Raw genomic sequence first — 144,179 nt, 5'->3', positions numbered from 1 at the left:
ATGATTTATTCAGTTTTCAAATTTATACTGACTTTTTGATCACTCGGTACATGCTGGAAACTGCACTGAGTACCATCAAGTGATTGGGAGCTGCTGTGAACAGGTGTGTTGAAAGTGCTACTGAGAGTAATGTACCAGAAGTACCAAAGGTACCTCAGAAACAATACTTTCCTGTGGATGCCGTCTTCTCTAGAGGAAGTGCAAGTCTGACTGTGGGTGGCATGTAAATGGTAGGTCTAGGCATTTTGTACTGGTGAGACAGGGACAAGGGAGAAGTCAAGATGCTGCATTCAGCCCCCATCCATTGCCACTAAAACTGCACCAGTAGGCCTCTTTTCGCCTTGCTATTCCCATCCTTCTATGAACTTCTCAGTATGTGTGTACAATGCATATTATGTAAAATTTTGCTATGTGACCAAGCATAGCCAGCAATGATATCAAAGTGCCTTCAGTGAATTAGCTCTGTATGCTCTGGAACAAGTGACGTTTACTCCATAGAACAACAATCTGAACTTGAGAGATTTCCTTTGTATGACTTTTACTTGAGACTGTGTACCAATTGTAAGGGATTACGTAATGCTTATTTTAGTTAAGCTAGATTGCTGGATGTAATTTATCAAAGTACATCCAATGTGGGATAAGACCCTAATCGTTGTGTTAAAGGATAATAAAGTTGTGAACTGTGGAAATTCTGGAAATAGATAATTATTTATATTAATCAAAATATGTTCAGTAAATTTCTCGATAATTATTGAGCCCTATTTTATGTACCAGGAACTTTCTCTATGTAAGGTCCAGGGAAGCACGAAGGCTGACGGGTTGGTCAAATCTTAAAATGCATACCTTGCAACTTACGTAAATAAACTTTTAAGAAATGGAAGTGCACGTTAATGTAAAACACAGCCAGAATATCCAGTCAACGTCCATGCTGAGCTTCATCATAGCACATCAGATGAACTTCCTGAGTCTTAGATCAGATGCAGCATTTCATGACAGAGACAGTCATTCACTGACAAATGATTTCAGTGCAGACCTATTATGTGGTGTTGATGTCTACTGTACTACAAGAGCTAATGACACTCACATTTGTGTGATATTTAACAGAATGGTTCAGCACCAGGTGGACAAAGAAGACATAGAAATTATTTTCTACAAAAAGAAAAATCTAGTATAGTTAACAGACATTTTGAATGCAATTTAATCTGCTTCACATCTGATAGACTATAAATTTAAATTCCTTCTAGACCAGCAACCTTTATTCACATTTTTTTAACCTGACAGCCAGCATCAAATTACATAGATATTATTTAATTATTCAGGTTAGGTATAATGTAAGTGGAGACCAGCGACGTGACTTAAATTTTGTACCTGGAAGTAATTTGTTTGTATTATGTTTCCTGTATAGCTGTTGGCTTCTGGAGGAGATAATAAACTACTATGCAGAGGAGATCATATCCAGTTGACACAGTATTGGTGAGTTAAACTCTATACATTAATTATGAACCAATGTTCACTGATGCCAGCTCACAAGTAAGTGTATAGTAGTTTTCTTGTATCCTCAAAGAGTACCAGTGTCGGTTAATAGTAGGATTAAATATCAGTATTTCAGTGTAGAGAGTAAATATTTTATTAAGTGTGACTTCAGCTATAAGAGTGAACTTATCTATTTCTAGGAAGGGAGACTGTTAGGTTTTGTAGAATTTCTGTGTTATGGTGAAAACTAGATATCAGCTTAAAACACGAAGCAGCAATAATTTAAAACAATATGCTAACGTACTGCCTTTAGAAGGAGTAGGTGAGGCAGATCCAACTGTGTGTGACCCAATGGTAGAAATTTTAGAACAGTTAAGATTACTTTCAGCTAGGCAGTTCGAAATGCTCACTATGGAGGACTTAGCCAGTCTGTCCACTAAGGATGACTTGGCCATTGTACCCATTAAAGAGGACTTAGTCAGCTTACCAAGTAAGGAGGATTTTATTGTCTTACAGAATGAAGTAACTGGGATTGTCCAGCAACAGGCAAACCTTGGTACAAGTGTTACAGAATTAGCAACTGAAATAACAGAACTAAACAAGTCACAGGAACAATTTCCACAACAGGTAACGTCACTTATCAGTGAAATACAAGAACTGAAATTTGGCAGGAAACAACTGATTCCACCAATGTGCACTTAGTTATACAGGTATCCAACATTAATTCAAGTCATGAACAAATGATTGAGGAAAAGTTTGATGAATATAAGTGATGCTTTTCCTCAGAGGTAGATGCTTGGGCTGAGACAAAGGAAGAAGTTAAACAGCATGTAGGTGAACCAATTAAGTTGGCAGTCACAAACTTATTCTAATGTAGCATTTGAGAAGGAGCTACATAGCATTAAACAACAAATAGTCATGAATTTCAAACTATGGAAAAGTCAGATAACCTTTCAAGTGGAATAGGTGTCTAAATAAGTAGAAAGGTTGTAAAGGGACACCCTCCTCTAACATTACCTTTATTTAACAGAAGGAATCGATACCAAAAATATTTTTGAATCTTGTGTGAGTTAATATTCAAACTGCGAGCAGCAGCACCAGTGCATGATGGATAGACGTGGTGACTGGGTGGGGGTTAGGAGGAGGCTGGGGTGGGAAGGAGGAGAAATAGTATGGTGGGGATGGTGGACAGTGAAGTGCTGCAGGTATTATATATTGGCGGGAGTAATATGGGACATAAGATGCTGCACCAACAATCATTGTGGTCTCATAGCCATCTGTTACATGCGGCCGAGTATTATTGTATATGATATATTATATTTCACGCTAAAATGTACAAAAAGAAATTATTTTATTACAATCAATATGCATTAACTCTGTGTGTACAGTTAAAATTACTTTTATTTTAGAAACATTTGAAATTATGAATATCTGGCATACTTAAAATACCTATTATTAATTGCACAATCTAACACTAATTATTAAATTTTTTCTGACCCCATTTATAAAATAATGATATAACTTGGTGAGGATTCTTCTTTCATCATAAAAGTTTGTAAACTCTTTGGAATATTGTTAGTACCGTAGAATGAGTGAGTAGTGGTCATGACTGTGATGGAATCTATCGTGTTTTTATATTAGACAATAACACTGTAAAATTGTTTTAAAGTGAAGGCTGCAAAGGCAGTGTGATATAGAAAAATGTGACAAAAAATAAAATTCAAGAGAAAAACAGGCAAATCTTCATCAGTTATTATGTCATTTGGAACCTACAAAGTCAAAAAATTTCAGCCTTAAGAATCAACGCCTAAACGTTATGAACTGGAGCCAACTATGAGAAAAGAAGACAAGTAAAAAAGTTTATTTATTAATCTTACTCCTCTCGAAGCTTATTAAAAGAAGTTAATAATTTTGAAGAGTGACAAGCAACAAATGATGTGAGGGAGGGTAAGATTACAAGGTGCAGTGGGCAATAGAAGATAGTAATACAGTGATATGTGATTCAGTACAGCACAAACCTTGAGAACTGAATCATATTGCGGAAAAGCATATGTATGTAATACAAAGTCAGTAAACAATATGAGTTCACATCCTGAGCAGATTCTCACTATGAATGTCTATGCAGTGATGCTTACGGGGAAAGAAACTCCTGAAGTGTAGACTGTTCCAGATGTTCATACCTGATAAATAGTCAGTTAACCAGGTAGTCAGAAATACTCTGCCTAGATCATGGAATGGTAAGTGGAAAGTAAGCTATGTCTCGGGATACATACAAGGTGAAGGACGAATATAGATAATCCAAGAAATTGCTTGAGTGAGATAGACAAATAATGAGTATAGATCAAATGGCACAAGGCCTAGAAATTCAAGAAATAGCAATCAGCTGGTGTGTGAGACAAATGTGAATCAGCAAGCAGGCAACAATGTCTCCAGTTTCATAATTCATGTGTCACAGAGCTATAACAGGAATAATTTTAGACCAAACTGAAACTGTAATAACAGAAATAACCTCCGTTATAGCCCACTGTACCATGATAATCAAAATAGTCAGCAATGAATCCAAATTCAGTGCAACATACTAGTTACAGTGATTGGTGAAATTGACCATGTGTAATTACAGAAATGATTGATGAGGAAACTGTCTGCAGAATGATAGTCTGGTATACTAAGACCAGCTGCCTCTAACCTGGACAAGCAGCTGATCCATCGGATCAAGATACAATGAAGGGGAAGATATCAGAGAAGAGTTAACTGATGATACTAAAAAATGTGACAAGAAGTGTCTGATAGTACCACAGTCAATGATCAGAGCTACAGTAGGAGGTGAACCATTAAATATAATTTTAGACACAGGTGCTTCTGTAAAATTTGTCTTGGTGAATTTTTTTGACAAGATAGTGGAAAAGATGTAGTTGCACTCATTTCCATTGAGAAAGTTTTAGATTGTCAGTGCTGTTGGCATGAAATTTTGGAAGTTAAGAATGCAGACTTGACCAATAATTGCATAGGAAATGTAGTGAATCCATGTATATTCTTAGCCACTGAAGAATTAATAGTTGACTGCATCCTTAGCATGGACATTATTCATGAAAAGAACATGAAGTTTGACTATTTAGAGGGTCATGTTTCATTTCAGATCAACGGATCAGTAACCCAATTAGAGCTTCTTAAACAAGAAGTGAGTCACAGAAAATATTATAGGCAGAATTAGCTATGTTTTGTGTATGTGAAACGCCATTACATGGAGAATTAACTGGCCTGTAAAATTCATGTGCTTCCACTAGCGCCATGCATTCTGAGGCATCTTGTCGTGTGTGTGTGTGTGTGTGTGTGTGTGTGTGTGTGTGTGTGTGTGTGTGTGTGTGTGTGTGTGTGTGTGTGTGTCTGTGTGTGTGTTCATTACAATCAGTTGACAGACACACTATTGCAATATTTGGATGTTTTTGAAAGGATGTACATATTGTTTATAGGTATTTACTCACTAAATGTTTTGATACAGCATTTATCAACTTCCCTGGTCTCTACAGAAAGCTGTTGATGATGAAATTAAGAGGATGCTAGAATATGACAAGTTTTATGTAAATATTGTTCATGTGTGGAAACTAGAGACTCCAACATCATTGATAAATAATAATTACATGCTACTTAAGTACTAATAACATTTGTTTTGGTATAGTGAGAAGTATATCAAGGTGAAGGTCATCATCCAAGGGTATGATAATTGAGCAGAATTTGGGTTTTTCAACTTGTAGCATAGATTTTACTCTTATTTCATATGAATGGCGCACATTTTTTTCCCCAAAATATTAATTCATATATAAATAATATTGTAGACTGTAACCTTCTATTTTTGTTGTGGAAAGTAGTTCTTGAAAATTAGTGCCAGTCTTCTGAATGGTTGATTTAATTTCTTGTTTTTCAGTTTTAATTGCACTAGCTAAATCAGCTGAGTGAATTCGATTTTAATCCTTTTGCACAGGTTCACAGCTATTGAATATTCTGGAATTTTATGGATTAACGGTACATGAATAAGAATGAGTTCAGCTATATGGATCAAAAAGTAAAAATAGAGTTTAAAACATGAGATGGTGTGAATAAGCAAACTCCAGTAACAGATGTGTAGAGCTTGCACCCGCTGCATCCTTATGACTGCTTAATCCCTTTTGTTTGTCGAACATGGGTGTGGTTATTGGAAAGGGTGAGTGCGAAACAGAATGTAATTTGTTTTGGAATGATGTTCCTTTCCATGTACTCAGAGATTCACTGAAGTATGATACTGTTGTTGTGAGAACTATTCAGTGAATAATAGTGAACTTGTAATGACTATTTTGTGTGTACAGTGATGATTAGGAGAATTTTAATTTATTTGGTATGTCAGACCCATGCAAAATATCAAATTAATGGATAAAATGCAGCACAAGAATTGGCAGGTTTGACTTATTGTTATCACCATATCCTGTGGTTATGCATGTTTATGAACTTACGTGTAACACAAGTGACTTTAACACAAATACTGACTGTAATCATGTTATTGAACGTATCAGATCATAAAGTGTTGTATACCTCAATCATTTGTGGATTTTGTTGAAACCAATGCAATGAGCATCGTTGCAATTCTTAAGTAAAAAATCTTCATACTTGTTAAAACTGCCATTTCTGTAGCAAATGAATTCAGGTCAGCCTACTTAAATAAAATATCCATGTGAGCGTCCAATCTGTTTCTTTACAGCTCTAATTGCAAAGTGATATTATGATTGGTTTGTAATTATGTTACATGTATTCCTGTAACCATTGTGATACAGTGTTGTGAGGCTCAAGGTCATCTCAGTGGTGGCACTTGTTCCTATATTTACCACACCTGACCAATGCCCTGAAGGATGCCTGTAGCCACCACATTCCAGATCAACCCTCCAAGATCAACTCCCATCTTGTTCTGGCGCACCATCCTTGATAAGTAATTCTTCTATTCATGCTCTTCTCTAAAGAAATTTTATTCCATTGCTCCTGGTTCACTGTCAGTTTTAAAATAATCAGAATTATAGTCAAATTCTTTGAGAACTTATGTTTTGTTAAACTCATGTAAATCAGTGTTGGCCGTGGTATGGTTAAGGTTTTACTGTGATTTCCCTTTGACCTACCTTCTGAATGGAAACCCTAGAATTAAACTGGTAATTTGACAGGCATGATAGCAGCTAAAGTAAATTAAACCCAGCTGACCTTTTGAAACTCAACCTTGGTCAAACTTTAAGGTAGCTCAGTGTCATGTACCAGAAAACCAGAATCAACTGATCAATGCTAATCAATAATGCTCACTTTAAATTCAAATGTTAAGATATTTCAAGTTAGGAAATTTCTGAAATTCAAAGAATTTAAACTTCAAAGTTAATGACTAATTTCAGAAAGGATACTCGTAATCAGTGTAAATTACTCGGTATCTACCATGGGGAACCAAATGGTATCCCCATCCCTCTATGAACTTCTCAGTATCTGTGTACAGCATATATTATGGGAAATTTTGCTGCATGACTGAGTGGGGCCAGCAATGATAGAGAAGTGACTGAAGTGAGTTAACTCTGTATTCTCTTGAACAAGTGATGCTTACTCCATGCAATATCAATATAAACTTGAGAGATTTTATTTGAATGACTTATGTTTTAGACTATGTACAGTTTGAAAGGGATTGCATCACACTGTTTTAGTTAAGCTACATTGTTGGATACTATTAAAGGAAAAGTTGTAATTTATCAAAGTATGTCTGTGGTGGAACAAGAATCTACTAATTAGGTTACATAATAAAGAAGCTGTGAACTGTGAAAATTCAAGGAATATATAATTATCCATATTAATCATTTATTATTATGTTCAGTGAATGTACCAGGAACTATCTATGTAAGACCCAGGGACTTGTGAAGGTTGATGGGTTGATCAAATCTTGAAGCATGCTCGTAGTGATTTATGTAAGCTTTTAAGAAATGGAATGGCATGTTAATGTACAGCATAGACAGAATATCTGATCATCCTCCACACTGAGCTTCATCATAGCACATTAGATGAACTCCCTGATTTTTAGACCAGACTCAGCTTTTCACAGCAGACACAGTCATTCACCGATGAATAATTTCAGCAAAGCCTTTCAGGCTTCTTTGGCAGGTCTATTATGCAGTGGTGGTTTTTTCTGTATACAAGAGCTAATGATATTCATATCTTTTTGATCTTGAGGAAAAAAGATTCAACATTAGGTGCACAATGAAGACATGAAATTATTTTTTGAAAAAGGAAAAATCTAGTCACAGTTAACAAACATTATTAATTCAATTTAATCTGCTTCATATCTGATAGACCGTAAACATAAATTCCAACTATACCAGCAAACTTTATAGACATTCCATTTATTCAACTACATAGATAGTGTCTAAATATTAGGGTTCAATATAGTGTAATCTGTTAAGGAATGTTCAGTGTCCTGTGTCAATGGCAGGCAAATGTAAAATGTTAGGGTCTATTAATCATCAGCAGTTCAAATGTGTGATGAATAATCAAACCTGTAGCGAAATGATGGTAAGGGATGTTAGGAACCACCAGATGCGTTCAATGTGTATGCCTTTGGGCTCATTTAAAATCTTGCATGTTGAAGTGGCTGTTCTGATAGACACTGAGGGAACAGTGTGCAATCAGCTGTGGATTGTGGAGCACACAGGAACAAACAGCAATGGTCATCTGGGCTTCGTAGTTGTACTCATTCCAGAGACTGTCAGAGAAGGTCGAGAGGACCAACCTTGCTGAACGAGTTTCAATGAAGCTTACAATCTGCAACATTGTGACCAAAACTGATCATGGGCACCTGGCAAACCTGAAGATAAACAGCAGAAACTCTTGCCACATGTGAATGGGCATTATCTTGCTGAAAAGTAAGCCCAGGATGCCTTGCCCAGAAGGGAAATAAGACGGGGCATAGGATATTGTTGATGTACAGCTATGCTGTAAGGGTGCCACATATGACAATCAAAGAAGTCCTGCTATGAAAAGAAATGGTACCCCAGGCAATCACTCTGGGCTGTAATTTCTATGGAGGATGACAGCCAGGATGGTATCCCACCATTGTCTGGAGCATCTCCAGAGAAGTCATCAGCCTCATATCTCAGTGACGAGTCCCACTTCGAATTGAACTCTGATACCAGGGAAGACATGTCTGGGGTTGCCATGGGCAGTGGTGGGATACTGGCCTGACTGTTGCTCATGTGGTCCAACCACCAGGAGTGATGGTTCGGGGTGCCATTTCTTTTCACAGCTGGACCCCTTAGGTTGTCATCCACAGTACCATTACAGGACAGTGGTATGTTGACAATATTCTATGCCCTAATTTTTGTTGCCCTTCATGGCAAGTCATCCTGGGCTTACATTTCAGCAAGAAGATGGCCACCCACTCATGATAAGAGATCCCACTTCTTGTCTTCCTGCTTGCCAAACACTACCTTGATCATAAATATTGTCAGACCTCTCCCAAAATGGGAATGTTTGGAGCATTGTGGGCAGATCCCTCCAACCAGATCAGGATTTTGGTAATCTAATATATCAATTGGACAGAATTTTGCATGATATCACTCAGGAAGATGTCCAACAGCTGTATCAATCAGTGCCAAGCAGAGTAACTATTTACATAAGAGCCAGAGGTAGAGCAGTGTGTTATTGACTTGCTTCATTTGTGAAGCTCTTTCTCTTAAACAAATCATGTAATTTTTCTGAAGTTGTGATCATTTAGTTGTTTGTACATGTACACCATATCTACTGATTTCCATCCCATTCAGATAATTCCTTATTGGTATGTCTTTTTGTCTTGGAGTGTATTTCTAGATTCAACGTCTAGAGCTGATTCAAAAAACTTTTGAGTAGGTGTACATGGGACAGTTTACATCTATCTTCAAAAATCTGCTAGCTCAGTTCTTTCAACATCATCATGACACTCTTCCATGGTTCATACAAACCTTTGACCATTTCTGTTGTCCTTCTTCATATCTGTTCAATACTCCCTGTTAGTTCTATTTGATATGGGTCCCAAACATGTGAGCAATATTCTAGGTGAGGTTGTATTAGTGTTTTGTATGTAGTCTGCTTTGTAGACTGATTGCATTCCTATAATATTCAACCAATGAACTGCTGTTTCCCACTTTCATTACCTATGGCTAAGCATATTTAATAATACCACTTCATATCCCTACAAATTGTTACACCCAGGTATATATATCAAATGACCAAGTCCAACTGTTATTCATTGATATTATATTCACAGGATACTACTTTTTTTGTTCCCTGAAAGACACAATTTTACTTTCCTGAAACTGGGGCAATATTATCTTTTTAGAGGAACATTTGAAAATCTAGTTAAGCATTTCTGCTTTGAGTTTGCTACCCACAATTTCTTTTCCTATCTCAAACATGATTGTTTGGGCACTAACTTTGGTACTGCTGACAGCCTTTACATATGACCAGAATTTCTTTGGGTTTTATGAAAGATCTTTTGGCAGTATTAGATTAGATTAGGTTCAATTTTCATTCCATAGATCCAAAAAAAGAGATGATTCTCATGGGCGTGGAACAAGTCAGAAAGTAGAACATAAAAAACATAAAATATTTGAATATAATAATTACTATCCTGATCACTTGTCAGGAGATTGTCAAAATAGATGAATACAATACAGTAAACTGGAACAGCTAATATTTACAAAATTAATGCTCTGTCAAGCATGAAACATTGTTATGCGCTGTTAATAAATTTATTCTACACAAAATACCAGATCTTGATTGTTGTGACCAAGCACTGTCAAAATTGAAATCTAACAGATGTTTTTACTTAAGCTGGCCTAACAGTCTCTGTTAAGATATTCATCTATAGAGTAGAAGGAGTTGCCTATCAAAAAGTATTTCAAACTCTGTTCAAACCATGCTTTATTTGAAATCAAGTTTTAATTGTTGCTGGTAATTTATTGAAAATGTGTGTTCCTGAATACTGGACCCCTTTTTGGACCAAGGTAAGTGATTTTAGCTCTTTATGTAGTGTGTTGTTATTTCTAGTATTGATACTATGTATTGATCTATTGGTTGGAAATAGAGATATATTACTTACAACAAATTTCATTAAGGAATAAATACTGAGAAGCTATGATTAGAATACAAATTTCCTTGAACACATTTCAACATGATGTTCTTGAATTTACACCACAAATGAGTCTCATTACGTGCTTTGGCACGCTAAAAACTTTTGCTCTCTTTGATGAGTTGCCCTAGAATATGATCTTGTATGACATAATAGAATGAAAGTAAGCAAAGTATGCAAGTTTTTTTATATCTGTATATCCTATGTCTGACATCACTGTCACTGCAGATACCTTCTTGTTTATGCACTTAAGCAATTCTGTGGTATGCCCTTTCCAACTGAATTTATTATCGAGTTGTAATCCCAAAAAGTTAACACTGTCAACCTCTTCGATTTGCATGTCTTCATATGTTATACACATGGTTCTGAACTGCATATAGTGAGTCTTTTCAAAGTTTAATGACAGTGAATTAACTTTAAACCATTTATTAATGTCAGTGAAAATTTGATTAACAGCTGTTTCTAAATTTGTACTTGACTTGCTACTTATTGCAATGTTTGTATCATCTGCAAACAAAACAAACTTAGCATCTGGCAATGTAGCACATGAGAGGTCATTAACGTACATAATAAAAAGCAATGGACGCACGATGGAACCTTGAGGAACACCACATGTAATTAATTCCCAATGAGATGAAGACTGATTGCTTACTGCACACATATTTCACAATGACACTCTTTGTTTCCTGTTAGTCAGATAAGACTCAAACCATTTCACAGCACTGCCAGTGGCACCATAATATTCTAATTTACTTAGAGAATGGTGTGGTTCACACAGTCAAAGGCTTTTGACAGGTCACAGAAAATGCCTGTAGCCTCTAATTTATTATCTAATGAATTAAGTACATTCTCACTGTAAGTGTAAATAGCTTTCTATACATCAGAACCCTTAAGAAATCCCAATTGTGACTTGGACAATATATTATTTGTAGTCAGATGCTTAAGGAGGTGCTTGAATACAACCTTTTCAAATATTTTTGCGAAAGCCAGCAAAAGTGAAATTGGTCTGCTATGGTAGTCATTGAAGGCTTCACTCATTTCTCTCTTGACAGTCAAATACCTTTCATGTAGCATCTCCATATCTATAGCCCTATGCTTTGTTTTTACATTTATTATGCACTAGTCCCAGTTTCTTACAAGTTTCTTCACAATGATTGTATACCCCATAGGATACCTCCTATCAAGAGCTGTTCTACTCGGTACATATCTGTCCAATGAATGGACAAATATTCTTTCGAGCTTGAGTCATACTCCCTCTACATGCTCCTGTCCTGAGCTAAAAGCTTCAACCTACTCACTGAGATATGACACTTCATTACCTTGTTTATTCAACACATAAATATTTGTACTTGTTTTATTTTTCCTTTGTATTTTGGTAATCATTGTTGCTACAACTGACTCATGGTCCTGATATCAGTTTTGAAGAGAACATTCTCAAAGAGCTCAGGTCTATTCAATGCCATTAGACCCAATATACTCCTATCCTGAATGGTGCTCCAAACTATGAGTTCTAGATAATTTTCAGAGAAGGCATTTAGAAATGGTTCACGGGATGTCTTATCACACCCTTCACTAACAATACTGTAATTATCCCAATGTTTGTTTGGTGATTAAAGTCTCCACTGATGGTACTGAATGAATAGGGAACTTACATACTGATGAAATGAGGTTTTTTCTTGAGTTTTCAGTCACATCAGGAGGTGAGTCTGGTGGACGACAGATAGATACAGTTATAATTTTATGCCCAAGCCTGATATTAATTCCTACTCAAATAATATCTCATTTGGCCTCATTTTCTGTCTCAGTGGATTTGAGTTTCTTGTCTACTATGACAAACAGACCACTTCCATTTCCCATTAATCTATCCTTTTGACATATCCTTAAGTTTTCTGCCAAAATCTCACAGCTGTCAACTTCAGAACCAGCATTCTCTCTCTTGTATTATGTGACTTTCGCTGCTTCTGAGGAATGCTTCAAACTCTGCCACATTTTATGAATGCTTCAGCCATTAACCCCTAGGATTTTAATACTCTTGCCTGGGAGGGGGGGGGGGGGGCATTTCTTTGGGTCTTACACTGATACTTCCCAGCTCCAATAGATATCATTATCTGGACTGGATGTCTAAAAAATCTCATGTGCTCCCCACACAGTCAGCTATCTGGATAGAAACCTCTGATGTGTACTGCACACCTGATTCATTCAGAGGAACCCTACCATTCTCGGCCTTATGGTGCAGGTTTAGGAAGTCACAGCCTAGGTTGTCACAGAACCTGTGGTTCAGACCTTCCACCTGCCTCAGAACCAGGGTGTCACAGTCTGTTCTGGGGACAATGCTGCAGACAAAGAGCTTCATTGAAACCCTTAGAGGAAGGCTTTTATTCTCAACTCTCTATGTTAGTCACTGGAATGATGCAAATATGACCTCAGAGCCCAGATGACAGACATTGTTTGTCTGAACATGTGACCCAGCCTGCAGCTGGTTTTTGTTGCATAGGTCACAATATAACATTTCGTAAAGAAGTGGAATGTGTGAGTTTAACATAAGTTTTCTTTACAAAATGTATATTTTTTCTTTACAGTTGCTATTTCATATCTAAAAATTCATCTATTGAGTAGAAGGAGCTGTCGTTCATAAATTCTTTTAATTTGTTTTTAAATGTTAGTTGGCTGTCTGACAGACTTTTAATGCTATTTGGCAAATGATCAAAGATTTTTGCGGCAGCATAATTTACTCCTTTCAGTGCCAAAGTCATATTTAACACAGAATAGTGATCATCCTTTCTCCTAGTGTTGTAGCTATGCACTTCGCTATTATCTTTTAACTGAGGTGGATTATTAATAAGAAATTTCATAAGTGAATATATGTATTGTGAATATATGTACTGTGAATATATGTTCTGTGAATATCCTTACTTCCTTAAATAAATGTCTGCAAGGTGATCTTGGGTGGGCTCCAGCTATTATTCTGATTACAAGCTATTGTGCAATGAATACTTTTTCTCTTAATGACGAATTACCCCAAAATACGATGCCACGTGAAAGCAGTGAATGAAAATAGGCATAGTAGGCTAATTTATTGATATGTTTGTCACCAAAATTTCCAGTAGTGCTAATAACATAAGGAGCTAAACCTTCTTTGAATTCAATTTATCGCTGCATGGGGAAGCCGCGCAGTCTAGGGCACCTTGTCATAGTTCATGCGGCTCCCCTGTCGGAGGTTCAAGTCCTCCCTCGGGCGTGGGTGTGTGTGTGTTGTTCATAGTGTAAGTTAGTTTAAGTTATATAACTCTTTTACTTAACTTTGGCTGACAGATGAGCAGGTAGGTGTGAAGCTGTACATCAATCAAACATCAGCTAGAAGGTACAAAGACAAAATCTGAAGTGGCTCACCAACTATGAAAAAGAAACAGTGTTACTTGGTCATCTCCTCAGAATCAAGTGGATATAATCTGGAGCGGCACTCGTAGAGCTGCACAGCGCTGGCTAGAGGGCACTGTTGTTGGGGTCATTGTTGTAGTGCCAAACTAGCAGAGCGCACCTACGTTGTGGCATCATAGCTATCGATACCACATTCCTTCCTCCTGAAACAATGAACTGTTGTTGAGTAGGGCTTCTGACGGTGGGTGGAGGGACCGAGGGGTGGTGCAATTGAGGGGGTGCACAGAAGAACTGCTGTGGTTCGCTGTCTGCCAGCGTCCCCAAATTGCTCGTGAGGGGGCGAGGAAAACGCCCCATGGAAAACCTACCCAGGCCATGCACCGCCACTGGGTATGCTCGGATGAGGAGGCGGAGCAACGACCTCCACGGGCGATGGCGGCAGTGGTGTGACAGCAGCCTCAGTGTCCATCTGTTCTGGCACCTTAGTGGAACACGTCGGTGGCCGGAGGTGGGTCCGTGGCGGCAGTGAGAGCTGTCTGTCTGGTGCAGGTGACTGAATCGGCAGCGGTGGTGTCAGCAAGAGCGCCTGTGGCAGAGGCGCCATCGGTGGAGTTGTGGGCTGAGGCGGTGGAAGCCACGAAGCCTCCTATTCTGCCGGAAAACAACCAGTGGCAGGAAACTGAGGACAGCACAGATGGATCTGGTTCCAGTGTCACTTGACAGTGCCGGAGGGACCAGAAATGACAAATAAGGCACGGCCAAGCAGGCGAAGAATGCGCCCCTGCTCCCAGCGCTGCCTGCCAGAGAAAACATGATAGAACACCAAATCATGTGGCGCCAAGCCATAACGAGTTGAAGCAGCGGGAGCGCACAGCAGTGGGTGCAAAAGTTGCAGGAGTGAACAATGGGTGCTGGGGAATGGGTGCCGTGCTGCTGGGAGTGATATGAAGCAAGGGAAGTCCTTAGCGTGCGCTCGCGAGAGTATCTGGTGTGCAACTTGCTCATCTGTGACTTAAACGTACGCACAAAACATTCAGCCTTGCCATTCAACTTGGGGTGGAATGGGGCTGAGGTCAGATGGTGAATGCCATTAGCAGCACAGAACACTTCTAACTCTGAGGACACAAATTGGGGGCCATTACCGGAGACAATAACTTCAGAAAGGCCCTCAATGCAGAAAATAGACGTCAGAGCCCGAATGGTACTGGCAGATGTAGTAGAGGACATAGGCACAACAAAAGGAAAGTTTCTGTACGCATCAATGACTATCAACCAACGGGTGTCACAGAACAGAGCGACAATTAGCAAGCAAATTCTCAATTTGTTTATCAATGCTGACCCAAGTGCAGTGATGATGTGCTAATTGCTTTGTTCGCACAATTCCCCAATGACCAGCATGCAGAAATCGGAGGGTTTCCGACTGCAACAAACGAGGTACAACCACACGAGACTGATCATTGTCAGTTCATAACAAGATAACACCGTGGTGTACAGACAAGGGGATCACTAATCTGGGTAGCAGATTGAGGCCATTGAGTATGAATATACTACAAAGAAGCATTGGCAGCTGTCGCAGAAGCAATGCGACCAAAATCCACTGGAAAACCATCAGCTAATTCCTTATCTTGCGAGTCAATAAACATGCATGACAGTTCGGAAGAATCAAGCACTTTGTCAGGACTGATAGGCAGATGAGAAAAAGCATCAGCATTGCCATGCTGGGCTGTAGGCCAGAACAAGGTTTTGTAATTGTAGTGAGGCAAAAACAAAGACCAACATTGCAACTTTTGTGCAGCAAGGGCTGGAACTGGCTTAGATGGGTGGGACAATGATGTCAAAGGCTTATGGTCGGTTACCAAATAGAACTTGTGACCATACAAAAAAATCGTGAAACTTTGTCACTCCATATACAATAGCCAAAGCTTCTTTGTCGATTTGAGAATAGTTTTTCTGGGCAGAATTGAGCAACTTAGACGCAAATGCAATCGACAGAATTAATGCAATGTGAGAGAACCTCTTCGATGCCGTGAGAAGATGCATCAACAGCCAAAACAACTGGTTTGGAGGGATCGAAAGGAATCAAACAGCGATCACTCAACAAAGCAGATTTCAGCTTATGGAAAGCAGCATTGCATTCCAAAGACCAAACAAAGACTTTCTTACGCCGAAGGTGATGCTTAGGTGCTGCAATCTGCGCTGCATTTGGTATAAACCAAATATAATGTGTAATTTTGCCCAACACAGACTGAATTTGTGTCAAGTTCCTGAGTGCTGGCAAGTCTCTAATCGCACTGAGATGTGACGACGAGGGGTGGATACCCTGTCTGTTAATCATATGTCCAAAATACTGAATCTCTGTTTGAAAAAATTTGCACTTGTCTCTGTTACACTTTAGTCCTGTCTGAAAAAGTACAGTAAATAAGGCATACAAATTCTGCAAATGTTAATCAGGGCTGCGACCTGATATGACAATATCTTCCAGATAATTGGAACAACCAGGGACAGTGTCACACAACTGCTGCAAGTAAGACTGAAAAATAGCAGGAGCTGAAGCACAACTGAACGGAAGGCGGTGAAACTTGAACAATCCAAGGTGGGTATTGATCACAAAACAGCGCTGTGACTGTTCATCGAGTGAAATCTGAAAGTATGCGTCCTGCAAGTCAATCGTGGAAAAGAATTTTCCTGCACCAAGCTTATCCAAAATGTCTTCAGGACGCGGTAAGGGAAATGCAGCTACCACTGTGTTGGGATTTACTGTGGATGTAAAGTCAGCACAAATACAGAGACGACCATTTGATTTCTTCACACACACTATAAGCGAAGCAGAAACAGATTCAATGACACCACTGTCTTGCAAATGCATAAGTTCAGTGGCTACAGTGTCATGCAGTGTGTGCGGTACCGGGTGTGCACACCGGAAAACAGGCATGGCATTGTCTTTAATTACAACATGCCCTGCAAAGTCTGTGGTGCAACCAAGGCCATCAGAAAAGAGTTCAGCAGAATCACTGCATAGGGCAGCAACACTGTCTGCATGGTCACTAGTGTTGATGTAAAGTACATTGTCCTGAATTGCAAGGCCAAGAAGTTCAAATGCGTTCATGCCAAAAATGTTTGTAGCATCACTAGAGTGGAACACATGGAAAGACACTGTACGTGTCATTGCACAGTACGTGGCTTGCAAACTACACACACTGAGCACTGAGATTTCCTGTCCAGTAAATGCAGTCTGCATGGAATGTGAACGATGAAGTGGGTACAAACCAAGCAAGTCATACATTGATTTGTTCAGTAAAGAAACTGATGCACCAGTGTCCACCTGCATGCAAACAGAATGTCCACAAATGTCCAAAGTCACAAAAAGTATCCTCACAACATGCTGAATGCCAGACTAAGTGTCTGGCAAAACTTGAGTCACACGATAAGCTGTTGATGCACACAAAGCAGAAGGCTTTGAATAAATGGAATTAATGTCCATAGGCTGATGTGAATCATGATCACAGCAGTTTCCGTTGCAGTGGTGCCCACTCGAGTCACGTGAATGGGAGACAAGTTGGGAATTAGAGTTTCTTGCACTACACACAGCTTGCACCACGTCCTTTCTTATTATAAAAATAACACTGTGCTTGACGGGATGGGCAACTGTCCCGTGGGTGGGCACGAAAACAGTTCGGACATGACTTCAGTTTCTGAGTAGGTGCCTGGTTTGAAACTTGTTTACGTATGCACGAGCGGCGCAGTGTGGCTGGCTGTGCTGGGGCTGGTTGGGAGGGCACGTGTTATGCCTTGCTAACAGTACACACACCCGGGGTCACGTCAGACATGGAAGTAGCCATGTCTAATGTATCTTGTCTGTCTAGCAAGTCCACTACTTCCTGCAAAGATGGGTTTTTAAATTTGAAGATTTGCTCACGGATGCTGTGATCTGCCACATTCCGCACAATAGCGTCTCTAATCTTTATATCCGCATATGAGTGTCCACATGAGCAATGAAAGTCACAATCAGAAGTTAGTCTCTGAAGGTCTGCTAATCAAGATTTATTGGACTAAGTAGGGCCACACCGAGGGCGAAAGAATTTGTGACGTGCAGCTTCCACATTTACACTGTCACGGAAGTGGGAGTTCAAAGCATCAATCACTTTGTCGTAAGTTTTAGTTTCTGGGTGGGTGGTGGGAAACAATTTCATGAGCACATGGTACAGCACAACACCAGTGTTGGCAATGAAAAAGGCAAGCCACTCTGTACCTGGTATGTTGTATGCTGCAAAGTGTGCCTCAAGCTGGGCAATGTATTCTGGCCAGCGTTCAACATCAGGATTGAAGGCACGAAACGGCAGCGCTGAAGGCATCGTTGGCGTCAGTACAGGTGGTGGCATTGCAGGTGCCAAAGTATCTGCAGTTTGTAGTGTGACCAGTCCATTTATGGCAGCAAGCAGGTGCGACATTTGCTGAGCCTGAAAACGTACAAGATCATACAGCGAAGCCTGTTCCTGTGGTGAAGCCATGGTTTACACAAAAGAAAATCTTATAGCGAATGGGGGAAGCATTCATACACCGACACAAAAAGGCAAATTGACAAAGCTAAAGCAGTACCAAGCAAAAAAGAAAGAAGAAGAAAAAAAAAAGCGGCATCCTCGTTGGCACTTTTTGTATCCCACCTGGATGGCAGCACGTGGGTCTGCTCCTGTAAACTGAACGGTAGGCTGAATGTTGGAAGTGAGTAGGAGCAGGAAAAGGTGAAATGCTTCGGTACTGCGTATGGGTTATATCTCTTTTACTTAAATTTGGCTGACAGATGAACAGACAAAATCTGAAGTGGCTCACCCGCTATGAAATAGAAACAATGTTACTTGGTCGTCTCCTCGGAATCAACTGGATAGAATCTGGAGCGGCGCTCATAGAGCTACACAGCACCGGCTAGAGGGCACTGTCATCAGTGACATTGTCGCAGTGCCAACCTAGCAGAGCGCACCTACGTTGTGGCATCGTAGCTATCGATATCACAATAACTACAGAAACAGAGATGATGGTAACTTCTATCATGGTCATAATGGTAATAGAGACAGAAATTTTGAAGATCAGCAGAATAGGAACCATGGGGATAACTAAGGGCAATTTAATAGGAGAAACAATCATAGAGGCAACTATTCAGGAAATGGCAGTCTGCCTCAACGGAGGTCCACAGTTTTGGGACGAGGAAACACATCAAGTATAGGATCCCCAATTTACACTTATATTTAGACAATAGTCACAGTATTAATAATGTGGCACAGGTATCTGAACATCAGGTATCTCATTTATGTTTTAATCAAAAGTTTTGGAATACTACGTTTAATTACAGTAATGCAGATACTAATCACAAATGAGAATGTGAGAGTAATGAGAATTTGGATGTAGTGTATACTAATGATTTCTTTTCTTGGTCTGGAAACAGTGTTATTGATGTATGTTAAACAGGTGATGATTGTATTGGATGTGAATTAGGTGGTATTTTTGATGTAGATGTGAATGTGAGCTGTGAAATGACTGAGGTTGGTAAGTCTGAGACCGGTAGCTTATTAGAAATAAATGTAGGTGAGGTGTGTGACTTTGATGGTGATGGGACTTGTTTTGTTAATGATGTTATTCATGAAGTAATTTTGGAAGAATATTATGATAATGATGATGAGTATCAGGTATTTGTGGAGTTTAAGAAAAATTAACTTTCAGAGTTATTTGTGAATACAGATAAGGTAAGTGTGAATGTGATGATATAAGAGACAGTCATGGGATACCAGTCCAGTGAAAGCAGTTTTTCATAAATATCTTGCAGAGTAATTATCCAAACACTAAAGGTGAGTTGTCTGTAAGCTTCGAGAATAAAGGTGAAAACTTTTTGAAATTTGTTTTGATCCAAATTGATGATAACATAGATAAATGTGCATTCTGGAGTAAGTTAGCTGTTGTTAGTCAAAATTTGTATCCAAATTGGTGGACTGAACTGAAACAAGATCTAAGTAGGAAATGTAATTTTGACAGTAATATATTTTGTGTTCCTTCTGTAATAAATGATGTCAGTTGCGCTATGGAACCAATTCAGTGTGCTCAGTCTTTACCTGACAAAATTGGTAACCAAAGTAATGCTATGATACCAGTAAGGTTGATAAGACCCTGCAAAAAATGTGTAGATATAGCATTTGATGAAATTGAAAGTAACCTTTTACATGAAGTACCCAATAACAGAGATGATGATTCAGATTTTGGATGCATGTACATTAAGATTAAGACTGATCAGTGGGAAGGGAACTGTTTGATTGATACAGGTAGCTCAATTTTTTGTATACCTGATAAACTTAGAGACAAGATCAAATACAGTAAGAATTTTGTGGAAATGCTCATTGTAGGTGTAAAGATAAAAGGAGTTACAGGTAAGCAAAGCAAATTGGTAAAATCTCAGGTACTTTCAATGTTTAGTACAGAAGGCAAAACCTTTGAACATGGATGCTTAGTGATCACTAGTCCTGGAGAAAATATAATTCTCATTATGCATTGATTATTGAAAGTTGAGGCTTGTTTGGGATCGAATGCTAAAATATTGTTTATTTTGGGACCTAAAAGTAATACTTATGTGAAAACTGATTTCTGTATCTTAAACTGTGGGAAAAGTTGTAATTATTTGAAAAACATTGTGAACCAAGGTTAGTACCAGGTGTTTGATGATATGGATTTTGTTGAGACTGAGGATCAAGATTTTGAAAGTGCAGTAGGCTTTAAAGTAAGGGAAGCTACAACTCTTAAAGACTACAAAATGAACAACTTAGGAATTTGCTATTGGGGTTTAAAAATATGTTTTGTGAGAAACCAGAAACCAGGGAAAGTGAAAAATTATCAGTGCATACTTTAGTATGGAGATCATCAACCTTTTTTTCTTAAAGCTATGTAATATACCATTTCCAAAAAGGAACAATGTAGAGAAAGAATTCAGAAAATGGAAACATAGGTTGTGAATAAAATAGAAAGAAACATTCCACATGGGAAAAATATATTAAAAACAAAGATTCCATGACTTACCAAACGGGAAAGCTCCGGTAGATAGACACAATAAAAAAACACACAAACACACACACAAAATTTCAAGCTTTCGCAACCAGCGGTTGCTTCGTCAGGAGAGAGGGAAGGAGAGGGAAAGACGAAAGGATGTGGGTTTTAAGGGAGAGGGTAAGGAGTCATTCCAGTCCCGGGAGCGGAAAGACTTACCTTAGGGGGAAAAAAGGTCAGGTATACACTCGCACACACACACATATCCATCCACAAATATACAGACACAAGCAGACATATAACTCTTTGCCTTTTAAATATGTCTGCTTGTGTCTGTATATGTGTGGATGGATATGTGTGTGTGTGCGAGTGTATACCTGTCCTTTTTTCCCCCTAAGGTAAGTCTTCCGCTTCCGGGATTGGAATGACTCCTTAGCCCCTCCCTTAAAACCCACATCCTTTCGTCTTTCCCTCTCCTTCCCTCTTTCCTGACGAAGCAACCATTGGTTGCAAAAGCTTGAAATTTTGTGTGTGTGTTTGTGTGTTTTTTTATTGTGTCTATCTACCGGCGCTTTCCCGTTTGGTAAGTCATGGAATCTTTGTTTTTAGAAATGTAGGTTGTAATAGGCAGAAGTAGGAGTGCTTACAATAATCCTTTACTTGTGGTAAGTAAGAGAAATGTTGAAGTGAGAACTGTTTTGGACTCTAGACATCTTAATAAATTTCTTATCAGAGAAAATGACCTTCCATAGAACATGAACAAGCTGTTACACAAATTTGATTATGTAAAATACATGAATGATTTGGATTTGGCCTCTGGATTTCACCAGATCCCACTTGAAATTAATTCTAGAAAGTATGCAACATTTTTGTGTGGAGGTAAGTGTTTTCAATATTGTGTGGTGCCATTTGGACTAAATGTGTCTGTAGCTGAATTCATAAGAACTCTGGATTCTGTCTTAGGAGGTGAAGTGAGTTCAAAATTAATGGTGTATGTTGATGGCATTCTGGTAACAGAAAAGACTTGGGAACAACATTTGGATCTCTTAAGAGATATGTTTTCAAGGACACAGACAATGTAGTTGATGATGCTTTTTCTAGGCTACCTTTACGAAGTGAATTACATAACAACTTTGGATAAGGAGAAAAAGAGTTTAAAATGATGTACTTGAAAGGTGTGAAAGAGGAAAAAGAGATCCATAGGTATCAAAATCATGGTCAAAATTGGGAATTGGTTAAGAGCATGTTGGGTAAGAAAGGAGGAAAAAAGGCAGAACAGTATTATAAGGTACATACTTGTATTTTATTCAGGATACATAAGACTGACTCAGAGGATTGGAAAATGTGTTGGCCAGAACACTGTATTGATACTTTAATTACTTATACACATGAGAGTTTTCATCACTGTGGATCAACCAAATGCACACAAAAGATTCAGGAAAACATCTGTTTTTGTAACATAGGCAGAAGAGTCAAGAAGAAGGTTGCCATCTGTGACTGATGTCAAAGAGTGAAGGTAAGTAATCAAACAAGTAGAGGCCAAGTGCAAAACATACTGCCTAATAGTAACCTTGATCTTGTGTCTGTGGATATTTATGGACCTTTAACTAAGTCTAAGAATGGATTTTGTTATGTTTTTGTGGTGGTTGATAGATTTTCCAAGTTTCATAAAGCTAGTTCCTCTTAAGAAAGCTACCAGTAAGCAAAGCATCTCTAAGTTTGAAAAGACATATTTTCATCAGGTGGGTCTTCCTGAAACAATTTTATCTGATAATAATTCTCAGTTTACATCACAAGCTTGGAAAGATTTTGTTGATCACACAAAAACAAGGCATATTCTAACCTCAGTGTACCATCCTTCAAGTAACCCTGCAGAGAGATATATGAGAGAGATTGGAAGACTGTTTAGAACATATTGTAGAAAGAATCATATCAGCTGGATAGATTATGTCACTGATTTTGAGGATATTATGAACAGCTTACAACATTCTTCAACAGGTTTTTCGCCATTTGAAATCATGTATAATTGCGGGCCAGCTAACTTTATTTCTGAAATGTTGAGTTTCCACCACACAAAATTCTGTCACCAAAAGAGAGGGAAGAAGGTGTTAGGGAGATGATGCAAAAACAGGGGGACGGGAGAAAGGAGAGACATGATGGTAAAGCTAGATTTTCAAAGTTTGAAGTAGGAGATCTTGTGTTGGTGAAAGCCAAAGAGAAATCTAAAGTGTTGACATGTGAGATAAAGAAATTTATCGATATTGTCATAAATTTAGTATGAAGATGATGTGATTTTTTGAATTCTATCTTATCCATCGACTGGGTTTTAATCTATCTGTAGATTCATAAAACTATATAATTGTGTTTTGTTTGTCTGGAAAGTGATATGTAAGATGATGTGATTTTTAAAGTTCTGCCTTACCTATTGACTGAGTTAACATCTATGATACATTATATAAATATGTTCTGTAATAGATTTGTGCTTTAAAATTTGATACATATATGCTATGAGACTATATGAGTAGATATTTTTGCAATTTTGAAATGAGGCAATATTCATAATTTGTACTGCAAAAATTAGGATTAGTATGTTAGTATACCTGTGTGTAATACCTTGACAGTCCATTTTCTTTTTACTTGCATTTAACTCTGTTTATTAATGTTTCATATGTGAACATTTTTTAATTTCACCTGGCATGAATCCCATATAATTGATTTTGAAAAGCTGCTAAGGAGAACGTATCTTGTGTGATATGAAAAAAGTATTGAATGGCATATTTAGTACACAAAACAATGTTTCACGATTTGATGTGATTGCTAGACAGGAAGTTACCTATCTGATGGAGCATGTGATGGGGACTCTAAGGAGGAAACTGAAAGATGTGGGTGGGTCCACTCCCCATACTGCTGTATGGCTGTACCCTGCTGGACTGGTCAACTTGCAAGAGATTGTGGGTGCTGGGTAATGTACTTGAGCATCTGTTGGCTGCATCTGTGTTGTAACTGATATTTGTGAATTGTTAGCCAAGACTGCTAAAGACAGTGTTATTCAGCATAAATGCATGTTTTTTTCAAGTACAATACATTGTGTAACTTTAAATCAGTATATATTTTTTTTATCATTTGTAAGTGAATCTTCTAGATCTTTATATATATGTAGGTTATTTTGTAAAGACAACTAGCAAAAAGTGTGGAAGACATTTACTAGTGTAGACAATATAACAGAATTTTTACATGTCTGCTTTCATACTCTGATTTTGGTTCTCAAGCTACTGGATTGTGTCATCATTCAAAGCTATTTATGGCTGTGTTTACTTGAATCTATCCTGAGTATTGCAATATTGTGTCTGATTGGATCTTGAGTTGTGGACAGACTCATGCTTAGCTCTGTTTTGGGTACCACTGGTCATCATGACTGTGTGTGCACTCAAGGTGAGTGTACAGCCATTGATTGAGGCTAGATGCTTCTTACAATTACTCTTTGCATATAATTGAACTTATTGATATGATATGAACTTTATTAATTTTATTGTGTTGAAACTTTTTTGCTGGTTTATAACCGGTGTGGATTCATGGGTCGATCCCTATATTGTAAACTTAGGCCCTAATATTTTTCCATTATTTTGCTCTTTCATGAGTCAACATATCCTTGAATACTCTGGTCATGATTGAGTATATTCTTCTGGTTCTGTACCCATCCTTGTGAGTTTTTCGAGTTGGCTCACTCATCATACACTTAGGCTCTGAAATTTTTTCTCTTCTCTTTTGAAGATTTTTGAAGGTTTGACTGTATGGATGTTAACTTAAAATTTGTAATTCTAGTAATTTACCATGTCTCTGTAATTATTTCTATAGTTTAGTGGTGTAATGTTATAATTTTGACCTTGTATTATTTGTCTTGTGATAGTATGTTCCACAGATCTGAAAATCTGAATGTCGTACCCTGATATGTGCATAGATTATGATTTGTGTAGTAGGTATTTTTCTTATGTTGTCTGTAATGTGTTCTGTATCAGATACTCCTATACTTCAATCTGCTATCCTGGGCATCATTTTTTATACTATTTGGCAAACCCTGGAATCTGTCACAAAATATAGCAAACAACCTGTTTCCAAATTTTGTGGGGGCGGGGGGTTATTCTAATGGGACACCCTTTTTTTGTAGAAATAACCAATACCATATATACTATAGATTCTTCTATAGGTAAACATTCTCGGCTGTTTCCCGAAAGAATTCTTATGATTTTGTGTACGATGTATTATATTTCAGGCTAACATGTATAAAAAGAAATTAATTTGTTACAATTGATATGTACTAATTGTTGAAAATTATTCTTTTTTTTGGAAATATTTGAAATTAGAAATTCTGACATACTTAAAATTCATGTTATTAGTTGCACAATCTAACACTAATTATTAAATTTATTTCTGGATTCATTTACAAAATAATGATATATTTTAGCAAAGATTCTTCTTTTGTCAAGAAAGTTTGAAAACTCATTTGCTTTGTAAATTCTTTGAAATATTGTGAATACTGCAGAATGATGGGGGTAGTGGGAATGCCCCTGATGGAAACACATGTAGTTTGCTAATCTTGCCAATATCAATGTAATCGAAGATCTTATGAATGTGGAGCTTATGAAGTCAGTGTGATATAGAAGAATGGGATAAAATAAAAGAAATATACAGGCAAATCTTCGTCAGTTATTCAGTCAACAAGAAACCACAACATTATAAATCAAAATATCAGCTGCAAGACTGTACTCCTAGACACAAGAATTAGAGCCAACAACAACAAGAAGAGAAAATGAAGATAAGTAAAAAGTTCTTCTTTTGTATATCTTATGCCTCTTGAAGCTTTTGAAACTTTTATAGACAGAGAATTTTAATAGTGATGTGTGAGAGGGTAAGATTACATGTTGAATACATTACTTTTTCAAAAATTTTGGATAAAGCTGTCAGAAGTGAGACTGGGTGGTAGATGTTAGCATCAGACCTATCCCCTTTTCTATGCAATGGTTTATCAATATAATATTTCAATCTATCTAGAAAAATGCCCTGTTTCAGTGACCTACTGCATATGTGGCTGAGAATCCTACATATTTGTTGGGAACAAGCTTTTAGTGCTCTCATGGAAATGCCATCAATTCCATGTGAGCTTTTACTCTTTTGAGTGAATGTATTATTTTCCTAATTTCAGTAGGATAGATGGGTTGAATTTCAGTTTTATCAAACTGCGTAGATATTGCCTCTTGCGTTTTGTAATGAACAGCTGGGTCATATTTTCTCTACAGCACTTAAAAAATAATTATTAAAAATATTTTCTATGTCTGACTTTTTGTTAACAAACTTTTGATTAAGTCTGATAGAAATACAATTTTCCTTTACTCTTGGTTGCGCTGTTTCTCTTTTAACAATATTCCAAATTGTTATAATTTTATTATCGGAGGTGCTAATCTCAGACATAATGCACATACTTCAGGATTTTTAATACTTTTTCTAAACACAGTGCAATTGTTTTTATAGTGTTTGACTATTTCTGGATCATTACTCCTTCTAGCTGTAAGATACGTTTCCCTTTTCTGTTTGCAAGATATTTTTATCCCTTTAGTAATGATGGCTTTTTATATGTTTCCTTACAGGTATATTTCACTGTTTTCTTAGGGAAACTGTTTTCAAATACACTCATGAAGGTATCGTGAAATAGGTTAAATTTCAAATTAGCATCAGGTTCTCTGTACACCTAATCCCAGTCTAACTGTTACAAGCTTTCCCTCAAATTTGCAATTGCTAAATCATTAATTGAATGCACTGTTTTGGAGGACTGTTTTGCATTACTGTATGGACCCGTATCATATACTATAACTAGCTGTGCATCATGATCAGACAGACCATTCTTAACAGGAAATGTTTTTATTTGATTAAATTTACCTTGGTCTATAAACCAACACCCTGTTCCCTCAGTGGCTCCTGGAATAGCCTTTCCAACGTCTTGAATGAGGTCCCCAGTCATACACACTGAGTACACATAATGATCCTCCTCATCCCTTGATTCTGTTTCCCTAAGGGGTACCAGTATTCATTTGATTGTACTGCTGACCATTAGACTCCTACCTTCTCATGTTTGCAGTGCCCTTTCATGGAAGACAGAACGTTTCCCAACAGGTGAAATGAGTCTCACTGGTTCAGTTTTGGTGTCAGTGGAAGACAGCACCTAGAACTTGAAGGTTAAGGGATGGATGTAACAACCTGAGTTCTTCCTGTTCCCTGTCTGCCATGTACAAGACACCTAGGCCTACCATTGACAAGGCACTCACAGTCAAGTGGACAAGTAGTGATAGATTTATTATTTCCTGCCAAAGAGACAGTATTCACAGGAGAGTATAGCACATAAGGTATCTTTGGTATCCCTGGTGCCTGACTGTTGGTAGCCCTTCCAACACATCCATTTGCAGCAGCTTCCATGTGCTTGACAGTAGTCAGGGTGACTTTCAGCTGCTTACAAACAGCAACTAACTCTTCCTGTGCCTGACAGCAACATACACAGGGTGGCTGCATTGTGCATGGTGCATTATTTTACAGAACAGTAAACAGAAACAAGTTAGCTGATAATTTATGGGTTTGATATGCTACAAAATTTATCAGTAGCCTTTTAGAACTGATGCAGTGGTAACAACAGTTCCTGTCAGATCATGAAGTTCAACACTGTTGGGCTTGGTTGGAGTGCCTGTCTAAATTTGCTTAGTGCTGTTGGCAAGCAGAGTACACTCAGCCCTTGTGCAGCCAATTGAGGAGCTACTTGATTGAGAAGTAGAGGCTCTAGTCATGAAAACTCACAATGGCCAGGAGAGCAGTGAGCTGACCTCATTCCACTCCACATCTACATCCAGTGACGCCTCTTAGCTGAGGATAACATGGCGGTTGATCGGTCCTGGTGGGCCTTCAAGGCCTGTTCAGATGGAGTAACTTCTAGAGCTCAAGTGATTAACAGCCAAGTGAGATAGGTATTATGAAAACAGAAAAATCTGGTACAAAAATTGCTGTTTCTATGAATTGTTCTGCACATCATGGTCAATAACGAATATGTCAATAGCATTAATTTATGATAAATATAGACAATACACATTCCTGTCACAAGAGAAAACTAATGTGAAATGATACATTAGTTGTTTATTGTAACTGTTAATCTGAAATGATGATTTATTATGAAATACATTATGCACAACACTCGTAACACACAAAAATTCTCTGAAAACCATCTAGAACAGATAGTTCAAAAATTGGCTCATGTTGGAAACATTCTGGATCTGATGGTAACGAATAGATCTGACCTCTTTGAGGATTGCCACACTGAAACTGGTATCAGTGACCATGAGGTAGTTGTAGCAATAATGATTAGCAGAGTAGAAATGGAAACTAAAACAAATGGGAAGATTGATATGTACAGCAGACTATACAACAAAGCAATAATTTTGTATCTCAGTGAGGAAATTGAAACAGTTAGCACTGGACAGGAGTATATAAGAGAACTATATATGAATTCTAGAAGAACAGCTAACCAGGTGCTGATTAGGTATGTACCCAGTAGAACAGTTCATAATGGGAGTCATCTGTACTATGCAGTCACTCTAAAGCAACAGAGAGATTTCTGTAAATTATGTGCTATGCTATAGACTGAAGGTGAATGAAACAAATTTGGCTGTTAAGAGGGCAATGAGTGACATCTTCAACTACTGTGGGCAGAATGTTTTTGAAAGATTTCTCACCAGGTCTGCAGAAATTGTAGTCATATGGAAAGCCTGTTAGTAGCACCAAAGTTAGCATCTAGACACTCACTCGCGGAGTATAGATGTAGATGTAGATGTAGATGTAGACAGGGACTGAATTTGACATATTGACTGCCGAGAGGCCATTGACAGCCACAGCAGAGGTTCATGTCTGATGCCATGTGCCTGCTGGTGCTCCCATGCTCCACTTTGTGCAGTATAGTGTATCTTTACGTAGCATGTAACATTGCAAAAAAAAATGTTCCCAATGTTGAACAAGGTATTGTGTCTGATTTCCTGAACTCTTGCATCAAATCCATCAAGAAATAAAAATTAACATTCAGTACTGCATTATATAATGCAAAATTAACATTCAGTACTGCATTATATAATGCAAAATTAACATTCAGTACTGCATTATATAGTGGAGCATTTGTCTCCCAGTGGCCTCACAGCAGTCAGTGTTTTGAAGGTAGAAAAGCAAAATCAGAAATTCTGAATTCCTTTTTGGAATGTTCCTTTACAAAGGAAGATTCAGAAGTGTTGCTCAATTTAATTCTCACATGACTGCAAAGATGAGTGACATTGAGAAACAGCTAAATTGTTAAAACTGACCAAAGCTCCAATGCCAATTGGAATCCCTGTCAGATTCTATACTGAGTTTGTGGGTGAGTTTGCCACTTGTCTATCCATAATATACTGTAGATCCGCTGAACAATAAACAGTGGTTGTAAGAAAGCCCAGGGCATACCCTTCTATATGAAGGGCAACAGTAGTCATCCACAGAAATACACCCAAGAATCTTCTCATCCATTTGTTGTAAAATCTTACAATGTATTCTGAGCTCAAGCATAATGAAGCAACTCAAAAGAACAACATCCACCATGCTAACCAGCAGGAATTCTGAAAAAATTGGGTATGTGAAACACAACTCATGTTTTTCTCACATGACGTACTGGAAGCCATGGATTTGGAACTGTATTGAGAATTTCTTGGTGTAGAGGATGCAGCATGTTATTTTGGCTGTCACAGATGCAGATGTAACTTTGGTGTGCCACAGGGAAGTGTGTTCATGTTATATATTAACAATCTTGCAGATAATATCAATAGTGACCTCAGATTTTTTGCAGGTGATGCACTTACATGTAATACAGTTCTGTCTGAAAAGGCTATGTAGGCATTCAGTCAGATCTTGATAATATTTCAAAGTAGTACAAAGATTGGCAACATGCTTTAAATGTTTAGAATTGCAAAATTTTGCGCTTCATGAAATGAAAAAAAAAAAAAGGCAGTAGTGACCTATGACTACAAAAACAGAGTCACAGCTGGAAGCAGTTTATTCACAAAAATACCTGGGAGTCACAATTTGTAGGATATAGAATGGAATGATTACATATGCTCATTTGTAAGTAACACAAGTGGCAGCCTTCAGTCCTTTGGTAGAATATAAGGGAAAGTCAATCAGTCTACAAAAGTAGTAGTAGTTGTAGTAATTGTTGTTGTGGTCTCCAGTTTGAAGACTGGTTTGATGCAGCTCTCCATGCTACTCTATCCAGTGCAAGACTTTTCATCTCCGAACGACTGCTGCAACCTACATCCTTCACAATCTGCTTACTGTATTTGTTGTTTGGTTTTCCTCTATGGTTTTGATCCCCACTTTTCCCTTCAATACTAAACTGGTGCTCCCTTGGTGTCTCAGAATATGTCCTATCAACTGATTCTTCTTTTAGTCAAGTTGTGCCATATATATCTTTTCTCCCCAATTCCATTCAGTACCTCCTCATTAGTTAAATGATCTAGCTTTCTAATCTTAAGCATTGTTCTGTAGCACCACATTCAAAAAGCTTCTATTCTTTTTTTGTTTAAACTGTTCATCATTCATGTTTCACTTCCAGTCCAGACAGGTACCTTCAGAAAAGACTTCCTGACACTTCAATCTATATATCGTATTAACAGATTCCTCCTCTTCAGAAACACTTTTCTTTCTATTGCCATTCTATATCCTCCCTCATCAGTTATTTTGCTGCCCAAATAGCAAAACTCACCTACTACTTCAAGTGTCTCATTCCCAAATATAATTCCCTCAGCATTGCATGATTTAATTTGAGTTGATTCCATTATCATTGTTTTACTTTTGATGATGTTCATCTTATATCCTCCTTTCAAGACGTGTCCATTCCATTCAACTGCTTTTCCAAGCCCTTTGCTATCTCTGACAGAATTACAATGTTTTCAACAAACCTCAAATTTTTTATTTCTTCTCCCTGAACTTTAATTCCTATTCCAATTTTTCTTCACTTTCCTTTACTGCTTGCTCAATGTACAAATTGAATAATATCAGTGATGGGCTAAAACCCTGTCTCACTCCCTTCTCAACCACTGCCTCTTTTTCACACCCCTCGACTTTTATAATTGCCGGCTGGTTTGTGTGCAGGTTGTAGACAGTCTTTTGCTCCCTGTATTTTACCTCTGCTACCTTCAGAATTTCAAAGAGAGCATTTCACCCAACATTTTCAGAAGCTATCTTTAAGCCCTTCTTCAAGCTTGCTTTTTTAAAATTTTTTTTTAAAATCATCACTCGTGTGCCAACCTCTTCATCTCAGAGTACCACTTGCAACCTATGTCCACAATTATTTGCAGAATGTAATCCAATCTCTATCTTCCTCTATAGTTTTTGCCCCATACAGCTCCCTCTAATACCACAAAAGTCATTCCTTCATGTCTTAATGGATATTCTGTCATCCTGTGCCTTTTTCTTGTCAGTGTTTTCCAGATATTCCTTTCCTCTCCAATTCTGTACAGAACCTCCTCATTCCTTACCTTATCAGTCCACCTAATTTTCAACATTTGTGTATAGCACCACATCTCAAATGCTTCAATTATCTTCTGTTCTAGTTTTCCCACAGACCATGTTTCACTTCCATACAATGCTGTGCTCCAAACATACATTCTCAGAGATTTCTTCCTCAAACTAAGGCCTATGTTTGACACTAGTAGACTTCTCTTGGACAAAAATGTCCTTTTTGCCAGTGCTAATCAGCTTTTGATGTCCTCCTTGTTCCGTCCGTCACTGGTTATTTTGCTGCCTAGATATCAGAATTCCTTAACTTCGTCTAGTTCATGGCCATCAATCCTGATGTGCAGTTTCTTGCTTTTCTCATTTCTGCTACTTCTCATTACTTTCTTCTGTCTTTGATTTACTCTCAATCCATATTCTGTACTCATTAGATTGTTCATTCCATTCAGCAGATCATATAATTCTTTTTCACTTTCACTCAGGATAGCAATGCCATCAGCAAATCATATCATGATACCATTTCATCTTGAATTTTAATCCCACTCCTGAGCCTTTCTTTTATTTCCATCATTGCTTTTTCAGTGTACAGACTGAACAGTAGTGGCAAGAGATTACATCCCTGTCTTACACACTTCTTAATCTGAGCACTTTGTTCTTGATCATCATTATTATTACCTCTTGCCTCTTGTACGTACTGTATGTTACCCATCCCTCCATGCAGCTAGCCCCTATTTTTCTCAGAATTTCGAACATCTAGCACCATTTGATGTGGGTGAGTCAAATGAAAATCTTAAATTTGTAATAACAAATCGTAATTTCATGCCGTTATCCTGTAAGTTGGTAAGCATGCTACAAACAGTGTGCAGAATGGCCTGTAGGTGGCATCATAGTGCAGATGCACACATACCGTTGCAGTATCAGTATAAAGATGGCCGCCCCACTTCTGACTTGCACCAAGGAAGAACAGTGTTCTGTTATTCAGTTTTTGCATAGTGAAGATGTGAAACCTATTGAAATTCATCGATGAATGAAGGTTCAGTATGGTGATGCATGTTTGTCACAGCAGCAAGTCTACGAATGGAATAGGAAGTTTGCAAATGGTGTGACTTCAGTGGAAGATGCTCCTCGTCCAGGTCAGGCACAACGAGTTGTGACTCAACAGAACATTGCAGCAGTTGAAGCCATAGTGAAGGAAAACCGCCGAGTGACACTGAATGACATTGCAGCATGTTTACAGATTAGTCATGGGTCAGCACAACACATTGTGCATGATGTGCTCCAGTTTCACAAAGTGTCTGCAAGATGGGTGCCATGGCAGCTGACTCCTGAAATGAGAGAACGACGTGTTGATGCTTGTGAAGAACTTCTTCAGCCCTTTGAACGAGAAGGTGATGGCTGTGTTGCAAGATTCGGTACTGGGGATGAACTTGTGTTCACTTCCACCAACCAGAAATGAAGAGAGCGGGCAAGGAATGGCACCATTCCTCATCACCAAAACCATAGACATTTTGAACAGAACCATCAGCAGGGAAGGTTATGCTGACTCTCTTTTGGGACAAAATAGGCATCATTTTGGAGCATTAAATGCCTAAAGGGACCACTGTCACCAGTGCATCACACACAGATCTCCTAAAAATCATCTGCAGCCTGCAATCAAATCAAACTGATGTGTATTGACGTCAGCAGGTGTCCTTTTGCAACATGACATTGCAAGGTCCCACACTGCCATACAACAGTTGCAACAATTGCAGACCTGCATTTTGAGTGTCTTCCTCATCCACCATACTCACCAGACCTTGCTCCAAATGATTTCCATATGTTTTGACCACTCAAAGATGCAATGGGAGGAAAGAAGTTCCATTCTGATGAAGAGATACGCCACACTGTGCATGAGTGGTTGCACGGACTACCAAAAGAATTTTTTTCTAAAGGAATTTATGCACTTTGTAAGTGCTGGAGGACTTGCATTGAGTGTGGAGGAGATTATGTTGAAAATTGATACAGCTTTGTACCACTTCTGCACAATAAACAATATTTACAAAAATATTTAAGGTTTTCATTTGACTTACCCTCGTACATTGTCGAATGCTTTTTCCAAGTTGACAAATCCTATGAACATGTCTCGATTTTTCCTTAGTCTTGCTTCCATTATTAAACGAAACATCAGAATTGCCTCTCTGGTGCCTTTACCTTTCCTAAAGCTTAACTGGTTGTCGTCTAACACATCCTCAATTTTCTTTTCCATTCTTCTGTATATTATCTACATCTAAATCTACATCTACATCTATACTCCGCAAGCCACCCAACGGTGTGTGGCAGAGGGCACTTTATGTGCCACTGTCATTACCTCCCTTTCCTGTTCCAGTCGCGTATGGTTCGCGGGAAGAACGACTGTCTGAAAGCCTCCGTGCGCGCTCTAATCTCTCTAATTTTACATTCGTGATCTTCTTGGGAGGTATAAGTAGGGGGAAGCAATACATTCGATACCTCATCCAGAAACGCACCCTCTCGAAACCTGGTCAGCAAGCTACACCGCGATGCAGAGCGCCTCGCTTGCAGAGTCTGCCACTTGAGTTTATTAAACATCTCCGTAACGCTATCACGGTTACCAAATAACCCTGTGACGAAACGCGCCACTCTCCTTTGGATCTTCTCTATCTCCTCCGTCAACCCAATCTGGTACGGATCCCACACTGATGAGCAATACTCAAGTATAGGTCGAACGAGTGTTTTGTAAGCCACCTCCTTTGTTGATGGACTACATTTTCTAAGCACTCTCCCAATGAATCTCAACCTGGTACCCGCCTTACCAACAATTAATTTTATATGATCATTCCACTTCAAATCGTTCCGCACGCATACTCCCAGATATTTTACAGAAGTAACTGCTACCAGTGTTTGTTCCGCTATCATATAATCATACAATAAAGGATCCTTCTTTCTATGTATTCGCAATACATTACATTTGTTTATGTTAAGGGGCAGTTGCCACTCCCTGCACCAGGTGCCTATCCGCTGCAGATCTTCCTGCATTTCGCTACAATTTTCTAATGCTGCAACTTCTCTGTATACTACAGCATCATCTGCGAAAAGCCGCATGGAACTTCCAACACTATCTACTAGGTCATTTATATATATTGTGAAAAGCAATGGTCCCATAACACTCCCCTGTGGCTCGCCAGAGGTTACCTTAATGTCTGTAGATGTCTCTCCATTGATAACAACATGCTGTGTTCTGTTTGCTAAAAACTCTTCAATCCAGCCACACAGCTGGTCTGATATTCTGTAGGCTCTTACTTTGTTTATCAGGCGACAGTGTGGAACTGTATCGAACGCCTTCCGGAAGTCAAGAAAAATAGCATCTACCTGGGAGCCTGTATCTAATATTTTCTGGGTCTCATGAACAAATAAAGCGAGTTGGGTCTTACACGATTGCTGTTTCCGGAATCCATGTTGATTCCTACATAGTAGATTCTGGGTTTCCAAAAACGACATGATACTCAAGCAAAAAACATGTTCTAAAATTCTACAACAGATCGACGTCAGAGATATAGGTCTATAGTTTTGCGCGTCTGCTCGACGACCCTTCTTGAAGACTGGGACTACCTGTGCTCTTTTCCAATCATTTGGAACCCTCCGTTCCTCTAGAGACTTGCGGTACATGGCTGTTAGAAGGGGGGCAAGTTCTTTCGTGTACTCTGTGTAGAATCGAATTGGTATCCTGTCAGGTCCAGTGGACTTTCCTCTGCTGTTGAGTGATTCAAGTTGCTTTTCTATTCCTTGGACACTTATTTCGATGTCTGCCATTTTTTCGTTTGTGCGAGGATTTAGAGAAGGAACTGCAGTGCGGTCATCCTCTGTGAAACAGCTTTGGAAAAAGGAGTTTAGTATTTCAGCTTTACGCGTGTCATCCTCTGTTTCAATGCCATCATCATCCTGGAGTGTCTGGATATGCTGTTTCGAGCCACTTACTGATTTAACGTAAGACCAGAACTTCCTAGGATTTTCTGTCAAGTCGGTACATAGAATTTTACTTTCGAATTCACTGAACGCTTCACGCATAGCCCTCCTTACGCTAACTTTGACATCGTTTAGCTTCTGTTTGTCTGAGAGGTTTTGGCTGCGTTTAAACTTGGAGTGAAGCTCTCTTTGCTTTTGCAGTAGTTTCCTAACTTTGTTGTTGTACCACGGTGGGTTTTTCCCATCCCTCACAGTTTTACTCGGCACGTACCTGTCTAAAACGCATTTTACGATTACCTTGAACTTTTTCCATAAACACTCAACATTGTCAGTGTCGGAACAGAAATTTTCGTTTTGATCTGTTAGGTAGTCTGAAATCTGCCTTCTATTACTCTTGCTAAACAGATAAACCTTCCTCCCTTTTTTTATATTCCTATTAACTTCCATATTCAGGGATGCTGCAACGGCCTTATGATCACTGATTCCCTGTTCTGCACATACAGAGTCGAAAAGTTCGGGTCTGTTTGTTATCAGTAGGTCCAAGATGTTATCTCCACGAGTCGGTTCTCTGTTTAATTGCTGGAGGTAATTTTCGGATAGTGCACTCAGTATAATGTCACTCGATGCTCTGTCCCTACCACCCGTCCTAAATATCTGAGTGTCCCAGTCTATATCTGTTAAATTGAAATCTCCACCTAAGCCTATAACATGCTGAGAAAATTTATGTGAAATGTATTCCAAATTTTCTCTCAGTTGTTCTGCCACTAATGCTGCTGAGTCGGGAGGTCGGTAAAAGGAGCCAATTATTAACCTAGCTCGGTTGTTGAGTGTAAGCTCCACCCATGACAATTCACAGGAACTATCCACTTCTACTTCACTACAGGATGAACTACTACTAACAGTGACGAACACTCCACCACCAGTTGCATGCAATCTATCCTTTCTAAACACCGTCTGTACCTTTGTAAAAATTTCGGCAGAATTTATCTCTGGCTTCAGCCAGCTTTCTGTACCTATAACGATTTCATCTTCGGTGCTTTCTATCAGCGCTTGAAGTTCCAGTACTTTACCAACGCAGCTTCGACAGTTGACAATTACAATACCGATTGCTGCTTGGTCCCCGCATGTCCTGACTTTGCCCCGCACCCGTAGAGGCTGTTGCCCTTTCTGTACTTGCCCAAGGCCATCTAACCTAAAAAACCGCCCAGCCCACACCTTTCCACATCTGGAATGACTCCCCCCGGTATGCACACGGAGTGCACATTGGTTTTCTTCCCCTCTCTTGCTGACATTTCCCTAAGGGGCCCCATTACGCGCCTGACGTTGGAGTTCCCAACTACCAGTAAGCCCACCCTCTGCGACTGCCCGGATCTTGCAGACTGAGGGGCAACCTCTGGAACAGGACAAGCAGCCATGTCAGGCCGAAGATCAGTATCAGCCTGAGACAGAGCCTGAAACTGGTTCGTCAGACAAACTGGAGAGGCCTTCCGTTCAGCCCTTCGGAATGTCTTTCGCCCCCTGTCACACCTTGAGACGACCTCCCACTCTACCACAGGTGAGGGATCATCCTCAATGCGGGCAGTATCCCGGGCAACCACAATCGTAGTCCAATCGGGGGATGCGTGGGACGAGCTGACCGTCCCCGACAAACCCCCATCCGGACCCCCACAGTGATGCCCATTGGCAACAGCCTCAAGCTGTGTGACCGAAGCCAACACTGCCTGAAGCTGGGAGCGAAGGGATGCCAACTCAGCCTGCATCCGAACACAGCAGTTGCAGTCCCTATTCATGCTAAAAACTGTTGTGCAAAGAACGTCTGAACTAATCTACAGAGAGCGCAAACAAATCGACAAAATTTAAACGGTTATTAAAATACAAGATTGCCTAATAAATGCAGTAATGCTGCTACTTGCGCACTGCTGACACACTGCTCGGCGGCGGAAGGAGACTACGCGATTTTACACTATTCAGGTACTAAAACGCGATGCTACAACTCTCAAATACTATAATACACCCGAAATATATGAATTAAACAATGCAAGTACCAAAAACACGCAAAGAAATTAAGAATTAAACTATGTAACAAATGAGTGAGCTAGGAGTATTATTTTTGCCAGCAACTTGGGTGCATCAGTTACTAAGCTGATTGTGCGATAATTCTCACACTTGTCAGCTCTTTTAGTCTTCATAATTGTGTGGATGATGTTTTTTCAGAAGTCAGATGGTATGTCGCCAAGCTCATACATTCCATACACCAACATGACGAGTTGTTTTGTAGCCACTTCCCCCAATGATTTTAGAAATTTTGGTGGAATTTTATCTGCCCCTTCTGCCTTATTTGATCTCCAGTCCTCCAAAGCTCTCTTAATTTCTGATTCTAATACTGGGTCCCCTATCTCTTCTAATTTGACTCCAATTTCTTCTTCTATGACATCTAACAAATCTTCCTCCTCATAGAGGCCTTCAACAGACTCTTTCCACCTATCTGCTCTCACCTCTACATTTAACAATGGAATTCCTGCTGCACCCTTAGTGTTACCACCTTTGCTTTTAATTTCACCAAATGTTGTTTTGACTTTTCTATATGCTGAGTCAGTCCATCTGACAATCATTTCTGTTTCGATTTCTTCACATTTTTCCTGGAGCCATTTTATCTTAGCTTTCCTGCACTTCCTATTTATTTCATTCCTAAGTGATTTATATTTCTGCATTCCTGAATTTTTGTTAACATTTTTGTACATCCTTGTTTCATCGATCAACTGAAGTATTTCTTCTGTTACCCATGGTTTCTTCACGGCTACCTTCTTTGTACCTATGATTTTCTTTCCAACTTCTGTGATTGCCCTTTTTACAGATGTCCAGTCCTCTTCAACTATACTACCTACTGTGCTATCCCATATTGCTGTATCTATAACCTTAGAGAACTTCAAGCATATCTCATCATTCCTTAGTACTTCTGCATCCCACTGACTGATTTCTTAAGCTTCAGCCAACTCTTCATCACTACTAAATTGTGATCTGACTCTATATCTGCTCCTGGGTATGCCTTACAATTGAGTATCTGATTTTGGAATCTGTCTGACAATGACCTCCTCTTCTTATGATTCATAAACAGAGTATTCGCTATTACAAGCTGAAATTTATTGCAGAACTCAATTAGTATTTCTCCTTCCTCATTCCTTTTCCCAAGCCCGTATTCTTCTGTAAGCTTTTCATCTACACCTTCCCCTACAAGAGCATTCCGTGACTATTAGATTTTCATCTCCCTTTACATACTGCATTACCCTTTCAATATCCTCATATACTTTCTCTATCTCTTCTTCTTCAGCTTGCAATGTCAGCATGTATACCTGAACTATCATTGTCGGTGTTAGTTTGCTGTCGATTCTGATAATAACAACCCTATTCACTGAACTGTTCACAGTAACATGCTCTTTGCCCTACCTTCCTATCCATAACGAATCCTACTCCTATCATACCATTTTCTGCTGTTGTTGATATTACCCTGTATTCGTCTGATCAGAAGTCCTCGTCTTCTTTCCATTTCACTTCACTTCACTGACCCGTACTATGTCTAGATTGAGCCTTTGCATTTCCCTTTTTAGATTTTTTAGCTACCCTACCATGCCACGCTTGTGACATTCCATGCCCTGACTCATAGAATGCTACTCTTTCATTGTTATTCAGTCTTTTTCTCATGGTCAACTCCCCTTTGGCAGTCTCGTCCTGGAGATCCAAATGGAGGACTAGTCTGGAATCTTTTGTCAATAGAGAGATCACCATGAAACTTTTTCATTTATAGGCCACATGTGTTGTGGATAAAGGTTATATATCTTTAATGCAGTCGTTTCCATTGCCTTCTGCATCCTCATGTCATTGATCATTGTTGGTTCTTCCACCTTTGGGTGTAGTTTCCCACCCCAAGGACAAGATACTGCCCAGAACCTCTGTCCGCTCCTCCACTGTCTTTGACAAGGCCATTGGCAGAATTAGGGTGACTTATTATGTCAGAAATCTTTGGCTGCCAGTGCTGATTATTAATCAAAATTTAAGCAGTGGTGGGATTTGAATCCAGGCCCAAAGATGTTTTGATTACTGATCAAAGGCCAGGGGTACACCCAAACCCTGCAACTGCCATAAATGTAGATTTGCCTTTCCTGAAACTATCTTCTTAGATAAGTCATAGCGTCAGTATCATCTCACATGTTCCTACATTTCTCCAGAATCCAGATTGATCTCCTGTAAGGTCAGTCTCTACCAGTTTCCCATTCTTCTGTAAATGATTAATGTTAGTATTTTGCAACCATGACTCATTAAACCCATAGTTTAGTAATATTCACATCTGTCAGCACTGGCTTTCTACAGAACTGGAATTATTTCATTTTTCTTCAAGTCTGAGGGTATTTCGTGTCTCATACATCTTGCCCCCTGGATGATACAGTTTTGTCATGGCTGGCTCTCCCATGGCTGTCAATAATTCAGACAGAATATCGTCTACTACTGGGGGCCTGTTTTCACTTATCTCTTTCAATGTTCTGTGAAATTCTTCTCATCGTATCATATCTTCCATCTCATCTTCATCTACACCCTCTTCAATTTCTATAATATTGTCTTCAAGTTAATTTCCCTTGTATATGCCCTCAGTATACTCCTTTCACCTTTCAGCTTTTCCTTCTTTGTTTAGGACTGGTTTTCCATCTGAGCTATTGATATTCGTAAAGCTGCTTCTGTTTTCTGCAAATGCCTTTTTAATTTTCCAGTCAGTGGTATCTGTCTTTCCTGTAGTGAAAGATCATTCAAAAACCTTACATTTGTCCTCTAGCCATTCCTGCTTATCCATTTTGGAATTTCTGTCAGTCTAATTTTTTAAATGTTTTTATTCCTTCTTGTCTGCTTCATTTTTATATTTTCTCCTTTCCTCAGTTAAATTCAGTACCACCTGTGTTATCCAAGCATTTTTGCTAGTCCTTGTTTTTTTTTACCTATTTGATCGTTTGTTGCCTTCACTATTTCACCTCTTAAAGCTACCCAGTCGTCTTCTACTGTATTCCTTTCCCCAGTTCTAGTCAACCATTGCCCAATTTTCCCTCTGAAACTCTCGACAGGCTCTGGTTTTTTCAACTTATACAGGTCCCATTTTCTTCATTTCCTACCTTTTTGCAATGTCTTCAGTTTTAATCTGCAGTTCATAACCAATAAATTGTGGTCAGAGTCCACATCTGCTGCTGGAAATGTCTTACTATTTAAAATCTGGTTCCTAAATCTCTGACTTACCATTATACGAGGGTCACTCCAAAAGAAATGCACACTATTTTTGTAAAAATACAGTTTTCATTCTGCATGTGTGAAAGTTTTACAGTGTGTAGATACATCCTTCCCGCTTGTTTTCAAACTTAGTTCAACCTGTTTCCCCTCTTCAGGAACCACACAATTGTCTGGCCCCTCCATTGTGATCGCACCTACAGTATGGCTACCTGTATTGTTCATGCCCACATGCCATGCCACTGACGCCAAGGTCCATGGTTCATTGGTTCATAGGGGAGGCGGGCGGCTACAAAAGATATTGGTTACAAAATATTCATGAAACCCATCCAAGAATATCTCTCAGGTGTGTAGGACCCATACAAAATAGGACTAATAGGGGTATTGAACGTATACAAAAAAGGGCAGTACAGTGAAGTTATGAATCTTGGAAGATCCAGAAAATCCCTGTACATTGCTCCCACAGAAATCACAAAGAGAACATTTGACTAATTACAGTGCACATTGAGGTACTTAAGCAATCATTCTTCCTGTGTACCATATATGGATGGAATGGGGAAGGCTCTGTTAACTTATACAGTTCGAAGTGCCCTCTGCTATGATTTTAACTTACATGGATAACTTGTCAAACGTATCAATGTCTACTTATAATACAATCAGATTAATGAGTTAATAGTTTGAGCACAGAGATGGATGGTTTAATACTAGGCAAATTATAACAAAGAAGTTGTGAGAATTATATGAAATAAAATTATTTTACTGCTGTCCCTTATACCACCTATGTGTTGCAGGTCAATATTTTAGGATTGCAGGAGGCCACTGACCAAAAAGCAGAAATGTTGAATTGTTCACAGGCTTATTTACCTGTCTCAGAGTCATCTACATTGTTTTGGGTTTTTTAAAACATTAATAAGAATCGCTGTTCGTAATGAGTATTATAATATAAATTTTCCATTCTAGTTTATAACTTGTTCAAAATTGACATCTGCGTTTGTTTTCATACTTATCTGAACTTTGGTGTGGAGAAATAAAATTTATATACTACAAAGAAACTCTGATGCACTAGAAAGGCCTTTTGTATTTCCGACTGAAGAGTGATACTGACCTATTACTTACAGTTGTTGTGGCTGACTGTTGTAGATTCATATTTCCCTAATGAAAGAAGTATTTCAGGGAGTGAGGTTTATTCTGTTTGAACAGAAGTTAAATTTTTTTGTACATGTACATCATGTTCCAAACATTAATTATCCAGTGGTAGAGGATTCTTGAAGACAACCAACTAATGGGTGGAAAAGGATATAATTTTTTTATTGTGATAAATGACTTGAGCATTTCAAAACTGAAGCTCATACTAACTTTTCAAAGTAATAACTGTCAAGTTGGCAGGTATTATTGATAAACCGTTTCTTATACAGGCCGACATCATCTCTTCAAATTTTAATGCATGAACAGTTCTTTGTCAAAAACATTGATAAACTGTCTGTGATTTCAAAGACTCAGTTTCTTATGAGTTTGTGCACAATGGTAAGTTCCTTCTAATTAGCGTGTCAGATTTTGAAAAACTTGTCTCTGTACATTTGTTGGCTTTCTAGACAGTACATGCTACTACACTATACATTAAATGTTTGTCTGCAACTACATCGTTGGCTAACACTATTGAATATTTGTACTGTTTTTTGATAAAGAAAACTTCGTACTTAGATAGGATGCCCAGAGAAAACACATTGTCGAAAACAAAAAATGTATACCATTTTAGAGGTTTCCACTTCACTCAAGATTTATTGTTGGAACAATGCATATGGAGTATGAAATGATTACATTTACAGATAAATAGCACAAGCGGTTCTGAGGTACCATGTATCAACCCAAGGTGAAACCCCATATTAGTACGTGGCATAGACCCCATGAACAGCAATGCAGGCACTGGCTCTGGTTACTGGCCAGTCTTACAGAACCCCGGGATACATTGTCATGCTTCATCTGTTTGCACAGCACTGTAAGAGTTGTTGGTTGACAAATTGTACGATACCGAGCGAGGTGGCGCAGTGGTTAGCACACTGGACTCGCATTCGGAAGGACGACGGTTCAATCCCGCGTCCGGCCATCCTGATTTAGGTTTTCCGTGATTTCCCTAAATCGCTCCAGGCAAATGCCGGGATGGTTCCTTTGAAAGGGCACGGCCGACTTCCTTCCCCATCCTTCCCTAACCCTATGAGACCGATAACCTCGCTGTTTGGTCTCTTCCCCCAAACAACCAACCAACCAACAAATTGTACGAGTCACTTCTTGTCCAATCATATCCCACATGTGTGATTGGAGACAAGTTCAGAGAAGTTGCTGCATGTCTTGTAGAGCACATTGAGTTTCATGGGCAGTGTGTAGGCGAGCATTATCCTTTTGAAACAACACATCACTTTCCTGTTGCAAGAATGATAAAGAAACAGGTCTAACAACATTCTGCACATACCAAGTTCTGGTTAGTGTTCCCTCCACCATAGGTGAGCAGCAGTTGCAGCCTGTCACACCCCAGACACAAGGCCTGGAATGAGGCTAGTGCATTTTGGCTGATTGTCCTCTATGAGACAGCACTCACCAGGTCTTTGTTAGACACACAAACAACCATCACTTGCATGCAGGCAGAATCTACTTTCATTTTTTGAAGACCACAGCACACTTTTCAGTCTTTCAAGTGATCCTCTGACAGCACTAGTTGAGTTGTGCATTTCAATGCTGTGGTGTGAATGGAAGATGAGCTAGAGGCATATGTGCCCATAGCCCCACTGCCAATAACTGGTTCATAACAGTTGTTGTTGACATGTCTGAGCTCACAAGCCCTCTTATCTGTGCTGTGGCAGCTGTACAATCAGCCACTGCTTCCCTTACAATAAGGACCTCATCTACAATCGTGAGATTGTTCAAGTCACCACTGATACCAATATCATTGCACAACTGATGCAGCACATCCAACTCATTTGGAATTCTCCAAAATGACCTTTAAACTTGCTAAGTTGGATGTAAGAAGCATGAGTGTATCTCTGTGGCACAATTGCCTGCTTGCTTCACACATTTGAATCACACTGAGCTCTCTGAGCGTGAGCATTCCTTATGGCAGAGTAGACAAAGATGGTGCTCTGGTAGCTATTCCTCTATGCTCTCTATTGGTGGATGAGATTGAAACTATTATCAGTACATCTACTATCCCCCAGGCGGCATAGGCCATCACTGGAACAAAATCATCATCGTCTTTCCAGATGTACTAATTTTTTTTCCAGCTCTGTGTATTTCTGCTGCTTTGGAACATTTAAGATCCTGATTTTCAGCAATTTTAATGCTGAGTTATGACTTCCATATTCGGTGGCCAATAATTGCCAAATTGAGTAATCTGCTTCCAAGTTAATTTGTCAGTACGGTGCCTTGTAACACTCAAACTGCAATTGCAGCAGGAAGTTATAAATATCTTGAAGTAGATGTTACAAACATGATAACATAGTTTTCTGCAAGCTGTTGAATTGCAAGAATAACTGACGTTGTAAGTTCAGTTTTTTTTTTTTTTTTTTTGAAGTAGTGGCCTTTCAGCAAAGTTTGCTGTTGCAAATCACCACACACACTGTTATTCAGATCAAGACAGTGAGAAGACCAAATCTCAAAATATTATCATTGCAAAGTGTTATGAGTAATGCATTAATTTCTCATGTTCTAATGTCTATTAAGAGATCATTACAATGCTCAAAAATAGAAGAGATGCTACTTTCAGATTCATCATTATTACTGCATTATTTACCATGATTTCTTCAGCAGTTTAGTTACTTTTACCATTTTGTGTTGTCTGCGCAGGAAACCATTGTAATTCTTTAAAAATTGTACAAGGCAGCAGCTGAAAAACTTACGGTTTTGATCTCAGATTTAAACTTGAAAAACATATGCTTTTCCAGTTTACTCTTGTGTATACCATCAGACTGCCTAATTTTCAACACTTTTTTCTGGTATCTTCAGAATATGTACAAACTCTATAAAAGGGTAGTGAGATTTAGTGTTTTCTTATGGTATATGATATCACGGTATATGATATATGGTGTATGATATAATATATGGTATATGAAATCACAGTAAAAACACAACCAAAACAATTCTGAGTATAGATTTCCCTATTTTCCTTTATTATTACTTATTATATAGACAACAGATTATGTGATAACAGCTACTATGTGAAATATACTTTTTTTCTGGAAATACAGTCCTGTTGTAGACAGGAACTGATATGGTTCAACATATAAGCTGATGATTTAAGTTTTGTGAGAATAATCCAGTAAATGCCAGTATATCCTTAGTGTTCATGTTACTTCATCAGCTTCTGACTGAAAGAGACTTTAACTCTCAGATGTCACATTATGTTACACTACATGTATGAAACTGTAAAATCATTCATGCTTTGGTGTGTTCATATTTAAGTGCTTTTATATATTTAATGTTCTATTGTTTGTTTATGCTCAGATAGATACAAATGTTTTCAGTCTTGATCCTCCCACATTGTGAGAAGAGATCACATGTAGCTAATAATCTCTCACTGAAGACCTAATCCTTTGTTTAGGCTGTTAAGAAGAGGCTTCACACCACCTCCACAAGTGTTGTGGTTGTCGTCAGATTCAATGGACCAAATATGTGCCCCGTCCAGGCCTTTCTGAACAGCATACTCTCCCTGTAAGATAAAAACAAATTTACATAAGACATATGTGTCAGTTACATGTTTAGAAGGGCAGATCACATAATTAATGAGGAGGTAATGAATAGAATTGGAGAGAAGAGAAATTTGTGGCACAACTTGACTAGAAGAAGGGATCGGTTGGTAGGGCATATTCTGAGGCATCAAGGGATCCCCAATTTAGTATTGGAGGGCAATGTGGAGGGTAAAAATCATAGAGGGAGACCAAGAGATGAATACACTAAGCAGATTCAGAAGGATGTAGGTTGCAGTAGGTACTGGGAGATGAAGAAGCTTGCACAGGATAGAGTAGCATGGAGAGCTGCATCAAACCAGTCTCTGGACTGAAGACCACAACAAGAACAACAACAAATGTTTAGGAATCTGAAAACACATTATATTTCATTTGGATGGTAAATGAGATTAATTGCTTGACATCATTAACCATTCATAATACTTACATTGCAGTCATGTAAGACAATATTGGTTTCAAGGGACTTGCGGTAGTTATTAGGGCTAGCGTGCACGGGTGATTTTTGTCACCAAAATAAGTTTTTGTCACTGTCACGTCATCAAAGTGGAGTGTACACTCAAAAATGACAGTCACTAAACTTTTTCTGAAAACCAATTGTTATTTGTCGATTGGATTTTGAAGAGAGGTCATTATTTGAGATTCATGAGATGTAAATGAAAATATCATAAAAAAGAATAGTGGGTACACGTCCTTTATAGTGACAAACTTATGAGTGGAACGTTTTACACAATGTTTCGACAAAAAACAAACGAATTTTTCGCTATTTTCGAATGAGTTTTGCAAGTTTTGGTGAATTGTTTCGCATTCTGCCTCCATTAACAAACACAAATATGAACATGATATTGTCTGTCACAAATAAACTCAAGTTGTTCCAAGCACTTGAAAATATTATTCGACTGATTTCTTTCCATCCTTTATTTTGTTTTTGCCGAGAAGTGCTGCTCTTTTTATTATAATTATTGATATCGTCTTTGCGCACAGTCACATTGTGCGAAGACGTTGTTGCCATATATCCACGTGTCCATAATCAGAAATCAAATGAACGGAGAGAATGCACGGAGAGCGATAATTTTGTGACCCATGCGCGCCCAGCTATAAAAACATAACGTTGCACGGACTTGTACGCGAATCGGCAGACAAAAGTGTCACCCGGCTGTTACGTCATACTATACGCGCATATATGTACATATCCAGAGATGAAAAAGAGTGACGAAGCAGTGACGGTGACAAAAATCAGCCATGTGCAATATCTCCTACAATTTTGAAAGGTGAACATCAACACTTTTTTTTCTCATGTGATCTCCGATATCTCTGACCGCATGGTTATACTTTACTGGTTTATCTCAGCAAATTATCAAGTACTAGTTCACAAACCCGGTATTTGCCCAGTATTCATTTTGCTAATTTTCTATTAGAAAATAAAACAAAAAATGAACTACATCTGTAGCGAAGCATCGAAAAAAATTCCTTTCCATGTATTCGTAAAAACAGCTCTGAAATTATGAAACAGCTATACAAAGAAATATGCATAATGTACGAGGGTATAACTATAGTGTCCAAAGAGACATGGTCCCAGATGGTTTCTTTACGCTGGGCGCAGCTGCTTCGGTGTCTACAACGCGATTTTGTGGAAGTCTCTATAGCAACGCCTCTTCGTCGTTTTATAGAAGGCTATCTTTCTCGACTACAAACGTTCGCGCTTCGCAGTTAAAAACTGCCAACAGCGCTGCCAGGTGTCAACGTTGAAAGGTCTTAGCAATAAAGAATGAATGTATTACAACTTCATGCATGATGAGGCATTTTGTCACGCATCTCAGTATTTATGACGTCATGTCTCATGAACTATGATAGGTTCTTACCCCCACAGCGCCTGTTGCCTGACAATAAAGGATATGTGTACCTAGTTTGGTTGAAACAGTCCAATGATTTAGGAAGAGATGTCGAACGAACACACACACACACACGTGTGATGGTTTGATAAGTCTGGTAAGTTTCTGTGAAACTATGGAATAGTTTTGTTGCGCCTCCATGGTTGGTAAGCTTGATGATTCCAAGGATCTTATAAACAATTTCAACAAAGTACGGCCTACAGTTGTTGACAGCCGTCTGAATTGGTCAGTGAAACTACTGCGATTGAAAACAGCGAAAACGGAGTTTCGTGCTGTTATTAAATACTGCATCATCATTGAAGACCATTAATTTTGGATTAATGAATTGAAATGTGGCTGGATGAACACTGAAGACAAAGTGCACTCTGGCTGTCCAGTTGAAGTCACCACAAAGGAAACCATAAACAAAATCCATGACACGGTAACGCAAGGCCACCGAATAAAAATTAGTGAGATTACTGAGACTTAAAGCATCTCGACGAGTGACTGCATAATATCCCGCATGGAGAATTGACTGTGAAGAAGCTGTGAGTTAGTTGGATGCCGCGATTGCTCTCAATCGACCAAAAGTGCTTCTAGAAAACAGTTCAACATAAGGTGTGGCGACGTTTAATCGCAGTCCACAAGACTTTTTACTCCGATTTGCGACTATTGATGAAACCTGGATCCTCATTACACACCACAGTCAAAATGGCAGTCAAAACAATGCACAAAGGTTGTTAAAAGTGCACCAAAGAAGGCAAAGACCATTTTGTCAGCTGGTGAGGTGATGGTCACTGGTTTTTGAGATTCCAAAGGAATAATCCTGATAGATTACTTTGAAAAAGTCAGAACCATAATTGGACCCTATTATGCTTCATTGCTGTATCGTTTGAAACTTACGTAGGCTCAAAAAAGACAAAGGTTAGCACGCAAAAATGTACTCTTTCCCCAGGATAATGTATAATTCCACACATCAGCGATAACAATGGCGAAACTGCACGAAATGTGCTTTGAACTGGTTCGTCATCCACCATATTAATCACCAGACTTAGTCCCAAGTGCCTTCTTCCTGTTCCCTAATATGAAACTTTGGCTTGCTGGGAAGAAATTTTAATCAAATGAGGAAGTGATAGTTGCTATAACCTATTTTTCTGATGGGGTGAAAATGCTGGACGATCGCTGGAGAATGTGCATTTCGCTCAAAGTAGACTACGTCGAGAAATAGAGTGAGTAGTTTACGAAACAAACATTTTCCATGCTTTTTTTTACCAGACTTATCAAAGCACTCTAGCACATACATATAACCATCTTTATAATATGTACGAATTTGTAAAATGTTCCTTGTGTGACAATCTCAAATCACTGTCGTTTCCAAACCAATTTCATTTGGTAAGTTATATGTGCAATATATTCTTAAGTGATGGTTTTTATTTAAATATCACTTATTATAAGCAACCATTTTCAGTCTGTCTCGTACACTGTGAATTACATATTCAAGGCAAAGGAGTTAAAGAAGCGAGTCGACTTATTTCTGTGAAGTGAAATGAAATAAAAGTGGAATCATTGTTGGTCTGTAATGCAAAGAGAAACATAATAACATACAAGGTGTCTCCATTATCTTGAGCTCCGAAAATAACTTTTTACCAGAATCAAAACAAAAATTGTATCAAGCAGATGTTGTTGTTAGCTTCCAGAGGAACATAAACCAGCATGATTTCCGTTCTTGAAACTTTGTTCATTACACAGGTCTGAACAACAGTACGTGCTTTTCAAAAGGTACCCTGTATTTTTTATCCTGTAATCCACATCTAGTCCTCAAGAGCTGTTGCAAAAATATATAACAGCGTACCATTCAGGTAAACATGAATTTATTAAAAACGTAACGGAAAACTGGCCATTCCGCATTCAGATACAGTGCAGGTACCTGGGATGGTATAACTCGTCCACTTGCTGGAGATGACGGTAAACAAATGAAAACACGGAAAATGCACTGAGAGAACATACACATATGTAATTCTGGAGCCGGCCGGAGTGGCCGTGCGGTTCTAGGCGCTACAGTCTGGAGCCGAGCGACCGCTACGGTCGCAGGTTCGAATCCTGCCTCGGGCATGGATGTGTGTGATGTCCTTAGGTTAGTTAGGTTTAATTAGTTCTAAGTTCTAGGCGACTGATGACCTCAGAAGCTAAGTCGCATAGTGCTCAGAGCCATTTTGTAATTCTGGGTTTAAGTGTACATGATAAAGTTATAACTGGTTACGTGCAGGAATGCGATATACACGCGGTACTTAAGAATGTAAATCTCCTGTTCAAGCAATTTTGCGCGCACGTATGGATTCATTGGAGCAGAAGCGATAACAGTAACTGCATTGGCTTCGTCTGTCCATGTTCTTTGACCATTACGTTGCATTCAGTTGAAAGTTCCCACTTGCTCAGGCGTCACAGTAAGACTAGAAAACATATGTTGCCAAGGTGGGTTATTGTCAGGATATTCCTATCTGTTCTGTTGCTCTACATAAATAGCATTATGTTCGACTATAATAAAAGAAAACTGATGTTGATGCAATCTTTAATCAAAGGCGGCCTTTATTGTAAATAAAATATCGTTTGAAATCAGTAAGTAATGCAACACATTTTTTTTCCTCGGCAAATTGCGGTTGAAAAAATGCAAAATTTGTTGTGGGACACAGTAGAACATTCCCGCTTCAGCCCCAAAGCTTCAAATAGTTCCGATAGGTGCCTGGACTGCACATAGCCTTCAAAATGACAACTCTAACGGAGGTACATTACAAGCAGAGAGGATCGTAGATATTCACAGCCGCTTGCAGAACCTCTACGGAGCTCTGGCAGTGAACAAAAGCATGGTGAGTCGTTGGGCGAGGTGTCTTTCGTAATCGCAACAAGGTCGCGCAAGCTCGTCTTATCTGTCGCATGCCGGCCACCGCACACACCTGTGACTCGTGCAATGTTGGAACGTGCGGACACTCTCATTCGAGGTGATCGACGAATCAGAAACAAAAACTTCGCTGCTCAATTCGGCATCTCTGTTGGTAGTGCTGACTGACTCGTCCGCCATATGGGGTACTAAAAACGTGTGTACCTGCTGGGTTCCTCGCTGCCTAAAAGGAGACTATAAAGAACAACGAACGGCCTTCTGTGAGGAATGGTTTGTACGTTACGAGCCGATAGTGTCAATTTTTTGTCGATCGAACATCGTCGCAAACGATGTAATATTGGTTCCTCATTTCGCCTACACCACTCCCCCTCCGAAGAAAAAGTTCAAAGCCGCACCCTCAGCTGGTAAAGCCATGGCGACGATCTTCTGGGACTCTCATTGAGTTATTCTGCTTGATGTCCTCCCTCAGGGTACAACATCAACACTGAAGTGTGTTGTGCTACCCTCAGGAAATTGAAGAAACGACTTCAGCGTGTTCGTCGACACAAAAATGCTTCTTCTCCACGATAAAACAACGCCTCATACAAGTCGGCGCACCCGAGAGGAGCTTACAAAACTTCACTGGACTGTTCTCCCTCATCTACCCTACAGTCCGGACCTCGCACCTTCCTACTTCTACCTGTTGGCCTAATGAAAGGTGCACTGCGGGGGAAATAGGACGTGGCTTACGCGGAGATTATTGATGCAGCAAGACGTTGACTCTAAAGCCGTCGGCACACGGACCGTGCTGTCGAACGTTAACGCTGAGCGTGCCGAGTTCAACGTCCTGCTGAACGCTCAGGAACGATGCTACTCGTGCTTACGATACGTTGGCCCTAGAGGTGGCAAAAAATAACGTAACTGATAGAAATAACCGGTTACTGAGAAGTAACGGTTACTGCGATAACCGTTCCTCTGATTCTGGCAGTTATTTCAATAACTGTTTAGTGTCAACAGTGCCTCGCGCCATCTGTTGACCGAAGATCGTACTGCGCATTTGGAAGGCGTTCTATAGACCATGGGAATAACTGTGAGACTGCGCGCCATCTGTTGATAAGAACTGTGTACTATTTCGTGGGCCTTCGTTACTTTTAGCATAAACAATTAAATAAAGTTAATGTCCGAGCCGTGGCTGATAGGAGCTGCAGTACAGGCATTAATAAGTACAGTCGATCCCTTGAGCCACCGCCTTACGTGTTAATTTAGCTTGGACGCGTAGTACAAGGAAAGTTACTAAGGAATTCGAGCGACTATGGAAATAACTGTCAGAGACCGGTATTCTCCTCTGGCAGTTATCGTTATTGGCTCGTAGTTCTAGTTCTCTGGCAGTTATCGGGCTACCACCACAGGTAACCTGGAAGCTGGTAACGGAATAACTGTGTGTGTAGACGTTCCTGACTCGGTGACTCCAGTTAAAGGTCGTAGTTCCAGGTGGTATTTCCAGAGAAGATAGTAACTGGAGCGAACAAATATTTTCGTACTGCTACGGAAACGACGGTGGGCCATCGGGGAGAGGGGATGGCAAATAACGGGAATCTATCGTCTCATTTCTGTGCAATTCTTGGTGTTCCGGAACAGGTGTCACTATTTTTCCGGCCTTTGGTTGCGTTACAGGGTATTGACTTTCGTTCCGCGTTCCAGTTTTTCTTTGTGTTGTTGATATTACTACCAATAGTTGCCAACATGAAGAGGTCGAGGACAAGCGAAATGTGGTCATATTTCGAAACTCTTGATCGAGAGTTTGCGAAATGTACTTTGTGCGGTAAGAAATTATCGTACAAATCGACGACGACGAATTTAAAAAAACATCGTCAGAAATCACATTTAATTCTGAATTTCTCTTCACAAAGACCTTCGGAGCTAGATTTGGGTGAGTAATGAAAAAAATATATTTATTGCAATTACGGTTATTTCAGTGCATGCATAATCATTTATTTTTTATTTTATTAATTTTTTAAAAATAAGAGCATACTATACAGTGTGGTGCTTTGTGCATTTTTACACGCAAGTTTCCATTTGTCGTGACTACTTAAGCTGTCGATACCACCGCACCTGTTTGCCTTGACATTTTCAAACATTAAATTATGTTGCATATGGTGCCGGAATACTTAATTATTTAATTGGAAGTTATTGTTGCAGGTGTAATAACGATAGTGCTAATAAAATGCCACTGTGTGATATATGAACTGTCGTCTCGCAATTATTAGTAACTAATCGGATAGCAGATTGTATCTGTGCTCATTCCTGTGTATCATTTGTTTTTAACCCTGACGATGCCGGGAGGGGGGGGGGGAGAATTAGATACTGTTTCATATTTTAAAATTTTGAAAAGGATAATTGTTTTTAATGGAGTCTTCAACTGAATTCCATAAATGTTTTAAAATTTGTGGTTAAACTTGACCCAAAAATTTGACACGTTAATAGTACATGTGACTTTCCACAGTGACAGTCATATTGAATATTTTGAAGTTCAGGGCCCTACTTATACATCAGTATTTGTTTAAAATATATGTCAACAACAATTAAGATATTTTTTTAGGGTGGAAATACAGTACCCTCCCTTCCCCCCAATACACATTATTGAAAATGTGTTGGTGTTGCTAGGATTAAAGAAGAAACTTGAAGCTATAGTCATTACTAAAACTGAGTCAATTGTCAACTTGTTTGAAGTAAATATTCAAGCTGCAAGTACCATGTAGAATACTGTACGCAAACATTGTAATATATATCACTAAAAATAATATGGCATCATTTCTATTGTGCTTATGCTGATATGAAACCTATTTTTCTGTAGGTGAAACCCTTCCTGTAGAGGTGATCCTTGGCACCAGTAGTGTGGAAGAGGAGCGAGAGGCACACCAACACCAGCAGATGAGTCTCCGTTTAATACTTGGGATATTATAACAGTAAGGTAATTCTAGTTTGGGTACATTTTTGGCAGATTTGAACTCCCCCTTAAAATGGAGATATAACTGTAGGGCATAGCATATATTTGTTATGCTACATTAAAAGAGTACTAGTGGTTTTGTGTTGAAGTGTTTAATGGATATTGTCGGTCAGTAAGTCAGAGCACTTTGTTCCAGTTATAGCTCCAGAAGTCAGTCACCAGCAGCAGATGTCACACAGTTATAAAATGGGAAACTTGAAGAATAAGGTACTAGTGGTTTGGATACATGTGTGGGAAATTTCACCTTTCACTTAAAATGAAGGTACAGTTACAGTCCTTAAGAGTATACTGGCAAATGGTAACTCAAAGCTCTTTGTTTCTGTTACAGCTACAGAAGTCAGCAGCAGCAGCAGCAGCAGCCGCCATCACACAGCCATAATGCGAGAAGCTTGAAGAATGATGTGGTAGTGGTTTGGATACATATTTCACCTTCAGTTTAAAATTGAAGTTTGTTTATATTGGCAGGTGGTAACTCAGAGCTCTTTGTTCCAGTTATGGCTCCGATAGTCTTCCAGCAGCAGCAAATGTTACACAGTCCTATAGAGGCAAACTTGAAGTATAAAGTAATAGTGTTTTGCATACAATGGCAAACTTGACCTTTCGCTTAAAATGGAGGTACATTTGCACTGAGTTTAATGTTATGACACGTGAATGGATTACCAGTGATGTATATGTAAATACTAGAATTTGTAACTTAGAACTTAATTTCAGTATCGGCTTTGAAATTTGGTCACTGGATACAACTATATTATCTTTCATGTTGATAGCAGCAATCATCAGATTGCAATCCAGTGAAGTACCTGTGAGGCATGAGATGTCAAAAATACTTGTGGGTTATTGGTAGCCTGTGTCAAGGCATGTGGCACCTCAAAGTTTGTAAGTACAGTAGCATTTTGTTTTCTGCTTTACTTAAAAATTGGTAGCACCCATTCTGACATTCAATTATTTTGAATTTCAAGTTTCTTAGAATGATACTGACATCAGTTTGTTAACACTAATCCGTATATTATTGTTAATATATGCTGCTATTTTCCTCAGATGTTAACTGAAATTGTTTTATTGTAATGATAACAACACTTCAGCCTTTGCAAACTTGCAGTATAGGTTACCTGCTGAGAAATATTTACTGGAAGAAATGGTTTCTTTGAATAGGACCGAAAGGAAAACCACTGAAAATGCCAAACGTGAATTGGTGAAACATCTTGTGCTCAATACTAAATTTCATTTGCAAAACACGGAAGTTTTCCTATCTTTGTGGTGGAACACAACAAATTCTCATAATTTTGCTAGTTTGTATTCTAGAAAGGGTGCCAGAAATGGAAGAGTATAATTTTTATTAAATCGGGCATTAAATGTAAGTAGGTTGGAGTACAGAAAGGGTGCAACTGGCCTTCCCCACTGTAGCCTGATGTGCTCCAACATGCATTTGTACTGATGTGCAGGTGGTTATAACACTAGTATCAAACTGCATGGTACCCACTTACTAATGTGACCTACCCTTGCATGATCTTCTGCAGACAGCAAGAAATCCGCTACTGCTCTTACTACCTGTCCAACAGTTGTGGAGGATTTTTTCCCCTTGGTGCTTGACATTACATGTTTTGCCCTCTGCCCTTAAAATCTCAATTCTTGTTACATTTTTCATCCATTTTCTATCTCCTGATGGACCTGTATTGATCAAAAAACTAATCACTGCAGAGGTGATTGTAGAACTTTTGCTAGTGGCAGTGTGGAGGGGCTCCACTCTTTAAAAAATGAAATTACATTGTGGGACATGGAATTATTATTAGAGGCTTTCATGGACATTTTGTTTACTGAAAAAGTCAGTCATTATCTGAGGTATTTAAATGTTAACTTCAAATCTAAAACTGCATCAAAAGATAAATTTCAGTAAGTCTTTAACAAGTTTCAGTATTTTGCTTCACATGCTGGACCCTCCAACTATAAAAAACAGTGTTTTGCAGAGAACAGCTATTCAGATGTTAACATTCCAGAATTTGTGTAGAAGATATCCCTTACATTGTTAGTTTCATTGTGGTCACACTCTACAGTGTAGTGTTATCAGCATACATATAGAAGTTTGAAGAACATATTAAATTAATTGCTAGACATGCCTTAAGTGAATATGTTTACTACTAATATGAGTCAGCTAAGTAGTTGCTGCAAGTTTTTATGTTGTTTCTAAAGTGTCTTTAGACAAGGATATTTCTGCTGTTTGTTTCCTGTTCTTCTGTTTCAGGTAACTACTCATATATGCAGCAACTGCTGAAGCAGCCTCTGGCAGTTTATTGAAGTTCCGTGAACAAAGTGTTGTGTCGTCTGTTTGTGTAAAGTGATAAAGAAAAATGTTAAAGTGTAATTGCATATGTAATTGTGTATATATTTAATCATTATTTTTGCTAGTTGTAAGATCTATTTTCATGTAAATCAGAACATTGTATAATAGGTAACAACCGAATGAGGCAGTGTAGCTATTAACAGCACTGACCTCATATTCGGGAGGATGGGGTTCGCAAAGGCAAATGCCGGGATGGTTCCTTCATCAAGGCCATGGCTGACCACCTGTCCCGCCCTTAAAGAGATCCTTTAAACATTGTGTGTACACCCATATTTTGAATTATTGATGTCTGTTGTATTATGTTTATACATTTGTATTTGTGGTCACATGTTAAATTACTGAGAAAATTGCAGAGTGATTATGGCACCGAATTTCCATTCAGGTGCATTGGGATCCTTCGCCTGTTTGAACATCCTGATTTACATTTTATTTGGGTTCCCTAAATTCCTTTAGGCAAATACTTTTGTTGGTTCCACTGAATAGGCCATGGCAGAATACCTGCCATGTCCAATCTGAGTTTCTGCTCAGTCTCTTGACATGTTAACTATTTATTCATTCTCTTTATAATGCTGCAATGTTTTAAGTGTTCCATATCATTGTGAAAAAGTCAGAATAAAATTGATCATTTCACATGTACATACATTTGTGTTGGTTACCATTTTTTATTTTAACTTATCTTCCTTTTGTTCCCTGTACTCTTAAGTAATTTGTTAAAAACCCATGAGGTCAAAGACGAGCACTTACTACCATTTTAGGATATATTTTATGTACAAATAAGGTAATCTCTCATGTGGCATGGTAATGTCTTTGTTGAGGTGATATTACTGTCTCATGAACATAGGTGTCTTACATAGAACATACAGAAAGTAAACAGCTGTGCAGTAATCTTGTAAGAATATATTTTAATTTTGGGGCAGGATAGGAAACTCATCTCAAGTGATACATGTATCATCTCTTACCTTCTCAAGAAATGTCAAAATTTGTGGCACTACTGGAGCACAAACACTTGCTGTCTCATACATAGTATGGAAAGCTATGAAGTGTAGTAGTGTGTATGCAACATGTTAATACTTTCTAGGGATTTTAAACTTACAGAAATGCCTTGAGTATTGGCGGTGATCTAAAAATGGAACATAGTTGAGTATCTTCTCCAAGTATACCCCATCACTAATGCTTGGTAGCATGATGATGAAAAAGTGCCAGTGCTGTATCAGGTCAACTTGAATACAAAGAAACTTACGTAATTTGGTGAGACTTAGCTTTGTGGCATTAGCGAGAGAAAAATGAGTTTTCTCAATTTGTACACATCCATTGCAAATAGGCTTTCTTTCATTTAATTAGTTTTTGGCCATTGACTTTGAAACATTTTATACATAGTTTGGAGCATATCACTTTTATGCGGGAACAGTGTACACTTCAAACTTAGGTATTGCAATTGAAGCATTTCACGGAGGTATATTTGGCATGATTACAATATGCTTACAACAATAATCACGTCAGATACATATTTACTTACATTTGGGCCTATTAGCACTTGTGCATACTACATGAACGTTTTTGAATAAAATATGCTTTTTTGTTTTCAAAGAGCTCAAGTAAGTTCATTTTCTATTATGTTAAGCAACACTGAAAAACTCTGTTAGGTGCACTCATTGCTACGTTGAGGTTGTTATATGCAAGACTTAGCCCTTCATTTTGAGTGCTCATCTTGTCTTGTTCATGAATTAGTCTTACCTATTCAGACAGTTAACTGTCATGATATTAAACTGCAAAAACATCAATGCAGGCAGCTGGCATTGACAGATGAAGTGTTTCGAAAGGATTCGTGTTATTGCCTCGTGTGAGACAGAAAAAAAGCAAAACGTGGAATCCACAGGTAAAGCATTCCCCAGGAAAGGAAATTTTGTATTTCCTATAGATGAATATCTTAACAGGGACTGGTAGAGTAACTTAAGTAAAAAGTATTATTTCAGTTTTGACAGCACTTTACTGCAACAGACAAGATCAGATTTCTGAAAACTTACTGCAAATTTGTATTACCTACACAATACCATTAATTCATACTCTCACAATCTGGATATACAAAGAAGAATTGTATAAAACGAGTGAAAAGGTATTGTAATGACATCTGAGACATTAAGCCTTATGAGTTGTTAATCAATCATTCAGCACTGGAATTCTGTATACAATAATGCCAAACATGACAGATACACAACAAACTGAAGGCTTGGACATATGCATTAGTCATTCTCCCACCACAAAATCAAAACCCTCACTGTAGATTAGATTAACTTGTTTTTGTCCCAGAGACCCAAAAAATGAGATGATTCTCATGGATGTGCAACATGTCAAAGTATAACATAAAGCATTTGAATATAATACTTACCACCATCATCATCTGTCACGAGATTGTCAAAATATGTGAATATATTGCAGTAAACTGGAGCTGCTAATATGTACAGTATTAATATACTGCCAGAACAAAACATAGTTATGCACTTTTAATAAATTTATCACACACAGAATACCTGATCTTGACTGTTGTGACCAAGTGCTGTCAAAACTGAAATATGCTGGTAGCAGAATTTTTACTTAAGCTGGTCTAACAGTCCCTGTTAAGATATTCATCTATAAAGTAGAAGTTGCCTATCAGAAAGTCATTCAAACTCTCAGTAAACCGTGATTTATCTGAAACAAAGTTTTTAATGGTTGCTGGCAGTTTATTGAAAATGTGTGTTCTTGAATGTTGAACCCCTTTCTGGTCCAAGGTAAGTGATTTTAGATCTTTATGTAGATAGCTGTTCTTATTCCTAGTATTGATACTATGTATTGTGCTATTGGTTGGAAATACTTGCAACAAATTTCATTAAAGAATAAATATACTATAAAGCAGTGGTTAGAATATGAAGTTCCTTGAACAGGTTTCTACATGGTGTTCTTGAATTTATACCACAAACGATTTTTATTAGGCCTACATGCTTCTACATGCTAAATACTGTTGCTCCGTTGATGAGTTACCCCAGAATATGATCCCTTATGACATAACAGAATAAAAGTATGTAAACTTTTTTACATTTGTGTCTCCTACATCTGAAACCATTCTCACTGCAAATACAGATTTGTTTAGGAGCTTTAGCAATTCTGTGGTAAGCCCTCCAACTGAATTTATTATCGAGTTATAATCCCAGAAATTTAACACTGTCAATCTTTTCGATCTGCATGTCTTTATATGTTATGGGATTACAGAACCTTATGTCACGGGTCAAAGCAGACGGGTGGAATCGGACGCTTCCATTCATCCTATGTTATACACATGCTGCAGCTGGAGAAATCGAGCAGTTTTCCAACTAGCGTACTCACACTTTCAACCATATGACTATCTTGTAGAGGAGTAAACGAATCTTTCACATTACGTATATTTTTGTGTTTTATTACAAGGCAGTACACTTATTCTATTAAGTAAACAACACAAGAAATTAAATTTCGAATTTAACCTAAAGTATTCAGTTTACATATTTCTTCAAACTTAAAAACGCACGTTGTTAACATTTTACTTAAACAGCGCTGTGGCGAAGTTCCGCGTACTTTCTGTTGCAGCTGCGAGGATAATATTTCTAATAGCGACCGATAACCTACATACATATAATCTGAAACACTAATAATCGTTCTAACATCAACTAAAATGTACCCGGAGTTAATAAGCTGAGGTTATGACACGATTCATACGACATTCCTGCTATTTCACACTACTCGCAGTTATACTGATAACTAAACTGATGGATTCCAACTATGTCGTTATTTAACTGTGGGAGTTATCGGTATTCGCTAGCGAAAAATAACTTGGCAGTTATTAATAACCGTTAACGATAACGGTTATCAAAGAATAACTGGAGCTGTGATAACGGTTACTCCAGAATAACCGTTTGGCCCACCTCTAGTTGGCCCCAACGTGGTATACGCGATCGCAACGCACTCCAGTGGCAGTTGAGCGACGTTCCTAGTTCGTAAATCACACATTTTACTCAACGGGCGCGTTTAAAATTCCCACGTTAGCTCTATTGAAACGCACATTTCCTCCATCGTCCACGAAAAGGAAAGTACCATGTCCAATCAGTAAGGACACAGGCTTATAAAAGTTGCATTACAAACAGTGCGTTACAAATTTGGAATACTTCTCCACATAAGATAAACATTATTTCATCACATTTTAGTACAACCCCAAGGTCAGTCTTACTTGATCACTGTTCCTATCTAGTAGCAGAATCTTTGCGACATGTGAATTACGAAGCGTAAAAGAAAAAGGAGCAAAATATCTTTATACAAGTAGCGCAAGTTGTCCTGTAGATTAAGCCAATCGAACGAAGTCACCCATCAAAGAAAGGTGAACTTATATTTACATAGCATCAAATATTATAGTATATACTTATGTTAAACTAATAATCAAGTATCAGAATCTAATAAAAACGCGAATGTTAGGAAAAACAAATTTGGAAGGGCCATGACGCAAACCACCACCTCAACATACAAGTAGCTACAGGACAGTGACGCTATCCATTACGCTAAACCAACATCATGCTTTCTGCTTCTATTTATATTGTGTTACCTCTTGCTCAAAACCTTAATCGTAGATATGTTACTGATTGCAATTTAATTATAACAAATTGTACCAAGAACAATGCGTTTTCGGTGGATCTTCAGTTTGTCGCTGTCTTCAAATAGCCTACTCTCATAATACGCAAGTTACAATAATTCTTTTGCCACGAATATGATGTTTCTCATTATTTTATTGTAACGAATCACACACGTAACAACGGGTTTTGCAGTGATTTTCAATTTGCTAGGAAACGGCATATATACAAGTAGGCTTGAAATGAATGCCAATATGGCGCCTCACAACTCCGTACTGAAGGGAGACGGCGTACATGTGACGTAGGTGGTGTTGTGCCATCTCATTGGTCAACGCTCAGGCGCACGCTCAGAGTATCTGACATGCCAGGTATTGCTCTGCACGTTCAAAAAGACTCCCGAGCGTGCTATTCCACGCTATGACGTCAGAAACTGGGCACGCTCAACGCTCAACGTTCGGATGCACGGTCCGTGTGCCGACGGCTTAACGTCGACTATTAGAGTAGTATCATGCGGGCATACAGGTCTGGGGGCGGGGGGGGGGGGGGGGGGGGCGTAAAGCCGTCGCATTGAACGGAGACTATGTTAAACATGGGGTTTTGTATCCAAGTGAGTGCGGAATAATACGGTGCATTGCTGTACCGAATAAAACCATAAAACCAACCCGCTTTCGGAAAAAAATATATGTTGCATTACTTGTTGAACCCCCCCCCCCCCCTTGTACAACGGTACTGCGCTATATGTACCTATATTGTAAATAAGAAAACGATACTGCAGTTACTGCTCCGCTAACTTACATGCGTTTTACCTTCTCTTCTCTGGTATATATTGTACTCAAACGAATCGTGAACTGACGATGGTTGACAGAATGACCAGTGTGTATTTTCTCTATGTCTCCATTTGTTTACTGTAAACTCCAGCAAGTGGATGAGTTACGTTACTCCGGTGACTTGGACTATTTGCTAGTGTAGGAGAGTCATAGGCCCTTTTGTTTTATATGCTTACTAACGTCATGTTTACGTGAATGGTTCCCTGTGTTGATATGCTTCTGAATGGATCTTGAGGAGAGGAAGTGGAGTACTGAATAAAAAATATAAGATTATTATTATTATTATTTTAAAGAAGTACTGCTGTACATATCTTTGCAACGAACAAAGTTTCAAGGTAGGCAATCATGCTGGTTAATGTCCTCGTGGTAGCTAAACAGCGTTTACTTGAGAATTTGTGTTTTGCTTCTGGGCAAAAAATTATTTGGAGTGGTACAGATGACTGGGACAGCCTGTATACACTACGCATTTGTTTGATGTATGTAAAATGAATGCACGACTAAAACTACTTTTGAATCACTAGTACGAAAATCAAGTTGAATTGCCCACGCTGCATATCAAAATAACGAAAAGTCCTTCTAATTACTGGACGCAAGAAACATTACAGTGACAAATAACCAGAAACAGTCAGCTGTCAAACAGTAAGAGCATGTTCAATAACATGAACCTTCTGGATACGGTTATGCTCACTGGAAAGATAACACTCACAGCATCTTCGGATCACAGCAAGGAGATTTTTCGAAACACATTGAAGATAATTACTCTCTGGATATTGTAGTCTGATTAATTTCTGTTATTGCAATGAAAAACTGGAGAACATTTCCACATTATGCCTTAGTCAATTAATTTATTTTCCTTTCACTCATACTTATTTCGGGACTTTATGTGCTATCAAATGAGAATAACCTCCTAACATCATTGACGGTTCCTAACTTGTAGTCATGTAAAACAATGTGATGTGCGCAAATGACATACTTACAGCAAGAACAGTAAATAAACTAGATTCGCTAACAAGTATAATACAACGTTAAAGCAAGACGACAACACTGGAAACATCACAAGGCGTATAGGCTAGCATATTTTTCATGTGACATTGCCAGCACAGAGTACATTGTGTAAGAAAAACAGTCAAACAACCAGAAGACGTGGTTGGACATCAATGTAACTTCGTTCAGGTACACGCTATTGGCGGATATGTCAATGATTAGATTTGAATTTCTCTGTGACAGGTAGAAAGGCCGCCAGAGTGCATTAGTGTCGTTCCTCTATAGTGTCATTGCCAGGCCTGGTAGGGTAGATAACGGGCGTGAACAGCGTCACATGTTGAGCGAGACTCCGTTATCAGCACCTGACGGAATTGGACCTTACTGCGGGTCTCCATTTGGCCGACAGGTCGAACCTTCAATATTCAGATTTTTGGGGCATTCGAATGTGAAGTGTCTGCGAACCCGACGGCAGGCATACTCGTCGTCAAGTTGCCAGTCAATCATGTCTGGCCACCATGACAGAGGATCGCCGTGTTGTGCACGGGCGCGTCATTACCGCTTCACGTCTACTCTGCAATCCACCAACAAGTAATGGTCCCCATGCAGCATTCTCTGTCAGCACTGGTCCGAGATTAATAGCAGTTGAAATAGGGAAATATCGTCCCATGCGTAGGCTACCGTTAACACCACAACACTAACAGCAGCGTCTGGAGTGGTCCGTGATCAGTAAGCATGAACTACAGATGAATGGCATAACATTATGTTCAGCGACGAATTGCGGTTCTGTACTACCTCGGATGACCATTGACGGCAGTTATGGCAACGACCTGGGGAGAGATCCCATTCTTCCAATGTTTTGGAGAAGCGCAGTGGTATTACTTCTGGCATCATGGCATGGGGAACCACTGGGTATTACTTCGGGTCACGGCTGGCTCTGACTGAGGGAACTCTTGACAGCAAAACAGTACGTCACTGACATCCTGTGTCCTGATGTGTCGCCTGCCATGCCGCAGTACCGTAGTGCTGTTTTTCAACAGAGGAATGCTTGTTCGCGTATGGCACGTGTCTCTATGAACTGTTTGTATGATGTTGAAGTATTCTCGCGACCATCAAGCTCTCTAGATTTGTCCCCGGTAGTACAGGTGTGGGACCAGCTCGGACACATCAACTCCATCTAGAGGGTCAGTATCGAGGATGTGAAATACCAGTTACAACAGTTGTGGGTCAGCTTGCCTCAGTGGAGGTTATAACGGCTTTATGACAACCTTGACAGCTGAATCAGTGCTTGCTTCCAGGCCAGAAGGGACGCACCGTCATATTGATAAATAGGCTTATACTGCCAAGTTCTTCGTAAAGTTGACTATTTTCTAATCACTGAAATAACGTCACATAATTTACCCTCTCAACCTGAGAAGTTTCGTTTCATTTCTTCCTCCCCTGCTGGTTACTTCATTTTTTTGTCAGGTTGCCTGTTTTTTTAATATAGCGGTGCACTGCAGATAGTTAATCCGCTGAATAATAGTTTCATTGACGACAATGGCGTAAATTACGCATATTGCAAAGACGAAGTGTGCTTGGACTGCGACACATAGCGCTGTTAAGAAAAGGAGAGTAGGTGTAAGATGTCGTGGTCTCCTGACCTTCATCGCTTACATATCCCGCCCTCACAATCATATTCCACACATCAAGACGCTTCATTCGAACCCAAACTCGATAAGATAAAGTCAATGTTGTACGAATTCATGTAAATGATACGCAAATAACTAGTAAATCGCAAGTGCGCACTGAGATTGAAATACTCAAGGCTGGCGTACACACACACATTCAAGACACGACGGTCACAGGGGCTTTTAGTTTGGGAGAGGCAAACTGCACGCTGGGGGGGGGGCCAGCCCCTTCAGAGGACAAGTTAACCTATCTACGTTGGCCGGCGACCGCCTGTAGAGCAGACAGCGTTTGCCCGAGTAAAAGGCAGAACGACCCTGTGTTCGGCTTGAAAGCAAATTCCACTACATTGTGTGGGAGCGCCCAGCCTACACATTCTTTATAAACATAGCATGCAGTTTCAGAGGTTTTCACAGGGAGACAGCAAACGCCAAACGCCGATGCTACAGATATCCGGATTGGTCGCCTTAAACGAAACGTCATTCTCCCGCCGTTTTAGAAGAGCAACGCTGATTGGCAGACAATATTCCTGACGCCTTGGAGCGAGAACACATGACGAGAGTGTGTGCGCTCGTATGTGTACTCAAAGAGCAAGGAATAAGTCTCTCCTCAGTACTTCACTGGGAGAGCACCTCTGTTGAGAGCGAATCAGAGTGTGACTCCACATTGAGTCCTTGCGATTAAGCGTTGTTCACTGTGTTGGCTGCCACACTTATTGGGCGGGGTGAACAGAGAGAGTTATAGTTAAACGCCTGTGAGCGAATTTTTTAGTGGCATCGCGGTGGACTGGTTATCTGACCGGTGTACCACGCCAATAGCTAGACTAGGGGCGAATAGGAGTCCTTGACTTCATCAAGGCGTAGGGAGAGTTTGATTGGCGAAGGTCAATCCAGATAGAACGAGAGTTATCTTATTTGTCAGCAGCGAGCGGCGCAGACAGCAGTCATCGCAGCTTACGGTATTGTGCGCTACAGCTCTTGCGAGCCCCATATTTCCTCCACAACAGTAGACTTCACTGCATTTCACACGCGACAGCCTCGACGATACCTAGCAACGTTCTAACAGATAATTATTCAAGTTCAGTATGCGCGGCTTTCAGCCATTCTGCCAAGTCAATAACAATCTTAAACTTTGTATAGAAATTTCATTAGCGAATCCTATCCTTAAGAGGTAACTTCACATTCTGAAAAGAACCTGGAAATAACTTGTTCAGTTCATAACTAAAAGTGCCATTGTGATTTCTCAGAATTTTTGCAAAAAAATAATTTTTGTTAGTTTCATGTTTTTCTTAGAGTAACTAGCACCACTCCAGTACCCAAGTTTCCCACTAGTTACGTAAGAAATTTTGTGAATTTTTGTGTCATTTCCTTACAGCGGAAGACTCCAGAAGATATTTATTGCTGAAAGTTTTTCAGGCATTTCTCTTTAGAACGTTAGGAGCGTCTGTCCGACTTCTGTAGTAGTGTGGGGGTGGAAATTGCATCTTGCAGGAGCCACAGGGTAAAAGATACATCTCAGATTAATCCGGTGCGCAGAATGACAGAATAGCACCCACACGCTCACACAGGTTGTGTTAGCATTACTTACGAAGCTGCCCACTACTCGGGAATTTTTTCAGATCCCCAATGAGAATGCTACATTCGCGATCAGTGGCGAGTTTGGAAACGAATCATCAACATTACGGAATTGATATTCGTAGCTGCCATTTTGTTGTCTTTCATACATGCCTCGCTCTTGTTTTGGTAGTTTTTTGACACTCTACAAATAATACAGGTGTTGGACTAAAATATGGAAACGCCAGAAACACAACACATTCCCACGGCTAATACGGTGTAGGAAATCCGTCGGCATTCGAAACAGCTTCCAGTCGTCTCGGAATAGATAAATACGGGGTCATGAATGGTTTCCAGGGGACTCTTACACCATTCTTTCTGTAAAATAGGGACAAGTTTAGGTAACGACGGTGGAGGTGGATACCCATCACACGCTCTTCAAGGTAGACCACAAAGACTCAGTAATACTGAGATCAGGTGACTGACGGGGCCGGGGGAGATGCGACAGTTAATAGCTTCAAATGGCTCTGAGCACTATGGGACTTAACATCTGTGGTCATCAGTCCCCTAGAACTTAGAACTACTTAAACCTAATTAACCTAAGGACATCACACACATCCATGCCCGAGGCAGGATTCGAATTGCGACCGTAGCAGCAGCGTGGTTCCAGACTGAAGCGCCTAGAACCGCACGGTCACACCGGCCGGTGCGACAATTAATCCTCGTGCTCAGAAAACCACACTTGGACGATGCGAGCCGTGTGCACAGGGGCGCTTTCCTCCGGGAACACAGCATCACTATCGGGAGATAAATATTTTACCACGGGATGGACCTGATTATCCAAAGTGGTCATCACATAATCCTTCGCACTAATGCTGCCTTGTAGAGTAACCACAGGGCCCATGGAATAACATTATATGGCTGCCCAAATCGTCACCGAACTCCCGCCATATTCGACTCTTGGCACGTAAACACATCTAGAAGTTGGAAACGGTGTGAAACAAGACACAGTGGACCAAATGACTCTTCCATTGCTCCATAGTCCAGATTTTATAGCTTCGGTACAACGTTGGGCATTTGCATCAATTATGCCAACTCGCCCTGCAATTCTCTGCTTATGGAGTTCCCCTCGTGTTGTTTTGGTGCTGACCGGGTTTGCGCTGACTTTTCCAGCTGTCGCACTATTAGTTTTCGTCAGAATCTTAAGTGACTGTCCGTCACGATCGCTCAACACACACTTTCGTCCGCATCGTGGCTTAGCGGGTATTTTTATCCGATTTCCCTATATGTGGAGTAAATCTTCGATATGGTGCCTCTTAATCACTAAGCCCTTCAGCTCCCTTGGTTACGTAAGCACCACCCATACGATCATCAACAGTTTTCCCACCTTCGAATTCACTTAACTCCGGCACAATGCACTCATAACTATGCAGAACAGTGTTCTGACCAAGACTCACATTTGGAACGTATCGAGGACACTGCACAGGTGCCGATCGTCTGCAAATACAACAGCGCATCCTGCAGGCTTGGCTAGGACCTGTATTTATGTTCAAACATGAATTCCTTATTTTTGTCCAACCGCCGCATGAATGCATGATCCAATGAAAGCTATGTAGGCTCACAAAAGATTTCTGAGATTGTGCAAAACAAGTATAGCGGTCGTGCCTGAATAAATCTTCAAATTATCAGTAGACTGATTATATGGTATTCTTCTTGATTAACATATATGTGAAAGTGGAACTACTCTCAGGTAGGAAAACTTTGACTTATCTTTACTCGCCAGGCGTTAAAGGCTTTAAGTTTTGAAGAAATATACGGCTAGAGATTGGAAAAGGGACTAGAGATTGGAAAAGGCATTTACGAATTTGTCTATATTTCGGAAGCTCGCACCAGATGAAGAACTTCGCACTTAACGGATAAAACGCAGTCAGTTAATAATAATTGTTACAGAAATATCTCGTAATACTAGCCATTTGCGATAGATGAAGAGTTTTTCAGAAGAAGTAGATTTCTAAAATTGTAGGAAGCCTCTATCCGATTTTCTCTCTACTCTGTCACGAGTGGTTTGGTGACTTGTTTCCTCTCTCTCATATGATGTATCATGTAGCGTAACTTTCTGTGACAGAGAGAGAGAGAGAGAGAGACAAAGATATTGTTTATTACTCTGTGGCGGTCAGCGCTCACATAATTATTTCTTAAGCCCGGTCCACACGTAACGATCTGTCTGCGCAGACATTGGCGCAGATGTCTGTACATGCAAAAGATCGCTGCAAATGTGGTGTGTTCACACGACACAAACCCCAATCTACTATTCGCCCGCCATCTGTCGGTGTAGAAAAGAAATATCAATGGCAAGCGACTACGCTCCCCGTAAACGTCAAAAATGTAATTCATTTATTCTGAAATATTGAAATGGAGGAAGTTCTGTTGTGGTCTGTGTTCGCAACTTGTGTTGCAATAAACATTCAGACCAACCGCAGGAAACAGAGAAAGCGGTCAAAATGGTGTAGACAGTGGATGCTAAAGCGAAAGCAGTTTTCTCACGTACTTTTACTGCGAGAGTTGCAGGGCGAACCTGCTTTGTTTTACATTACCTCGTGTTCCATTTCCTGGCTCATTGACACTCCAATTTCATCTCCAATTGTACTCCTGCTTGGTCTTGGCGTTTCTTGATCACTAAGAAAACCAAGAAGATCAAAATACCATAACGTTGGCTGGTATACTTGATCTACTCTTACACCAGATCTTCTAGATTTCTGAACTTTGGATAACTCTTTTCGGTAAACAGTTCGCTGACAGACTTAATTTACTTGACTAGCCTTCATGAACTCATCCTTCAGGACAGGGTAAATAGCTTCACATGTGTTGGGTATTACTTTACTCAACACTTGTTTGGATATTGCAGTTGAAAATTCCAAATCCTTGTAGCTCCTTCCTGTTGCTAGGAATCTTAATGTTACCGCCAGCCGTTCATGAGGAGAAAGTGCCCTTCTCATACAAGTATTTTTTCTCATAATATGAGGGGTTACAAGCTTTAAGAGATAATTATAAGTTTCGGCACCCATCCGCAAATAATTTCGCCAGTTCGCAACGAATTTTTTTTTATTACCGTTTCTCTGTTTGCCGAAGCGTCAAGTGCCCGTAATTTTTCAATTAGAACATTGTATGCTGCTGTCTTTTTTTCTCGGTAACTATATTCTTTACTTTTAATCTTCCACAAACATGGGTGGTTTCTATATATTTTAATGAATTCACTTACAAACTCTCGAGAACACTGACGAGTATCAGCCATTTTAATGCCCTATGCGCACAAATATAAACACTAGACTGAGCAAACAGCTGTTTCGCGCCAGATTTGCGGCGATCTCCTGTCCACACGCTCCAACTTGTCTGCGCAGATGTGGTTTGAACCCACAGATTTGAGAGGTTTCGCTCAAACCTCCAACTCCAACTTCCAGGTTTGCACACACCTCAGGTTGGTGCAAATCTTCTGTCCACACGCAACGATCTGTCTGCGCATATGTCATGTGCGCAGACATTTGCGCAGACAGATCGTTGCGTGTGGACGGGCCTTTAAGATATAGAGTTTTTGTTCTTGTTAAGAGTAATTTTGAGGAGAGGAGAGCCATTCTTGTGATGTAAAAATCGACGCCATTGCGAGTTTTTGATTCACATTGTAAAATATAAGTGTATATGGAAGGAAATCAGTTAATAGAACAATAAAATATTTTTCATTTCAAGAAGGTACGTCTTATTATACACCCAGCGATATACTGCTATTGTGATTTACTAATAAACACCAGCTTGAGAACAGTTCCGACGGGAGCGTTCAGTTCTAGTGAAATAGTTCGATGTTTTCTTCGGAAAAGAAGTCACTTCATGGGTCATTCAAATCCACAATAATAACTGGACATTTCTCAGAACTGAAAGCAATCTGATTGCTATGCAACAGAGCCCCGAAGAATATTTCTCCGTACTTTGGTTACCACTTTCAGCTCAACACGGTATCTGCAGCATCTGGAGCAGATTTCTACAACAGCGGAAGCGTGTAATCGCTATCAGTTTCACACATCGCCCTGTGTACGCTGTATGTATTTACCCACAACAGTGAACATACAGTTACCCACACACATAGAAAGACAATACTAGGTGGTGTGGGGAAACATTTCAGTATAAAGGCCCTGTAGAGCTAAACAGTAATTAGCCTAGTAAGAAAGGAGTCTTTATATATGGCGACCGTGACAGGACACGATCCTGATACAACACTCCTAGTGAACCTGCAATATAACTATGTTAGTAATTTAGTAATTAATGTTTCATTGTGTATATACAGGGTGTTTCAAAAATGACCGGTATATTTGAAACGGCAATAAAAACTAAACGAGCAGCGATAGAAATACACCGTTTGTTGCAATATGCTTGGGACAACAGTACATTTTCAGGCAGACAAACTTTCGAAATTACAGTAGTTACAATTTTCAACAACAGATGGCGCTGCGGTCTGGGAAACTCTATAGTACGATATTTTCCACATATCCACCATGCGTAGCAATAATATGGCGTAGTCTCTGAATGAAATTACCCGAAACCTTTGACAACGTGTCTGGCGGCATGGCTTCACATGCAGATGAGATGTACTGCTTCAGCTGTTCAATTGTTTCTGGATTCTGGCGGTACACCTGGTCTTTCAAGTGTCCCCACAGAAAGACGTCACAGGGGTTCATGTCTGGCGAATAGGGAGGCCAATCCACGCCGCCTCCTGTATGTTTCGGATAGCCCAAAGCAATCACACGATCATCGAAATATTCATTCAGGAAATTAAAGACGTCGGCCGTGCGATGTGGCCGGGCACCATCTTGCATAAACCACGAGGTGTTCGCAGTGTCGTCTAAGGCAGTTTGTACCGCCACAAATTCACGAAGAATGTCCAGATAGCGTGATGCAGTAATCGTTTCGGATCTGAAAAATGGGCCAATGATTCCTTTGGAAGAAATGGCGGCCCAGACCAGTACTTTTTGAGGATGCAGGGACGATGGGTCTGCAACATGGGGCTTTTCGGTTCCCCATATGCGCCAGTTCTGTTTATTGACGAAGCCGTCCAGGTAAAAATAAGCTTCGTCAGTAAACCAAATGCTGCCCACATGCATATCGCCGTCATCAATCCTGTGCACTATATCGTTAGCGAATGTCTCTCGTGCAGCAATGGTAGCGGCGCTGAGGGGTTGCCGCGTTTGAATTTTGTATGGATAGAGGTGTAAACTCTGGCGCATGAGACGATACGTGGACGTTGGCGTCATTTGGACCGCAGCTGCAACACGGCGAACGGAAACCCGAGGCCGCTGTTGGATCACCTGCTGCACTAGCTGCGCGTTGCCCTTTGTGGTTGCCGTACGCGGTCGCCCTACCTTTCCAGCACGTTCATCCGTCACGTTCCCAGTCCGTTGAAATTTTTCAAACAGATCCTTTATTGTATCGCTTTTCGGTCCTTTGGTTACATTAAACCTCCGTTGAAAACTTCGTCTTGTTGCAACAACACTGTGTTCTAGGCGGTGGAATTCCAACACCAGAAAAATCCTCTGTTCTAAGGAATAAACCATGTTGTCTACAGCACACTTGCACGTTGTGAACAGCACACGCTTACAGCAGAAAGACGACGTACAGAATGGCGCACCCACAGACTGCGTTGTCTTCTTTATCTTTCACATCACTTGCAGCGCCATCTGTTGTTGAAAATTGTAACTACTGTAATTTCGAAAGTTTGTCCGCCTGAAAATGTACTGTTGTCCCAAGCATATTTCAACAAACGGTGTATTTCTATCGCTGCTCGTTTAGTTTTTATTGCCGTTTCAAATATACCGGTCATTTTTGAAACACCCTGTATATGTCTAGTTTTATAGAGTAACTACATTATGGTCCTTTGTATGTTTCATGCTAACTGAACGTGCGGGAGTATCTTGTGAAGAGAACGAGTGCGCCGTCCCAGCAGCCGGGCAGAAACTTCAAAAAGGCCAGAACATTTGAATTACTAGCTTTCTTGAGCATTTATGCATTGTAGTGACCTTTCATATATTAATTTTCTAAGTATAAATAGTGTTGCTACATTACTTTTACTAGAATTCCAGTATTTCAGTAGATATAGTAAGACAATATTTTATGTGTTATCTGTGTACTGTGTGTCACATTGTAAAGTGTACATTAACAGCATTAGGACATTAACGTTTTTTGCGTGTGTAAAATTTAATAATCACTTTTGTAGGACTTATTTAGAGGAGAAACTGTCAATTGCTCATTCACATGGTGATAACTAGATCTATGTTCAAAGCCAATAAGCAAGCACGCATCACAATGCCACAAAATGAATTAAATAGTGTGAATGCATCGTCAACTAGTGCCACAGAATTTAATACCGCCGTAGTTAGCGATATGTCGATTACGGCTGAGCAACCAGCAGTAATTAATGCGCTCACGCCGTCGACACAAACGGTTGCTAGTTCCGACGTTCATATGTCGAAAGAAGTCCAGAGAAATATGCAGCAACCAACAAACAACATGAATTTCATCTCTGACACAGACGCGTGCGAAAACGAAATGACTGTACCGAAAATTGTGTCAGTACAATCCTCATTAAGCCCAGTGCAATCGCCAATTGCTGAGAATACCGATTTGTTATCCCAGCTGATGTCAAGTTTGACTGTCATAACACAAGGGATTAAAGCATTGGAAACCACGCAATCCACGTTTGCAAATGACATGAATCGTATATTCCAAGTATTGGAGAGTGCGCAATTTAATTTGGCTCAGGAGCAATCTAATAAACTAAAAGAAATAAATGATAAGATTACTGAAAAATTCCAGTGTTTGGAAACAAAGCAGAGTCACTTGATTGCCAGTCAGGCACAACTCATAGTTACACAAGAACAACAGTATCAGGAATTAACAAACAAATACAAAGACATCTTATGTCGTCAAGATACACTAAATCAACAAGTGCAAGAAGTTATTCATGTACAGAACACTATTGCGCAAGACGTGAATACAATTAAGCACGAAAACGAGCAAGCTGTCATTGAGCTTACTCGGAGGATAGACACTCTCAGTCTCGAAGGCGAGAAACACATAGAGAGACTTTTCAATGAACATAAGATCGCATTCTCTAAGGACACTGAAGATTGGGCGAAAGAGCAAACCGAGACAGTGCGAAATTATGTTGACAAAATCTTGAAAGAAACGGTTTCTAACGTGCAAGTTAACAACGAAGCTGCACAAGAACAACTTAAAGCAGGAGTTAAAGAGATTAAGGAGAATATAGGAGATGAATTTCCTGCTTGGAAAGCAAAGATAGAAAATACATTAAAAGCATGCCAGCAGGGTATAGTTAATACTAGAGGGGCACATACTACTTGCAGTTTATCAAAAGCTGACATTATTCCTGATGAAACCAGTGAAACCGAATCCATGCAACAATATCCATGTATTGGTGCATATTTACGTAATCAACCAGAAACAAATTATCGAGATTATCATTCACCGCGAAGTAGCCACCAGAATACACCTGTGACTATGAATGAAGAAAAAATGCTTAAATATCGTCAATTCCAGATATTTATTCCCGAAAGGAAGTCGATCAATCCCGTGGTATTTATCAAGCAATTTAAAGGGATATTGCCGCGAATGTGGACTGAGCAACAAAAAATTATGTACGTTGCAGGATTCATACATGGAGATGGATCGATGTGGGCGTCAGAAGCATCCGATTGGTGTCAAGATTATGACCAATTTGAACACGCTTTCTTGCACAAATACTGGAATAAGGGAGTACAAGAAAGACTACGTAAGGAAGTTTTTGACCCACAATCTTTTTCTTTCGAAAATGGATCTTTAAGAAAGTATTTCGAGAAGTATACAAATAAAAGCAAATACTGGAATGAACCAATCCCGACACAGGATATCATTCAAATATTAAAGGGCAAACTTCCACTTGAAGTTAGGGAAAAACTTCTACATGTGCCTGAACAACATGTGGAAGATTTTCTAGCCACATTGGATTCAATAGACATTCTGTTCGAAGAATCACGTGTGCGCTATAACCAACCACGTTACCAACCTAACAAATACAATAGTAACAACAAACAGTATGGAAACAAACCTTTTGCACACAATTCATCAAACCCACAGGTGAATTATTTCCAGAAAAACGTGAAATTTGGTAACGAAAATCCTGACCAGTGTAATCATGACCAACAATGTGAACAAACATATAAACGGAAATGGAGGAAGAATAATAAGAAGAGGAAAGGATACTATCAAGAAGGGAATTATCAGCAAAAACGCCGATATCAGCAACCAACCCAAGAATATCACAACCAACCACAAACTTTAGGTTGGGTACCAAATACTAATGCAAATGAATGGAGAAATCAACCACCAATAATAACTGACGTAACGGAGCAGACATCTACTAACAATGGACAATCGTCAAACTAAACTCGACTGTCAGAAACCCCGACGGTGCAGTCGAGGAAGTTTTCTGGGGCGAAAATTCAAGCGTCAATTTTTTTCGGTACAATGATGGCAGATTATTAATAGAAGAACTTCAGCAGGATATGATGCCTTGTCAAGAGGAACATATCACTGAACCTGTTGCGAAAATTCAGGCGGCAATTGAAGGCATTACTGTGCAAGTTACTTTAGATACAGGAGCAACAGTAAATGTCGTTTCTGAGAAGTTATTTCAAAGAATACTTCAGAAAGCAAATCCACCGATTTTTCCTGTTCAATGTTGTAGAATTGTAGGTCCTACTGGTCATAAGTTTTCTCAGGTTAAAGTGCAGACTCAACTCCAGTTAGATATAGGAAATGTAGCTATAAATTGCACGTTCCTTGTAATAGAAAAATTGGTTGAGGACTGTATCCTGGATATAGTTGAATTTAGAGAGAGAAATTGACATATCGATTTTTCTCTAGGCCGTGCCAGTTTTACAATAATGGATCAGAAACATCAAGTGAATCTTCTCGGGGAATATAGTAACCATGGAAAGTATTGTCAGGGACGAAAGCTGCAAATAAAGTGGATACCTAGCAAACCTGTACGGTATTACCAAATTAATTACTTGCAACCAGTTTTAAACCCTGAAGATATGGTATATGAAAAGGTGCAAGAACCTGAATATTTGCAACAACACCAAAGAAAGCAATTATATGATCTTCTACAGGAATATCATGAAGTCTTTCAAGAAAGACCTGGTGTAATCAAGGGATACACATGCAATTTAGATGTGATACCACACCAAGTTTTCTGCGTATTTTTTATCCAGTACCGTGGCACCAACGAAAGGTAGTTGATGCGGAAATCCACCAGATGCTTGAATGGGATCTGATCGAACCTTCGACGAGTCCATACTGTAGTCCGCTTCATATTGTCTCGAAAAAAGGAGGAAAAGTTCGTCTCGTGCTAGACGCACGGCAGATAAAAAAGATTATCGTGCCCGTGCGAACTCATCCGGAAAATATCGATGAGCTAATTCAAAAGTTCGAGGGGATAAAATACTTAACAAATATTGATCTGAGAAGTTCATTTTGGCAGGTGGCTCTAGACGAACCATCAAAAAAGTACACCGCATTTCTACATGCAGGTAGAAGCTATCAATTTAAGGTTTTACCTTTCGGGCTAAACGTGAGCTCAGGAGTTTTTATAAATGCTCTAGATTATGCATTGGGACCTGCACTTCGAAGCAATTTAACTTTGTTTGTGGACGACATGCTCATAGCTACGACCACATGGAAGGAGCACGTTGATTTATTGAGAAGAGTGTTAGAACGTTTCAAGCAAGCAGGCATAACCGTAAATCAGCAAAAGTCCCATTTTGCTTGAGATAAAATCAAATTTTTGGGTCATCTTATAAAGGGAAAAGGCATCTTACCGGACTCCGAGAAACTAAAGGCAATCAAAAACATTGCAGTTCCAACAACAAAAAGGCAGTTAAAGGGCTTCCTCGGAGTTGTCTCTTTTTTCAGGCGTTTCATTCACGACCACTCTATTAATGCAGAACCGTTGTACAGCTTGTTGCGCAAAAATACTCCGTGGGTGTGGACGCAACAATGTCAGAATGCATTTGAAGCAATAAAACATGCCTTAGTCAATTCACAAATATTATATCATCCAGATATGAGCCAAGAATTCGGTTTAATGGCAGATGCTTTGGAAATTGGAATAGGTTCATGCCTCTTCCAAGTAAACATGATAGATAGAAAATCAACTTTCTGTCCAATAGCGTCTGCTAGCCGACTCTTAACTGCTTGTGAAAGAACATATACGACTACCGAAAGGGAAGCATTGGCCGTAGTCTGGTCATTTAAGAAATTTTACTATTACTTATACGGAGCGAAGACAACAGTATACTGTGACCACAAAGCGTTAAGTTTTTTGCAAACATGTAAATTATTACATCCAAGATTAGCAAGATGGACGCTCTCACTCCAAGAGTTTCAATTTGAAATTAAATACATAAGCGGACAGGATAATTTCATCGCTGATGCACTGTCTAGAATGCCAGATGGAGATTTGTCAACTATCAACATCACAGACAATCGGTCCGAATTTAATGTTCTTATAATGACTGATAGATATATAGGAAACATTTTCTAGACATGTGTAAGAATATGGAAAAACTACAGAATGAAGATCCTCGTTGGCATTCAATAAAGGAAACTTTAGCAAAGCCTGGAAACGATGATCTGAAGAGACTGTACAAAGTTGAGGACGACGTCTTATTTTTCAAAGGGCATCTTGATTCAGATAATTGGAAGGTGTGTATTCCCGAGAAGAATGAGAATGACTTAATTTTGCACACGCACATCACTTGGGGACATTTTGGAGTATTAAAGTGTGCTCGGAAGATTCAAGCATATTGCTACTTCCTAAACATTCGCAGGAAAGTACACAGACAGTTAAGGAAATGTAAAATTTGTCAGCTAGCCAAACCAGGAAATTTTTGTGTGAAAGATTTCCTACATCCTATTATACCCACTAAACCGCTGTCAATCATTTCGGTCAACGTCTGTGGTCCTCTACCATCATCAAGGGGAGGATACAAATATATTGTAGCTTTTCTTGATATGTTCACTAAGTATGTCAAACTTTACCCATTAAAATCAGCTACTGCTGCATCCATAGCCAAGAAGCTGGTCAAGGATTATATAGTCAAGGTAGGCAAACCAAGGCTATTCTTTCTGACAATGGGTCAATGTTCACTGGATTTCGTTGGAGGCAAACATTAGCCAGTTGTGGTATAAAACAAATTCTAACGTCAGTGTACCACCCTTCGGCGAATCCCGTGGAACGAATTTTTCGTGAATTAAACCGGTTCATGAAAACATATTGCCACAACCAGCAACCCAAATGGATCGATTATCTTCACGATTTTCAGGAAATTGTAAACAATATGCCACATACTACGACAGAATGCACCCCATACGAACTGATGTTTGGAAAACAGGAACAGAATGACTGGATTCGACCAATTCCTAAAGTAGCTATTAACAAAATAGACCTACAAAATAAAGTACGACAATCCTTACTCAATATAATGGACAAGGCAAGAAAAAGGAAAATATATTTTGACAATCGACTTGGAAATATAAAAACATATATAGTGAAAGACCAAGTTTTAGTAAAAACTCATCCTAAGGCTTCACTTATACAGAGGAAGAACACAAAATGGCAATTATTGTATCAAGGACCATTTGTGATTACCAAAATACCCCATCCAGGAACTTATGTTTTGAAGGATGTGAAGAATGGAAAGTTGAAAGGAATGTATGCTCATCACTTGTTAAAGCAATTTCATGATGACTGAAGATTCTGAAGATTGAAGATACTAATCTTATCAAAATATTGATTAGAGAATTTTCATTAAACCTATCAATCATACTTAGGATAGTTTCTTTCTTTTTGCAATTTAGTAGTTAGTTTTTCTTTTCAGGCATAATGTTCGAGAGATATGCAGACATTATGTATTTGTTTTCCACTGTAAAGATAAGTTTTCTTTTCAGTATGCAGAGAATTTAGCTATAGTACGAATGATTTCTTTTAAATTTTTTTTTTATATTTAGTTGATAGTAACTTCAATCAGGTTTCACAATGCATAATGACCATGGGTTAGTGACTCAAATGAATCTGGTCTATGGCAAGATATTTTTCTTATGTCAATTTAACAATGTCAGTGTATGTTTGTATTTGCTTTTTTACTCGCTGAGCTGAAGTCATGCTGTTCGGAAGGGGTAACCCGTTCTCAGTTTTAAAAGGACGCCTATTACTTTGTTTCAATCTTTTGTGATGGACATTGTCTTTATAATTGTACTATTGTTGTAACATACCTGTGTATGTAAATTATGTCAATTGTTGCTCGCGAAGTTACCAACTGAGCGAATGCCTTTCAGTTATAAGCACATCAACAAATGTTAAAGTCCATCTGAAAGATGACGAGCATAAGTTGACACGGCAGCACCAGTTGGATTTGTGTATAGTGCATTCTAGGGTTGTTGATAGAAATGAAGAACACCTTACGACTTCCGAATATTTCGAATTCAGGACAGAGAATTAGAAAGAACTTTAGATTAGATTCTATTTCAGCTCATCATAGATCAAACACCTTTTCCACGGATCTTACACTGACTCTAATTTTCATGTTAACCATATGCGGAAAACCATAATACCCACGAGGAGACGGTGAAATGAGAATAGAATTCAATCAGTTACCCGGAGATGACAGATAGAAGGGAATCGTAGATGGACGTAAACCAACGCGTCGACGGAACACCTCAAGACACAGAAGATTAACAGTGTTGTGTTTCTTTTGTGAACAGTGTTTAAATTCATTAAAAAAATCCATATTGTAAATATGTTTTTTAATTTTTTCCATTGTAATTCAATTAATTTTCTTTGCAAATGAGAAATACGAGGGTGGTAAATCTACCCCGAGGTTTTTCTTGGTTTTCCTTTGTGGGGCTTGGCCGAATGGCTAGATTATCCGTTTGAGACATCCCAAGGCGAGTGACAGAAGCTTTGAGAGATGATGAAAGAGGTTTATGATCACACCTCATGCCATCCTCGACAAATGAATAAAAGCAAGCATGTAAGCTATGCATATAAGCTGCATCAGGAATTTTCAAGCAGCACAGGCTTTGTCAGCAGTATATGCACCCAAATCTATAATTTCCATTTAGGTAGTCACTCACTAATACCAAATATCATAAGAAATACAGTGGACATTAATACTCTTGTGGATATTAATACAGCGTCATAAACAATCACCGATATAGTGTTGTGTGAAAGCTCGTGTTTGTTTTTGCCCAAAAACGTTCGTCCACAAGAGGGGCATATATGATGTATCATGTAGCGTAACTTGCTGTGACAGAGAGAGAGAGAGAGAGAGACAAAGATATTGTTTATTACTCTGTGGCGGTCAGCGCTCACATAATTATTCTTAGGATATAGAGTTTTTGTTCTTGTTAAGAGTAATTTTGAGGAGAGGAGAGCCATTCTTGTGATGTAAAAATCGACGCCATTGCGAGTTTTTGATTCACATTGTAAAATATAAGTGTATATGGAAGGAAATCAGTTAATAGAACAATAAAATATTTTTCATTTCAAGAAGGTACGTATTATTATACACCCAGCGATATACTGCTATTGTGATTTACTAATAAACACCAGCTTGAGAACAGTTCCGACGGGAGCGTTCAGTTCTAGTGAAATAGTTCGATGTTTTCTTCGGAAAAGAAGTCACTTCATGGATCATTCAAATCCACAATAGTAACTGGACATTTCTCAGAACTGAAAGCAATCTGATTGCTATGCAACAGAGCCCCGAAGAATATTTCTCCGTACTTTGGTTACCACTTTCAGCTCAACACGGTATCTGCAACATCTGGAGCAGATTTCTACAACAGCGGAAGCGTGTAATCGCTATCAGTTTCACACATCGCCCTGTGTAAGCTGTATGTATTTACCCACAACAGTGAACATACAGTTACTCACACACATAGAAAGACAATACTAGGTGGTGTGGGGAAACATTTCAGTATAAAGGCCCTGTAGAGCTAAACAGTAATTAGCCTAGTAAGAAAGGAGTCTTTATAGCATCCTGCAGGCTTGGCTAGGACCTGTATTTATGTTCAGACATGAATTCCTTATTTTTGTCCAACTGCCGCATGAATGCATGTTCCAATGAAAGCTATGTTGGCTATGTAGGCTCACAAAAGATTTCTGAGGTTGGGCAAAACAAGTATAGCGGTCAAGAGGAAGGGAAATTCAAATGTTGTATCCAGCAACACGCGACCCGAATACTTTAAAACTGTGCCTGAATAAATTTTCAAATTATCAGTAGACTGATTATATGGTATTCTTCTTGATTAACATATATGTGAAAGTGGAACTACGCTCAGGTAGGAAAACTTTGACTTATCTTTACTCGCCAGGCGTTAAAGGCTTTAAGTTTTGAAGAAATATACGGCTAGAGATTGGAAAAGGGACTAGAGATTGGAAAAGGCATTTACGAATTTGTCTATATTTCGGAAGCTCGCACCAGATGAAGAACTTCGCACTTAACGGATAAAACGCAGTCAGTTAATAATAATTGTTACAGAAATATCTCGTAATACTAGCCATTTGCGATAGATGAAGAGTTTTTCAGAAGAAGTACGTTTCTAAAATTGTAGTAAGCCTCTATCCGATTTTCTCTCTACTCTGTCACGAGTGGTTTGGTGACTTGTTTCCTCTCTCTCATTGAATTTTTTTGTGGTATGCGTAGGCTACTTATTTTGCCAGCGGCTTTACCGCAGTGGTAACACCCGTTCGTGTGAGATCACCGAAGTTAAGCGCTGTCGAGTTGGCTAGCAACTGCATGGTTAACCGTCCGGACTGCCGACCGCTGTTGGCAAGCGGGGTGCACTCAGACCTTGTGATGCCAACTGAGAGACTAGTTCACAACGGCCGGGAGGGCGGTGTGCGGACCACACACATTCCCCCCCCCCCTCCCCCCCCCCGGTCCCCAATATCTGTATCCTGTGACACATAGCGGCTGAGATGGAATGCTTTTTTTTTACGTGACATGTTTCTCCCTATTTCTTGGTTACTTACATTATTTGTGTCTCCAAATTAGAAGTTCGTTATTTCAATTATTTGACCATCATAACTCACCAAGGTTTGCATTGTCTGGGGATTCTTGAAGCTGACCCACTGGTTGCCGCTGTAGGCATAGGCCTCGCCGTCCTCAATAACTGTTTCTGTCCAGGTCGCCATGCATATCTGAAAAGAAAGTAGTAGGTGCATTTATTAATGGCCTTGATGGCTTCTGACAAGGGAACGGGTCAGATAGCGGGAAATACTTTTTAATTTAGTTTCTGAAAGGTCCAAACGAGTGCAGCAGGCTTTATTTTATGCAATCGCTTGTGTATTGTGTTGTCTCATTCCAATTTATATAAGTGATCGACGTTAGTCATGTGGCAGCAAACAATGGCTTTGGGTCAGAAAATATTTATATCTGACATTATTGCTGGCTGTACCATTTTTGGCAGTTACTGTACTATTTCGAAGCGTATTAGAGAGTATATGAAATGTAGACTAGCACTAGCAAGGAAAATATTTGTGGTAAAGAGGAATTTGTTAACATCGAATGTAAGTTTAAGTCAATAATTTTATCTTGAAACTCTTCCATTGGTCCGTGTTTGCATGTAAAAACAACAACATGGGTTTGAGTGTCTGCCTTGATGCTAATCACTTCGTTATTCATTTATTCCCAAACCAGTTTCAGCGACAAATAACGCCTTATCAGTGGGTTCTTTGATTCTAAAACATGCAGAAATAGTATATTTATAAAACATTGTAAAACATTATTACATGTCTACTGTTTCGTTTCAAATATTGTTTTCTGTGAATAATTTCATAATACCCTATTTACTATATGCCACAGCATAGTTTTACGAATGTTGCCACTGTTTCCGGCATGTTTTCTGCTTTTTCTTGTTGCCGTTTTTGTCGGTATAAATCATGTCGTCTGCAACTGTATGAATGGCTGTTAGTAAACAAGTACAAAAGCATGAAGTTATGTGTATTAACGTTACACAACTGGGATTATGGTAGTGTTGTGGATACAGTTTTTGTGTATACTAGGTTGTTACGTAGTTTGTCATGTGCTCACGTCCGTTGGACTACTTTGAGACACAGAAAAACATAAAAAGGTGCGAAAGTTTTTTTTCCTGTGCCTAAAACTAGCTGCAAGCCGTCCAGCGAACATGAGCATATGACGAACTACGTAACAATCTAGTACACACCAAAACTACACTCCTGGAAATGGAAAAAAGAACACATTGACACCGGTGTGTCAGACCCACCATACTTGCTCCGGACACTGCGAGAGGGCTGTACAAGCAATGATCACACGCACGGCACAGCGGACACACCAGGAACCGCGGTGTTGGCCGTCGAATGGCGCTAGCTGCGCAGCATTTGTGCACCGCCGCCGTCAGTGTCAGCCAGTTTGCCGTGGCATACGGAGCTCCATCGCAGTCTTTAACACTGGTAGCATGCCGCGACAGCGTGGACGTGAACCGTATGTGCAGCTGACGGACTTTGAGCGAGGGCGTATAGTGGGCATGCGGGAGGCCGGGTGGACGTACCGCCGAATTGCTCAACACGTGGGGCGTGAGGTCTCCACAGTACATCGATGTTGTCGCCAGTGGTCGGCGGAAGGTGCACGTGCCCGACGACCTGGGACCGGACCGCAGCGACGCACGGATGCACGCCAAGACCGTAGGATCCTACGCAGTGCCGTAGGGGACCGCACCGCCACTTCCCAGCAAATTAGGGACACTGTTGCTCCTGGGGTATCGGCGAGGACCATTCGCAACCGTCTCCATGAAGCTGGGCTACGGTCCCGCACACCGTTAGGCCGTCTTCCGCTCACGCCCCTACATCGTGCAGCCCGCCTCCAGTGGTGTCGCGACAGGCGTGGATGGAGGGACGAATTGAGACGTGTCGTCTTCAGCGATGAGAGTCGCTTCTGCCTTGGTGCCAATGATGGTCGTATGCGTGTTTGGCGCCGTGCAGGTGAGCGCCACAATCAGGACTGCATACGACCGAGGCACACAGGGCCAACACCCGGCATCATGGTGTGGGGAGCGATCTCCTACACTGGCCGTACACCACTGGTGATCGTCGAGGGGACACTGAATAGTGCACGGTACATCCAAACCGTCATCGAACCCATCGTTCTACCATTCCTAGACCGGCAAGGGAACTTCCAACAGGACAATGCACGTCCGCATGTATCCCGTGCCACCCAACGTGCTCTAGAAGGTGTAAGTCAACTACCCTGGCCAGCAAGATCTCCGGATCTGTCCCCCATTGAGCATGTTTGGGACTGGATGAAGCGTCGTCTCACGCGGTCTGCACGTCCAGAACGAACGCTGGTCCAACTGAGGCGCCAGGTGGAAATGGCATGGCAAGCCGTTCCACAGGACTACATCCAGCATCTCTACGATCGTATCCATGGGAGAATAGCAGCCTGCATTGCTGCGAAAGGTGGATATACACTGTACTAGTGCCGACATTGTGCATGCTCTGTTGCCTGTGTCTATGTGCCTGTGGTTCTGTCAGTGTGATCATGTGATGTATCTGACCCCAGGAATGTGTCAATAAAGTTTCCCCTTCCTGGGACAATGAATTCACGGTGTTATTATTTCAATTTCCAGGAGTGTATATCCATAACACTCAATTCCAACTGTATGATGTTGACATACTTAAGTTCACGCTTTTGTATTTTTTGGTTTTTGCTAACAGCCGCTCATACAGCTGCAGATGACATGATATATGCCGGAAAAAAATCCCGGAAACAGCGGAAACAATTGTAAAATAATGCTGTGACGTATAGTAAAAAGGGGTATTATCAAATTAGCAAGACGTACATTCTGAGAAATATTTTTCTCAGTTTTCTCTAGGCTTCTTTCTATGCCTGTACTTCTGGTAACATGGGTTTGAGGGTCTGCCTTGATGCAAATCATTTCGTTATTCATTTATTTATTCCCAAACTAGTTTCAGCGACAAATAACGCCTTATCAGTGGCTTCTTTGATTCTAAAACATGCAGAAATAGTATATTTATAAAACATTGTAAAACATTATTACATGTCTACTTTTCTAGCTTTGCACTAAAAACTAATGTAGGAAAAATTGTCAGTATTCTGTTCTCTCTCTCTTTACGCACATAGGGCCTAACCAGTACGCACATAAGGCCTAACCAGCGACATCATTATGTCGCGGGTGAAAGCGGACGTCCAACCCCAGTAGGTTAAAACCATCTTCGAGTGGAAACTCAAAGTAAGCAGTGTTACTGAAGATAAAACTCAACTTTGTCTTTCTTTCTAACCTATACATCGCAGATGCAAAACTAATGATCCCTTTCGTTAACTGCCAGGTGTGAAAGCTAAGCAGCAGAGGAATAAAAAATTATATTTCTTGATAATGCAAGTCTATTCCAATGGGTGCTAAAAATGTTGCTGTTGGGCGTGCCCACTACATCCCGATCTATCCAGGAGGAGAACTTCCATGTAGAGCCTTAGAAGAAGCCAGTACAACATTATTAAAAGTGCTTGGAAATTGAAAAGATGGCTGCATCTTCGGCAACGTTTTGCCATCAAAGAACTTACGATGTTTACGAACGATTGCCTTACAAGACACGATTAGCGGTCATAAAAGTATATTTTTTTCTGTATGCCATGTTGCAGTCGACTATTGCTTAACATACACGGTGTCCCAGGAGGAATGATCGATATTCAGGAATATAACAGGAACGCTCATTTGAAGCAAAAAATTCATATTGAGATATGCCCTATTCCAAAGATGGCAAACTGACCCAACCCAGTAAAGAAGAATCATAAGAAAAATTTGCCTCTCTTAAACACATGACAAATTACGCTGGAGCAAGCAATGCAACGACGATGTTACCTGTGTATGTTCACACTTTTCAAATAAGTCTTCACAAAATCATATTTCCAAAAAGCACCATCCGCAGTGTTTGCCTCTCTACGTTCTGCTAGTTATTTCCAGACCACTCAGCAGTGTGGGCAACACTCTATTCTCTTACTTCTCACTGAATACTACGTTGGCAGCGACAACGCTACGACAATCAAAGATCACGTCGCTTGTACTCACGATCTCTGTAGCGTAACATATCGACTACTGAAGACTTCTGCTTGAAAAATATCCAGTATATAAATATGAAATATGACACATTGAATAAAAGAGGGCTCGCATCACCAAGAACAAGCAAGAAAACTTACATCACCGCCCCCCCCCCCACTTCTCAGAAAGAGATTAATGTAAAGTAGACGAAAAAGGAAATTTACAGTGAATTTCTTAACACAAGTCTAATAGATTATGCTAATGTACAGTAACTTCTTCAAACCGCTATGAAAATGACTTTAACTAGTAACAAAAAGTTACAATTCAAATACATAATATATTAGTAATGGAATTAGTCTTTTGATTATATGAGTATCTTATGCCATTAGATCTTTGTTTATGGAGTTGAATGAAATCCGAGGTTTACAAACGAAGGTGAATACGCGAGATGAACTGCTTGGTCGCATCATGAATCCTGCTGCTCTAATTAGGGAACGTGCAGAGCCACTCAGACATGTTCTCCCGCGAGTGCACAACTGCTGCATTGGAGCTGACATTTATTGTGAACTGTATAACAGCTGTAAAGTAACATGTATGACAAAGCTTGGATGTGAATGTGTTAGAAATACGCATGTGTCCATATGAAATTCTTTGCTTGAAATGATCGTTGCTCTCATGTCCCTGAATACTGACCACTCATGGGGCGCCTGTATACACGTCACTCTGCGAAGCTCAGATTCATCCTAGGTCGGACAAAAATGGAGCATTGGTAACCCAAACACTTCGGTAGAATTTCTTTGTTCTGTTGTGGTCCCATGACGTGATGTAAGAGGACTCGTGCCCTGGTTGAGGAGCTGATTGGAAATATTTTTTCCCCAGACATTCAAACGCTTCCCCACTGAAACCGGTCGCAGGAAGCCTCAATGCAAATATGGCCAAAGGTTCAAATGGTTCAAATGGGCCCGCATCTCGTGGTCGTGCGGTAGCGTTCTCGCTTCCCACGCCCGGGTTCCCGGGTTCGATTCCCGGCGGGGTCAGGGATTTTCTCTGCTTCGTGATGGCTGGATTTTGTGTGCTGTCCTTAGGTTAGTTAGGTTTAAGTAGCTCTGAGCACTATGGGACTTAACTGCTGTGGTCATCAGTCCCCTAGAACTTAGAACTACTTAAACCTAACTAACCTAAGGACATCACACACATCCATGCCCGAGGCAGGATTCGAACCTGCGACCGTAGCGGTCGCGCGGTTCCAGACTGTAGCGCCTAGAACCGCTCGGCCACCTCGGCCGACTATGGCCAAAGGATTGGTAACTTCAGCAGTCAGATTCGGTTAAGCAATTCATTGAACAGCTCTCATTTTGTACTTGAGTTGATGTGAGTTCCTTTGTCGAAATTCGATTTCGCATAAATTTTGCAAGTTCTAGCTTTCAAACCGACATCGTCTCTTAGCGTTTGCGCTCTCACTGTGTTGGTTTGTCTAATGTGTTACTTCATATCATGTATTGCTTCAAAGGAGTAGAGCTCGGTTTTAATAACGTAGCCCATATTCACTTACAGTATTTAATGTCAGAACTTGATATGTCTTGCAGTCAGCGACATTAATAAGTTAAGTTCCTCCCACGCATGTTGTGATAATTTTTGTTATTGTTTGAACTGGTTTTTCCTGTGACTACAGCATTGTTCTAAATAAACTGGCGGTAAAAAATCGCTGTACCAAGAACGAATTGTGCGACATAAACGAAAGGTGGCAGGCGTGGTTCTACATCTGAAAGATGGATGTCCCTTCCAATTTCGTGCCTGTCACGTAACAGTGGTGCTAGTAGCTCCACTATGTGTATAAAAGTCATGTTTGCATTAAATAAGCACAGTAACTGTCGTGAACGTTAGTTACCTTTCAGACTGGACGTGGTGAGCTGACGTTAGTCAAGAATGCCTTTAAGGCGAGAAAGACGTCATTAACATCACCTCACTGAGTCTGAACGAGGTCGTGTAATAGAGCCACGAGAAGCTGGACGTTCCTCCTGCAATACTGCAAAAAGATTTTGCAGGAATGTAGCCACTGTAGATGATTGCTTGCAGCGGCAGTCACGAGAATGTACGGTCGGAAGAAGACCGGGCTCTGGGCGGCCATGTAGCTCTACCGAGAGGGAAGACCATCGTGTTCGGCGTATGGCTCTGGTGCATCATACCGCATCTGTAGCAGCAATTTGAACAGCAGCTAGCATCCCAGCGATACAACGAACTGTTACACATCGGTTGCTTCTAGGACAGACCTGAACCAGACACCCTGTAGCGGACATTCCACTGAGCCCAAAGCACCACCATCTGCGACTTCAATGGTCCATCTGAGACTTCAATGGTGTCTAGAGAGCTCAATGGAGGACAGGGTGGAACTCTGTTGTGTTTACTGACGAAAGCTGGTTCTGCCTTCGTGCCGTGACGACCGCATGTTGGTTAGAAGGAGGCCAGTTGGGGGGCTGCAACCTGTCTACGCACTAGGCATACACCTGGAGTCATGGTCTTGTGTGTGATTTCATATGTCAGCAGGAGTACTTTCGTGATTATGCCTAGCAATCTGACCGCAAATTTGTACGTCATTTTGGTCATCCTACCTGTTTGCCACTGTTCATGAACAGAATTCCAGTGGGTGTTTTCCAATACGACAAATCTCGCCGACATACTGCTATTGTAACCCAACACGCTCTAAAGAGTGTCGACATGTTGCCTTGGGCTGCTCAATCACCAGATCTGTCTGCAGTCGAGCACTTATGGGACATAATCGGACGACAGTTCCGGCGTCAGCCACAAATAGCAGTAACCGTCGCTGTATTGACCGACAGGCGTAGAACTTCACCCACAAACTGACACCCAGCACCTGTACAACACAGTGCACATACGTTTCCATGGTTGCATTCGACATTCTAGAGGGAACACCGGTTATTAATGTACCAGCACTTCACATTTGGAATGGCTTATCCCGAGCTCACATTCACCTGTGATTTTGCAATGTCACCACTTAAATACGCTACTGGCCATTAAAATTGCTACACCACGAAGATGTGCTGCAGACGCGAAATTTAACCGACAGGAAGAAGATGCTGTGGTATGCAAATGATTAGCTTTTCAGAGCATTCACACAAGGTTGGCGCCGGTGGCGACACCTACAACGTACTGACATGACGAAAGTTTCCAACCGATTTCTCACACACAAACAGCAGTTGACCAGCGTTGCCTGGTGAAACGGTGTTGTGATGCCTCGTGTAAGGAGGAGAAATGCGTACCATCACGTTTCCGACTTTGATAAAGGTCGGATTGTAGCCTATCGCGACTGCGGTTTATCGTATCGCGACATTGCTGCTCGCGTTGGTCGAGTGACTGTTAGCAGAATATGGAATCGGTGGGTTCAGGAGGGTAATACGGAATGCCGTGCTGGATCCCAACGGCCTCGTATCACTAGCAGTCGAGATGACAGGCATATTATCCGCATGGCTGTAACGGATCGTGCAGCCACGTCTCGATCCCTGAGTGAACAGATGGGGACGTTTTCAAGAGAACAACCATCTGCACGAACAGTTCGACGACGTTTGCAGCAGCATGGACTATCAGCTCAGAGACCATGGCTGCGATTGCTCTTGACGCTGCATCACAGACAGGAGCGCCTGCGATGGTGTACTCAACGACGAACCTGGGTGCACGAATGGCAAAACGTCATTTTTTTTGATGAATCCGAGTTCTGTTTACAGCATCATGATGATCGAATCCGCGTTTGGCGACATCGCGGTGAACGCACGTTGGAAGCGTGTGTTCGTCATCGCCATGCTGACGTATCACTCGGCGTGATGGTATGGGGTGCCATTGGTTGCACGTCTCGGTCACCTCTTGTTCGCATTGACGGCACTTTGAACAGTGGACGTTACATTACAGATGTGTTAGGGCCCGTGGCTCTACCCTTCATTCGATCCCTGCGAAACCCTACATTTCAGCAGGATAATGCACGACCGCATGTTGCAAGTCCTATACGGGCCTTTCTGGATACAGAAAATGTTCGACTGCTGCCCTGGCCAGTACACTCTCCAGATCTCTCACCAGTTGACAACGTCTGGTCAATGGTGGCCGAGCAACTGGCTCATCACAATACGCCAGTCACTACTCTTCATGAACTGTTGTATCATGTTGAAGCTGCATGGTCAACTGTAACTGTACACGCCATGCAAGCCTTGTTTGACTCAATGCCCAGGCGTATCAAGGCCGTTATTACGGCCAGAGGTGGTTGTTCTGGGTACTGATTTCTCAGGATCTATACACCCAAATTGCGTGAAAATGTAATCACTTGTCAGTTCTAGTATAATATATTTGTCCAATGAATACCCGTTTATCATCTGCATTTCATCTTGGTGTAGCAATTTTAATGGCCAACAGTGTATGTTACCTAGGCAAATGTATTTCCGACGATTCATTACTCTAAATTAGTTATTTTTTTCCCGTTGCGATGTTTATCCCCGTCAGTGTATTACTGTAATTGTTGGTATTCAATGTGCTTGCTAGTGTTGATACTTTTAGACGGCGCAGTAGTGACGAAATCTGAGCAGTGTTTGGCCTACAGTGGTCTCAGAATGTCAATTTTGGACAAAACAGCATAAATAATTTCGTTCACTAATGATAGCTCCAAATAATTTCGAGGCTATTTGCATCTCCAAGACAGAATGGCTCTTATCTTTCGACTACCTCTCGTATGATGACTGAGACTAGAGTAAATTATTGCAACATATTGATCAGTTGAAGACCATTTAGTGGGAACTGCGTCGCTCGCTGCGCCAGGCAGACTGAATTGCCTTGCTGGCTACGTACCTCGAAGTATGCGAGGAGCCCCGCCTCCTGGGTGTAGGCGCCGGCGACGCCCGCACCGACTACTGGCGCATCCAGGCCGTGCGAGTCGGGGTTGGCCAGGGTGTAGGTGCGCCCGTAGAACGGGGCGCCCACGCGCAGCTTCGCCGCCGGAGCGCCCGCAGAGATCCACTCCTGCACTGTTGCGTCCTGTAGACACAGGGAAGCACGAATGCACCAAGAAAGCCTTGTAGGACCTCTAATATTCTCAGTGTACACGTAAATGATTTATCAGATGGGATCAGCAGCACTCGGAGATTGTTTGCGGAGGGAGTTGTACAGGGTGATCAAAAACTCAGTATAACTTTGTAAACTGAATAAATCACGGAATAATGTAGATAGAGATGTACAAATTGACACTCATGCTTGGAAAGACAGGGGGTTTTAGTAGAACCAAAAAAATACAAAAGTTAAAAAAATGATCAGAATAGCAATAATTAGCATAACAAAGTAAGACAAAGCAAAGATGATGTTCTTTAGAGGAAGAAAACCAGAATCACGCATTTCCTTGAAGAAAAAAGGCCCGATAACGGTAGATGTGGAAAATCCAACCCATACCGTGACTTTCTCGTCGTGCAGTGGAGTTTCCACGACAGTTCTAGGATTTTCGGTAGCCCGAATTCTGCAGTTGTGGGCGTTGACAGACCCTCGGAGCGTGAAATGAGCTTCGTCAGTCCACAACACGTTACTCAACCAATCGTCATCTTCCGCCATCTTTTGAAACGCCCACACCGCAAATGCCCTCCGCTTCACTAAATCGCCAGGTAACAGTTCATGATGCTGATGGATTTTGTACGAATAGCATCGGAGGGTACGCCTAAGTGCCAACCAAACAGTAGTGTATGGAATGCCGGTGCTACGTGCGACTGCACGAGCGCTGACTTCCCCGTGCATAGACGAATCCGCTACAGTCTCCATTTCTTCCTGAACTGTCTCAGCAGCATTACGCCTTGTGCTCGGTCGGCCGCTACGGGGTCTATCGTCTAAACGACCCGTGGCTTCGAACTTCGAAATCATTCTCGCCACAGCTGCATTTGTCAACGGACCTTTACCCGTTCGAGTCCCCTTCCTATGGTGATAGGATCGTAACGCTGAACTAGCACATTCCCCATTCTGATAATACAGCTTCACCAAAAGCGCCTTTTCAGGTAACGTCAACATGCTGCGAGTGCTGGCGTATCTGATTCTCTCTCTCATTACAGCTCCTTTTATACACGATTGTCGTGCGCAGTCACTGACGTTTTGTGAACTTTGTTTTTTTTTTTTTTGGTTCTAATAAAACCCCATGTCATTCCAAGCGTGTGTGTCAAATTTTACCTCTCTATCTACATTATTCCGTGGTTTATTAAGTTTTCAAATTTATACTGACTTTTTGATCACCCGGTATATTGGAGAGTATCGCTGCTGCACGCTCGCGAGGAATTACAGGAATGGCTCAATTGTTGGGCAGCTCTCTTTCAATGTCTATAAATGTAAGATAATGGCTTCAACAAAGGTAAAGAACGTCAACGTATCTGATTACAAATATTTTGAGCACATAGGGACTTCAGATTTAAGTTGGTTGTTACAGTTATGGGGCAAGTTGGTACAGTTTTGGGACAAGTTAATTCAGTTTTGGGGCAAACTGATACTGTTTCAGGGCAAACTGATACAGTTTCAGGGAAAGCTGATACATTTTTAGGGCAAGTAGATACAATTCTGGGGCTAGCTGATACACTTTCAGGAACAAGATGATACAGTTTCAGAGCAAGTTGATACAGTTGTGGGGCAAGATGCTACTTTTTCCGGGGCACATTCTTATAAATTTTACGCGCACACAGAAACACACACACACACACACACACACACACATTGCATAGTGCTCCATCTCTGAAAAACTGTATTGGCTTATCATCAAATTTCGTCTCACATGTATGCAAACAGCATAAAAAAATTACGCACAGTGTTGCCATATCTGACTCCTCCTCCTCCTCCTCCTCCTCCTCCTCCTCATCATCATCATTAAATTTCATCTCTCCGATTCATACAGCTCAGTAATTTCCTGTCTGTCACTGTACTGCTTGATTTAATGACGCAACATCATAATGTATTACAGTGGGACAGAAAGGAATACAGGTTTCTTCAGTAGCTGACACTCCAGCAGTAGTTGACATACACAGTAGCTGATTTCATCTCTCTGATTTATACAGCACAGTAAATTTCTTCTCTCTATGTAATGCTTACTTTAATTAGGCAACATTTTTGTAATAGATTACCGAGAGATTAGAAGGAATACATTTTTCACCAAGCTTCCACTGTGTAATAGCAGAAGATGACAACGTTTGAAACTGCTTGATGAAACTGATACCCTGGTAACGGGTCACTATAATGTTTGACTGACCTTGATATTCAAAGAGTTATTGGTGAATTTAGTTGTTTGAATAAAGGTGTTTACTTTGTTAATTCTTTTTGACAAGTGCACTTTAAGCTGTAAGTTAGATCAGCAGTAATGCCCAGGTGTATTTTGCATTGTTACAGAAAAACTTATTTTGCGTATTTAAATGAATTTAATGCGTGGAACAAAATCGAACTGTGGTCATCTACTAACCTAGAATTTATTTCTGTAGTGACAATAAGTGAGCTACGTGGATTTTAATAAATTAGAAAGAAAATTTAGGTGTGGAAATATTTAATTAGAAGATCCGTTGTGCTTGTAAAGTGTGATACAACAATCGAAATTTAGCCTTGACCTGCGCTGCTTAACCTAAAAGTTTTACCAGTGGCGCCAATACACAAGCCATGTGTATGAAAAAAAACAAAAAAAAAAAACATTTTACCATAATTAAATTACGACAGCATTGCCACATGTATTGTGGTTGAAATCTTGCATATTTTGAGAAATAATACAATTTTATTTTTGTACAAAGTTTGAATTTTTTGCTCGCCATCAGAGATCTGTAACTGTACTTGCATATTATGATAGGCATCTCACATGTTTTTTGTACTCTATATCATTACTTGCTATGATACATAAATTTATTTCAGCGGCAAAGATTTCACTTTCGACGTATCAATATTTCATCTTCTTGAACCAACCATGTTTAGCTATGTTTTATTACTGTCTTGTTCCGTCTTTGGTTGTGTTGTGACGAACGTAGATGTATCAGAAGTTGTCCTAGTATATTAGGAAAATACAGTGATCAGCCAGTACCGACTAATTATCGATATAAACCCGTCCGGGCGGTAGCAGCGTCGAATGTAATAAGACCTGCACCAAGGCGGCCGGAGCTGCCCCGCAAGGGGCAGTGACGCCAAACGCTTATTTCCATTTCCAATAAACGTAGGTGGCGGTCACGTTAATGTGACTGGACCTTTTAATATGTTGCTTCGCTCTATGTGTATATTGCTAAAAGACCACGAAGATAAAGTTAGAGGATTCATACTCACAATAGAAGTGTACAGTTTACAATTAGGAGTGTCCTGGCGTTACTGACCAACGTAGCGGTCTGGAACTGACTGTTTTTGAATAATGACTGATTTCCTGAATGATATCGGGAGAGCACTTAGGTGCAAATTTCCTCATGTAGCTAAGCAATGAATATCTGGAAGTAATTTGTCGGGAGCTTGCAGTCTGAATGTAAGACGATAGACATGCCAGTGAAATATGCCACAAAGTTTGCTATTGGCATATGAAGTATATAAAGCGTGTTCCCGAAACCCAGCAAAGCGTGTTACCATCCTGAAGTGAAGGTGGGAGGAGTTGAGAACCAATGGACTGAATTTTGCGGGCTGAGCTGTAGCGTTGCGCTTACCACGTTCAGGTAGCTGGTGACGTTGAGCCGTGGCCACAGGGGAGCCATATTGGCCGTTAGCCTGTCGGTCGAAGCAGTAGCGTAGTCGTAGGACATGAGGTTGATCCAGTCCACGTATCTGAAGCAGAACAGCGGGTGTTGGCACCATAGTCTGAAACTCATTTTGACGTCATCTATTCTAAGACATTTACTCAATTCATTTAGCATTTTTCCCGTTCGTTAATGATGAAAAATCGCCCTCAACCCGTGATTTGGGAATTTTATTTTCATTTAATTCTAAGCTCTTGTGTTCCTGTTTCATTCAATTCCACCTGAACAACATTACTGCTTGGCATAACCAGCGGTTAATCTTGTCACCCTTGTAAGAAAACAGGCAATAAGTGAGGGAAAAACCACCCGAGGTCTTTGCTGCAGTGTCCTCCCTCGAACAGTCCATATCAGTCTCATTCACCTACAGTGACTCGTAAAAGTATTCGGCCACTAGTGTTATGTTTTATTCTTACTTCATAATACACAGGCATTACATATTACAGGAGTAGTCTCAGCATAAAATGGTACAGGATTATGTAATAAATAACGGAAAAGCATTTTCTTATTTGCAAACTTAACTCAAACAAGATAAACAACGATACATAAAGAAACATGTCCACTATTACAGTTACAAAAGTTTTCGTGCGACAAGTAAAAGAATAACAACCTTGTACATTTTAATACCTTGTATCCAGTTCTTTTTGCTTAATCACTTGTTCCAGGCGTTTAGCCATGCCGTGAACGAGCTTTCGCGTATAATCAGAGCTTATTTGTCGCCATTCTTCCAGTATTCGTTCCTTTAAAGCTTGTTTTGGTGTCACTGGCGTTTGTCGTACTTTTCGCTCCAATTCACTCCAAAGATTTTCTATTGGGTTCAAGTATGGACTCTGAGGAGGGATATCCAAAACTATATGGCATTTATTCAGCTTCCATTGTCTCACAATATCCGATTTATGCTTCGGATCATTGTCTTGATACAATTTGAACGTCCTCGAAAGCCCGAAACTTGTACCACTTTGCGGTAAGTTCTCTTTTAGGTTGTTCAGATACTTATGCTTGTTCAATGTACCTTCAATGAATGCTAATTCGCCTACCCCAGATGACGACATGAAACCGCAAATCATGACATCTCCACCACTGTGTTTAAATGTGGGTTGCAGATACTTCGATTGAAATTCTTCACGTGGTTTTCTCCAGGTCACTGGTCTTCCGTTTGAGGAGAACATCTGCACTTGACATTCATCTACAAAAATTACTGCAAAGTCCAGTCGTTTCTTTCTATTCCTCTCACTTATCATAGGCTTCTTCCTGCATACTCGATCACTGTACCCCTCTCGTTTGACCGAGCGAGGTGGCGCAGTGGTTAGCACACTGGACTCGCATTCGGGAGGACGACGGTTCAATCCCGTCTCCGGCCATCCTGATTTGGGTTTTCCGTGATTTCCCTAAATCGTCTCAGGCAAATGCCGGGATGGTTCCTTTGAAAGGGCACGGCCGATTTCCTTCCCAATCCTTCCCTAACTCGAGCTTGCGCTCCGTCTCTAATGACCTCGTTGTCGACGGGACGTTAAACACTAACCACCACCACCACCTCTCGTTTGATAATTCCCATATTCCTGCTGCACTGCGGCAGCAATTTTCGTTGTCGACAATCTTGGATTTGTTTTAATTTTTCTAATTACTCCGGTTTCCTCTCTTCTACTCAGCATCTTTGGTCGCCCTGTTTTGCGTTTATCTTCAATTCTATCTCCTCTGTTGAATATGCGTATAATGTCAACTACAGTACTCTTATTTATTTCTAACAATTCGGCAATCTGTCTTTCGGAACGTTCTTCGGTGTGATGGAAAATAACAAGTTGTCTCTTTTCAAGTGACGTATTGTTTCCTTTCCGCCTCAACGGACTGTGCACCATGCGTGTTACGACACGGAAACGCAGCACAGAATGAGCCTGCTCAGTTTACAGCTAGCACCACCGCCAGCTATACGACATGTGCCCGAATAGTAAAGTGACTGTATGTTGTGGTGTCTTATAATGTAAATATACATTGCACGTAGTTAATTATATTATACAGCGACCTGCTTGTGGTACATTGTCAGACAATATTCACACTATAGAATGGACCGGCAGTTGCTTCTCGTGGGCCTCAAATGTTCGAAGAGAACTTCACATTTCAAGAACAATGAGGGTGGTCGAATACTTTTGTGATGCACTGTAACTAAAATACCAAAATACATGGAACTAACATTCGATCAAAATCTAACTTTCTTTCCCCAGCTACTTGCGATGCATAATGAAGTTGAGAATAGAGTAAAAGAAATAACATGCCGAAGATGGATACCAAAACCCAGGATCGTTCCTTTTTATGCACAGAAGACCGTTAACCGCGCGCCCTCAGCAGGGTCTCATATGCTGCGCGGATCTCGCTTCTCCCGTGCTTCACGACTCTCTCCACCATTTGTAATGCTGAAACATAACCATAAATTTAGCAACCCACTGGTATGGCTGCGTAATATGTCAAACTGGGAATCTGCGAGCTGTCTTAGTTGCATCCATATCATGAAATAAAAATGTAATAGACAGGGTGTCAAACGAAGGAGTTCCCGATTGTCAGAATTAAATATCTCGAAAACTAAGATCGATATCTGAGTGCAACAAACAGTATGATTATTGTGAAAGGTGTAAGAATTTTAAACGAAAGCTATACAGAAGTTTCGAAATAGTTAGAGAAGCTGCTAACAGGTGGCACTGTAATCGTAATATTTAAAGCCTATCATAGTGGGCCGCAGTTCAGACCGAGCAGTCGTACTGGACTAGTGCAACGTCTCCAGAAACGGGCTCTACGGCTAGCACTACATCTACCACGAGACCCTCCAACAGCCGACCTATTAAGGGTTACAGAAATATCTATAACGACAGGTTTCGGCAGGCTGCCCAGATCTTCGACGAGAAGGCTGCACATACAGACATACCTGCTCCCTTGGACAAAGGGATCAGCATCCCAACACCACGAGATGGTCTCACCCACTGCGTGACGCCTACGTCACAAGCACACCAGGACAACAAAAACAGAACAAACTATCAGGACAAAACAAGAAGTCAGGCAAACACCACCACACTCGTCAGTCTGGAGGCATAGCTGTCCTCTCTGAACTGCACAGGCCAATGGGGACTCAGCTGTCTCTGTCACTGCAGCAGCAGCAGACCGAGAAATTCCATCGTTGGAACGTGAAGGAGGTTACTGTACCGAAGGAAGAGGGCGAACTCATGTATTCCGTTGAACAACGTATTGGGATACCACAGGTTAGAACACAATCCTATAGCAACAAAGCACAGTTTTCAAACATGGTTTAATGTTTCGAGAGGACCCGATGCGAAAACCGTTCGTGAGCTGTTCGCTAAATTCCAACGGACAGGCAACGTGGCTAATGATCTAATGGGGAACGCTGGCCCCAGGCAAACTGTAGTTGCCCCTGAAAATGGCACCACGGTTTCTGGAATTACTCGGAAAAATTCAAGTAAATCGGTCCGAAGGATTGCAAAAGCCACTGGTTTGAAGCATTCCAGGACGCAGAAACTACTGATACAGAGCCTATAAATGTTTTTGTTCGAAATCTAAAGCCACCATGACATTACTGTACGAACTGTGCGACAGAGGGCTGAATTTGCGACCCAGATAACGAAGGATTTAATATTGGCTGCATGTGGTTCACAGACGTAGCATACATGTGCCTAAATGTAGTCATAAATGAACAAAACTGGCAATTCTGGGGTTCCGAACATTCCCATTCGTCAGAAAGGAAACCACTGTTTCCCAAAGTTACTGTTTGGGTCGTCGTATTCAGCAGAGGCTTTATTGGCTCTTTCTTCATGTGAGAAACTATCACTGGTGAACGTTACGTTGCGATTTTGGAACAATTTGTCGCCACACAGCTGGCGTTGGAGACTCGACAAGGCACCGAGTGGTTCATGCCAGACCACATTGAACCGAACAGGAGTTTCGGTTTCTTGCTGAATACTTCGGGAATAGTCACTGCGATGGATTATCGCAAATTTACTGGCACAGGGATGGATTACCCTCCACATTTTCCAACTCTGACTGCATATGACTTCTTCTTGTGGGGAAAATCGAAAGACATTGTCTGTCGGACCACACCAACATGCTGACGAGCTTGAATCGGCAATCTGTGTGGCATCTGAATCTATCCATTTCCGTTGAGACACTACAGGATTGAATGACAAGTTTCATTGTTCGTTTGTGCCACCTCCGTACTACGAGTGATGGATATTTCGAAAAGATGTGACTGCAAAGATTGCTTGCGGATGACGAGGTTAATTATTCACACTGATACTGAATGAGTTGCACATCACCATTTGTTAGCAGCTTTTTGAACTACACTCTCGGAAACAAATTAGTACACATAGAAAGAATGTTGTTAGGCCCGTTCTTTGGCGGTTGTTGTAACAGGAAGGTGATGTGTTGCTCCAACAGGATAAAGTTGGCCCATACACTGGCCGTGAAACTAAAAGCGCTCTGCGAGTTATGCAGCAACTTCCATGGCCCACACTATCCCCGGACTTGTCACCAATCGACCACGAGTGGGGTATGACGGGACGAGAAGTGACTCGCGCGACTCTTACAGAATTACGTGTACCAGTCAAGCTGGCGTGTCGCACAACGTGTCCGAGGATAGTATTCGCCATTCGTACGGTCGACTAGATGCCAAAGTGAGCGCCTGCATTCCCGCCTGTGGAGGCTGCACCACGTGTTTCAGCATGGGTCGATACCTGGTACCTCAGACCCGCCCTTGCTATTGATCTGTAAATGTAATCATTTCATGTACTCCATTTGCACTGTTGCAATAACAAATCTTGAGTGAATTGGAAACCTCTAAAAAAGTGTACTAATTTTTTTCGGCAGTGTATTTCGAAACTTCTGTGCAACTTCTATGTAATATTGTTACGGATTTCACGATAAACATACCTTTTGTAGTATTCGTCTCTCGATCTTAGTATTCGAGATATGTAATTCTGAAATCAGGGATTCCTTTGCTGGACAACCGGTACTAGGGTAGTGATATGACTGGAACAATAACAGTTAACAGAGCTGGGACACATGGCTATAGCTTATCGCCTACGCTTTTTAATATCTAGGTTAACGAAATTGTTGGAAAATGAAGCACCATGGTCAACAGAAACATTAAAAAAGGACCACATAACTAGACAGACGCTATAATGATCGTTGACGACCAAATAATTTTGTAAGAGACTGATGACGATCTGGAAAGGCAATATATTCCCTGGACCACGTATACAAGGATAATAATTTTAATACTTCTCACAGAAAGGCTGGGATTATGGCATTTAAACTGCACGATCCAGAACGTTCGAAAATAGTGCTAAACGGTCACGTTTTGGAGTAACTTTCCCATTTTAATGTTTTAAGTTGCGAAGTAAGCTACCTATTGCAAACATACAGAATGAATGAAATAAGTATCAGATGATTTGTGGTACAATACACAGGCATACATAAGGCTACAGACCGCGAAAAGAAAAACGAATCACTAGAATTGAATGTGGTCAGAGCTTTGTTTTCTCATAAACTAAAGTAATTCTTTTTGAGTAACCAGATAATATCTGCATAGCTACCACATGTCGGAGCCCCAATTGCCCCACAGCGTACTCACAGGTTTGAATATTTCCATCCATCAGCTTAATAGGTCATGACCTTTCTACAGATGACTGGAGAAACTGAGAAGCCAACCTCGGGAAAAATCAGTTTGGGTTTTGGAGAAACGTAGGGATGCGCGAGTCAATAGGGACGCTACAACTTACCTTTGATGATAGACTGAAGAAAGGGAAACCTACGTTTAGAGCATTTATAGATTTAAAGTTTTTGACAATGTTGATTGAAATACAGTCACTCAAATTCTGAAAGCAGGAGGGATAAACTACAGGGAGTGAGAGATTATTTACGACTTGTGCAGAAATCAAACTACAGTTATAAGAGTCGGATATGAAATGGGAACAGTTGTTGAGAAAGCAGTAGAATAATGTTGTAGCCTATCCTACATGTTATACGTTCTGTACATTGAGCACATCGAGGAGAAAACCAATTTAAGTTTAGAAGGGCATTAAAGTTCGGGGAGGAGAAGTAGGAACTTTGAGGTTTTCCGGTGACATTGTAATTCTGTCAGAAACAACAATGGGCTGACTTAGTTGTTAAGCTGAATGGAATGGATAGTGTCTTGATAAGAGGTTATAAGATGAACGTCACCAAAAGTAAATCAAAGGTAATAGAATTTAGCCGAAGTAAATCAGATGATGCCGCTGGAATTAGATCACGAAATGACACACTAAAAGTAATCAACGGGTTTTGTTGTTCGGGCAGAAAAAGTAGTAACATGGTAGAATCGAACTGGGGAGAAAAGAAATTTATGACATAGGATATTTAAAAGAAGGGATCGGTCCCTAAATATATCTTGATATATCAAAAAGTCGTCAATTTGGTAAATATGAGAGGCTGGTGTAACTATAGGTAGTGGCGAATCCAGGATTTTGGGTTGGGTAGGGCGTGGGGGCTAGTGCTCTAGAATATTAGCGCTTTCGAGACTGCAGTCTCAAAGTTATGGTGCAAAGAACATTCATTACTCCCCACCGTCCCATTTATTTAGGAAATTAAGATTAAAAAGGCATAGTCCTGGGGTGGGGGAGAGAGATGCAGCCCCATAGGATGGTGTGGATACATATGACCCCAATAAAGATCCTGCGTATTTGTAAGTGGAATTACCATTTTTAAAATATGTCGTTACGACAGATATGCGTGAAGGCAGTGACTTATATGAATAAAAAAATCGCATAGAATGTACATGCAATGTCTTATTTATGGATATTTATTGAAACTTCACTGCAAAATTTCTCGAATCGATCAAAATATCGCTTACCATTGTTTACAGCCGAGGTCTTCAAATATCGCGGACGATTTCATTATCTGGGAGGGTAGTCAGTTGAAGTTCCGCTGGGTTAGGGTATGGGGTGTGTGGGGGTGTATGGATATGGAATGTGTTAGTATAGGTGAGGCAAAATACCAGGATTAGTGGTCGGAGGGGGAACATTGAGGTTATTGGAATCTAGTTCGCGGATAGTGCAGGATGTGTGGAGGTGGTCGATGTGGGCAAGGATGGGTGGGGATTTGGTGAGACGGTAGAGGATCCTCGTGGGGGAAGATAAATGGATGCGGAAAGCAAAGCGGAATGTATGGCTTTGAAGGACTTGGAGGGACGAATAGAACGTAGGTGGAGCGGATATGCATGCAACATTTTCGTAGGAGAAGATGGGTCGGATCAAGGTTTTGTAGGTGTGGAAGATAGTGAAGGGGTGCAAACACCAAGTTCCGCTAGTTAGTAGTTTTCATAGTTTCAATTTAGGCCTACTGTGTACTTTCTGTTGAATGGTTCGTAGATGGAGTTGTGTTAGTTTGTGATCGAGTGTTAGTCTAAGGTATTTCAGTGTGTTAGTTAACTGCCTAGGTCGGTTGTAAATGGTAAGGCAGAAGTCAAGGAGATGGAAGTTGTGGGTGGTTCGTCCTATAAATATCGCCTGGGTTTTGAAGGGATTCATCTTGGGAAGCATTGTTTACACCAGGAAGTAAACTGATTGGGGTGGATTTGGAGGGATCGTTGCGATTTTTAGAGTTAATGGAAGAGGGTGAGGAAAGTAGTGTTATCAGTATAACGAAGGAAGTGGACTGCTAGAGGTGGTTTGGGTGTATCAGTAGTGCAGATGAGATAAAGGAGAGGGGAGATGACGGAGCCCTGAGGTACATCTGCAGTGGGCTGGAAGGTATGGGAGTGGGTACTGTTAATAGTGACAAAGAATGGGCAATTAGATTGAAAGGGTGCTGCAAGGCAGAGAGAGTTAATTGGAAGTGCGTACATTTGGAGTTTGGTAAGGAGACTGGAATGCGATACACGATCATATGCATTCTCCAGGTCGAGGGAGATGAAAATGTGGATTTTTGGGTGTTGAACTGGTGGGATACAAGGTGAGTGAAGTACAGTAGTTGCTCATCAGAGGAAAAATAGGGACTGAAGCCATAATGCTTAACACGAAGTAGAGTTGGTTCAGGTGCTGATGGATACATCGGGAGTGGTTGGACCTTACTAACACTGAGGTGAGGCTCACAGTGTGGTAATAGGATGTATCGGTAGGGGGTTAGTGAAGTTCGAGGAAATGTAGGAGTTTGGAGGTTTTATACAGTTTAGAATAGTAACCTGTGAGAGGATCGTGTTGTCAAGTGATGCAAAGAGTGGCAAGACAGGAGAGGGGGCGTTCTTTAGGGTCACGACAGGTAAATGCGCTCGTGACCAGAGGAAGTGTTGCGTTTTTCTCTGAACTGCTTGCTTTATGTCGTGTGCTGTGATAGGTGTATTTAATTCTGTTTGTAGTATGTTGTCCAAGCAGTGGAAGCCGGGAGCCAGGGGTCGGACAGTGGTATCTGCGCGACGGCTTGACTGTAGTGATCAACTTCATATGGATCAGGTTGCAGTGGCTATGCAGAATTGAAGCGGCTTGCCCCTGCTAGAGTGGGGAGCTGCACCAAACCAGCCTTCGGACTTAAAACCACATCAGCACTCACGGGATGAGGGAGGGCACGTCGTAGGAAGTTTCGGTCATGCCGTGGAGGGCGCCAACTGCGATGCCGAAGGAGAGCCCCGCGTCGGCGAGGCGCTGGTGCAGCTCCTGGCACAGTAGTACGAAGTTCTCCCGGTCCGCGGCGCTGCCGCCGCGCTGCCCCGGGTACTGCCAGTCCAGCTGCAAGCCCTTGAAGCCGTACTGCTGCAGGAACGAGACCGCGTTCGTTGCGAACGCGCTGCGCGACGTTGCCGTGGACGCCATCTGTATAGGGTCACAAAGAGGAGGCTTCTTTCAGTCATCAGTCTCTCGTCTCATCCCGTCCTCCACCTTTTCCTGCCTGGGGTCAAAGTTTTACATTATGAATTACTACCACTTTCGCCTCGCTTTCCGTATCAAATTAGCCTCTCTGACCCACATTATGCACCTGATGAGGAAGCTGTCTTCATCCTTCTCTCGAACATCTTTGCTAGTCTGAGAAACAGGTAGGAACCCATTGCGAAGAATAAGGAAAGAAGACCAAGAAAGAAATGCTCGGATTAAAAATGGGGTAAGACAAGGAAGCAGTCTTTTTACCCTGCTGTTCAATCTTTGCTTTAAAGAAGCAATGATGGATGTAAAAGAAAGGCTGAAGAACGGAATTAAAATTTATCATGAAAGGATTCACTAGTGCCATTGCTATATTCAGTGAAAGTGAGAAAGTTGAATGGAATGAACAGTATAATGAGCACAGAATATGGATCGGTAGTACAACAAAGAAAAGTGATGACGAGTAACTGAAATGAGATTAGCGATCTACAGTTACACCTGCATCTACATTTACTTACATACTCCGCAAGCCACCATATGGTGCGTGGCGTAGGGTACCCTGTACCACTACTAGTCTTCCTTGCCTGTTCCGCTCGCAGATAGAGGGAAAAACGACTGTTCATATGCCTCCTTACGTGCCCTAATCCCTCTAAATTTATCGTCGCTGTCTTCACGCGAAATGTACCGCAATACAATCGTTCTGCAGTCAGCCTCGAATGTCTGTGCTGCTCGAATAGAACACCGCCTTCCATGCAGTGATTCCCATTTGAGTTCCCTAAGCACCTCCAGAATACTTGCACCTTGTTCGAAACTGTCGGTACCAAATCTAGCAACCCGTCTCTGAATTGCTTCAGTGTCTTTCTTTAACCCGAGCCGGTGCGAATCCCATACACTCGAACAGTACTCAACAACGGGTCGCACTAGTGTTCTGTATGCGGTATCCTATACAGGTGAACCACACCTTCCAAAAACTCTCCCGATAAGCAGAAGTCGACCATTCTTCTTCCCTACTGTAATCCTTAAATGCTCATTCCATTCCATGTCGCTTTGAAACGCTATGTCCAGATATTCAAACGACTTGACTGTGTCGAGCAGCACACTACTAATGATTACGGGTTTGTATTTCCTACTCATCTGCATTAACTTACATTTTTCTGCATTTAGAGCTAGCTGCCATTCATGTCGTCAATTAGAAATTTTGTCTAAGTGATCTTGTGTCCTATTGTCACTCAACGACGATAGCTTCCCATACATCGCTGCATCATTACCAAATAGTCGCAGACTGCTGCTTGCCGTGTCCGCAAGGTAATTTACGTATATAGAAAATAATAGCGATCCTATCACACTTCCCTTAGGCACTCCTGACCATACCCTTGTCTCTGATGAACACTAACCATCGAGGACAACATACTGGGCTCTATTACTTACGAAACTTCTAGCCACTCACATATCTGTAAACCTATACTTGTGCTTTCGTTAACAGACGACAGTGTAGCACCGTGTCATAACCTTTATGGAAATCTAGGAATATGGAATACGCAAGCTGCCCTACACTCATGATTCTGGGGATACTGTGTGAGAAAAGGGCAAGCCGAGTTTCGTACGAGCGACGCTTACTAAAACCAAGCCGATTTGTTGAAGGAAGTTTTTCCCTCTCAATGGAAATTCATTGTATTCGAACTGAGAATATGTTCAAGGGTTCTGGAGCAAACCGATGTTAAAGATATTGGTCAATTTTGTAAGCCCACTCTTTCATCCTCCTTGTATACAGGTGTCACCTACGCCTGGTCCCAGTCGCTTGGGACTTGGCTCTGGACGAGAGATCTGTGATAAATGCAAGTTAAGTGAGGGGCCAGTGCCGCACACTACGCTTTGTAAAACTGAACTGGCACTCCATCAGGATCCTACGACTTATTCGCTTTCAACTTTTTCATTTGTTTCTATACGCCAGATATGCTTATTATTATGTTTTCCATAAGGGTGTCAGTACGGATATGTTTGTACGATTCTCCTAAGTAAACGCTTTCTCAAATGCGAAATTAAGAACTTTGGCTTTGGTCCTGCTATCTTCGGCTGCCACACCAGCATAGTCAACGAGTGACTAGATAGAAGCCTTAGACCCACTTAGCGATTTTTCATAGGACCATATGAACTTAATATTGAAACTGGGGACCACGACGTAAAGGAAACGAAAGAAATGTGCTACTGCGGAAACAAAATTGCGCATGAGAGACAAATCAAGGAAGACATAAAAATAGACTGGTCGAAAGGAATGCACTAGTATCTAGCACTGGCCTTACTTTGAGGAACGTACACTCCTGGAAATGGAAAAAAGAACACATTGACACCGGTGTGTCAGACCCACCATACTTGCTCCGGACACTGCGAGAGGGCTGTACAAGCAATGATCACACGCACGGCACAGCGGACACACCAGGAACCGCGGTGTTGGCCGTCGAATGGCGCTAGCTGCGCAGCATTTGTGCACCGCCGCCGTCAGTGTCAGCCAGTTTGCCGTGGCATACGGAGCTCCATCGCAGTCTTTAACACTGGTAGCATGCCGCGACAGCGTGGACGTGAACCGTATGTGCAGTTGACGGACTTTGAGCGAGGGCGTATAGTGGGCATGCGGGAGGCCGGGTGGACGTACCGCCAAATTGCTCAACACGTGGGGCGTGAGGTCTCCACAGTACATCGATGTTGTCGCCAGTGGTCGGCGGAAGGTGCACGTGCCCGTCGACCTGGGACCGGACCGCAGCGACGCACGGATGCACGCCAAGACCGTAGGATCCTACGCAGTGCCGTAGGGGACCGCACCGCCACTTCCCAGCAAATTAGGGACACTGTTGCTCCTGGGGTATCGGCGAGGACCATTCGCAACCGTCTCCATGAAGCTGGGCTACGGTCCCGCACACCGTTAGGCCGTCTTCCGCTCACGCCCCAACATCGTGCAGCCCGCCTCCAGTGGTGTCGCGACAGGCGTGAATGGAGGGACGAATGGAGACGTGTCGTCTTCAGCGATGAGAGTCGCTTCTGCCTTGGTGCCAATGATGGTCGTATGCGTGTTTGGCGCCGTGCAGGTGAGCGCCACAATCAGGACTGCATACGACCGAGGCACACAGGGCCAACACCCGGCATCATGGTGTGGGGAGCGATCTCCTACACTGGCCGTACACCACTGGTGATCGTCGAGGGGACACTGAATAGTGCACGGTACATCCAAACCGTCATCGAACCCATCGTTCTACCATTCCTAGACCGGCAAGGGAACTTGCTGTTCCAACAGGACAATGCACGTCCGCATGTATCCCGTGCCACCCAACGTGCTCTAGAAGGTGTAAGTCAACTACCCTGGCCAGCAAGATCTCCGGATCTGTCCCCCATTGAGCATGTTTGGGACTGGATGAAGCGTCGTCTCACGCGGTCTGCACGTCCAGCACGAACGCTGGTCCAACTGAGGCGCCAGGTGGAAATGGCATGGCAAGCCGTTCCACAGGACTACATCCAGCATCTCTACGATCGTCTCCATGGGAGAATAGCGGCCTGCATTGCTGCGAAAGGTGGATGTACACTGTACTAGTGCCGACATTGTGCATGCTCTGTTGCCTGTGTCTATGTGCCTGTGGTTCTGTCAGTGTGATCATGTGATGTATCTGACCCCAGGAATGTGTCAATAAAGTTTCCCCTTCCTGGGACAATGAATTCACGGTGTTCTTATTTCAATTTCCAGGAGTGTATTTCAGAGAGCGAAGGTCGGAGTAAAGCACTGTATGGAAGTAATCATTGACTGTGAGAATACTGAAAAAGAAGGGATTGGAAGCGTTTGAGAAGTGGTGTTACAGAAGGATATTGGAAATTAGGTGGACTGATAAGGTAAGATATGAAGACGTTCTCGGCAAAAGTTACGCAGAAAGGAATAAGAGAAAAACACTGACTAGAAGAAGGGATAGAATGATAAGACATCAGGAAATAGTACTAGAGTGAACTGTAGAGCGTAAAAACTGCAGGAGAAGACTGAGTTTGGAATCTGTCCATCAAATAACTGGCAAGTTTGGATGTTAAGTACCACTCGGAGATCAAGAGATTGATATAGGAGATCAAGTCAGTGGTCTGCATCAGATATCACCGAAATCAAATTTTCAATGGCCCACATACACTGAAGCACCAAAGAAACTGGTAAAGGCATGCGTATTCAGATACAAAGATATGTAAACAGGCAGAATACGACGCTGCGGTCGGCAACGCCTATATAAGAGAAGTGTCTGGCGCAGTTGCTAGATCGATTACTGCTGCTGCAATTGCGGGTTATTAAGATTTAAATGAGTTTGAACGTGGTGTTATAGTCGGCGACCAAGCGATGGGACACAGAATCTCCGAGGTAGCGATGAAGTGGAGATTTTCCCGTACGACTATTTAACGAGTGTATCGTGAATATCAGGAATCCAGTGAAAAATCATATCTCCGACATCGCTGCGGCCGGGAAAAGATCCTGCAAGAATGGGACCAACGACGACTGAAGAGAATCGTTCAACGTGACAGAAGTGCAACTCTTTCTCAAATTGCTGCAGATTTCAATGCTGGGCCATCAACAAGTGTCAGCGTGCGAACCATTCATCGATAGGGGTTTCCGGAGCCGAAGGCCCACTCGTGTACCCTTGGTGACTACACGACGAAAAGATTTACGCCTCCCCTGGGCCCGTCAACAACTACATTGGACTGTTGATCACTGGAAACATGTTGCATGCCCGGACGAGTCTTGTTTAAAATTGTATCGAGCTGATGGACGTGTACGGGCATGCGACAACCTCATGAATCCATGGACCCTTGTGGATGTCAGCAGAAGATGGTGGAGGCTCTGTAATAGTGTGGAGCGTGTGTAGTTGGAGTGATATGGGTCACCTGATACGTCTAGATACGATTCTGACAGGTGACACGTGCGTAAGTATCCTGTCTAATCATCTGCATCCATTCATGTGCATTGTGATTCCGACGGATTTGGGCAATTCCAGCAGGAAAATGCGACACCCCACATGCCCATAATTGCTATAGAGTGGCGCAAGGAACACTCTTCTGTGTTTAAACACTTCCGCTGGCCATCAAACTCCCCAGACATGAACATTATTTACCATATCTGGGATGCTTTGAATCGTGCTGTTCAGAAGAGATCTCGACCCCCTTGTACTCTTAGGGATTTATGGACAGCCCTGCAGGGTTCATGGTGTTACTTTCCTCCAGCACTACTTCAGACATTAGTCGAGTCCATGCAACGTCGTGCCGGCCAGAGTGGCCGAGCGGTTCTGGGCGCTACAGTCTGGAACCGCGCGACCACTACGGTCGCAGGTTCGAATCCTGCCTCGGGCATGGATGTGTGTGATGTCCTTAGGTTAGTTAGGTTTAAGTAGTTCTAAGTTCTAGGCGACTGATGACCTCAGAAGTTAAGTCCCATAGTGCTCAGAGCCATTTTTTGTTGCAACGTCGTGTTGCGGCCTTCCTGCGTGCTATCGGGGGCCCTACACGATATTAGGCAGGTGTACCAGTTTCTTTGGCTCTTCCTTGTATAATCATCATTTCCTCATAAGAAAACAACTGGTAATCACATGATCTTATTCTGCACATAAAAGAGTGTGGCTGTCCTCACCCTGATGGTCATTTTGAGCTGCGCAGTGGTCTATGTTTGGCAGGAATGCCCTTTTTGCCAGTGCTAGTCCGCTTTTTTGTCCTCCTTGTTCCGTCCATTATGGTTTATTTTGATGTCTAGGTTACAGAACTCCTGAACGTCATCTACTTCGTAAATCTCAATTCTGATGTTAAGTTTCTCGCTGTTCTCATTTCTGCTACTTCACATTACCTTCATCTTTCTTTGGCTTACTTTGTCCACTAGCTGTTCATTCCATTCGACAACAGATCCTGTAATTATTCTTAATTTTCAGTGGAGCTAACAATGTCGTCAGCGAATCTTATCATTGATGCCCTTTCCCCTTGATTTTTATTCCCACTCCTGAAGCTTCCTTTTATTCCCGCCATCGCTTCTTTGGTGTGTATATTGAACAGTTGGGGCAAGAGACTACATCCCTGTCTTGCACATTTTTCAATCCGAGCATTTCATTCCTGGTCTTCAGTCTAATTGTTTTTTCCTCTTTCTTGCACGTATTGTATTATTAGCCGTCTTTCCCTATAACTTACCCATATTTCTTTCTCAGATTTTCGAACATCTTGATCCATTTGACATTGTCGAACGCTTTTACCACCCCGCCTAATCCTATGTATGCGTCTTTGATTTTTTTCAGTCTTGCTTTCATTTCCAACTACAATGTCAGAACTGTCTGTCTGGTATCTTTACCTTTTTTTAAAGTCAAACTGATCGTCGTCTAACAGATCTCCCATTTTCTTTTCCAATTTTCTGTATGTCATTCTTCTCAGAAGCTTGGATGCATGAGCTGTTATGATGATTGTACGATAATACGATTGACCTATCTGTCATGGCGGCTGCGGTGTAACACGTGTTAAGTTCGGCTCGCGAAATGTAGTTGAATCCGAAGGTGTTCTCGCAGGTGGCGTTGTCTGGTACCAGTGGAAATTGTGTAAACAACAGTGTTCTGTGCAGTAGTGCTATTTTTTTCTGTGCTCCGCCAATATCTTCGAGAAAATGGTAAACAGAAGAGTCAACAGCAGCACGTCCAGCAGCGGGGAAGCAGCAGGGCGGGCTCGCTCTTGGCGGAAGGTGTGGCCGCGGCTCCCGGTATGGCGGAGCTGGTCCGCTCTGAGGTAAACGCTGCGCTTCGCGATAAAAACAATCTCGATCTGATAGCAGGTACTATATCAGATACTGTAACGGCAGCAGTATTGGCCAAAATGCGTGAAACTGTTGAGGCCAATACTGCCGAAATTACAGCACTAAAAAAGTCTGTGTCTGAATACGAGAAAAAGGCACGAGAGTTGGAAGTGAAACTATCTGCCGCAACAGACGAGCTAGAACAGTACCAAACGCGAAATAGTCTACGACTGTTTGGAGTAGCAGAAAATAAGGAAGAAGACACAGACAACCTGCTTATACAGGTTGCGCGTGAAAAATTAGGCGTTGAAGTGACTAAGGCAGACATTGACAGGAGCCACCGGGTGGGACGAAAACTACCAGGTGCTACCAAACCTCGTCCAATAATAATTAAATTTGTCTCATACCGAAAAAGGGCAGAGATCTTTACCCAGAAGAAGAAGTTAGCAAGGATAGGGCTTACAATAAGGGAAGATCTGACACACGAACGGCTAAAGATTTTAAACAGTGCCATATCCCATTTCGGTCTTCAGAATGTGTGGACTCAGGATGGCAGAGTAATCATTAAGACAGCAGCTGGAAAGAAGACAGTCACAAACATGACAGAACTGAATAGTATTAAGTGAAGCTACTCGAGCCAAAAAGTGCAAACTTAATACCCTTTGCAAACTGTAACAGCCCTATACTCAGATATACTGTCTTTTAATTGTATTAACTTTTTAATTATACCCGTATTTGTACCTTCAACTAATTGTTTTTGTAACTGTATTAACTTTTTACTATTTTTTGTACCTGTAGCTCTAACCTTTACTTAATTTTAGTTACTGCTAATACTTTTTTCAATTTCCCAGTTTATTCTCTTCCATTCTGTAATAGTTCTATTGCAATTATTAGTCTCTCCTTTAGTTCATTAATCACCCATCTCTTCGGTTTAAATTGTTCATAACAAAAATCACTATCAGTATCACTTTAGCAAATTTCAATCTAATTGTAGCTTCCTACGATAATCACTACCAGTATCACTTTAGTAAATCTCAATTTAATTCTAGCTTCCTATGATAATCTATTAATTATTAGGTTTGCTCCTCTCTGCTGGCAGCATCGGCCTCTTAAATCACTCCCCTTTCCCTTATTTCCACCCTAAGCTGTTTCAAATATGCTAATTACATTTCTCCTCTTACGACATAGGATACACAGTGACACACAGCCGTCACTATTTGGGTCATATTCTCCTTGCACCGAATACCACTAATCCATTTTCTATACTCCTGCAACCTCAGGAAATCTCTTGCAGTCGCCTTTCTTTCGGCACTCGCGGAGTCACAAACAGGGCGCGCAAAATCTCGGACACCCCTGTGGTATGTCACTTGGCGGAAGCAGCGGCCAGTGCCCCTCGCGGCAGGTAGTGCCTAACAAAGGGACAAACCAGTCTGCCACCCTACTCCAGGCTGCTCAGCGGAACACGTCAGAGCTTTTAGCAGCTCACTGCAACATCCAGACTTTACCTGCACATTAAGAAGAACTTAGCCTCCTCTTCAACCAACTAAACTACCACGTAATCCTCTTATCCGAAACATGGTTAAAACCACACATATCCTCTGCATCTATTCATCTTCCAGGGTACACATTTCTTAGGGCAGACAGATCAAAAAAGCGAGGTGGCGGGGTCGGCGCCTATATACGAACATATCTCAAAGCGAAAGTCTTATGCACGTCAAACCCTGCTGAAGAAAAAGAGGCTGAATCCATGTTCATTGAAATAAATATACAAAGTAGGAAGTTCTTGACTGGCGTCGTGTACAAGGCACCAAAAATAAGCTCAATGAGTTCCTTTCAGTCGGAATTACATTCACTTCAGTGTCAATACGAACATGTCATCGTAATGGGTGACTTGAACATAGACCTGCTAAGAGACACTCCCTCCGCAATAAACCTAAGAAGACTGTTTAGTTGCAATAGCATGAACATTCTTCCATTACAACCTACACACCATATGGCGCACAGTCATACTCTTATAGACGTAATCGCAACGAAACAGACTGACAAAGTAAGAGATGTTGGTCAAACATCGGCCCCTGGCCTCTCAGCACATGATGTAATATTCCTGGCCTACTCTGTGCAGCCCCCAAGGATCAAATCGCGTTACATAACTTGTAGGAACATGAAACGTATTGACCTTGACGCTCTAACAGCCGATTGCTCAGAAATCCCATGGCATAAAATAATCAGAGAACCTACAATCGACGGCAAAATTAATGAACTTGGTGATAAACTCACTGCCCTCTATGACAAACATGCACCTGTACGCACAATCCGTGTAAGAAAATCTCCTGCTCCATGGCTGACAGCTGAATTACGTCAAATGATGACTAATAGGGATGCTGCCCACAGGCGTTTCAAGGCAGATCCGAAACCCGAGCGTTTCGAAGAATATAGAAAGCTACGGAACAGAGTGAAACAATGCATTCGCAATGCTAAAATCAGGCACGCTCGCTACCTTGTATGCAGCGATCTGACGCCCACGACTCTATGGAAGAATCTCCTTAGCTTGGGGGTCGGAAAGGCAAAATTGGAAACTACTTTTCATGTGTCAGCTAACGAATTAAATGAATTCTTCTCTGCACCTCTGAATACCCACACGGCTGATAACTACCGTCCACAAGAATTCCCAAACAGGATAACTAACAACGATACCTTCCATCTAAAACATGTAACAACAAATACGGCAAGAAAAGCAATAATGAGAATCTCTTCTGATGCAATAGGCAACGACAGTATCGGTGTAACCATAATTAAGAATGTTGCCGATATCTTAGTACCTGTCTTAACTGACATATTTAATTTTTCCCTCGTGAACGGAATATACCCCACTGCATGGAAAAGAAGCATAATTCGACCCATCCCTAAGATCGAAAACCCGCAACTGCCTAGCGATTACCGACCAATTAGCATACTGCCTGCTGTTTCCAAAGCACTTGAATATATTGTCCATGATCAAATCACTGAACGCTTGCATGAATTCAGCCTATATGACAAATTTCAATCCGGTTTCCGTAAACATCATAGCACAAACACTGCTCTAATTAAAGTAACTGATGATAACTGATGACCTGAAATATGCCATCGACAGTCGAAAGGCAACAATATTGACGCTACTGGACTTCAGCAAAGCTTTTGACACTTAACTTTGACATATTGCTCAGAAAAATGCAACAGCTTAATTTCTCAGATGGTGCAGTGCGATGGTTTGAATTAGATTAGATTAGATTTACTTTCATTCCAATTGATCCGTAGTGAGGAGGTCCTCCAGGATGTGGAACATGTCAGAAGAACAACAATGCATGACAAATATTTACAACTAAAACAAATAAGCTAATGTACCATTCCACAGGTCCCAAGTGGAATGATCGTCATTTTTTAATGAACACTATACGAAAGAGTCATTTTACAAATACTAATGCACTGAATTTAAAATAAGAAGTTTTTTATTTATTTATAAGGTAATAAACATGTAATACAACTACTATAATACTTATTTACAATGAACACATTACTACACTGAAATTGTGCAGAAGTTATATTGTACTTATATACAAATCAGTTGGTTTTACTGAGAAATTCATCAATGGAGTAGAAGGAGTTGGCCACCAATAAATCCTTTAGGCTTCTCTTAAACTGAATTTCATTGGTTGTTAAGCTTTTTATGGCTGCTGGCAAGTTATTGAAAATGTGTGTTCCTGAATAATGCACACCCTTTTGTACAAGACTAAGTGATTTTAAATCCTTGTGAAGATTATTCTTATTTCTAGTATTAATTCCATGAATTGAGCTGTTGGTTTGAAAAAGTGATATATTTTTAATGACAAATTTCATTAAGGAATAAATATATTGGGAAGCAGTAGTTAGTATCTCTAGTTCCCTAAACAGGCTTCTGCAGGATGTTCTTGAGTTCGCACTACATTAACTCTTACTGCACGTTTTTGTGCCCGGAAAATCTTTAGCTTGGCTTGATGAATTACCCCAAAAAATAATCCCATATGTCATTATGGAATGAAAGTAAGCATAGTACGCCAGCTTTTTCATTTTTATATCCCCTATGTCTGACAAAATGCGCATTGCAAACAGAGATTTGTTAAGACGCTTCAGCAGTTCTGTGGTGTGCTCCTCCCAGTTGAATTTATTATCAAGCTGTAATCCCAAGAATTTAACACTGTCCACTTCTTCTATCTTTTTTTCATCGTATGTTAGACATATACTTGTGGGACACCCCTTACAAGTTCTGAACTGCATGTAGTGTGTTTTTTCAAAGTTTAGTGACAAAGAATTGGCTAGGAACCAGTGATTAATGTCCACAAATATTTTATTGGCTGATCTTTCTAAGACTACACTTGATTTGCTATTTATTGCAATGTTTGTATCATCGGCAAACAAAACAAACTTGGCATCTGGTAATGTTACTGATGAAAGGTCATTGACATAGCCAAGAAAAAGTAAGGGCCCTAAAATGGAACCATGTGGGACCCCACATGTAATTAGTTTCCAGTTGGATGATGCCTGATAGCTTGATACATGTCTCTTTCCTAATAACACCCTTTGTTTCCTGCCAGAGATATAAGATTTGAACCATTTTGCAGCATTTCCTGTTACACTGTAATATTCTAATTTACTTAAAAGGATATTGTGATTTACACAGTCAAATGCCTTTGACAGATCACAAAATATACCAGTTGCCCGCAATTTTTTGTCTAATGAATTAAGCACATTTTCACTGAAAGTGTAGATAGCCTTCTCAATCTCAGAACCTTTTAGAAAGCCAAACTGTGACTTTGACAGTATGTTATTTGAGATAAGATGGTTATAAAGCCGACTGTACATTGCTTTTTCGAAAATTTTTGAGAATGCTGGCAACAGTGAAATTGGACGAAAATTTGATGCTATTTCTTTATCTTCCTTCTTAAACAGTGGCTTAACTTCAGCATATTTCAGCCATTCAGGAAATATTCCACTGATAAACGTCTGGTTACACAGATAGCTTAATATGTTAGTTAGCTCAGAATCACATTCTTTAATTAACTTTGTTGATATTTCATCATACCCACTAGATGTTTTTGATTTTAAAGATTTTATGATGGACATTATTCCTGTTGGGGTAGTGAGGGTCAAATTCATATTATGGAAGTTACTTGAAATGTCTGGTCTGAGGTATTACATAGCAGCATTTACCGAACCTGACAACCCCATCTTTTCAGTAACAGTTATAAAATGTTTGTTAAAAGTTCTACAACACTATACACATCTGTCACCAATGTATCATTTACTCTTAATGCTATTTGTTCCTCTTCATGTCTGGTTCTACCGGTCTCCTCCTTCACTATATCCCATATTGTCTTTATTTTGTTATCTGATATGTCTATCTTTTCCTTGTAATATATTTGCTTTGACATCCGTATTACAGTCTTTAATATTTTGCAGTATTTCGTATAATGTGCTATAGCATCAACACTGGAAATGTTTTGGATTGACAGATACAGTTTTCTTTTTGTTTTACAAGATACCCCTATTCCTCGAGTAATCCATGGCTTCTTTGTAGACTTGGCTCTAACCTTGGTAAGTTTTGGGGGAAAGTAGTGTTTGAATAAGGTAAGCACTTTATTAGCAACCTACTTAAAAGACAGACAGCAATGTGTTGTCTGCGTAAATGAAAAATCTTCCTGGAAACATGTTTCCTCGGGAGTGCCACAAGGCTCAGTCTTAGGACCACTTTTGTTTTCTATGCCGACGACCTCCAGCTCTACCTAAGCGCCAGACCTGAAGATGTAAACACTGCAATCGCTGAGATGAATGATGATCTGTCTTCAGTAGTGACATGGGCGAAAAATCTGGGGCTTAAACTAAATGCAAAAAAGACGCAAGTAATCTCAATAGTCCATCAGAAATTAATAAGTTCAGATTTCCACGAACGGCTACCTCCTATTCTGCTCGACAGTACTCCAATACCATATCAGAAAACAGTTAAGAACTTGGGTGTAACTGTCGATGAGCTTCTCAACTGGGCAGAGAATACAGTCGCAGTGTGCCGAAAGACGTCTGCTTGTAAATTTGCCCTCAAAAAGTTTCGGAACATATTTCCACAGCACTCGTTCTACCGAACCTCCACTATTGTGATGTAATTCAACAAGGCATGAGTAGTGAAAACAAAAGACGGCTAGAACTAACCATGAATGCCTGTGTGCGTTACACCTGCAACATTCGCCGATATGATCATGTTAGTGCTTCATACTCCGAGCTAGGGTGGCTGCAGCCGGACAAATTGCGTGACTACCACACTCTATGTCTACTTCACCGACTCCTCGTCGCGCAAGCACCCCAATACCTTGCTTCAGAGATTAAAAACCTGTCATGCCATCATAATCGAAACACGAGGTCACTCTTATTTGGTATCCTAACTGTGCCCACTCACAAAACAAAAACTTTTGCAAACTCCTTCTCAGTTGCCGCTGTCCGCCTCTGGAACAAACTGCCCCTTACCTTGCGCAAAATTCAATCTCCTGCTGCTTTTAAGAAGAAGCTGAAGCATTTCCTACTATCATCCTCATAACGTTCTCCACAAAATTAATGTACAAGGCCAGTCCTCTCATCTGTCAAATAGCAAAGCTAGCGTCTCCTATCTTGCTCCTGAGATGCCTTCCTCTTCATCTATCTCTATTAGCCACGCAACCTTCTTTTCCTTTATATTTCCTTAATTATGTTTCATCATGTCTCTCTATTCTTCTCCTCCCTTCACCATGAGTCTCCCTCATACTCCCTGCTGCTAGCACTCCTATCTAAAATCTGTCTCTTCAATAATGTCTAATTATAACAGTACTTATGATCTACAAATATAAACTCTATATGTATGTATTTTCCAGGTGTGCCTTTGTAATTGTTTATTTCACTTTTTGTACTAGATGTAGTTTAACATGCCTACTAAAACATATGAATGTAAAATAAGTAGAATGCCTGGTTAGATGTAATCTTGCCAGGTTAAATAAATAAATAAATAATTCTCGCACTTGTCGGCTTCTTCTATCTTCGGAACTGTGTGGATGATATTTATCCGTAAGACAGGTGGTATATCGCCAGTGTCACACATTCTACACACCAACGCGAATAGCTGTATTGTTGCCACTTCCCGCAATGATTTTGGAAATTCCATTGTAATGTTATCTACCCCTTCTGCCTTTTTTGATCTGAAGTCCTTTAAAGCTTTTTAAAATTCTGATTCTAATACCGGATCCCTACCTCTTTCTTGTTGACTCCCGTTTCTTCTTCCATCACGTTGTCACACAAGTCCTCCCTCTCTCATAGGCCTTCACTGTACTCTTTCCCTTCTCTCCTCTGCATTTAACAATGGAATTGCCTTTGCACTGTTAACGCTACCGCACAAGCTTTTAATTTCACCGGAGGTTGTTTTGACTTCTTTGTATGCTGAGTCAGTTCTTCCAGCAGTCATTTGTCTTTCGATTTCGTCTCATTTTTCATGCTGCCATCGCCTTAGGTTCTCCGCCCTTCCTATTTATTTGGTTCCTACGTAACTTGTATATCTGTATTCCTGAATTTCCCAGAACCTTGATCAGCTGAAGTAATTCTTCTGTTACCCATGGTTTCTTCGCAGTTACCTTCTTCGTGCCTATATTTTTTTCTAGCTTCTATAATTGCCCTTTGTAGATATGTCCATTGCTCTTCAACTGAACGGCCTACTGAGCTATTCATTGGCGCAGCATCTGTAGCTTCAGTGAACTTCAACAGCGTCTCTTCATACCTTTGCACTTCCGTATTTTACTTCTTTGCACATTGATTCCCCCTGACTTGTCCCTTAAACTTTAGTCTACTCTCCATCATTATCGAACTGTAATCTGAATCTACATCTGCTCTGTGATTCTTGAACTTTCGCTACTACTAGCTGAAATTTATTGCAGAACTCAATTAGTCTTTCTCCTCTCTCATTCTTACAAATCAGCCCACATTCTCACATAATCCTTTCTTCTGCTCCTTCCTCTACAAACACATTTCAGTCTCCATAATTACTACATTTTGATCTCGCTTTATGTAGTGGATTACCCCTTCAAATCCTCAAATAATTTCTCTATCTCTTAATCTTCTGCTTGCGATGTTGGCATGTATATCTGTGCTATTATCGTCGGTGTTCGTTTGCTGTTGTTTCTGATAAGAACAACCCTATTACTGAACTGTTCACAGTAACTGACTCTCTACGCTACCTTTTCATTCACAACGAAAGCAATTCCTGTTAAGTAATTTTCTGCTGCTGTTGATATTGCCAATGCTTGTCTGACCAAAAATACTTGTCTACATTCCATTTCACTTTGCTGACCCGCACTATATCTATGTTGAGCCTAAGCATTTTTCTGCCACGTTCAAACTTCTGACATTCCCTGCCGCGATTCGAGAACGCTACACTTTTACTGGTTACTCAATTTTTTTCTCGTAGCCGCCTCCTCCTTGGCAGCCCCCTACGGTAGATCCGAATGGGGGTTAGTCTGGATCTTTTGCCAATGGAGAGATCATCATGACACTTTTTTAATTAAAGGCCACATGTCCTGTGGGTACACGTTATGTATCTTAAATGTAGTAGTTTCCACTGCCTTCTGCATCCTAATACCGTCTATCATTGCTGATTCTTCCACCTTGTACGGGTAGTTTCCCACCCCAAGGGCAAGAGACTGCCTTGAACATCGGTTTGCCGCCCTGCCCTCTTTGACAAGGCGGTTGGCAGAACGAGGGTGACTTATTGTCCCTTTCCGCCATTACTGATGATTTTTATTCAGAATTTAAGCAGTGGCGAGGCTGGAACCCGAGGTCCGGGACATTTTGATTGCTAGTCAAAGAAGCTACCCCTAGACCTAGGGTAGTGGAGTAGTGATACGTGGCAGGGAAAAGGAATCCCAGTACCGACTAGGAATGAAACCTTAGTGCTTCAGATTTACAGACCAGCACTAAACCACTCACCACACCGTTTTGATCGACAGTGATGAGGAAGATCAGTATGGCCATTGCTCATGGCTAGACTGCATGTCGCCTGATGCCGGTTCCGACAAATCTCTCAGTAATCTAAGAGTATGAGCGGAGCAGAGACGACGAATCATATTAACGACGCGGGCAGCAAATACATAAGTGCCTTTGACAAAGGGCAGATTGCTGTGGTTCCGCGCCTGGGAACGGGCATCTCGGGAACTGCGAAGCCGCTTGGCTGTTCGCGTGCTGCGGTCGTGAGCGTCTATGGGTCGTGGTTGAAGGTTGGCGAAACCACAAGTTGTTGGACGTCCACTGACGGAATATGGAGATCACAGGCTCGTCCTCTCTGTAAAGTGTTCTGCAACACACTGTTCAGCGCACATTGTTGAACAAGGGGCTCTGCAGGAGACGTGTTTCCATGCGAACCGAACGACGCCCTAAGTACAATTATTGTAATGTCTCGCTGGCGACACTCATGGCCGTGGTCCACGAGGAAAGGGTCACGCCCGAACTAGTAAACCTCTCCCAACTGGGTTTCCATTTGCTCCACTACCAGCTCCTATAGCATCTGGCTGAAGAGACTCCACAGTAGGTCAGACAGATAATGAAAAAAAGAAAATCTTACAGTCATAGTTGTGTCCACCGCGTATGGCGCCTGTAGTCTCTCGCTAAACCAGGCATCGCATACTCGCTACCGACTTGTTTTCTCTTGGACTGCTCTTCGGTTCTTACTTCTAACTCTGATATGGAAACTTGTGCTACGGACTGAGCTTGCTTACAGTGCTTCTGCGCGAAATTTCTCTTTAGCCTATGACGGCTTTGTCGTTCCAGACTTATAAACTGTGAAGGTACAGACAAGAAAGATAGAATGCACATAGTTTTTTCGTACGAGCCTGAACGTGGTTTTCCTGAGAATTTGTCTTTTATTGTGTGTTTCCTTCTTCACCCTCTCGTTTTTCCGTTTTAACTGGACCGCTTCCCTGACTCTTGGATCGCCGCCTTTCCCTACCTCTTGTATTTTCTTACCGGAAGCATAACCGATGCAATCGGCATATTATTTAAATAACATGTTCTGTTTACTCTGAGAAAATAGATATTTAAATTGTGAACATATCCAGTTTATGTATGCGTTATTGCTGCTGTTTCGGTATCAAGAACGTAGTTACTTACATCTGCGACACTTCGTGCTTTGGTTCTGTTTAAGATTTTATATTATCTCCCCGCACGTCTTTTATCAGACAAGGCCTGAGTTATCTGGAAAGTTCACGAAATCTATGCAATGGAACTGATGACAAGTCAAAACACTCTTGCCCACGAAAAGATAACGAATAAAGCTCAAAGATTGCTTCCCGGGAATTTTTATCTGACATTTCATACACTTCAGAAAAGTTGTTTGTTTGTCACTAGAAGTCGGTGAGGGACTTTTTGAGAGATACGTTGTGAAAACAGCTCTACGCACTGTGGAAAGTAATAAACCTTGTTCACAACTTGTGCAGCTAAACCCACTTGTCATTGTATTACAAACGTCTACTCAGGATAAAGAAAAGAAAAATGTACTGAACTGCAGTAGAAACAGAATAACACACTGATAAAGATGATAGCCCCCCCCCCCCTCCCATGAACCATGGACCTTGCCGTTGGTGGGGAGACTTGCATGCCTAGCGATAAGGAATGCCGTACCGTAGGTGCAACCACAACGGTGGGGTATCTGTGGAGAGGACACACAAAGGTGTGGTTCCTGAAGAGGGGCAGCAGCCTTTTCAGTAGTTGCAGGGGCAACAGTCTGGATGATTGATTGAACTGGCCTTGTTACATCAACCAAAACAGCATCGCTGTGGTGGTTCTGCAAGCGGCTGAAAGCAAGGGGAAACTACATCCGTAATTTTTCCCGAGGGCATGTAGCTTTACTGTATGGTTAAATGATCATGGAGTCCTCTTGTGTAAAATATTCCGGAGGTAAAATAGTTCCCCCCTCCCCCCTGAATACAGAGCTATAAATACAAAATCAAATAGGGGTAATGCAGGAGTAGGTTTCATAATGAATAAGAAAATACGAACGCGGATAAGCTACTACGAAAACCGTAGTGAACGCAGCCAAGATAGACACGAACCCCACGCCTACCACAGTAGTACAAATTTATATCCAAACTAGCTCTGCAGACGATGAAAGGATTGATGAAATGTATGATCAGATGAAAGAAAACATTCAGATAGTTAAGAGAGACGAAAATTTAATAGTGATGGGAGACTGGAATTCGGTGTTAGGAATAGAAATAGAAGGAAACGTAGTACGTGAATATGGACTGGGGGTAAGGAATGAAAGAGGAAGCCGCTTGTAGAATTTTGCACAGCGCATAATTTAATCATCGCTAACACTTGGTTTAAGAATCATGAAAGAAGGTTGTATACGTGGAAGAGACCTGGAGACATCGGAAGGTTTCAGATATATTATATAATGTTAAGACAGAGATTTAGGAGCCAGATTTTAAGTTGTAGGCCATTTCCACGGACGGATGTGGATTCTGATCACAATATGTTGGTTATGAACTGTAGATTAAAACTGAATAAACTACAAAAATGTAGAAGGTGGGACCTGGATAAACAGAAAGAACCAGAGGTTGTAGAGAGTTTCAGAGGCAGCGTTAGTGAACGATTGACAAGAACAGGGAAAAGGAAGACAGTGGCAGAAGAATGTGTAGGTTTGATAGATGAAATAGTGAAGGCAACAGAGGATGAAATGTGTAAAAAGACGGGGGCTAGTAGAAATCCTTGCGTAACACAAGAGATATTGAATTTCAGTGATGAAAGGAGAAAATATAAAAATGCAGCAAATGAAGCAGGCGAAAAGGAATACAAAAGTCTCAAGAATGAGATCGACAAGAAGTGCAAAATGGAATGGAATGGCTAGAGGACAAACGTAAGGATGTAGAAACATATATCACTAGGGGTAAGATAGATGCCACCTACAAGAAATTTAAAGAGACCTTTGGAGAAAAGGGAGATACCTGTATGAATATCAGGAACTGAGGTGGAAAACCAGTCCTAAGCAAAGAAGTTAAAGCGGATAGGTGGAAGGAGTATATAGGGGGTCTATACAAGGGCCATGTACTCGAGGGCAATGTTATGGAAATAGAAGAGGACGTAGATAAAGATGAGATGGGAGATATGATACTGCGTGAAGAATTTGACAGAGCACTGGAAGACCTAAGTCGAAATAAATCCCCGGGAGTAAACGGCATTCCGTTAGAACTACTGATAGCCTTGGGAGAGCCAGACATGACAAAACTCTTTCATCTGGTGGGCAAGATGTTGAGACAGGAGAAATGTCCTCACACATCAAGAAGAATATAATAATTCCAATTCCAAAGAAAGCAGTTGTTGACAGGTGTGAAAATTACCAAACTATCAGTTTAATAAGTCACGGTTGCAAAATACTAATACGAATTCTTCACAGACGAATGGAACGACCGTTAGAAGCCGACGTCGGGGAAGATCAATGTAGGAACATGCGAGGCAACACTGACCCTACGACTTATCTTGGAAGATAGGTCTAGGAAAGGTAAACCTACGTTTAAAGCATTTGTACACTTAGAGAAAGCGCTTGACAATGTTGACTGGAATACACTCTTTAAACTCTACAGGTGACACGGAGCGAAAGGCTCTTTACAATTCTGTATAGTGAGCAAGCAGTAAAGAAAGCAAAAGAAAAATATGGAGTAGGAATTAAAATCCAGAAAGAAGAAATAAAAACCTTGAGGTTTGCCGATAACATTGTAATTCTGTTAGAGACAGCAAAGGACTTGGATAAACAGTTGAACGGAATGGACAGTGTCTTGAAAGGAAGATATAAGGTGAACATCAACGAAAGTAAAACGAGGACAATGGAATGTAGTCGAATTAAATCAGGTGCTGCTGAGGGAATTAGATTAGGAAACGAGACACTTAAAGTAGTAGATGATTTTTCCTATTTGGGCACCGAAATAACTCATGATGGTCGAAGTAGAGAGGATATAAAATGTAGACTGGTGATGGCAAGGAAAGCGTTTCTGAAGAAGAGAAATTTGTTAACATCGCGTATAGATTTAAGGCTTAGGAACTCTTTCCTGAAAGTATTTGTATGGAGTGTAGCCATTTATGGAAGTGAAACATGGACGATAAACAGTGTAGACCAGAAGAGAATATAAACTTTTGAAATGTGGTGCTACAGAAGAATGCTGAAGATTGATGGGTGATCGTGTAACTAATGATGAGGTACTGAATAGAACTGGGGAGAAGACGAATTCGTGGCAGGGATCGGTTGGTAGGACACGTTCTGAAGCATCAAGGGATCACCAGTTAATTAAATTAGTATTGGAGGGAAGCGTGCAGCATAAAAATCGTAGAGGGAGATCTAGAGATGAATGCACTAAGCCGATCCAGAAGGATGTAGAGTCCGGTAATTACTGGGAGAGAAGAGGCTAGCACGGAATAGAGTAGCATGGAGGACTGCATCAAACCAGTATTTGGACTGAAGATCACAGCAACAACAATGATAACAGGTATGAAGAATTAGATCTGGTGGGTCTCGCGGACTCTCCTCATTGGCGGTGGTAATCGCCTTAGTCACTACTTCCTACTACCACGAACACAGTAGTTATTTGAAAGCTTTTTTAATGGTGTGGTTTTGAATCACAATGTTTTTATTCCAGTTAAGCTTGCATAATGTCCGTCTTGGAAAAACGGTTTCTGTACTTCGGTAAACTGCGGAAGCCTTTGAAAAACATCAGTGCGGCACTCCTCCACACTCATGGTTTTATCGAATTTAAGGTTATCACCATTCTTAAACTTTGTTGTTGATAAAAAAATAATCATGTCAGCATAATGTTCATTGCGTTAATATATTTTCACTTGAAGGCTAAGCTGAGATAGCAATTTTAGAAGTGAAGTTACTCGACATAAATCTTGTACTTTAATGAGTGAAATGCGGGCTTCCTAAAGGAAATATGAGTTTACAGTTTGAAATGTCGATTTTGACGAAAGATTTTGGTTTCGGCTTTAATGGGAGCATACCACACAAATATTTCTCCCTGATGTCTCGTGCTCAGATTTCAGCTGATACGTTTAAGATCTGTTGACTCTATCCAGAAACCAACTTCGTGTGTGCATACGAAGACACTACCGTGTTAACGAGAAGACGTGGAAGACGTCTGCTTAACTTTTCGCCGAAAGATGTGGAAATTCCATTTTTTAGTGTATGATCTTTAGCAATTTAGACTGGTGCACCTGAGATATTAGGTATTTGTTTAAAATAAATAATTATTTATCCAAATTAATTACATTTCTTACGTTGTTTCTTTCTCGCTTCAAGATTGTGAAGAGGTAACCTGACACTGATACTACAAAACCATAATCCTTGTATTTAAGCTGTACAGAACGCTTGAAATATTGCCAATGTATAGAACACAGAAGCTTTTAAAAACTGATTTGATTTGAGAAACCATAAATGTAACGTTTTCCTTGCACGCTCTTTGTGTGCTGTGTCTTCGAGCGAACTGGTCAATAGCTGTCACATTGTATGCTATCGAATGTTGCTTCAATAGCAACATTGTTCGTATGTATGTGCAGGTAGCGTCAGCAGCACTGCTGGAACTGCATTACAATGCAGATCCATTCTTACGCACGATAATATTCCCTTGTCCGACTTTATCATTACCATTAAACCGTATTGAACCACGACGGCAGACTGAGGATCTTTACATTCTTTAGCAGCTCTGAAAGACGACAGACAACAGAAGTTGTCTGTCGTCTTCGTTCTGGCTGAGACAATCGAATGCAGTCACTAAAGCAGTGAATACTATATAATTTAGAATAAAATTTCAATTTTCTTAGATATCGGTACTGATTCTGTTCATGAGTGATCCAGTAACGTAGTGTAACTTGAGATACGTACATTTTGATGCTTACGGGATGTTATTACTTTTCTCTCCGTGCTCTGAATCTGGAAACCCTTCTAGGTGTGTGGTTACGGGCCCTAAATGCAGATACAATTAAAATAATGAATAAGTTACAGTTGTCCAGAAAGACAATAATAGTGTGTTGCCTGTTTTGTGTCTCGGAATAAGATAGATAAGCACTTCCAGAGGGACTGTTGTGTGGTAATGGCGCTCATTCCATTGTCTTACTGTTATAAAAAGCACGTAACTTATTGATGGCATGGAGATGAAACATGAATACTGTGCTACAGAGATGGCTACAAACTGTCTAAATTGTACTGCCCTCATATTACTGTGTTAGTGTTAATGGGTCCGTTCTTCGATATAGTTTTTTATCGGAATATTGCTACAAAAAACATTAGGTCACTATCGTGAACGATAACTTGTCAGTGACCACCACATTTCACAGTACAGACTAAAGTTTTGTGGTATTGAAAACACGACCAAGGTTCAAAGGTTTGTTATCAAGACACACGCACTGTCTCCGCTTAATTGTAAATGATCGAGCAAAGGCTGTTGCTCCCATAGAATAGGTAATCAAGAAATGGAAAAACTTTCTCTCAGCCAGTGATTGCCAAACAATAAATAATAGTAGTCATCAAAACAAGTAATATATTTGGAAACGTAGAGTTAGGTTTTATGGTCACAAACAAAGTATGTTGACCGAAGACGTCAGGTGTAATCACCCTCGTGCTGCCAACGACTTCGCAAATAGGGGTGTGGAGCGGACTGCGTTTCAATGCGCCCTGTTGCCCTTGTGTGGGAAATTGCCTACAAAATGCGGAAGAAATATCATGAGGATGCATAACGCAGTGGAAACCACAGCATTAAAGACACACAATGCATATCCACAGGACATGTGCCCTGTATTTGAAAAGTTGTCACGATGATCTCTACATTGGCAAAAGATCCGGATTAGTTCCCCATTCGGATCTGTGGGAGGTGTCAGTCGAGGAGGAAGTAACCACATATTGAAAAACAGCGGAAGGGTAACATTCTACGAGTCGGAGAGTGAAATTCCCGAAGTTTGTACGTGGTAGGGAAGCTAGAAAAGCTGAAAAGAGAAACGAAATGGTTAAGTGTAGATGTAGTGGGGATCAGTGAAGTGAAGTAGGAACAAGAAAAGTTGTTCTGGCCAGACGAGTATAGTGTAATAACAGCAACACCAGAACATGTTATAAAGAGATTATGACTTGTTATGATCACAGAGGTAGCGTAGGCAGTGAATTATTGCAGATATTTCTGTGATGGAATTGTTCTTATCAGAACCAACAGTAAACCATGACCAACATAAACAGTTCAGCTATGCATGCCAACATTGCAAGCAGAAGATGAAGAGATAGAGAAAGTATATGAGGATATTGAACGGGTAATTCAGTGTGTAAAGGGAGATGAAAATCTAATAAGCAAGGGGGACTGGAATAATAGCTGGAGACCCTGAAGATCACCTTGCAGACTTTAATTTAAGAAACTAGGGATATTCACAGTACCTTCACAATACATATATTCACTTATGATATTCCGATTAAAAAATAACAGCAAAGTGTATAGCTACAACACTAGAAGAAAGGATAATCTTCAATATTGCGGGTTAAATATGAGTTTGGCACAGAAAAGGGTGAAGTATGCCGCTACAAAGATCTTTGGTCATTTACCAAATAGCATTAAAAGTGTGACAGATAGCCGACCAGCATTTAAAAAACAAATTATTAAAAGAATTTCTGAATGACGACTTCTTATAGTCAATAGATAAATTTTTAGAGATGAGATAGTAACTGTAAAAAAGATAAGTATATCATTTATGTTAAACTGACACGTCCCATTTCATTACGAAATGTTGTATTCATGATCTATGGAACAAGTAGTAATGTAACGTTCTATACACTCCTTTGCTGCACCTGTACGAAGAAGAGGCCCTGCACCATATTTTGCTTAAGCACTTTGGATTTTAATTGGAATTCGTGTATTTTCAGTAGGTCGTGTCCTACAGCTTGTAGATAGTTATCGAAAATGATGTTGTACCACCATCAGCTGCTGTAGAGAGTCTTGTTATCTATTTTGAATAACACAAATCGTCATTAGGCCAAAGACTGAGGAACTTGTCTCTGACGACGATTCGCGATAGTAGCAACAACAGAGGTTATTCATAACAGATTATGGTGGTACAATATGATTTTGAATAATTTGTTTGAGTAACTTAATCAGTTTAGGAAAAAAAAAAAGTAGGTAGTGTCTGACGAGGAGTTAGAAGTGAGATCACATGTCTCTTACATTTATTGGAATTATAGCATCCCTGTATGTGCAAAATTCTAATGGAATTCACACACGTGCAGTTTTCTCCACCCGTGAAGAGGTAAAGCAGTCTGTTTCCGTCGCAAAAGTACGTATTTCACATGAACTAATTTATTGTAAATAAATTATTTTTGAGCCATAAATACTCAGTGGAGCTCTGACGTTAAAATTAGAACGATCTCGCTTCTGAAGGTTTCGAATCTGTTCTGCGAACAAGGCTATGATCGAAAGCCTCGTCCGACCAACAAAGGGTCCGTTGCAAACAGGAGAAAAATGTTCCTTTTTTTAAATGTTGCCATTCTCCGAACTTAGTACTATGAAATATCGGTGTAGACGACAGTTCACAAGTTAGTCCGTCGTTTAATATACGTTTCCGGACCAAGCTTCCAGCCTCTTGCTTCATCACTCATTCACCCCTTTTTACTTCCTTCCAATACTAAACTAACACCTGTTGTAACATCGAAGAGAGGGAGAAGGAACGAAAACAAGTGCTCAAGCTGTAGCTGAGAAGCACCACTACGAATCACACTTACCGTATTTTGACTTTACAGTAGTTATACTGCTTAACAGAGTCTCCATTCGAATTTAGTACTTGTGCGCGTATGGGTGACCGTGTCATATATTACAGAACTACCAACGTTTCGGCAGCTATTGCAGGGGATTAAGCTGATTGCTGCTGACTTGTTGTTGCCGCTTTATATTTATGGTATGGTTCGAATGTGGTGCAAACCCCAAGAAACTATGGTTCGAAGTTGTCAACAAGCCGCTATGGCTCTGAGCACTATGGGACTTAACATCTGAGGTCATCAGTCCCCTAGAACTTAGAACTACTTAAACCTAACTAACCTAAGGACATCACACACAACCATGCGCGAGGCAGGATTCGAACCTGCGACCGTAGCGGTCGCGCGGTTCCAGACTGAAGCGCCTAGAGCCGCTCGGCCACACCAGATGGTCAACAAGCCGCTATGAATGCTGGTGGTGGCTCCATGATGGTGTGTGCTGTGTTTACATGGAATGTACTGAGTCCTCTGATGCAACTGCCCCGATCGTTTACTGGCAATGGCTATGTTCGGCTACTTAGAGACGATTTTCAGCCATCCACGGACTTCATGTTCCGAAACAACAATGAAATTTTTGTAGATGACAACAGCCACGTCACTGGGCCGCAATTGTTCGCTACAGGTTTGAAGAAAATTCTAGACAGTTCGAGTGAATGACGTAGCCATCCCGGTCGCCTGACATGAATACTCGCGAACATTTATGGGACATAATCGAGAGCTAAGTTCGTGCACAAAATCCTGCACCGGTAGTACCTGCACTATTGTGGACGACTGAAGAGGCAGCATGGCTCAGTATTTCTGTAGGGGACTTCCAACGAGTTATTGAGTGCATATCACGTCGAGTTGCTGCACTACACTGGGAAAAGGAAGGTCCGACACGACTTTAGGAGGTATCCCATCATTTTTACGACTTCAGTGTAATATGTAGGATGGCTAGACGCGTAGCCATTTTCAAGTAATAATTATAAAGCAGCCATGACAATCCAGAAAAGTCATCTTGATGAAGGCTATCTGCAATAAAAGCCAAAATGTTGGTAGTTTTCTTTTTAAATATGATGCAGCCGCGCACCGCATGGACTCAAGCCGCGAGAGCTTACGCTCCTGTGAAGTCCTAATCATATCTGTCTGTGTGTGGATACTTGCCGTTGAGTACTTGACGGAGCCTTCATTCCATCCCCCGACGCCGAGCAGCGGCACGACGCCCTGGTCGGCGAGCGCAGTGAATTTTTTGTAGTTGCCCTTGCCGTAGTTCTCCTCCAGGTCGTTGTAGGGGTCGAGCGACTTGATGCTGTTGGTCGTCTCGTCGAGGCCAGCGAAGGCGTAGACCACCTGCGTGCAGAGCGTGGTGTCGATGTCGGCCACCTCTACGTTGGCTGGACCCGCGCGGTACGTCGCCCACGAGCCCCAGTAGCACGACACGCTCGCTGTTGGAAAGAGACAAACAGGCCGGGCCACGGCCGGTTAATAGGACAGCCTTCGATCCGGCCTCGCAGCGCTTGTTATGCTGCAGGTCAAAGTTGCGTTAGCAGGGTAGAGGTGACGTGGAAAGACGGTAGGGCGAGCTGGAGGTTAAAAAATTGGCCAATTGTGAGTAGGGCTCGAGGTCTGATGGTCCCGTACCTACTTAATTATGAGCGTGTCCATTTACCATGCTCGCCCAAAACAACTTTTTTCTGAAGCACTATAAGTAAAATTGTTTCAATCAACTTTTTTAAGATCATTGGGTAGTTCTTGCTCAGGGTATATGTTTCATGTATCCCACAGATGTAGGAGATACGGGGTAGAGGTTAAATTTTTTAAATTGAGCCATGGACATTTTATTCAAGAATGCACTTGCCCTCTCCAGCAGCATTTCGAGAATGTATCATTTTTATCAATAAAACGTAGATGTGCAAACGATGAAGAGTACACAGTTTAAGGAGAAACCAAGCAGTTTACTGCCTTGAGTGTACAAATTACGTACCCAATGTAGTGCTGAAGTGGAGGTGTGGGTTTTGTTTATGATTTCCGACCCATGTAAACAGACGAACTCATCTCTCTTGTCCCCCCTCCCCAATCCGCGCGCACCCCATTTGTTGTTGTTTTAGTGTAAAGTGCTCTGCATGACAATGTAGTCGGCACCAGAAAATCTTAGTAACTGCATGGCGGTAGTGCACATTGTGGAAACAGTTTTTGTTGTTTAAAGGTGTGTAATGTACACGCATGACGATAATGCAGAAATGCTGCTGATCTACGGAGATCGTACGTCGGCATTAATTAAATTTGTAACTTGCATTTTTGTGTTCAGTACTGTTAGAGAACTTTGTGATTATTAAGTCATTATGTCTGTCTTCTCTTCTACCGTACATACCTGCCCTATAATTTACTGTAGGCGCGCGAAATTATGTTCAGGCACAACTACTGTACAGCAGACGATTACCTGATAAGCTATCGCCTTCTCGGTGGATGTTTGGTCGACTCGTTTCTCGCGAATGTGAAACGGGAAATTTAAACGCAAGGCCTCAAAATCGTCGTAGAACACGAACGGACGAAGCTGCTGAGGTCGCTGTGTTCGCTGCCGTAGCCGTGACTCCTAAGTCAGCACACGACGAATTCAACATGAAGTTGGTGTCACGAAAACAAGCGTACATCGCATTCTGCAACATCATAAATTCCATCTTCACCATGTTCATTTATACCAAAATTTTCGTGGGAATGACTTCAACAATAGGATTCAGTTTTGCAGTGTGTTCAGCAACAACTTTTGACTAATCTTATTTTCTTCTCAGATGTTCTTTTTACCGACGAGGTGCCCTTCTCCAGTAAACGAATTGTCAATATGGCAAATATGCATTATTGATCCATCAACAATCGGCGATGGCTACGACAGGTAGGGCATCAGCGTCCATAGAACGTTAGTGTTTGGTGCGGAATTATTGGAGATACCACTACCGGATCTTTCTTTGTAAGTGGCAACCAAAACGGTAGACAATATGCCCGATTTTTAAGACACACACTTCCTGTTCTCTTGGACGCCATACCTCCGAATGAAAGGATAGTCATGTGGTATGAGCATGATGTGTCCCTGCCCCTAACGCCTTACAAGCACGACAAACTCTGGACCGTAAATACCCAGGTAGGTCGACCGAACGCGGTGGGCTAGCTATTTTGGCCTGCCTGATCTCCGGATCTTACACTGTTGGACTTTTTTCTGTGGGTAGCTGTCAAGGATGTTGTCTTCCAAACTGTTCGATCAACACCGGAGGACATGCAGTAACACATTATTGATGCTTTTACAGACATCACAGAGGAAGTTGTAGAATGATGTAGTGCGTCCTTCATCCGCAGAGTGACCCTATGTATGAAAGCCAGTGGTCGTTATTTTGCTCATGTGATGTAAATGATCTGTTTTCCATGCAGTGGTAGTGCCACAGGAAAAGTTACTACAAAGGGCTATTTTACTTCTGCATTGTCATAAGTACTGTAATAAGATACTACACAATAAGATCCAATTACTGTGCATTATAGTACAGTTGTATTCAATGTTTACTGAAAATTTGCAAAAGTTTCAAATGTGTTTTGAGGAGGTCAAATGATTTAGTTAATAAAATCCATTGAAGGGATATTTAAAGTACAGAAGACACGTATTATTTATCATTTCTATAGCTCCTACTTTCGGGTAAATTGTACAGTGTCATATATTTTTCAATAACTCTTGGAGAGAGTGTGTGTAATCTTGAATGAAATGTACATGGTTGCATTCAAAAAATTTAACGTCTACCCTATATCTCCTACATCTACGGAGATACATAAAACGTATACCCTCAGCAAGAACTACCCAATGATGTCAAAAAACTTTGGTTGAAGCAATTTTTCATTTACCGTATCAGAAAAAAGTTGTTTTGGGTGAGTAAGATAAACGGGACACCTTATATATAGTTTATTCATACATTTATTGATATCGAAATTGGCAAAATATTGATCCCGGGAATTCCAAGACCGTGTCAAAATCTCTACATTAGTTTCTCAACGTAGCCTGGACATGCAAAAAGAAACGATCAAGGGACTGCAGTTTATAGAGAGAGAGAGAGAGAGAGAGAGAGAGAGAGAGAGAGTGAAGATATAATAAAACACTTTTTATTTAGTTACTAAAACATGATTGCAAAATGGTTCAAACGGCTCTGAGCACTATGGGACTTAACATCTATGGTCATCAGTCCCCTAGAACTTAGAACTACTTAAACCTAACTAACCTAAGGACAGCACACAACACCCAGTCATCACGAGGCAGAGAAAATCCCCGACCCCGCCGGGAATCGAACCCGGGAACCGGGAACATGATTGCAACTTACATTTCATGTTAACGTACAGTAATATTGGTCTATTATATTTTGAAGAGTGATGAATGCAAATGGAAGAAGGATATTATCTGTGTAATACAGTTTAATCCTTTCACACGCTCTGGCTACAACTGCGTACATAATCTTTTAATGTGTATTAACTGCAACAGAAATACACTGAAGCACCGAAGAAACTGGTATGGGCACGCGTATTCAAATGCAGATATATGTAAACAGACAGAATACGGCGTTGTGGTCGGCAACGTATATGTAAGCCAAGAGGTGTCTGTCGCAATTGGTAGATCGGTTACTGCTGTTACAGTGGCAGGCTGTCATGATTTCAGTGAGTCTGAACGTGGGGTTATAGTCGGCGCACGAGCGTTGGGACACAGCATTTCCGAGGTAGCGATGAAGTGGGAATTTTACCGTACGACCATTTCACGAGCGTACCGTGAATTCAGGAATCTGGTAAAACAACAAAAGTCCGACATCGCTGCGGCCGTAAAAAGATTCTTCAAGAACGGGACTAACAGCAACCGGAGAGAATTTTTCGACGTGACAGAAATGCAACCCTTTCGCAAAATGCTGGGCCATCAACAAGTGTCAGCGTTCCAACCACTCAACGGAACATCACCGATATGGGCTTTCGGAGTCGAAGGCAGCCCGTCAACACCGACATTGGACTGTTGATGACTGGAAACATGTTGCCTGGTCGGATGAGTCTCGTTTCAAATTGCATCGAGCGGAAGGGCGTGTACAGGTATGGAGACAACCTCATGAACCCATGGATCCTGCATGTCAGCAGAGGACTGTTCGAGCTGGTGGAGGCTCTGTAATGGTCTGGGGCGTGTGCAGTTGGAGTGATATGGGACACCTGATACGTCTAGATACTACTCTGACAAGTGACACGTACGCAAGCATCCAGTCTGATCACCTGCATCCATTCATGTCCATTGTGCATTCCGACGGGTTTGGGCAATTCCAGCAGGACAATGCGACACCCCACACGTCCAGAATTGCTACAGAGTGGCTCCAGGAACACTCTTCTGAGTTTTAAACACTTACGCTGGCCACCAAACTCTCCAGACATGAACATGATTGAGCATATCTGAGATGCTTTGCAACGTGCTGTTGAGAAGAGATTTCCACCCCGTCGTACTCTTACGGATTTACGGACAGCCCTGCAGGATTCATGGTGTCAGTTCCCTCAAGCACTACTTCAGACATTAGTCGAGTCTATACCACGTCGTTTTGCGGCACTTTCGCATGCTCGCAGGGGCCCTACACAAAATTAGGCAGGTGTACCAGTTTCTTTGGCTCTTCAGTGTATTTTTCCCCAATGGAAAACTTACGTACATACGCATTTGTGAATGTGTAGTCTTTTCATCATGCACAAGTGCTGTCAGGTTTTGGTCATCACTGTAAAAATATCAACAAGTCAATGCAATATCGCACAGCTGCTTGTGACTACCTTTATGCACGGAAGTGGTTGGTTAGTTACAGTCCATCGTATAACTGAATATTATTATGTAAAGAAATGAAACACCTACAGCTGTCATTATGGTGTCATTTATTGTATCGCTACCAGTTTCGGTGCTTCATTGCACCACCTTCCGGTCTTAGCCGATGCAGAGGGGTTAACACCATCCGTATACACGATGCATAGTGGCCAACATCTATAACTAGTTTTCGCACACTGCCTTTAACCGCGATGTTGTCTCTCCAACACTACATAAATGACATCATAAGGATGGCTATAGACGTTTCATTTCCTTACATAAGTGTACGGCCGTGGTCCCCCAGACCCCCAATCACAAGGACGAACATACAAAAACACGAATATTATTCTTGTTGTTTTGCTTGATAGTTAGTGAATGATCAGTTTCTTTATTACAACAGTGAATATATGAAAATTACAAAATTTTAAACATGGGTGAGGCAGCAACTGTTGAAAATGATAACAGCCAAACAGTTGCAGGATAAAGATTTATTGAAATCCTTGACCACGGTTTCGGTATATCTAAATATACCTTCATCAGAAGCAAAAATACACTAAAATCACATCCTGCAGTGGAGATACATAAAACAATTGAATGGATACTTATGCTGTACAGATGGAGGTGATATTTTAACTTGAACTACTGACGACGCCTTTGGCACCTTAGATTTTTAAACGTGTGGTGTCTACACACTCCTGAGAAAACAGGTTCTTAATTGTCGGACAGCCGGACATACAGACGGACAACAAAGCGATCGTATTAGGGTTCCATTTTAGAGACTGAGGCACAGAACCCTACAGAGCAACTCCTCTCATGAGAGGAAGAAGATATTGGACGTCGCCAGAGGATATCATACAGCGTAGCTACTGTACTGGCATCTCACTGCGTCTACATACGGAGGAAAGTGCTGCTGTGTCTTGGGGTTGCGGTTTGGAGCAATGTAAACAAACTGTTGTGAAATACAGAACGAGCCCGAAATGTTTCACCAAATTGGTTGATCAAGGTTGTTAGCTGGATGTTGATGTAGCGGGTACTTGTCTCTAAGCATTTAGAATACCGTAAATGTGGTGAGTGGAAACAATGGGATGAATAGAAACGAAACTTCCAAAAGAGTCCCATGCTATCGTGTCGAACGGCAAATGGGAATAGCATTCAAAGATTTGCAGTTCTGCGTCATTAACAAAAAAATTCATTTTTAAAGTATACTTTAATCCATTTTCTCTTTCGGGTAACTGAAAACTTAGGATTACGTTTTCGGGAATTTGTGGGAAGAATAAAAACAGTGTTTCTTCGGAATAAGACCGAGATTTTTACGAAAACGAAGAGCCATCTGGCACTGTTCTCAACTCGAGACGTTATGCTGCGATTAAAGTATGTGGATTACATGCATGTAAAATTTTTATTTGCAAGACAAAGGTTAGATTGGTGTTTTTTAAAACACAAAAGCCTTTATCAGATCATGGCACCTTAACCACGTCTGTTTACGTAGCTACCGTAAACTTTTGCTAATTGACTATGACTTGCAGCTGATATGTTTTCTTTAAAAGCAAAAACCTTATCACAATTCTCACTTCAATCGTCGCCCATCTATCTGTCAACAGTTCCATCATGAAAATATATTTCGAAGCTCAGTGGGATAGCTGCATGAAACTTTGGATGGTCTCCTCTATGTAGATATGGAGTTTAATTCACGCGGAATATTTGTACATCCGCAAGTGCTCCTGTTAACTTACTTACTGAACCATCTTCGTATGTCTTTCCAAAACCAGAGGACAAGTGCGTCACTTCAGAACTCGAGTTGTATAGAGTCATATATTTTTTAAAATCTCCGATACATCTACGTTGCTCAACGGTAGACTTATAACAAATGCAAAATTTCCTTAATTTCTAGAAGTAAAACCTCACGGTGTTAACGTAAGAAGTGCTAATGAGAAGTCTGTATTAACTGTCGTACAGCAGTACGTGGAAGGAATGGATAGTTTTCTCCAAGTTAGTTAGAATAAGAAGAGGAATTGTATGTGGATAAAACAGTTGACCAAGTAAAGTGATCAAAATTTGACAGTGTACTGAGTGAAACAGAACATAGATAATCATTGTTAGTTGATTAAATAACTAAGGAATTACTAAAATCAGGAATTACATTTTGTACGATTTCGTCCTCCGCGCGGCACAAGAACAGTCGCGTACCAGAAGCCATGAACAGATTACCGTGAAAATTCCTCAGAACAATGTGAAGATAATATCTTTCTGGAGCATCAAAAGTGAAAAATTAAAGAAAATAAGTGTATTGTGCTGACTAAACGAAACACACTTTTGATTCTGTCTCACAAACTCTGTTGTTACTGCACGACGTGGATTACGTGTTATAAGACGATTCTCTAGTGTATAACTGATACCAAAGATGAGACTCAAGCAAAGATAAACATGTTTCATTTAGTAAATCCGATATACAGCGTTTCACCAAGAACACACAGTTGAATCAACTACAAATATATGTTAAGCATGGTGTATGTCAGCGTAGAAACGTATTGCCCCCTCTTTTTCTTGAAAGATGAAGAGGAAATTTCGGACCATGATAAGTGTGCAGTAGTAAGAGACACTAAGGGCTAAGATAAAACATGATACCAGTATAACATTCGGCGCTAAAATCAATAAAACTTAGAGATTTTTGAGAAGAAAATGCTCAATATAGAAAAAAAAATTAGATTGTAGATGAAAGTGATGAGAAGTTATAGATGAATGAGAGATGGACCAAGTAAACAGCTGAAGTTTGGAAGATGTTATAATAGAAGAAGTGGAAAAATGTTACCTATAATACAAGTTTACACAAGCTGGGCATAGCAAGAAGATATCAGATACCGGTTGGTGCAAGAGAGAAACGCTTTTTAACAGAATATCAAATATTAGCATGCAATAGAGAAATAATTGTATAGAAGTGAAATTGTGAGACTGGGAAGACCGCTGAAGAAAAGGAAGCATTTGATAAGGACTGCAACCGAATTACTCAAACAATTAAATGGAGAGATAAACAATTAAGACTGGGCTCTACGAGATTGGCTCATAAAATGAACAAGTCCGAATTGGGTCACGGTCCCCGTTAGTGCGAACACTCGTGCAAAGTACAGTGACGGAAAAAAATCGTAACACCAAAAAATAATTAATGTAGAACAATGAAATTTCGGGAATAAATTTGTCTAGGTAACATATATAACTGTGATTAACACTGCAATATCACGGGTTAATGTAAGCGCGAGATAAGCCATTGCAAATGTGAAATGCTCGTTCATAAATAAGCAGTTCAACGGGCAGAATGTTGAATGCAAGCATGCAAACGTACATTCATTGTGTTGTACAGGTGCCGTATGTCATTTTGTGGGATGAAGTTCCATGCCTGTTGCTCTTGGTCGGTCAATACAGGGACGGTTAATGCTGTTTGTGGATGACGCTGGAGTTGTCGTCCTATTATGTCCCATACATACTCGATTGGAGACAGATTTGGTGATGTAGTAGGCCAAGGTAACATGCCGATACTCTGTAGAGCATGTTGGCTAACAACAGCGGTATGTGGGTGAGCGTTATCCTCTTGGAAAACATCCCCTGGAATGCTGTTCATGAACGGCAGCACAGCAGGTCGAATCATCAGACTGACGTACAGATTTGCAGTCAGAGTGCGTGGGATGATCACGAGAGTGCTCCTACTGCCGTGCCAAATCGCGACCCCAGACCATAACTCCACGTGTAGATCCAGTGTGTCTTGCACGCAGGTTGGTTGCAGGCCTTCAACTGGCCTCGATATAACCAACACACGACCATCACCGGACCGAGGCAGAACCAGCTTTCATCAGAAAACACAACAGGCCTCCACCCTACCCTCTAATGACCTCTGGCTTAACACCATTGAACTCGCAAATGGCGGCTGTTTGTTGTCAATGATATACACGGTTCTGGGCTTCTGGCTCGGAACTGTCCTTGATAAACAATGTGTCAAGAGTTCGGTACGTCACTGTGGTGTTAACTACTACTCAAATTTCAGCTTCGGACGCAGTACCATGCGCCAAACCATACGCCAAACGCGAAGGTATTCCCTCTAGATCAGGGCCGGCCAAACGCTGCACAGAGTGCAGACGTGCTGAAGTGCTGCTCATGTGCGCACGTGTGCGATAGCGAGCGACAGCGACATCTGTTATTGGACATGTATCCTAAATGAACGGCGGCGCCTCCACTTCCCTGTTTATGTGGGACAAGCAAGAGCGCAACATACCCAGTCTCGTTTACCCCTGGTGACCGTAACCTTAACAGAGAAGTACTGAGAAATGACAGGTACTGTGAAAAAGCAAAGGACGGGAGATCTATCTTCTCAGTCGTTTAAAACTGACTAAGAACTGCAATTCTTTTTTGTAGCTGTTGGCGAAAACTCACAGTGTTTGCTGTGCCGCCGAATAATAGGCGGCCAGCGTAAGTTTCCAACTGAAAGACACTACAATACGTATCACAAAGACGAGTGTAGTGTACTCAACAGTGAAGAACGCCAAGCAAAATTAAATGTGCGTAAGACAATGGATGAGACACATTAAGTCGATTTTACTGTACGTCAATGTAGCTGATACTTCTTGAACTCTTAGTTTCTTGTGTTACATTTATGTCTGTTTTACTGTACGCTGTACAATGTACTGTTTACAATTTTCCAGAATGACAACAACACTAAATCTTCACTGCGAGCAAGTTTTAAAATCGCATTAAGAATTGCACAATCTGGGAAACCCTTTTCCGAAGGGGATTGATGCTGCAGAACTTGTGTGTCCCACGAACGTTAGCAGGTTTAAAGAAATCAGTGTATCCAAACAAACAGTGACAAGACGTATCAGTGCTATGGCCGGCGATGTGCACAGGCAGCTAATAAATAAGGCTAAAGACTTTGTTGCTTTCTCTGTTGCGCTCGATGAAGCAACAGATCTTACAGATACAGCCCAGTTTGTGATATACATACGAGGTGTCGATAACGCACTTTGTGTAACAGAGGACGTTTTGGACTTAGTACCTTTGAAAGGGACTACTACAGGTGCGGACTTACTCCAAGCTGTGGAGCAAGCGATTGATGGTGTCGGTATGGACTGGAATCGGTTAGTCTCAGTGACCACAGATGGAGCACCAACAATGCAAGGCCATCAGAGAGGACTCAAAGCGCGGATGCGCAAAAAGCTAGGGCGCACAGACGAGACGTTGTATGGAATTCACTGCATTCGGCATCGAGAGGCGCTTTGTGCAAAATCAGTAACGTTAGCAAACGTCATGCACATTGTTTTGCGCACTGTAAACAATCTGAAGACACATGGGCTTACGCATCGCCAGTTTCGGCGGTTCTTTGAATAAGGAGCGGAGTACGGCGACATACCTTACTATACCGAAGTACGCTGGCTCAGTCGACGTAAAATGCTGAAAATATTTTTTGATTTACGTTTGATTATAGTAACATTCTTGCACGAGAAGGGAAAAAGTGAACCTATGTTGGAAGACCCTTGTTGGATATCAGACCTTGCATTTCTCGTGCACATTACGTCTCTCATGAACAGCCTGAACGTCAGTTTGCAAGGTGAAAATAATTTAATTTCTCACATTTTAGAAAAAGTAAATGCCGTTGAAAGGAAGTTTGCGCTTTGGGAGAGCCAGCTATTGACAGGAAACACTGCACATTCTCCGACTCTTGGACTGGTCCATGAAAGTGCGAGATTTCAAGAATACGTGTCAATAATTGTAAAAATTAAGGAACAATTTCGAGCACGATTTGCAGATGTTACGAGTTTGTCTCCTGTCATTCGCCTCTTTGCTCGACCCTTCTCGTCGTCAGTTGAAGATGCTCCGAATGATCTGCAGATGGAACTGATCGACCTACTGTGCAATACAAGACTGAAGGACAAGTTCTTTGCAGTGCGAAGTACAAAAGAATTCTAGGAAAATTTTTCACGACAAGAATTTCCACGCCTGCACCGAGAAGCTGCGAGCGTTATGTCCATGTTCGGGTCGACATATGTTTATGAATGATTTTTCTCGGTGATGAAAATGAATAAATCAAGGTTTCGATCAAGCATAAATGATGAAAATCTTTTCAGCTGCTTGCATTTGTCAATGAGCCGTGCTTTTGTGCCCGATATAACTATATCATTTCTCATGACCAGTGATAAACGTCTTTGGATTTATTCCTTTCATAATTAAAAATTATTGTTTACTAACTGTGCATTATTGCCTCGTTCTGCTCCATGTTACATTATTATCAGGAAAATTGGTCATTAAACCGATTGTTCCAATGTATACTTACATTTAGGGTTTTTTTAAATGTGTGAAGGGCTACGCTCAGCTGAAGTCGATGAAACATAACATTCATCTAATTGTCGGTTATTATGCAGGTTTCAGACGGAACTGATGAAAGATATAGCAATAATGCTATTGAAATAACAGGTGATCATCGAGAGGTCTGCGGTTATCATTCTGTTCACTGGTCAGTGAGACAGAAATTGTGTGGGTGTAACTGAGGGCACCGATAATTAGTTATAGGAAACCTTACATTAGTTTAATGTTATTTGAAATCATGAATAAGGTTCCATGGAAGTCGCTAAGTGCTCTCTTTCTTTAATAATAGGTCAGAAACATTACGAGTATTTACGTGCCGTCAGTCAAGCTGCCGTAATGAAAAGCCACCGTTGTTAACTGTATTACTTGTCTTACTGGGTTAAACTGTTAACATAAAAGCAGACGTCTCAATGAGTAAATACCTCCCCATGGTTGGGTTGCAAGCTGTGGAAAGAGCACTAGAATGCGCCGGTACAGAGTATCCCAGCAAGTGGATAAAGCGACATCTGTGCGTAGAAACCTGCACTACATGAACGCTGACGGCTGCGGCGTGCACGCTGTGACCCGGAAGTTGCACAAGTGCAGGAGCACCGCACGCGTGCTGAATTTCTGGCCGGCCCTGCTCTAGATAGCGCGACGTGATCGTCGAGGGTTGGTGTTCTTCTGAACGTAAATTCTCTTGGCCACCGCTCCACCAGTCATGTACAGTGGCTACATTCCTGCCAAGCGTTTCTCCAATACCACAGAAGGAACATCCAGCTTCTAGCAGCCCTATTACGCGACCCCGTTCAAACTAGGTAAGATACTGATAATGGCGTCTTTATCGCGTTAGAGGCACTCTTGCCTAACCAACTCACAATGTCCAATCTCAAAGGCAACTAACGCTCACGTCCGTTACAGCGTGTATTTGATGCAAACCTGATTTGCGTCCTCATAGTAGCGCCAATGTTATGCGACTGGCACGAAACTGGAATAGAGATCATCTTTCAAATGTAGAAACTTGCCTATTAACTTTCGTTTCTGCCACACAATTCATTCATGGCATTGCAATTCTTTTCCTTCAGCGTATTTGTTTATCGATAGTAATGTGCAGTATGAACCAGTTTATTATTATTTACGGCGACCGAACGATATCTTAGAGGCCAATGTCTAAATACAGTGAAAATGTAAATAATGTAAATTTTCATGACAGTTGCATGAAATAAGCTCAGTGTTTCGTAAATTGTTTAAATTCAAGATTCCTTTTTTAACATTATATCTTTATTGAATTTCTTATACTGAAAATTGGAAGAACAGATTGAGAGGACACATTTATGGAAGATATTACAGTGATACATATTCCTTGTGAATAAGGTCGTACTGTAATGCTGTTTATAAATAGTCCTGCGCCGAATCAATATGACGACCAACAAACAGTCAAGCGAAAAGACCAGGCAACAGAGTCTGTGGGAAGTTTTGCTACAGGAAGGGGAAAATTAGTGGGAGATGTGGAGACATTCAGAAATAGCAGTAGAGATGATAAACTGTAGGAGCAGTTAAGGTCTGGACAGGTAATACAGATGATTACTGAGAATATGGGGTGTTGTAAGTGACCAGAAGTGAATAAAGTCGTGCAAGTTAGGTAAACTGGTTAAAAAAATCAGTACAATATGGAAGACTTACTGGCCGAGGCTGTCGCCGTCAGCCCCAGAAGCAGGAGAGCGGCAACCGAACTCCACATGATCATGGCGAGGTCTGATGTTGGCTTTGCAGTTAACACACTGGCACCAGTTACGATCGACGTTTTATACTTTTTCTTCTGAGCGTCCGATAATCTTGTGTTATCAGTCTGCTATCTATCTAAATTACAACTGTGTACCAGAAGATATTATCAGCAGATCCGTAAGTAGTGAATGCTCTTTAAGCTAACGGTGGCTCTTACGTGAGATTAAAACTGATACAGATTTTCACGGAAAAATGCTGACGTTACCAGTTCCTGGTAGTAATGTTATTTAGGGAAATAACTGCGTCTACTGCGAAACTTCGTTCACGTTTTTGTTTGCAAACTTGAAGCAAATAAACTCTTCAGTTAAATGCTGCAGTTAGCGCTGGTTTTACGTCACAAACAGAGAGAAAACAAAAAAGGAGAATGAAAATAAACAAAGAAAAATATTTTCTCAAACAATAATTAAAGTCAAAATTAGTCCCATTCTCAGGAAACAAACTTTAGGGATAGATGTAGGAATTTCGTATTGCTGTTGATATTCAGGGCTAGCTTCTTGTGGTGGTGGCTTATCTTTGTCTTCATCCCACCAGTTATGAAGGATATTGGGCGTTTGTGGATGACAGTGATGAATTCATTATCTTATATTAACGATTTTTAGGTGAAGAGCATCACTATGCTACTGAATAAAGGCAACATTTGTTTTCCGATGCACATTCGTCTCTGTTTATTGAGACATCATCAGTAGCCTGAAATGCGTGTATATTCTCATTTGTATTCATCGCTTTCGACTTACATATTCTGTTATTGTACACGCAAGATACAAACAGTTCTAATACTTAAGAGCCGGCCGCGGTGGCCGAGCGGTTCTAGCCGATTCAGTCCGGAACCGCGCAAATACTACGGTTGCAGGTTCGAATCCTGCCTCGGGCGTGGATGTGTGTGATGTCCTTAGGTTAGTTAGGTTTAAGTAGTTCTAAGTTCTAGGGGACTGATGACCTCCGATGTTAAATCCCATGGTGCTCAGAGCCATTTGAACATTACTTAAGTGTGTGCCTATACTTCCTGCGAGTACTCTTGCTGTAATACTGGTGAACCTTTTGTTCCACCTGTAGCACTAAAAATACATTTCAACAGTAGAAACAAAGTACACTCACACTCTTCCACCACCCTAACCTGTTTAGTGTGACGAAGCGTTGTTAACTGTAGAATGTATTTTGTAACTTATATTGTCAGAATGATAAATGACAAACCAGATACACTGACGCAGAACAAATTGCAACACCAAAAATAGGTAATGTAGAGTAATAAAATTTCGGAATCATATTAAGTGATTAACATTATAAACCACAGGTTAACGCAAGCACGAGATAAGCAACTGCAAATGGGAAATGCCGGTACATTAATGACCGGTGTAGTCACCAGAATGCTGAATACAATCATGGAGACAGGTAAGCACTGTGTTGTACGGGTGCCGGATGTCAGCTTGTGGGATGGATTCCATGCCTTTTGCACTTGGTCGGTTAAAACGGAGACAGTTAATGCTGTCTGTGAATGACGCTGGAGTTGTCGTCCGATAATATGCCATACGTACTCGACTGGAGACAAATCTGATGATCAAGGAGGTCAAAGGCAATATGTCGACACTTGTAGAGCGGTACGTGGGCGAGCGTTATCCTGTTGGAAAGCACACCCTGGACTGCTGTTCGCGAATGGCTGCACAGCATATCGAGTCACTTAGCAGACGCACAGATTTCCAGTTAGGGTGCGTGGGATAACCACGGGAGCGTTCCTGCAGTCCTACGAAATCTCACCCTAGACCATAACGGCATATGTAGGTCCAGTGAGTCTAACACGCAGACAGATTGGTTGAATGCCCTCAACTGGCCTCCTCCTAATCAACACACTGCCATCACTGGGACCGTTAATGAGCTCTCGCGTGACACCAATGACGTCGCAAACTGTGGTGGTTTGGAGTCAGTGGAATGCACGCTAGTGGGCGTCTGGATTGGAGATGTCCTTGAGGTAACCGATCTGTAACACTTCGTTGTGTCACTGTGATATCAACTGTTGCTCACGTCGATGCTACAAATGCAGTACGATGCGCCAGACCCATCCACCGAACACGATTTTTTCCCTCTCGGTAGTGTCACGTGGCCGTGAGACCGCCACTGCCAGCAATCGTGTACAGTGGCTACATTCCTGCCGAGTGTTGCTGCAGCATAGCAGAAGGAACATCCAGCTTCTCGTAGCCGTATTGCAAGACCTCGTTCAAACTCAGTGAGTTGTTGGTAATGGCATCTTTATCGCCTTAAAGCCGTTCTTGACCGACATAAACTCTCTACGTCCAGTCTCACGCTCACGACGGTTACAGCGAGTATTTAATGTAAATTTGCATCCGCATAGTGGCGCTACTAGCGCCACTCTGAAGATAATGGTGCAAACTTGAATAGACACCATTTTTTCAGATGTAGAAACACGCCTGCTAACTTTCGTTTATATAACACCTCCTTCTTGGTGTTGCGTTTTTTTCCGGCATGTATAAACAGCGGTTCACTACCAAATCTGGCCCAATAAATGCCACACACACACACACACACACACACACACACACACACACACACACACACACAAACACACACACACACACATACACACTTTGGACTACAGACATCACATTATCTACGTATTAATTTCGACTGAGTTCAATGATTTACATTTGGTGATTTCACAATGTATTGTTTTTGTGTTGGGACTACGGAGACGGATCATATACTATGGTAAGGGCCATAGCCATAGACACCAGGAAGTGTCAGAATTAGGAAGAGAATTTTAACCACTTGAGAATGATAAATGAACGTTCCGAAACTAAGACCTTACTTACGTTGAGGTTTAATTGCATGTCGTGCACTGCATGCGATCATAATCGCAGGATGATCCACATCTCTTGGTCTACTGGTTACCATCGCTGCATCTCGATCAACGATCCCTGGCTCGATTCCCGTCCCAGTCGTATATCTTCTTCACTCAGGGAATGGATGTTTGTGTTGTCATAATTATTTCATCTCATCTTCATCACAAAGACTCGCAAGTCACCGAAGTGGCGTCAAAGAGAAAGACTTGCACCAGGCGGCCAAACAACTCCAGACGGATTCTCCCGGCCACCAGCACCATACGATCGTTTCCGTCACAGGGTGGTGTACATACAAACGCATTGTATTGAACAATAATTTCAGCAGCTTATGTAGCCTGCTCCCTTAATGAAGCTCAGAGACGATCTTGAGGTTTCGTATGTCACCTTAGGAGTCAGCGTTCTTTGCAATTTCCACAATGTCAAGGAATGTAGGTGGTAGTGCAGATCGGACACAGCTCCGCCCCGTCACGCCGGACGAATGAGCACTGAGGAACAGACCTGGTGAGGAGCTTGCGAATGTCTTCGAGAGCGTGCGACGAACATTGTAATAATCGGGTCCTTTATATTTTCTGTAATTAAGGTTTTAATGATTACTGTGACTCATAAATATTTTCTCGAGCAGTAACTTAGATAGATAGAGAATCATAGTGGGAGGCTGTTTGCACGCCCAGAGAGCTAGCG

At 41.0% G+C, this 144,179-nt stretch overlaps 1 protein-coding gene and 1 long non-coding RNA gene across 5 annotated transcripts; one reads left to right on the top strand and one right to left on the bottom strand.

The window, feature by feature from the left end:
* Window positions 1–44,934: 44,934 nt before the first annotated feature.
* On the bottom strand, window positions 44,935–140,672 carry LOC126258486 (chitotriosidase-1-like). The gene is made up of 7 exons (XM_049955647.1): window positions 140,545–140,672; window positions 127,863–128,143; window positions 101,804–102,063; window positions 93,137–93,254; window positions 89,310–89,495; window positions 80,485–80,592; window positions 44,935–45,503 (listed from the first exon to the last, which is right to left on the bottom strand). The coding sequence occupies exons 1-7, from the start codon at window positions 140,606–140,608 to the stop codon at window positions 45,369–45,371; spliced, it is 1,152 nt and encodes a 383-aa protein (XP_049811604.1). The 5' UTR covers window positions 140,609–140,672; the 3' UTR covers window positions 44,935–45,368.
* Window positions 51,814–54,123, top strand: LOC126258502 (uncharacterized). Of its 4 annotated transcripts, XR_007546473.1 has the most exons (6): window positions 51,814–52,213; window positions 53,138–53,254; window positions 53,427–53,497; window positions 53,619–53,694; window positions 53,783–53,905; window positions 54,002–54,123. It is a non-coding gene; the product is annotated as an uncharacterized LOC126258502 (long non-coding RNA). The 4 variants fall into 4 exon arrangements; XR_007546470.1 differs by lacking the exon at window positions 54,002–54,123 and having other exon boundaries at window positions 53,783–53,978; XR_007546472.1 differs by lacking the exons at window positions 53,619–53,694; window positions 54,002–54,123 and having other exon boundaries at window positions 53,783–53,978.
* Window positions 140,673–144,179: the final 3,507 nt, after the last annotated feature.

Source organism: Schistocerca nitens, chromosome 1 (assembly GCF_023898315.1).
Source record: "Schistocerca nitens isolate TAMUIC-IGC-003100 chromosome 1, iqSchNite1.1, whole genome shotgun sequence".
NCBI lineage: Eukaryota > Metazoa > Arthropoda > Insecta > Orthoptera > Acrididae > Schistocerca > Schistocerca nitens.
The sequence above is the reverse complement of the archived record's forward strand: the minus strand, read 5'-3'. Positions and strand labels throughout refer to the sequence as shown.

What these genes read in the sequence shown, in the direction of transcription:
- LOC126258486 (XM_049955647.1), bottom strand. Translation starts at nt 140,608, where the DNA reads ATGATCATGTGGAGTTCGGTTGCCGCTCTCCTGCTTCTGGGGCTGACG. An exon ending in GCTCCGTCAAGTACTCAACG is followed by an intron (nt 102,064 to 127,862) that starts GCAAGTATCCAC and finishes GACCCTATACAG; the next exon opens with ATGGCGTCCACGGCAACGTC. An exon ending in CCCAGACAATGCAAACCTTG is followed by an intron (nt 45,504 to 80,484) that starts GTGAGTTATGAT and finishes TTTATCTTACAG; the next exon opens with GGAGAGTATGCTGTTCAGAA.